Genomic DNA, 144,179 nt, shown 5'->3' on the forward strand with positions numbered 1-144,179 from the left:
GGAAGCAAAAACCCTTTCCTTTACCCCTGACGGTAGTTACCTCTTTGAGTAAATCCCACTTCAGCACACTGTGATCACTGCCACCTAGTGGTTCCTTTATCTGCAAATTGTTAATACACGAATGATCACTGCTGATAACCAGATCAAGAGTGTTACTTTCTCTGGTTGCCTCTCGAACATGCTGCTGCAGAAAACAATCATCCAATAACTCCACAAAAGTCTGACTAGTGTGTGAGTGACCAATCCACAAGTTCCAGTCAATATCTGGGAAGTTAAAATCCCCCATTATAAGACATTCTGATTTACTGGCCCACTCTATTTCTCTGTACAATTGTTCATTGTACTCATTCAAGTCATTAGGCCTATAACACACTCCTACTCTTATTTTTCCTTTCGCAGTGCTTATCTCACACCAAACTGACTCAACAGAGCACTGTTCATCTATATTAACTGGGTGCACTTCCTTTGATTTTATGTTTTTCTTAATTAACAGCATAACACCCCCTCCCTTTCTGTCCTGTCTATCCTTTCTGTACACATTGCACTCCCCAAATTCCAGTTCTGCATTCCTTATATCTTTGTGACACCACGTCTCTGCTATCCCAACAATATCCGCCTTTGATGTCTTGACCAACACTTCAAATTCATCAAATTTATTTACTATACTTCTAGCATTGGTATACATGCAAGCATACATGCTCCTATGCCTATTCCTTGTTACCCTAACACATCCCATATACCCAACTATTCCATGATGACTGCCATCCGTCCCTGAAACCCCCAACACCCCTCGCTCCAGGTCGCTTCTTATTCTAATAGAAGTTGTGCAAGAATCACCTTCACCTCTGCCTGCAGTTACTGTTAAACTATTAGTCTTTGTATCCCCCCAAACTAGCAGTTTTCCGACCCACCTAACACTGCCTCGATAGCATCAGCAAATATTCTTGCACCCTTTCTATTTAAGTGTATCCCATCCCTGTAGAAGCAATCTCTCCTGTTAACAAGTACAGTCCAGGCTGAAAAAAATTCTACCCGTTGAGCCTTGCACAATCTTTCCAGGGCCGAATTGATCGACAAGGCTCTCATCATATACTCACTCCTATCGTGTCTGGGCAGAATTGCAGACACTTTCAAATTCAATCCTATTTCACGGCTTTTTTTCAACAGTGACCTGTACTTGTTGAGTAATTCCGCCGGTCTCCTCTTAATATCATTAGTGCCAACGTGTACAACTATATCACCTTTTGTGCCCTTGAAAGATGATATCCGCTCTACAACGTCATCAACCTTTGCCCCTGGCAGACATACCCTGGTCCTGTTCCACCTATCCTTTTTACAAAATATATTCCCCGTCTCCCTGACAATAGAGTCACCAACAATAACTAGTTCCTTTGGGACCAGCGCATTCTGCTTTGGAGATTGCCGCTGTGTTGCCTGATGCCCAGGAGTGAGCTCTGGCGTTGAGTTGGGCAGCTGAGAGCCTGATGGGCCCCTCAATTTAGATCTTTTGAGGGCATCCACCCTGTCCTTCAAACTCACGTATGGCAATCTTTGTGCAGAATGGTGTCAAAGGCTTTACTGAAATCTAAATATATATCATAATAATTTTTTGCTTTCTGTTCCGTTTGTTATTGCACCATAGTAACTAATCAGATTGGTCAGACAAGATGTCCCCTTAACAAATCCATGGTGTGATTTCTGTATATTAATATAATCAGTATGAATCTGTATATTAGTATGGTCATTCAATAGTTCATTAACCATTGACTTGACTTGATATTGTACACAGACTGAGGAAGACATGTTTCTAATCTGAGAGTTATGTACAAATTCCACACTAACCAATTTAGTAATAGCCATATAGTGCAAGGAAGCCAGAGGTTTTTGCTTCCCTCCTCACGTAAGTAACTATCCAGTTGACCTCTGAATTTATTCAAATTGTCACTCTCAACTACCTGTGAAGGCAACCTGTTCCAGCAATTAATGACTCACTCGCTAAAAGAAAACTTCCTACAACCTAGTCTAAATCTCTTCCCCAGTAATTTTAATTTATGCCAAGTCGAAACTTCCGCCTTCATTCATTTTACTAACCCATATAAGAGCCTTATAAGCCTTGATCAGATCACCTCTGAGGTGCCTGATTGCCAACCTCTGTAGCCCACATATACAGTCTTTCCTCCTATGGTTGCCTTTTTGCCAATTTTGCTGTGCGGGTTGCCCATCTTTGGATACTTTCAAGAAGCTCATTGTCTTTTTTTTTTCAGATGAGGTCTCCATACTTGAACACAATATTCCAAATTTGGTCTTACAATTACTGTGACCTCCATATCTCTACAGGATTATATTCAATAAATCACCATAGTCTTGATGATTTATTGAACACCATGGGCTTTCCTGGCTGCCTGTTTACACTGCTCAGAAAACTTCATATCCACTTGTATTATAGTTCCCAGATCCGTTTCTTCCTCCACTGTTTTAATTTGACCCCACCGAGTGTATAATTTATTTTGGGGTTGCTATTCCCCAATCCTTAAGGTATCCTCAATGATGCTGGCAAAAATCCTTGGACCACCTTTGTTCAAATGAATACCATCTCTACAAAATCGATTCCTTCCATCTACAAGTGCGGGCCACACTGATAACCCCCCCCCCCTAGAGTTTTGTAGATTCTCTCAGGTCTCGAGTTAATCCACAAGATTTTCAACATATAATCCCTCCTTTTGTATCTGTGCAGAATTGCAGACACAAACATATGCTGACCTAACTGATGCCATTTTTTCAGTATGGTTCTGTATTTATCCAACAAATGGTCAGGTCATGTTCGTTTAATATCGTTAGTCCCACATGAATAATAATGCTTTCTTTAACCCCACCCCCTTTAAAATCTGACAATTTGTTGGTAACATCATGAGTTGTTGCTCCCAGGCAAACACACCTTGATTCTGGTCCATATATCTTTATTACAAAAAATATTACGTGTTTGCCTGACGATAGAGTCTCCCAATAAAACTAATCACCTTCAATTTTATTAATATTTAGGGAAACCAATTTGATTGATTTCCCTAAATATTAATTCAGTAATGATATTTTCAAAATAGTCTCACATTAATAAATCATTCACTTTTCCTAATTTTAAACAAGGACCGGAGGGAAGTATCCCTGAAAGGTGGGATAACAGACCACATTACTGGTTCATTGCTTTTTTAACTTTTAAACAAGGGCTTGGGGGAAGATTTTCAAAATACTGTTAATTTTCATATTCCTGTACTTAATATTCTGTGCCTTGAGGTCCTTGAGGTTGTCACAGACATTCTCTCAGATATGCCAGACAAGCTGTACTTGCTACCTGGGAGTCTAAAACGCTGATGGAACTGATATTCGGGTGACACTCAAGTCAAGTGGACCCAATTTCGGCGAAGTCCGGACGGTCTGTGACAACCAAATCCTCTGCTTGCACCTTCACGATGGTGGGACTGTTAGTAATCCTGGGTATAACCTCCATGCACAAGCACATGGTGGGTGACCACCCAGGTGTGAACCAACGTAAGCAGGGGTCGAGGTGTGGCGCCCACACCACATGGAGGAATGCCGCCCCTCTATGTTACCAGGCAGTAGATGACTCTCATCAACCGGTGAAATACCACCACTTTGCTTATTGGAGGCTTGAAGTGGTGGAACCCATGTTTAGTCTCTAGAGCTAAGTTCCGGTCAACCCTTCCCTATCTCTTCCATCATGCAGTATGATTGATGACTTTTGAGGTTATGATGAACGTTGTGGCGAGATCCAATATTCCTTACATTTCGAGGGTACAGCTCTAAAACGGTTTTCGCAGGCCGGCCGCTAGTTAGTACACCGGACCGAACCTATTGGTAACTCTCTAGGAGGCTTCCGGATCAGCTAGTGTATAATCTTGCTACCTCTACTCTGCCAGATAGTGACTGGAGGGAGTCCGAGTAGTGTGTATGCGGGGAGCATTGTCGAGGCCACGTTATGTCAAGGATCTGGGTATATTCTTCCCACATGTACGCCATATCCAAAAATTTCATTACTTCATACAGCATGTCCCACCCACTTTTTCTTACTATTGAATACACCATGAATTGTCAAACTAATAGAACAAGCTTATCTGCGAAAAGATCTAAACCTCCCAAGGATTTCCTAATTCATTTCACAAATATACGTGGTCTCAATTCTAATCTCAACGATGTCCATTTCCACTTGCAGTCTGCCAAACCCCATGTACTTTTTCTGACAGAATCTCAGTTATCGGCTGATTCAACTACTGTTCATCTCAGATGCCCAAATTATTCGCTGTATGATTCCTTTCGCCTCAAAGGTGGTACTTGTGCATATGTCCGTTCTGATATTCCCTGTCAGAGACTTGGCAATTTGGAATCTCCTCTCTTTGATCTTCTCTGGCTTAAAATCTCTCTACCTCATTGTGTCAAATTCATCTGTTGTCTCTACCGTTCTCCCAACTCCACTAATCACTTGGAGCTCTTTGACTTCCTCTCGTTGCAACTTGACTTTCTCCAGTCCAACTTTCCTAACAGAGGTAATTTTCCTTGGTGATTTTAATGTTCACAACTCCAGCTGGCTTCCGTTTTCTAGTCACACCGACCCAGCAGGTCGAGATGCTGAGGCTTTTGCAATTACTAATGACCTGGCACAGATTGTTCATTTACCTACAAGAATACCAGACAATCCTAATCATACAGCCAATACGCTTGATCTTTTTCTCACAAACAACCCTTCTAAGTACACGGTCGAAGTGAGAGGTCCTTTAGGCACTTCAGATCACAACTTGGTGATTGTCTCTTCTCCAATGGAACCTTTATCTCATGGCTATTCCCAACCTCGTGTTGTTTGGCATTACAAGAATGCAAAATGGGATGACCTGCGAGACTTCTTTTCTTCTTTTCCTTGGTCGGATTACTGTTTCAAAACTCCTGATGTCAACGTTTGCTCAGATCGTGTCAGTGAAATTATTCTTGCAGGAATGGAATCCTTTATCCCACACTCCACTTTAAAATCTCGTCCTTTATCTAAACCTTGGTTTTCCAATAAATGTGCTAAGGCTGTTCAAGAGAAGAATGTTGCATATCGTAATTGGCTTGTTTCTAATTCTTCAGTTTCATTTTCTGCCTACACCAAAGCTCGCAACAATTGTAAAGCAGTTATTAATCAGTCCAAACTAGAGTTTGAACAGGCTAAGAGTAGAAAACTTGCTTCTTGCCCTAATGGTAGCCGAGCATTCTGGTCTCTTGCCAAAGCTATTGGCCGCAACTTTTGCCCATCTCTGCTTCCACCTCTGACCAAACCAGATGGTTCTGTTGTCACTTCAGCCAAGGATAAAGCTGACCTGCTAGCATCCCACTTTTCTTCCAGCTCATGTATTAATGAACTTGGTAAAACACCTCCCACCATTCCCAACACGGTCCATTCAATGCCTCCTGTGGTCTTCCGTCAAAAGGATATCAGAAGGATTTTGATGAATCTTGATGCTAAGAAAGCTCCAGGTCCTGATGGTATTTCTCCACTTGTTCTCAAAATCTGTGCTCCTGAACTTACTCCTATTCTTTGCCGCCTTTTTTCATTTTCTTATTCCAAAGGTGTTTTTCCCTTCTGCTTGGAAATTTGCTCATATCCAGCCAGTTCCTAAAAAGGGTGACAAATCCCTCCCATCCAATTATCGTCCCATTGCAATTACTTCTACTCTTTCTAAAGTAATGGAGAAATCAATTAACCGCCAACTCTTAAACTACCTAGAAACCTTCCGTCTGATCAACGATCGCCAGTATGGATTCCATCGGTATCGATCCACTGGTGATATTCTGGCTTATGTTACCCATTTATGGACTACTTCAATGGAAAGGTTCGGTGAAACACAAGCAGTTGCTCTTGACATCTCAAAGGCTTTCGATCGTGTTTGGCATAAAGGTCTTCTAAACAAGCTTCCATCTTATGGTTTGCCAACTGTTTTTGGTAATTGGTTATCCAGTTTTCTCTCTGATCGCTCACTGAGGGTGATGGTAGATGGCTCTCTGTCTTCTAACTTCTCCACTAATGCCGGTGTCCCCCAAGGTTCAGTTTTTTCCCCCACTCTTTTCCTCTTGTATATCAATGACCTTCTTCCATTGACTGGAAATCCTATCCATAGTTTTGCCGATGATAGCACATTGCATTCAACTTTCCATTTTGAGAAACCTTGCCCTGCTCAATCAGCTTCAACTTCTCGAAAATCTGCTACCAATTCCTTAAATGCCGATCTTCAGGTAATTCTCCAGTGGGGCAAAGACAACTTAGTTGATTTCAACCCTTCTAAAACTCAGTCTTGTCTTATATCTCGCAAAAAGGATTCTTCTGCTCCTATGCTTATCTTTAGTGACACTCCAATTTCTAGGCAAAAGGATATATCTCTTTTGGGGATTACCTTGACTTCTAATCTCTCTTGGCACAAGCACATTACAAATATTGCTTCCTCTGCATCTAAAAAACTTGGTTTTCTCTTTCGCTCTCGGCGTTACTTTTCTTCCAAACAGCTGCTCACTGTATAAATCGCAAATCCGCCCTGCCATGGAATATTGTTCCCACATTTGGGGTGGTGCCCCCAAAACCTCTCTCAGGCTTCTTGATTCCATTCAGAAGAGGGCAGTTAGGTTAATTAATGATTCATCTCTAACAGAGTCTCTCCACTCGCTTTCTCATAGACGTACTGTTTCTGCTACATGCCTCTTCTACAGATATTTCCATGGGCACTGTTCTTCTGAATTGGCTTCTATAATTCCCGCTCTCTCTTTCAAAACAGTCCGAACACGTGCCGCCACCAGCCAACATCCATTTACTGTCCAACTTCAAACCCACAGAACCAACTTTTCATCTTCCTCATTTATTCATTCAACTGCTGTTTTCTGGAACAACCTTCCTTCATACGTATTTCCTGAAAATTACAATCTACAGAAGTTCAAGTCAACAAATATCTTCTTTCGTCTTCTCAACCTCCAACCCAAGCACGGTACTAAGTACTATAGGTTCTAATACCTCTCGTGTTTGGGGTTCACATAAAAAAAAAAAAAAAAAAAAAAATATTCTGTGCACAATTCACCAGTAGGAAAGGAGACCCCTAATCTTCCTTGTCTGCAATTCAGTGGTAAGAATTTTCACACACAATTCAGTGCTACCCAAGGTAGCAACCATGGTTTCAGCTCTTAAAATGAAAAAAATTAATTAGTACTGGTCTACTAAGTAATCAGAATGTTTACTTTGAGTGGGCTACCATACAAATAATTCAAACACTTCTATGCACAGTGAGGTATGCAGAGTAGAATTGCCATAAAGTAATCATAAAAATTAATTTAAAAGTAATTTTGAGTTTAGTTACATTAAAAAACCATTAACTGAGAATTTTTGTGGTTGTGAGTCCAATCACTTTTTTTTTTGCAGTGTTCACAAAGTGATTTTTTTAGGCGCCTCCGTAGCCAGGTGGGAAGGAGCAGCACACGCTTCTTGATTAGACCGGGGTTCGAGCCCGTCACCACCAAATACGGAGGATGCGGAAAGGTCAAGGAATGACCACCGCATATCCCGGAGCAATATGACCTTAGTTGCTAATGCTCCTAAAAACCAACCAAACAACAACAAACAACAAAGTGATTTTAGAAAATATAAGTTGTAATATAATAAATAGGCCAAAGGAAAAGCAGTTAATGCTAATGATTAGGAGCATTCCCAAGATGTTTTAGGTAGAGTGTATAAATCTGATCCAGTTCTCTCTCTCTCTGTCAGTTCAGCCGTTTTTAGAATTTTCTTGGGGTTTCTGTTCTTTCCACTTAATAGGCTTACTGCAGGCATGCATTCAAAAAAGGCATTCTTTGTAAAATATAAGAACACCTCCATAAACAGAAATCTAGGAGTACAGTTCGGTCAACAATTCTTCAGTTTATCTAAAGATAATATCAAGCCAGGCATCAACAGGAGTCATATCCAAATACAGCAACCTCCAGACAAAGAACACATAGATTCTCTAAACCCACCATACAATGAAGTCATATTTCCAGATGTAAACATAGAATAGCATATTCCAAGCAATAGCTACAATCTCAGAACCAGATTCATAAATCTTTCTTCAACTAGTTAAATTGTTATTCATTAATGTTTTATCTCCTATTTTGCCTTAGGCTGTAGTTTCCTTTTTTGTTGTTATTATGTGAATTCTCTCTTAGGTTATATTATTTTCATCCCCTAGGCCAGCTCTAGTTAAAGCCTCAAGTTTGTTCAGTCCCAGTCCATTCATTCTATTCTATTCTGCTTTCCAAAGATTAGAGTATCACAGCAAATTTAGTAATGTCAGTTTTATTATAGATTTCCATTCTTCCTCAGGTTCAGTATAATATGGTTTGTATTAATTTTCTTTCTTTCTAAAGTCACAGGTTTGCAGTTCCAGCATGTTCAGTTCTGTTTTTAGAAGGATCTTTATTAGGTTCACTGCCATCTATTCTGTTTTCCAGGAGTTAGAGTATTTAACATGGTCCAAAAGTATTTTAGTGACATCACCCTTACTTCTCACCTTGCTCTTCTTCCCATTGGTTGTTTTCCTAGTCATTGTTATCGAATTCCAAAGTACTGTATTTAAAAACACTCCAGACATCCAAAGTGTTTAAAAACACTCCAGACAATGCGTAGAGTTTCTCAGCAGGAAAGGTATGGTCTCCCCATCGTCAAGTTTTAGAATTTGTATTTAAGGAAATAATGATTAATCCCTTCAGATTAATCATTATTTATTTACTTCTATATATTAAGTTCCAGTTTATTATTAAAACTCTTTGTGATGTTTTATATAGTATTGTGTTTTAAAAGTCCAGTTAAAGAATTATATTATTTTGCCTAAACCACTGTATCCTATCTAGTAGAGTACATACGTTTTCAGATTAAGTATAATTCAGAATTTGATTTTAAACTCTAATTTAAAACTTTGTTAACTTTAGAATTGAATTCGTGTTGTGTATCATCAGTCTTTGTTAACTTCTCTTTTTTATGTATGAGGGGTGCTTGAAAAGTTCATGGCCTGAATGCAAATTTGAGGAGTCTGGTAACATATTACTTTTCAACGTAGTGCCCTTTGGAGTCAATACACTTTTGCCACTGATGCTGCAATGCATTGATTCCAGCTGCAAAGAAAGTTTCTCTTGGGCCTCCAGGAATGCATTGACTGCAGCAATGACATCACTGTTGATGGGAAAATAGGTGGATGCTAGTCATTTTCAATTAGACTTCAATTTCTATAGTTTGGAAATTTTAGGAAATACATGTGAAAGAAGGTTATTCCAGAAAACAGAAGTAGAAAGGAAATTCTATGAATTTGCTTTTGGACAGTGAATGGACATTGATTGTGGCATGTGTTCAGACTGGTTTGGTAGAGAGCAGTGGAATTACTGATGCCTATTCAGAAGAACAGACCCATGGAAGTATATAGAAAAAAACATGTAACTTCATAAGAGAAGAATCGTTAATTAACCCAACTGCCCTTTTAGGAAAAGTCTAGGAGCTTGAGAGAGATTTTGGGAGCACCACCTCAGATTCGAGAACTATAATCTGTTTAAGACTAATTTGTAGAGAGCCAGTAGCAGTGTAGGAAAAAAAAAGTAATCCCACAAGTGTAAAAGAAAACCTAGTTTTTTTGATGTGGGGGAAAGCAATATTTGTGTTGTGCTTAAGTCAGGAGAGAATTGAAGTCAGTGTAATCCCCAAGATATATGACCTTGTTTAGGAATCTGAGTATCATTGAAGATTAGCATAGGAGCAGTAGACTATTTTCAGCAAGAATTAAGACGACTGAGTTTTTCAGGGGATCGAAGTTAGTTTTCTTCACCCCATTGGAGAATTACCTAGAGATTGGCATCTAAAGAATTGGTAGTAGATGAACATTTAAAAAGTGGAATATAGTGTATGATCAGCAAAACAGTGGAAGGTCATTGATCTATGAGAGGAAAAGAGTGGGAGAAAGAACTCAACCTTGAAGAGCACCAGCAATAGGAAGTTAGCCACCTACCATCAACTGCAGTGAGCAGTGAATGAGAAAACTGGCTACCCACTTTCAAAAACAGTTTGGATGGGAATGTGCTTAGAAGCTCTTTGTGCTCAACACAATCAAAAGCCTTTGAAATATCGAGAACTACTTAAGTTTCACCAGATTTTTCTGTTGAATTTGTGCAAATATGCACAAGCCAGTATATCACCAGTGGATTGACACTGACAAAATCCATATTGGTGATCATTGACCAGATGAAAGTTTTCAAGCTAGTTTATGGATTTCTCCATTATTTGTGAAGAATACATGGTGCAATGGGATGATAAATGGATGGGAGGGTTTTTCATCTTTTCAGTTTGTTGTTGTTGTTTGTTATTTGGTTTTTAGGAGCATTAGCAACTAAGGCCATATTGCTCCGGGATATGCAGCGGTCATTCCCTGACCTTTCCGTATCCTCCGTATTTGGTGGTGACGGGCTCGAACCCCGGTCTAATCAAGAAGCGTGTGCTACGCACTGCTGCTCCTTCCCACCTGGCTACGGAGGCGCCATCTTTTCAGTAATTGGCTGGATATTAGCATTAGCATTAGTAGAGGCATATGATGCAAGAAAGCAAGCTTATTCAGCATCAGCCAAAAAAAAAAAAAAAACCAACCACTACTCCCATTTCACCCCTCTGTTCGTTCGAAATACCTGTCCAGCTGAGCCTTAAATTTGTTTAGGCTATCAACTTCAACAACAAGCGAGGGGAGTCTATTCCACAAACCAACTGCCCGCTGGCTAAAGGCAAATTTCCGCACATCTATCCGACATCCGTCCTTCCTCAATTTGAATTTATGCCCTCTCAGGTGATTATTCTGAGCAAGAGGAAGAATCCCATCGGCATTGAGCATGCTCAAGCCATTCAAAGCCTTATACACCTCTATCAGATCACCTCGCCGATGCCTAGTCTCCAGGCTCTGTAATTTGCAAAACTTAAGCCTTTCTTCGTAAGAGCAAACCTTTGTTCCATTCACTAATCTTGTTGCCCTTCTCTGTACTCGTTCGAGCAACTCTACATCCTTCTTGAAATGAGGCCTCCAGACCTGTATACAGTACTCAAGGTGTGGCCTGACCAATGCCTTATACAAGGGAATAATCACATCCTTATCCCTGCTAGAAAAATTCCTGTATATCATTGACAAGACACCATGAGCTACTCTTGCAGCTCGTCTGCACTGCTCAGAGAACTTCATATCTGCCTGCACAATTACCCCCAGGTCCTTTTCATTCTCTACCACTGTCAGCGTAGTACCACAGAGTTGATACGTTGATCTGGGGTTACTGTTTCCGATATGTAGTACTTTACATTTGTCAATGTTAAACTTCATTTGCCACCTCTCAAGCCCATCTGCTCAACCTTTCCAGATCCTGTTGCAGCAGCATAGTATCAGTAGTGTCCTTAACAACCCTGCCAACCTTGGTATCGTCTGCAAACTTGGACATTAAGCCTGATACACCATCATCAATATCATTTATAAATGCAGAAAACAATGGACCCAACACTGAACCCTGAGGAACTCCACTAATAACATTAGTCCACGTTGAGCAGTGTCCATTGATTACCACTCTCTGTCTTCTGCCACTCAACCATCCCTTTATCCATAGCAGCAATTTGCCTCCAATGCCACACTTCTCCAATTTGTGCAGCAGTCTTCCATGTGCAACAGTATCAAAAGCCTTTCTAAGATCCAAATATATAATATCAAAGTTATTCCCTGCATCCAGTTCTTTTGTGACTACATCATAGTATCCAATCAAATTGGTCAGACAAGACCTGCCCTTAACAAAACCATGCTGTGTCTGAGCTATAACTGAATTCTTGTCCAGATGATCCTGCAGTGCTTCTTTAACCAGTGTCTCCATTAATTTTCCTGGAACCGAAGTTAAACTAACAGGTCTATAATTACTAATTTCCATGCAAAAGGAAAAACACCAGTGCAATAAATGTAAAAAGGTAATGCAAAACGCTCAGGAACACAGGTTTTGAGGAGTGGAGAAATGCCATTAGGATCACCAATTCAAGAGAGAAGAGAAATAGGATACTAATAAGTCAGCTTTGTCTTTATCTGAGGATGAACAAAATAAAGGTTGTAACAGGTGTGAGTATAGATTGGCAAATAGTTGGCAGAAAATTAGCTGGGGATTTGAATGCAAGCTAATTACAATGAGTTACATTCTTATCTTGAATAGTGTTAATACTTTTATTGGAAAACCAAGATTTAGGTAAAGGATGAGAGTTTAGGATGGAATGTGTAACAAAGGGTTTCATCCCTTCAAGAATAATTTTTCTGATACAGCCTGGGCAAACATTGGGATCAGAAGATTTAAAATAGTAAATCCAACCAATGAAAAGAAAAAGAAATGGAGTTCATCTCATTTTGAATTCTTAATAATACCTAATGATATAAGGCTATGATATAAGATATGAGAACAGTTAACAGATAGAGAGAAGCTCCATTGGAGACGAGACCAAGTGATCTGTGGTACCTAGAAGACCACTAAAATTGACTGTTTACTTTGATGGGTTGTTGGTGAAGAAAAAATACATGCATCCATGCAACAGACTGTCCTAGAACTTAAGTCAAACCTATAGAGTATTTGGTGTGGGAAGGATAAGGTCATTAGTAATCACAAGAACCTCGGCATCTTGACCAATGGCATCCAGGAAACCAGAAAATTATAGCCAGGTGGAACTGTAAACATTAAAACCAGGGGGGAAAAACCACTGTTGGGAAAGTTTCAAAGAAAGGAAGGACGTCAAAAGGTTCTGAGTGATTTATGGAACTGGGAGATCAATAGAGGAAAGAGATTGATTTATCAGGATGTGATAGAGATTTTAAGCCAGATGAAATCTAAAGAGAGGAAATTCCATATTAAAGTGGACATATGCACAAGTAACACCTTTCAGAGAATCGCAGCAAGTAATGCAACTGAGATTGAGTGGTGGTTGACAATTGGTGAATGGGATTCTGCCAAAACTTAAATTGGGTTTTTCAGATTGTACTTGAAAATGAACATCATTCAGATTGAAACAGACCATATATATTTGAAATGAGTGAGGAAGTTCTTGGGAGGTTAGAACTTCTTACAGCTAAGTTTGTTTTATTAGTTTGTCTTTTATAATGCATTCAGTAGGTAAGGTAAAAGTAGAGGAAACATATGAATTGATTAAATTTCTTGAGTGTCTCTTTCACTGGACTCTGCAATGGGGTATGGGTGTATGATTGATTTTGTGAAGCCCTTTCTTTTGTTACAGCTATATTATAAGCATTTAAAAAACATTTTGGGCTCCCTCTGTATTGGGGTAGGGTGTATCGCATCTGGTGCACCCCCATTGCTTCTTGCATCTGCACACACTGCTCAGACTCCCTTCATAACCAGCTTGTAGAGACTGATTATACACTAGCTGATCTGGAAGCCTCCTATATACCCTCAAAATGTATTCATTGTATCTGCCCATGATGCCCATCATAGCCTCCAAAGATATTGTGTGAATTGGGATTGTTGCTAGAGCTTTGCTCAGGAGACTAAACATGGGTTTTGCCACTTCAAGCCTCCAATAAGCAAAATAGGGGTATTGTACTAGGAAGTGAGTCTATTGCCTGGTGACATGAAGAGGTGGCCATTTCTCTGTATGTTATGAATGCGAAACATCAAGGCCTGCTGTTGGTTTTCTCCTCACTGGGCACCTCCAGCAAAAATAGGTGCAGGTTTCCTGACCTTGCACATGGGGTTACTAGTCCCACCATTGTGAACTTGCAATCACTGTCTACTTTTTAAGGGATGATGAATATATATTTCATTCTTAATTCAGACGATTCTCTTTAAACATAAAAGGTTGAGCTTAACAAACCTATATCAAAGGGCATAGTGTGGAGTAAGATTCATGAATGAATATTTACTGTAGTGTATAATTTCGCTTGAAGGAGCACAGAACTTTTTATGTGATAACAAATTGGGTGATCACTTTGAGTGATAAGCAATACGTTTCATCAAGATGATATTGTGTTTTAATCTGAATCTGATAGTTTCAAACTTATCTTTCAGTGTCCCACCTCCACTCCTTAAACTGTGCGGGGGGGTCGCACTGGAGTTTCGCTATTTGTCTGGACTTTTTTTTTTTTTTTTTGTCATATTTGGGCTGAAATTTTTGAAAATTATGAAAAAAATTGTCATTCACACAACTCTACAATACAATTGTCAAACACTGCCTGTTCTTGCTATATATGAATTTTTTCAAGAGATTTCTATTGTAGTTTTTATCATCAAAAGAAGTCATTTTTTTTTTCGTAGGCCCTAGGCACAGACCCTGCTATTCCTATTGGATAATATGGCCTTACTTAGGCGGAGGTGCAGTGGTCGCTATATACCAGAATCCCTGATTGAAAAGGATTCCAGATCCAAAGAAATGCAGATTTCTCTATAATGGTAAGACCGACCGGGTAGCCAACTAATTCTTACATACAGATGCCCCTCCCATCCCCAGACTCTAAGATTTATGAAAACTTGTTTGAAATTCTATGCTCTGTGCAATACAGTATAGAAAATCGTACTAAACTAGTTAAAATTACGATCTATTGCCACACCATAATACCCAAGCAGCTAGCTTATGAAACATGTGCGCCTCCGTAGCCAGGTGGGAAGGAGCAGCAGTGCATAGCACACGCTTCTTGATTAGACCGGGGTTCGAGCCCGTCACCACCAAATACGGAGGATGCGGAAAGGTCCTTCAGGGAATGACCACCGCATATCCCGGAGCAATATGGCCTTAGTTGCTAATGCTCCTAAAAACCAAATAACAACAACAACAACATGAAACATGTAAACCATTCGTGTATGGCTGTCATTCAAACATGTATGGCTGTCATTTCAATGCGTAATTTCGTAGTTAAAAAGTTAGTTTTTTAAATTCTGATTAATACCGTAAACAGTTGTATATTCAAGAATTTTGAATGGACAGCATGGATCATGATGCAGTTCTCTGAAGTGTGTGTGTGAAACAGAGTGTTTTTACTTCTGAATAAATGCAATTTTGCTTCAGTCGTTTTAGTTATTGATTGGAGAATAGCGAGTAAGGGTTGGAAGTTTTTAGGAGCACTATAAACCATGAAAATGTGTGTAGGGCATTATTTGGATGCGAAATACTTGGTATGATTTTCGTTTCTCTCTCTGTCTCTATTTATTTATTGTTATTATTATTATGTTCATCATGCTAATACAAAGCTTTTGAATGCTATGGTTACCAATTTTCTTGAATTTCTCGAAAATCTCGTATTAGAATTTTTGGATACGGGAGGGAATTTGTATAGCAATGCTTAGATCACAAAGCGATGAACGTAATGGGAAAAAAATTGTTTAGTAATAGCGAGTTTTTTTCAGGTACCAACCTGAAGAAAACTCTTGCTTCCATTTGAATACTGTATATCACTATTGTAGTGATCTCTCTCTCTGACGAGCGGTGATGCCCCCGTTTTAAAATTGCAAAATTCTATACCTAAAGAATAACTTGATCCTATTTTGACTTAAAATGGAGAAAGGAATTCTGTATTAGACAGGGCTATTCGAAGATGTATGAGTTTTTTACAAATATATTCGAACCCTGTGGGGAAAAATACAATTAGATGAAACGCAATGCTTTCCATTGACATCTTTGCTCTAAAGGTGATTGAATCGGCCATTGATATAGAGTTCCCTGCTTTCACCTTTATATACACACACCGAAATATGACGAGGGGGTTTCGAATATTGATGATGTTATTTGGTTATCGTATGTAACGAATATAATACCAGTATATACTAGTACGTTACACACACACGCACACACAGTTAAATTCGTGCGTTCTAAAAGCTACTTTGTAGAACTAAAACTTGTTGAATGACCATAATTTCTTCGTAATAAAGGGTAGAAAGGTGGTAAGTGTATCCTGGGCCAAAATTTTATAATTATAAGAATGATTTAAATCTGCACATGGTACCTAAACACTAAAACTAATCAAGTAGACTGTCAATAATTATCGCGAATTGTTCATCTTATATATTTTTTTATTTTTAATTATTATTATTTTATTTATTTAGCGCCTCCATAGCCAGGTGGGCAAGAGCAGTAGTGCGTAGAACATACTTCTTGATTTACGGAGGATGTGGAAGGTCAGGGAATGACCACCGCATATTCCCAGCCCGGATAAAGGGTGAGGGTTGGCGTCAGGAAGGGCATCCGGCCGTAAAAATTGCATGCCGAAACAGTAAAAACGCTGACCCCATATATAAATGGGAAAAAGTGAGAACAAAAGAAGATTATTTTATTTATTATTATTTTTTTAATATACCATTTTCACATAGAGGGTGTGTGTGGGAAGTTGCTTCTGTGATCACTACTTGGCACCCACTTTTTGGCATATACAATGAGAGACAAAAAAAAAAAAGTAACATTTGTAGTGAAACGTATAAGATAGTTTGATTACAGTCATTTTGTCTGTCGCAAAGTAAAGGTGTTGCATCAGACAGTAATTTCAAGGTATTGCGTCAGCCGTTTCTATAAATACGGCGTTGGAAGGGTATACACACTCATTAGTATACTGTTTTGCAGAGGTGTAAGCATAGCTCCATATGTTCAGTTGACACTAAGAAAAAAAAGTGTTGCCTGTCCCAGGAAGGGCTTTCTAGACGTGCTATCGCTCATGAAATAGGCTGCCACCAGTCAACACTGTCCCGGGTGCTGAAATTAAAGCACGAAACCAGTGATATGACTTGGTGGTAAGACCTGGATCAGGCTGTAAGAGGGTGACTACGCCTTCCCAAGATCGCTATTTGAAACGACTATGCCTTCATAATCGCCATGCTAGTGCTCCTGATCTAAAACTGGACTTTGAGATGGCCTCTGGTGTTGACACAAGTCCACGAACTGTCCAAAGACGGCTTTCGGAATGTGGTCTGCATGCCTGTCGGCCCAAGAAGAAGTCTTTGTTAACCCAACAAATAAGAAGCGACTTTCTTGGGCTAAAACACATGTTTCATGGACAAAAGAGCAATGGGACATCGTCATCTTTTCTAACGAATCAAAATTCAACCTGCATGGCTCGGATAGGAAGCGATATGTCAGAAGACGAAAATCGGAGGCATACCATCATGGCTGCATAACACCGACTGTAAAGTTCCCAGACGGTCTGGGGATGCATAACAAGCAAAGGGGTGGGACGAATTAAGTTTATTAACGGAATGGTGAATGCAGAAACCTACACTGCTATCTTGTAGGAGTACCTGAAACCCGTTATTAGGGATCATCATACAGACGTCCAAAATGGCATTTTTCAACAGGACTCAGCACCTTGCCACAGTAAAATTGGTAAGTTTTATGCTATTTAGATTTAATAATGAGTGTGTCTTCTTGTCTCATAAGGCTTAAAATATACACCAATGTTTTCTCCCTTAAGGTGCAGTGATACCTTAGAAATGCTGGCATTACAGTGTTGGACTGGCCCAGCAACAGTCCACCTTTGAACCCTACTGAAAATTGCTGGTACATAATGTCGTCTAAAATTGCTCAGAAGAAGCCAACAAATAAGATTCAGCCGCAGGAGAGCATTGTAAGGGTGTGGTACCACGAAATTGGGCAACCGTATATCCAGAAGTTGGTTAACTCTATGCCAGCTCGTTGCGAGGCTGTAATTGCAGCTCGAGGAGGAACAATAAAATATTGAGGACTTATTTTGCTGATTTACAGTACATATTACGTAACTTGTCATTTCAGTTTGCACACGTAAATGCAATAAAGTGTATGTTTGGTTGTCACGATTGCTATTTGCACGATTTTTCATATTTCCGTTAATCACTGGTTTTACCCTTTGGGAAGATATTTATGGCAATTATGTATTATCAGGTGGAGTCTTTTTATTGGATTTCATTCACAGAGTTATATCCCATCTAACAAATGCATTTCTGCAACCCACAATGCAGCACAAAACACATTATTTGCAAAATTCACAAGTGATGCAGTTTTTTTGTCCGCCACACGACGTGGCCTCTTATTGTGTCATACAGAGTAATGTGGGATGATGAAATAACATAATGAAGTGTAGATGCTATAAATACATAATCATCATTACTTATTATATTAGTGAACACAATTGAATTACTTTTCTTCTTTTAAGAGTAGGAATTTTGCAAGAATAACACAAGAAAATACTGTCAATGGTTAACAGCTACATCCTGGAGTATAAACAAACTTTAGAGGCCTGATGTTTACCAGTCGTTCGCGCTCAAGTGACTTCTAAATAAGATAATAATCTTGTATTCTTTATTTTGCTCCTGTGAGATGTGGTTGTCTCGGAGTACAAACAGAAAATTGATTTATTTACAAGGTAAGACTATAAGATTGGTTGTTTTAGGATTTTATGGCGCATTAGCATCTAAGGCTATAATGCACCAATAGACTATAAGAGTAGTACCGTTTGTCTGTATGGACTAATTTTAGAATGGTGGTCAAAGTGGTTCTCCTAATGGGTCATTTATAAATTTTGTGTCCAGACAAAACAGTACAGGCTTCATGCAGAAAGGTTTTTTTTAAAGGAAAGGTTTTTCAGGATGGGATTTGACTTGTATTATTACAAAAAATTGCATGGAACAACAGAACGTTTGACAACTAGGTCCACCTCCGTGCAAAGGGGCCGTAACTAGGCACCGATAGTTGTTTTTTTTTTTTTTTTTTTTTTGCCACTGTTGCCTGGACTAGAGGCCAGTCATTCAACACGAGCAATATAACACGCCACCACGGTATGATACATGGACGCCATTATCACCGATTTGCTAAAGTCCTCTTCAATCGAAGTTGTAGTTAGTCTATAGTCTATCTTAGAAGGAGGGAGTAGATTTTCCTCATGAGTTATTTCGAGTTTTTCAGCCCAGTACAACATGCAAATCAGTCCGTGAACACTCACTTATCCAGACATAATAACATAATACACATTGGAGTGATATAAACTAAGTCGCCGATGCTCCTAAAAACTATCACCACTACCAACCAACAAAGTTTCAAGATAATAAATGTTTTCTATTTATATTCCGAGACGACCATATGAAGTCAGAGGAGCTGACAAGATAAAGAGAACACAAAAACGTCACCAGTTAATTGATATAATTTAAAGTTACGGTGAAATTCATGACAGTTCAGTAGCTGGTATTCGCTGGTACTGCAAAAAAAAATTTCCAACTCCACGAGTGTAGAGACGACGTAGAGAAACTGATACCTTAAAACATGACGAATAAGAACGCTTATAGAGGGAAATTTAGACGAACTGCAAATGTTGAAGAGCAAATACTTTGCTGTATAAGTACCTCTTACAAGAATATTGTCAGGTATCGTAAACATTTCATCTGGAAGCGCATGGAGGACAATTTTGTTGGGCTGTCTCAGATATTGTCTGAGACCGCCCCTTTAAGATAAAATATGGAATATCTTACAGAGAATGAGGTAGAATATCATGCAAACAATGTCATAAAGATTTGGGGGGGGGGAGCGATTCCGAACTAGACTATGGCAACACCATTTTGTGTTTATGAATGTTCACTTACATTGCGAACCCCTGGCAACTTTCCGTGATGGAAATAAAGATTATTTATTTATACTGTACTCAGCAAAGGTTCAGTCTAGCGGTGAATATGTTTGCGTAATGTGTTGTACGATTATGTTGGTTAGGTTAAGTGATCAGCCTGAATTTGTATCACGATCCCAAAATAAATAAATAAATAAAGAAACCTGTCATATTAGGTCATCTGAGAATTATCTCATTTACCCACGTGTATTATATCCATAAATTGCATGTGTCTCCTGGTTGGTTTGCCTTTTTTCCTCCCGAATTTCCGTGGGGGGGGGGGGGAACTTTGCTGTCCTTGCCTGAGTGAAAAAAGCTCATAAAAGTTCCTCGCGTTATTGACAGTATATGAACCCGGGTCTCCCCCACCCGATGTTGGGGAAGACTGTGAGTATACTCATTTCATTTCTTTATTTTATTTATTTTGGTTTATTCAGGTAACCTTGTCTTTATATTACATTGTTAATCCCTGGTCATTGTGCAGTGACGGGCAGTTGCAACTACACTATTTTGTAAATCATCATCTCTGTGTTGCGATAAAGATTCTTCCTCTATTTTAACCACAGCTACCGGCGAGGATAATCCTAAAGTAGAGATTGCTGTCCCAAAATATGAATAAATGCAGAAACGTTGGTCATTGATTTATTTTGAAATATACATGTGATCCTCAATTTCTCAGCCATGTTTCGTTACAGATGAATCACGTTTTACAAGAAATAGAATTCTCAACTCTCAAAATATTTCCACATGATTGTCACTACTCATTACCAATACATACATACCTTTTATTTTAATGTCTGGTGTGGTGTTTTTAGCAACACTCTTGTTGGTCATTAGTCTTTGCAAACAAGTTTTCCAGGAATGACATACCTACATTATCTGAGGAACAATTTGTGGGAAGTACTGGAAGACATATCCCCCTAAAATCGCAGAGGAAGTTGTTTATACACGACGGTGAACCTCACTTTGGGTTCAACTTTTTTCGTGATGTTTCTGACTTCTGAAATACGGAGTACATTACACTGTGGGTTCGATCGGCGTGTACAAGGTCACCCGACCTCACACATTTACGTTATATTGCGCGGGGTTATATGAAATGCATGGTTTTTTTTTTACCCATATTGCCACGCAAGACGAGATGAAACGAAATTCGAATGATATTTTTGAAAGCTGCTGAAAATGTTTTCCTTTTAGAGTTTTAATTCGGCTTCTTTTTATGTTTTCTAATTGATGATTAATATCTAGAAAAGAATAAGGTCGTCAGTTAATGATTTTTACACTAAATCTGTTGTTCTTGAATGCCATATGGTGACAGAGTGTTCAATTTTGCGAAATTCGAAATTTTCTCAATTAAAATGGTGACAAATCTAATGTTACTGACAAGCGAAGTCTACTTTATTATTATTAGTATAGATTTTGTGTGCTGAAAATTTTACACTGTAGGCAACTTATGCGTAAATTACTACAATATGACATACGGGGGATTTTTTTCAGTGAAGAAGGATCCGGGCAAAACTTAAGCACCGCTCTTCGTCATTTCTGACAGGGAAAGATAAACAATATTTTTTTCGCAGATTTGTCCATTAAAGTATAACCTTGGCGCTAGAAATAGATGGAAATTAAAGAGCATTAAATATAAATTATATTAATTACAGAAGGAAAACATCACTAAATATCATTTATGGACATAAATTCATCATTCATCATAATTATGTTAATCGATATGTTAAATAGTAATGATAAAATAATTCGTGATAATTAATTTATCATTATAAATCATCATTAGTTTTGCAACACAAGGATTCCATGAATCACACGTTAGCCACTGTGGCGCCGTTCTTTAATACTGTATTGAACGTATGCTATCACGTATGCTATCATAATGACATGTTTATCGAGTAGGATGAAATAAAGGTGGAAGGCATTTCTATTTATTCGCGTGCGTGTAGTACCTGAGAAAGAAGGGCAGTTCGAAAAAAAAAAAAAGGAAGATAAAAAAAAAAAAAAAAAAAAAGACGAACTGCAGCACGTTCTTTGATGAATAACGCAGAACCCGAGTATACGGCTATGCTACTAGAAACATTCCTCGGCTGCAGGAGACTAGAAACCATGTCAGCAGCTTCCATCATTGCATCCATACATCATGAAGATTGGGGATGTGCATATCCCACAGCAGCTGTTTATAGAGAAGGAGTGTTGGCAAGAAAATGCATCTAATTTCTAAGCTTGGATTAAAGTCCCTATAGTTTCACAATAAAGGCCACAGAAGCGGTAAAAATAAATGATGTACCGGCCATTTGGACCGCCTGCTCTTCTGGTCTCCACCCTCCCCTCGGTGTATGTGATAAAAGGGACCAAACAAAGAAAACATACACGTCTCCAACAACGACTCTTACAGAGAGTGGCGTTCACGGTCAGCAACGGAATGATCGATGTTTCCAGCTGCCGATGTAGCAAGCTGCAACACGTGGAGAACGGGCTTAGCGCACCAGGTTTGAACACTCCGCTTGTTATGAAGACGACCGTTTAGTGGTCGCTACTGTTTCTCAAGACAGTTTCCGATGTATTTTGGAATGTCGAGCCGCAGGCGGCGGGTCCTTTTAACAGCCATGTGCAAATAATCGATTTTTCTTCTCAGTTTTTATTTAGGAGACTGCGAACAGTAAGAGATGTGAGGAATTAGTTATCGGTACCCAGTTGGAGGCCAAATCGGGTCTGGATTGTGAGGATTCCAAAAATTCTGTTACGCTTCTAACGAGGGTTTCATTTTCATTCTTACACACATCGATGTTTTTCTAGAGTATCCTTTTCTGATACCACATTTTTCAGCATTAAAAGGACACTTACCAAGCTGATTTTTCTCTCTCCGATCCCATACCAGCTGTGAGTTAACCTGATTGATTTATCCTTGGTCTTAACATCAGCTACGTTTCTTTTATTCTAAAAAACCTAACGCTTCTTCTTCTTCTTTTTTTTTATTCATTTTTGCACATTTTTATTTATTACAATACGTCTTTCCTAGTCTTGATCTTTGTAGTTTTTAAAATAATTTCTGATAAATTTTAATAATCATTAATTTTCATAATTAATAAAATAAATAGCCATGCCATTAGAAGGGCATTTATCGAAGAAATTGATACTATTAGCAGGTTAGTATATTATTATTATTATTATTTTTAATAATAATATAATATCTCGCAGAGATTTTCGAAATATTTAGGTTTTTAATTATTAGGATCCTAATAATTAAAAATGTAAATTATAAACCTAATTATTAAGATTAAAAACCGTTTTAATCCTAATAATTATTTTAATAATTATTAATTTTCATAATTTTCGTTTTATGCTGTTAGATATCCGTGCCGATAGAGGGCATAGTGGAGAATTTAATAATATTAACAGAAAGCGTATTGTTTTTTTAATTAGTAGTAGTAGTAGTAGTAGTAGTAGTAGTGGCACATGATGCAAGAAAGCAAGTGTAGGAGCTTATGCAGCATCAGCCAAAAAAAAAAAAAAAAAAAAATCACGCCATTCCCTCCAAATGCCTGTCCAGTCCTCCTTAAATTTATTTAACCTATCAACTTCTACAACGACAGATGGAAGTTTGTTCCAGCAATTAACCACCCGCTGGCTAAAGGCAAATTTCCGCACATCTATTCTACATCTGTCCTTTCTTAATTTGAACTTATGTCCCCGTAGGTTGGTAATCTGAACAAGTGGAAGGATCCCATCAGAATTCAGCGTGCTCAACCCATTCAAGGCCTTATAGACCTCAATCAGATCACCGCGCAGGTGCCTAGTCTCCAGCCACTGCAATTTGCAGAACTTAAGCCTCTCTTGGTAAGAGAATCCCTTCATTCCCCTCACCAATCGTGTTGCTCTTCTCTGTACACGCTCAAGCAAATCTACATCCTTCCTAAAATGAGGCCTCCAGACCTGTACGCAGTACTCAAGGCGTGGCCTGACCATTGCCTTATACAGAGGGACAATCACCTCCTTTTCCCTGCTAGCAAAATTCCTATATATCATTGACAAAACCCCATGACCCGCCCTAGCAGCCTGTCTGCACTGCTCAGAAAACTTCATATCTGACTGCACAATTACTCCCAGGTCTTTTTCATTTTCTACCACCTTAAGTGTAGTACCACACAGTTGGTACGTTTCTCTGGGGTTATTTCTACCCATATGCAGTACTTTGCATTTGTCAAGGTTGAACTTCAGTTGCCACTTCTTAGCCCATCTGCCCAAATTATCTAGATCCTGTTGCAGTAGCACACTGCCATTACTGTCATTAAACAACCCTGCCAACCTTTGTGTCATCTGCAAACTTCGACATTAAGCCTGATATACCTTCATCAATATCATTGATAAATACACAAAACAACAGTGGACCCAACACCGAACCCTGTGGGACTCCACTAATAACATTAGTCCACGAAGAGCAGCACCCATTGATTACCACCCTCTGTCTTCTCCCACTTAACCATCCTTTTATCCATTGTAGCAACTTACCCTTAATACCATTCTGCTCCAATTTGTACAGTAGTCTTCCATGCGCAACAGTGTCAAAAGCTTTCCTGAAATCCAAGTATATGATATCAAAATTATTTTTTGCATCCAGTTCCTTTGTGACCACATCATAATAACCAATCAAATTTGTCAGACAAGACTTTCCCTTAACAAACCCATGCTGTGTTTGAGTTATCGCTGCAGTCTTGTCTAGATGATCCTGCAATGCATCTTTAACCAGCGACTCCATTATTTTACCCGGAACAGAAGTTAAACTAACTGGTCTGTAATTACTCGTGTCACCCTTCGATCCACCTTTGTGAATTGGGGACACATTTGCACATCTCCAGTCCGTGGGAACCTCCCCTGAGTCCAAGGATGCTCTCATAATTATGGCTAAGGGTTTGCTTAGTTGCTTTGCCGCCTCCTTTAAAATAACTGGATAGATCCCATCCACCCCAGGTGCCTTTCTTATGTTACCTACTTCAACAATTTCTCCTCCACTTTGCTCTCAGTATTACAAAATCATTAAGCACACTGCTACAATTTGATAACCTTCTTCCATTTTCAAATTGTAATAATTCCTCACGTGTGAATGTAGATGCAAAATACTCATTCAGTTTGTTTGCTATCTGAGCAGGATCATCAACAGTCGAACCATCGATGTCAAGTGGTCCAATCATATTCATCCCCTTCATTTTAGAGTTTATATAAGTAAAGAAAGCCTTGCTGTTTTTCTTAGCATCTTTTGCCAAAGATTTCTCGTAATCCGCCTTTGCCTGCCGAACCTCCTTTGTGACCTGATTACAGACTAGCTTATATCTGCCACAGGCTTCTGCGTCACCTGATAATTTATATGCATCCCATGCATTTTTCTTCTCTGTCACGAGTCTCATTAGTCATTAGTTCATTTGATAACCATTTAGGCCTAAACCTTGAACGATATTCTTAATCGGTATATAAAGTCTAGTAGCTTCCACGATTAATTCTTTGAATGCTTCCCACTTAGAATTTACTGTTTGTAACATCGTCAGTTGATCCCATTGTACAGAATTTAAAAACTGTCTGAGACCACTGTACTCCCCTTTACGGAAGCAAAAAACCCTTTCCTTTACCCCTGACGGTAGTTACCTCTTTGAGTAAATCCCACTTCAGATTTAGAATTAGAGTTAGAACTTTTGTTTGCGATGCATTCATGACAGAAGGAGGTGTGCTTTGAGGTTCTGAATGCTCGTGGAGTTGTTTTGTATTTTATTCATTAATTAAATATGAACTATAAGACTGCAGATTTCTGAAGTTAAGCCTTATTGCTGTAAATCGAAAATTTATATTTCACGTCTAGCTCAGTATCGAGGCAGCCCACTAACAGTAGGACTCCCTCCACCCCATGCAATGAGGTGAGTACTGCTATTTATTCAAAACCAGTTTACTTCCCCTAAAAAAAAAAAAAAAAATCCAGTTTACCTCCCATCTCGCACATAATCTGTCACTTGCAGTGGAGGACTATTTGGTTCACGTTTTTTTTTTGCCAAAATTTGCTTATATCGCTGAGTGCGTTGTAGGCTGTTTCAACAACGAAATAGTTCTTATTTCTATTCAACTTTCTCTTATTATTTTGTGAGTATTTCGCTGTCAGATTTCGTCTGATAAGTTGCATGCATATCAATATATATATATATTTTTTTTTTATTTATTTTTTTTTTTTCTTGTCAACTGGAGCGCAGTCCATGGTGACCTCCTCTCTTCCCTTGCCCTAAGGACCTGTTTCATAAGAATAGCTATAGAGGAGGTTCATGATACAGAAATATTTAAGAAATTTTGTAGCGGTGGTGTACTTGCTGTTCCTTATATTCGTATTCTTTATTTTTTGGAGTTGGTCACTCACATCTTGCTGTTCTGTGACCTGAATAGTCGGGAACCGTTCCATTTGGTGTGTAGTGTCACCGATATATTATCATATCGAACTTCGGTTGGTTACTTCGTAGCTTGCTCGCATGATGAACGTATTCATTTGCCTCCTTCATGCTGTGGCTTTTCTTCTTTCCTGGTTGCAGTTGCACAAGAAGCACTTCTACTTGGTTGGGCTACATGGGCTTGCTCTTCCCGTATGGTATTCATATGTGGCACAGCTCCACTAGTTCAACGGTCATCTTCTGGAGACATCGACTTTTCGAACTGACTTATAAGGCCTGCCTGAACGCGAGTGACTATATCCTGCGCAACACTCGAAGCGGTACAGTATATTAAATATTTCTGCATGTCATTGTCATCCTGCTATGGTGGTGGACCTGATTAGCTTTGGCTTTTGGATTCAGGGTGAGTGGTAGTTATTGGCACTGACACCAAATGGCACCACTCTATCTCACCATCATTTCGACCTTGGGATGGCAGGTCCGATGAAGCAACTTCCGCGAATTTTTTTTTTTTTTTCGATACAGGTTTTTTAAATTAATTTATTTATTATTTATGTTTTTAATTTTTTTTATTCGTCTTTACGAGGATGGGGGGAAATTTATTTATTTTATTTTTTTTTTTAAATTTATTTCTTTATTTTTGCAGGGGTTATTTTAAGTTACCAGTTCATGGGATGATGGCACCAGGCATTTTAATTTATTGTCTGGCGCAGATTGCCCTGTATTTATTCCCAAGTGGTGTCTCCCTCAAAACTTAAGTACTTTGTGAGGCGTGCACAATTTTGAAAGAGCCAGTTGGTGTGAATAATGTGGGGTGTGTGAATAGTTTGTGTTGTAGACTGGCTTCTTAATTACTGAGAGGCGCGATCGCTGAAAAGCCTAAGCATCCTCCCAGCATTCGTCCATAGCACGGGGGGCTGGATCGAGTAGGAAGAACATTTAATGCTCTGGCCTGGACAAGAGCAGAGGTGGCCCCTAAACGGATTAAATGATAGAAGACAGTTAAGAGCAAGATAAGAGGATGGAGAGGGAAAGAGCACCAGGAATGTGAGGAACAGGAAACCTGAAAAAGACTACTTGTTCTTGTTGGGTTTTAGGCGCATCAGCGACTTAGGCCATTATTGCGTCGTATATATACTGTCTCTAAATTGCCTGTGTTCTATGGTTGATTTGCTGTTTGCTGGACGAAAACCTGAGTTTCCGGGGGAAAACCATGCTACACTTGCTGGAGACCGACTAACTCAGCCACATTGTAGAAATGGTCCATAAAAATTCCTCACATCATCGACGGTATTTGAACTGAGCTCTTTTCCAACAAATGGGCGGAGGACGGCGATTCTGCTATCCACGAGGGCCTTGAAGAAGGCTGGTTGGTTGGTTATTGGGAGTTTAATGGTGCATCAGCATCTAAGGCTATTGTGCGCCTTGAAGAAGGCAGAGAACCCTGTAAAGGGGGGGCGGATAAGGAAAAGGTGTAACAGGAACGAAGAGATAGATAAAGATCTAAAGAAGGGAGTCGTGGTCAGTTACAGGGCATTCAACTTACGGCAACGATCCCACAGTGAGAGGAGAGTCCGTCGTCATCCCTGATCCTACTCCAGGCAACCAGGAATTAGAAAAACAATCCATGGCGTGGAATGCGTGAATGTTTCATACAACAGCAAGAAGGAAGAAAGGGCAGTTGAGTGTTGGGACAAGACCCCGCACAGAAAAGTAGTAGTGTTTGCAGAATTTATCTTCTTTTGGTTGCTACGACTACAAGAAGAACAATCCCACGACTGAAGGGAAGAAGAGGCGTCGTCAGTATGCCTTACCTAAGTGCTAGGCACACCTGGGTTAGCAAACGAAAGGCAAGGAATTTTTAGGGCACAGTTCCTGGAGAAGATAAGTCCATCGCTTGGAAAAGGAAATGTGTGATATCTGAGCACTGTAGTTCTAGAGATGGCAAACAGTTTCCCAGCAGTCCTGTTTATTTATTTATTATTATTATTATTTTTTTTTTTTTAACATAGAATATACACAACAGGAATGCGCCCAGTTAAAGTGTATAACAGAGCAGAAAAAAGATAACGTAACAGAACAAAGATCATATAAAACATCCCAAGAGTCAGTAATCGCGCATAGGAATGGTTGTTGGTTGTTGCAGGGTTTTAGGCGCATCAGCAACTGAGCAATTGAATATGTCTATTATTGCATGTGCTCTGTAATCTATTTGCTGTTTTACTGGACAAAAAACCCGAGTTTTCGTGAGAAAAACCAAGCTACGTTCGCCTGAGAACTACTAACTCAGCTACGGTGTGAAAAACACCCATAAAAATTCCGCGTCATTGACGGGATTCGAACTCAGTTCTTTTCCACCCGGTGTGGAAAGAACGGTGATAATACCAATTGTGCTACCCAAGAGGGCGCTTCTAGGGAGGCCTTAATTCTACTCTCAGGATTTACACTGAATGGACAGAAATCATGGCATACCTATCTGGTAACGGGTAGGTCCACCTTTTGCCCGAATAAGGGCAGTCACACGGCGAGGCATTTAGCCCACTAGTTTATACTAGTGGACTCAATGCCTCGCCGTTCCATAGATATTTTCATCCATGCTTGCTGCACCTCTGCCTTAATTCTAAGCCGTAAATGACCTAATAAGGTTGGTCTGTGATGCCTCTCTCGCAAAGAAAAAGAGAAAACAGAATCATGTGCCCTGGTGGTCTCAGGATCTCACAAATCTGAGAAATGAACTGAAAAGTGCTCGGCGTAACTACCAGCGTGCCAAGAGAAATAATAGGGCAAGGGTTGAGGTGGACCGTCTGGGCGACCTTTACAAGCTGGCCAGGCGGACCTTATTTAATCAAATTTATAGAGAAAAGAAGAATGCTTGGGAACAACTGGTGAAATCGACACTAAAGGATGAACCGTGGGGACTTGCTTACAAAATTGTAGCGGAGAAATTGCACCCTGGTGAGATCGTTTCGTCTATTCTGGCTGATGGGCAAGAGACTCTTTCTTGGACAGAGTTGATGAATGCAATATTGGATGGCATTATTTGCCAAGACATTTGTGTACCAGAGAGTACGGAACAAACAAATTTAAGGATGGAGCACTTGATGTATTTTGGATTAACTGATGAGGACCCGTTTACTAATCTTGAAATTGGCGCAGCTGTTGATCCTTTGAAGGATAACAAATGTACAGGCTTAGATTTACTTGAAGTTGCAATATTAAAAAGAATCTGGACAATCAAACCACAACTAATTGTTAATCTTCTTAATTCCTGTTTGGCTGATGGGCGTTTTCCAACTCCCTGGAAGCAAGCCAATCTTAAAATTCTGGTTAAAAATCCTAACAAACCCCTCAATGTTCCATCCACCTATCGTCCTATTGCATTACTACCAGTGCTAGGCAAGGTTTTAGAAAAGGTTATTGTAACTAGATTTATGAAATATTATAAGGCTAAAAATCTACAAGTAAACACTCAATTTGGTTTTACAAAAGGCTGTTCAACTGTTGATGCTATAAAGTTTGTAATGGATTTGGTCTCAAATGCGGATTCCAAATATGTCCTCGGCCTCTTTGTGGACTTCAAAGGGGCCTTTGACACCTTATGGTGGCAAAGTGTCCTGGAGAGGTTCCGGGAGGCCGAGGTGTCTGCTCCCCTTTATCGTCTAGTTTCTGATTATTTCCATGGTCGTAGCCTAGTGGTGTATTCTGATGTCTGTTCGCTTACTCGTGCTGTTACTCGGGGTTGCCCTCAGGGATCAGTCCTAGGACCGGTCTGCTGGAATGTGGTTCTTGATGGGTATCTCGGGGTATAGTGCGACAAAATTTTGAAGGCAGCATATGCAGACGACTTGACCATATTGGTTTTTGGAGAGTCTCGTAGGGAACTTGAAGAACGTGCGAACGAAATCTTGGGAGACCTTGTTGGTTGGTGTAGTATGCACAAACTACAGATTTCTATTGACAAAACTAAACAAATGCTTTTGAAAGGTTATTTGAACCCGAATAGACCCCCCAATGTAAAAATTAATAATCAATCCATTACAATTGTAAGAACGTATAAATATCTTGGAATAACGATGGACGATAGATTTAGTTTTGTAGCCCACGCAAAAAATATGCTGAACAAAATAAAAGTCTTAACTGATAAAATCATTAAAATAACTAAAAATGTCTGGGGAATTAAACCCGCAACTTTAAAGTTATACTACGAGTGTATTTTTATACCAATAATTTGTTATGCTGCAGGTGCATGGGGTTATCGTGTTAATAACTGTTTAGTCTTGAAGTATTTGACTCAAGCACGTTTGGCCTGGTTTTGCCCAGGTCTGAATGTATCTTTTCTTCTAACAGGGCATGGCAGCTTGAACTCCAAATTGTTCTCTCTGGGGTTGGCTGCCTCTCCATTATGTAAGTGTGGTGCTCCTGAGACCACGGAGCATTTAATATTTAACTGCTATCTCTATACAGACTTAAGAAATAATCTACAGATTCTTACAGAAGTGTACAATGAAGATGATCTACCATGTTTTGTCAATGATAAAGAAAATTTCCTAGCTTTCTGTAATTTTGCAGATAAATTGTTTGCACGTAGGAAGAGACTAATTGGAGTTGATCTGTAAAGAGTGATGCCAAGTAATCCAGAGTTTGTGTTCAAGGACAAGAACTCTTATGCTTTTTTTTTTCATTAAATATGTTTTCTGTAAATAAGTCCTTACTTTTCTTTTCTTAAGTAAATATGTCGGTTCTGCGATGGTAATGATGTTGTGTTTCGTAGATTATTTGCCATAAATATAAAATTGGATTTAGTAGATTTAACAGAGAGGTTATCTGTTGGTTGTGTTAGTGGATCTTTAGCAGTGTGGTTTCTGTCAAAATGTGACTTGTAAAGACTATCAAGATATTAATAGCGATTTTGTGTACAGAGGAAAAGCTGGCTGTGCATGTTGTAAATATATGATATTGAATTGTAAAACGCTGACAGGGTGCTACTTATGTTTGTTCATGGATAGCGCCTCGCCATTTGCCTTCTGAGTTTAACGGTGAAATCTGGTAGTGTCGGATCAGATAATCATAGCACCAGCAAAAACAAAAAATTGAGGTAAAGTGGTTGAGTCCTGTACAACGACTGGACAAGTGTGTCTGGTTGCTGTGGCCTAATACTTTTCAAATGGTGTTAATTATTGTAATGAAGTGTTATTCATAGTTTTGGTTTTCTGATTAAGTCCCCCAGGAGTGGTGATCGTACTCACTTAGCTTATAGTAAACATGTATATAGGTTTTTTTTTAATTGTTGTATTTATTTTTTTTAAATTTTTTTATTTATTTTTATTTATTTTATTTTATTTTTATTTTTTTCTCTCTATACACTATTGTAAACTTCTCTCTTCTATTTCATGGGAGGTCTATCTCCCCCTTATCTTCTATGCAACCTCCCCATCCCTTCCAATTCCCATACTTCAATTCTTATCCCCACTTTCTTTCCCTTGGGGCTCCCAGGCTTGCCTGATAGCCCCAGTAAGAGTTTCAGCTATAAAGTGAACCCTGGCGCGCCTCCTCGTGGCCAAGTTGGGAGTCAGGGGGAAGGGGACCAGGTGTCCCCTGCCCCCTGGCTGCAAAGTCGCCAGTACCGGCACTCAACACTCATCATAACAAGACACATACTTACACACCTACATACATACACTTGCCGGCCTTCACCTTTTCAGATGCTACAGCGGCATATAGGGGAAACCCTGGAGACCGCAATTGAAACAAACACACCTTGACCTTGACCTTGCCTTAATTCTGTCGCATTTCTGGGTGGAGGATCCAAAGCTCGAATGAACCTTTCCACAGCATCCCAAAGATGCTCCACAGGGATCATGTCCGATGAATGGGGAGGCCATTCCATGGTGGTAAACTCTGCGGAATGCTCTTCGAACCATGTTCTAGTCACCACGGCTCTGTGGGGAAACGCATTGTCCTGTTGGAAGAGTCCATAGCCCTGTGGGTGCACGATGACTCTGAAGGAAAGCAGATGGTCTGCAAGGATGGATACGTAACCTGGACTATTCAGAGATGCGTCTAGATGTACCAGAGGTCCCAACATGTGCCAGTTGAACACGCCCCAGACTATTACCGACCGTCCACCTGCCTGAACAATTCTTGTTGACATGACGGGTGCAAAGCTTCGTGCAGTTCCCGCCAGATACGCACCCTCACGTCCGCTCGAAATAACTGGAAGCGGGCGGATCTCATCGGACAAGGAGACCCGTCTCTAATCATTCAAGGTCCAATTTTTTTTTTTCTGGGGACTCTGGTGGGTCGATGGCTTCCATAACCTATTGCAGCTAATGACTGCCTGATGGTCTTGGTGGAGACGTTTTTGGCACCTCCCTCGCTGAAGTCGGCGGTGATTTGTGCCACTGTCGCTCTCCGGTTGGCTGAATCAATGCGAATCTGAAGGCCACGTTCATCCACCCCCACCTTTTGTCCTCCCACAGCACTGTCCACGATTAGATGTTATTCCGGAAATGGTATATTTACGATACACTCTTGATACTGTCGAACGGGGATAGTGCAATTTCTGTACCACCTCCGCGATAGAGTGACTCATGCTTCGGGCACCCACTATCATCCCTCTTTAAAGGTTAACTCCAGTCGTTTATCCATACTAACATCGAATTATCGTCTACGTGAATGCAGTGATGCAGTGTATCTATATATCTGCCAAACGGTGAGTTTGTCCAATAGCGAGAGGGGTGACACCGTAACGTTGCCCAGGAACCAGGTATCCCATGAATTCTGTCCTTTCAGTGTACTAATGCTCTCTTTTTTTAGTGTACTTTCCAAAAATAGGACGCAGACTTATGAAGTCAATACGTTTCTGTGTATGTCCCCCAATAACTTGTGTTTATAGTCCAATCTCTGTATGCTGTAGTAAGTATCTCAGGAATATTTTATGACGATTTGCCACATCAACAAGAAAGCTACTACCTGAACGTAACAGAATATCATGATAGGGATGATTGTATTTCGATCCACAAGTAAGATTGAAATAGGGTTCATTATTCACCATGTTGAAAGATTAAAAATAGGCTCCGTTAGCTCTACTCAGAATACCTTTGCAGTAGTGCAGCTGACAACGGATCGAAGATTTTTAAGTTTGAGACACTTCAATTTTTAATAAAACTCGATTTCATTAAAATATGACTTTCATTAATATTATTAATGAAAGTCATATTTTAATGAAATCGAGAAGATGAAAGAAATTAATGAAAGTCATATTAATATTATTAATGAAATATTAACGAACTGTAAAAATCAATAAAAACAAAGTAAAATACAATATAGAAAAAAAAATAAGATTAATTAAATCATTTCATTTATTTACAAGTAAATTTAATTCCCTTCCTTCAGGAATGAATTTTTCGTCGACAGTATCATTAAATTTAAAATGTACTGGTGAGAGGAGTGCCACGGATCATTTTAATTATTGATGGAATTTTGCTTTTGCGTGCGCAGATGAAGATGGGCATGTCCTCGAAGGCACCAAATGGCAGGGTTTCCAATTTTACCCACTTTTCCCCCACACCTTATTTTGCACTTTTAATTACAGACTCTGCCTCTGGCTACCGTACTATGGCTTCATTTTAAAATGAGCTGATGACCTCCACTTCGTACACTCTCGTTGTGGCATGTTGAATGACGCGTTCCGGAATAGCACATTATTGTCCCTGTAGCCACACTATAGTCCATATTTAAAAAAAAAAATAATAATAATAATAAAATTAAAAAAAGTAAGGATTTTTGAGTGTTTGATTAAGTTGAATTATAAGTCCGGGTAAAAATTATCATTTTGTAATTAAAATTTCAGTTGAAATTTCTATCTGAAATTTCTATCATGGGGAACCCAATTGGAAAACAAAATTATGCAAAGGAATAGATCGTCCAATCACCGCGAAGCAATAGGAGAAGCTAAGCTTATCCATTGCTACCTGTTGCAAAGATCCATGGGTAAGAGTCGCACTGAAGTTTAACCATTTGTCGAAACTTTTAAATTTAAAGGTTTGGGAAAATTATTAGAAGAAATGGGTAAATTTTGACATCACGCTTTCTATCCCTTTGTCGATGTCATTTATGAATATGAGAAACAACAGTGGTTCAAGAACCGATCTTTGAGGAACCCCACTTCTGACGTTCACCAATCTGAAGAATATACATTAAATCACTGATTCTGCCTATCCCCCCCCCCCATTGTTTTTTCTTCCTTTTCTTTTGTTTTTTTTCCTCCTTTTTTTTCTTTTTTGATCCTTTTCATTTTCCTTTTTTTTCTTTTTTGATCCTTTTCATTTTCCTTTTTCCTCGTTTAATGAAGGTCATTGATATTGCAGTTTAACAATGTTTTTTTTTTTTTTTTTTTTTTTATGAGAACCCCAAACACGAGAGGTATTAGAACCTATAGTACTTAGTACCGTGCTTGGGTTGGAGGTTGAGAAGACGAAAGAAGATATTTGTTGATATTGGACTTGAACTTCTGTAGATTGTAATTTTCAGGAAATACGTATGAAGGAAGGTTGTTCCAGAAAACGGCAGTTGAATGAATAAATGAGGAAGATGAAAAGTTGGTTCTGTGGGTTTGAAGTTGGACAGTAAATGGATGTTGGCTGGTGGCGGCACGTGTTCGGACTGTTTTGAAAGAGAGAGCGGGAATTATAGAAGCCAATTCAGAAGAACAGTGCCCATGGAAGTATCTGTAGAAGAGGCATGCAGCAGAAACAGTGCGTCTATGAGACAGCGAGTGGAGAGACTCTGTTAGAGATGAATCATTAATTAACCTAACTGCCCTCTTCTGAATGGAATCAAGAAGCCTGAGAGAGGTTTTGGGGGCACCACCCCAGATGTGGGAACAATATTCCATGGCAGGGCGGATTTGCGATTTATACAGAGTGAGCAGCTGTTTGGAAGAAAAGTAACGCCGAGAGCGAAAGAGAAAACCAAGTTTTTTAGATGCAGAGGAAGCAATATTTGTAATGTGCTTGTGCCAAGAGAGATTAGAAGTCAGGGTAACCCCCAAAAGAGATATATCATTTTGCCTAGAAATTGGAGTGTCACTAAAGATAAGCATAGGAGCAGAAGAATCCTTTTTGCGAGATATAAGACAAGATTGAGTTTTAGAAGGGTTGAAATCAACTAAGTTGTCTTTGCCCCACTGGAGAATTACCTGAAGATCGGCATTTAAGGAATTGGCAGCAGATTTTCGAGAAGTTGAAGCTGATTGAGCAGCGCAAGGTTTCTCAAAATGGAAAGTTGAATGCAATGTGCTATCATCGGCAAAACTATGGATAGGATTTCCAGTCAATGGAAGAAGGTCATTGATATACAAGAGGAAAAGAGTGGGGGAAAGAACTGAACCTTGGGGGACACCGGCATTAGTGGAGAAGTTAGAAGACAGAGAGCCATCTACCATCACCCTCAGTGAGCGATCAGAGAGAAAACTGGATAACCAATTACCAAAAACAGTTGGCAAACCATAAGATGGAAGCTTGTTTAGAAGACCTTTATGCCAAACACGATCGAAAGCCTTTGAGATGTCAAGAGCAACTGCTTGTGTTTCACCGAACCTTTCCATTGAAGTAGTCCATAAATGGGTAACATAAGCCAGAATATCACCAGTGGATCGACACCGATGGAATCCATACTGGCGATCGTTGATCAGACGGAAGGTTTCTAGGTAGTTTAAGAGTTGGCGGTTAATTGATTTCTCCATTACTTTAGAAAGAGTAGAAGTAATTGCAATGGGACGATAATTGGATGTGAGGGATTTGTCACCCTTTTTAGGAACTGGCTGGATATGAGCAAATTTCCAAGCAGAAGGAAAAACACCTTTGGAATAAGAAAGTGAAAAAAGGCGGCAAAGAATAGGAGTAAGTTCAGGAGCACAGGTTTTGAGAACAAGTGGAGAAATACCATCAGGACCTGGAGCTTTCTTAGCATCAAGATTCATCAAAATCCTTCTGATATCCTTTTGACGGAAGACCACAGGAGGCATTGAATAGAGCGTGTTAGGAATGGTGGGAGGTGTTTTACCAAGATCATTAATACATGAGCTCAAAGAAAAATGGGATGCTAGCAGGTCAGCTTTATCCTTGGCTGAAGTGACAACTGAACCATCTGGTTTGGACAGAGGTGGGAGCAGAGATGGGCAAAAGTTGCGGCCAATAGCTTTGGCAAGAGACCAGAATGCTCGGCTGCCATTAGGGCAAGAAGCAAGTTTTCTACTCTTAGCCTGTTCAAACTCTAGTTTGGATTGATTAATAACTGCTTTACAATTGTTGCGAGCTTTGGTGTAGGCAGAAAATGAAACTGAAGAATTAGAAACAAGCCAATTACGATATGCAATGTTCTTCTCTTGGACAGCCTTAGCACATTTATTGGAAAACCAAGGTTTAGATAAAGGACGAGATTTTAAAGTGGAGTGTGGGATAAAGGATTCCATTCCTGCAAGAATAATTTCACTGACACGATCTGAGCAAACGTTGACATCAGAAGTTTGGAAACAGTAATCAGACCAAGGAAAAGAAGAAAAGAAGTCTCGCAGGTCATCCCATTTTGCATTCTTGTAATGCCAAACAATACGAGGTTGGGAATAGCCATGAGATAAAGGTTCCATTGGAGAAGAGGCAATCACCAAGTTGTGATCTGAAGTGCCTAAAGGACCTCTCACTTCAGCCTTGTACTTAGAAGGGTTGTTTGTGAGAAAAAGATCAAGCGTATTGGCTGTATGATTAGGATTGTCCGGTATTCTTGTAGGTAAATGAACAATCTGTGCTAGGTCATTAGTAATTGCAAAAGCCTCAGCATCTCGACCTGCTGGGTCGGTGTGACTAGAAAACGGAAGCCAGCTGGAGTTGTGAACGTTAAAATCACCAAGGAAAATTACCTCACTGTTAGGAAAGTTGGACTGGAGAAAGTCAAGTTGCAAAGAGAGGAAGTCAAAGAGCTCCAAGTGATTAGTGGAGTTGGGAGAACGGTAGAGACAACAGATGAATTTTACACAATGAGGCAGAGAGATTTTAAGCCAGAGAAGATCAAAGAGAGGAGATTCCAAATTGCCAAGTCTCTGACAGGGAATATCAGAACGGACATATGCACAAGTACCACCTTTGAGGCGAAAGGAATCATACAGCAAATAATTTGGACATCTGAGATGAGCAGTAGTTGAATCAACTGATAACTGAGATTCAGTCAGAAAAAGTACATGGGGTTTGGAAGACTGCAAGTGGAAATGGACATCGTTGAGATTAGAATTGAGACCACGTATATTTGTGAAATGAATTAGGAAGTCCTTGGGAGGTTTAGATCTTTTCGCAGATAAGCTTGCTCTATTATTTTGACAATTCATGGTGTATTCAATAGTAAGAAAAAGTGGGTGGGACATGCTGTATGATGTAATGAAATTTTTGGATATGGCGTACATGTGGTAAGAATATACCCAGATCCTTGACATAACGTGGCCTCGACAATGCTCCCCGCATACACACTACTCGGACTCCCTCCAGTCACTATCTGGCAGAGTAGAGGTAGCAAGATTATACACTAGCTGATCCGGAAGCTTCCTAGAGAGTTACCTATAGGTTCAGTCCGGTGTACTAACTAGCGGCCGGCCTGCGAACACCGTTTTAGAGCTGTACCCTCGAAATGTAAGGAATATTGGATCTCGCCACGACATTCATCATAACCTCAAAAATCATCAATCATACTGCATGATGGAAGAGATAGGGAAGGGTTGGCCGGAACTTAGCTCTAGAGACTAAACATGGGTTCCACCACTTCAAGCCTCCAATAAGCAAAGTGGTGGTTTTTCACCGGTTGATGAGAGTCATCTACCACCTAGTGCTGCCTGGTAACATAGAGGGGCGGCGTTCCTCCATGTGGTGTGGGCGCCACACCTCGACCCCTGCTTACGTTGGTTCACACCTGGGTGGTCACCCACCATGTACTTGTGCATGAAGGTTATACCCAGGATTACTAACAGTTCCACCATCGTGAAGGTGCAAGCAGAGGATTTGGCTGTCATAGACCGTCCGGACTTCGCCGAAATTGGGTCCACTTGACTTGAGTGTCACCCGAATATCAGTTCCATCAGCGTTTTAGACTCACAGGTAGCAAGAACAGCTTGTCTGGCATATCTGAGAGAATGTCTGTGACAGCCTCAAGGACCAAGTTTCTCTAGTATTTATAACTGAGAAATGAGACAATATCAGTTAGTAATGCTATATTTTAGTATAAAACTTTGCTACTTGTACCAATGGCATAACTACAAATTCTGGTCCCTCCGCGAGATTTGCAAACGCTTTCTCCCCATCCTGTGTTCTTTAACAACCATAAGATACCGACCTTCCAGAACTCTCTTGACTGCAGCGATGGAGGACCTTGTGCTATGGCTGTTTCGCCACAGACTGTTGCTTAAATATAGGAGTTTTCCTTTGACTTATTCCGGCTATTTTTGGCCACAGAACTTGCAAATCTGCTCGTGAATACATTGTATAGATTGTATCGATGGTCTGATGTACCGTACTGGTACATTAGACCATCGACTTACCATAAGGACTGGTGCACTAAGCATAGCCTATTCCCTTTACCAAACTAAAAATCAACAGGTTTATATCGGGATTTATTCCTTCCAGGAACCTTAAAAGATAATAAAAATAAGTGAAAATGCATGGTACTTTTTTCGGATTAACCACAAGGCCAGAAAAAACGATAGTTAAAAGCTGGAGAGCGCTATAAACGGGAGTGTTGTAACGAGAATTTATTTTATTTTTCTATAGTATCTTTTTTCCAGAATATAAATGTAATTGTGTAAATCTGTTTCATTTTATTTGACATAAGCTTATTTGTATGCCATGTAAACTACTTTATATGAAAAATTATTTGGCATAACTAAGATATTGTGGATCAGTAGACGAAGACAATGAACCTTCATCTACTAATCCAAACTTCATCACCTTGTGCAACGAACCTAACAGAACTCAGAAGACCTGCTTCCGGTTATGAGTAACTGAGGGCGACTCTTAACTTTACTGCCTTCACAATATCACTACGCTAGTCTCTTCCAGCTATAAAACTCAAAAGCGAGACTGATAAACAAAACTAAGACCAGTTTTCTAGGGGACGCATTTCATGGATTAAGACTACTACAAGCACACTAGGAATCAACAGAGAGTTATTTTGAACTTTCACTGGACCGGAATAAGTACGAGACAAATGTTCCAGCTAAAGCCGATTATATTGTAAAGAAAGAAAGATATTTTTATTTAGGAATGTTGTAAATATTTCAATATCTTGTAAATGTTTTCAGGGTCCACCAAATGTGAATCTTTTCCCCACAGAATTATTTCTCATTAAAAGACAATTGCATGTGAATACAACATGGATGTTTCCAAAAGGACAGTCATTGAATCTCGCCGATGAGGGAGGAGTTTTTGTCGGTCTTTTTCATAACGGGGCGGAGGTAGCATGGTTTTTTCTCCCGGAAACTCGGGTTTTTCGTTCAGCAAATAGAAAATCGACCACAAAACACGCACCCATTATTACTAGACATGTATTATCACAATACACGACCATCTATTCATCTCTAACTCCCTTCGAAGCAAATGTCTTTCAGAATCACCTTGCCTCTTACTGTGATTAAATACTCAATTTCCAGCTTACCGAACTTTTGCAGAGCTGTTTATTGACTCCTACACGTTTCGGGCTTATGACTCGCTTCTAATGGATGGCTGAAAAGGTTATTGTTTTGCACGCGCTGAGTCCTAAGGGCAAATTAATTACTGTACTGTTCAAGTAATGGATGTAATTAAAAGTCATAAGACGCTTGATTAATGACCGGATTTACTGTCAGTCGCGCTTAGGCTTACTACATTGACTTCTGTAGTAGTGCGAAGTCAGACCACACCATGCCATTTCTAATGGCTGGTGAACTTTGTGAGATGCTGAGCACCCCGAAGGAGGCTTAATGTAAGACGTAATTGGATTTAAGGAAGCTAATTACTTGAGAGATTCTGATTTTTCCTCTCTTCACGTACTTCAAAAACTAGATTACATTCTTGAAATGACCTCGAGGTAGAGACACTCAGGAAATATGTGGGTTTTATTTGTGGGAAGGAACGGGGGGGGTCCTCTTACTCATTGCCTTTCACACATCCGTGTTCCTTATTAATTTATGTTTCGCCTTCTCTCATTTTCTATCCTGTTTCAGAGTCTCCATGTTACCTCGTTTCAATTTCTCTTTCCTTATCTATGTAATTAATCGAAATATCTCAAAAGTGTGATATTACCCTTCAGTTACGTGGAAGATATAAATGTAGTTTTACTGTGGATTGTAAATAGAATTATAATTGCTGCCATGTGTGTAGTTGCTGGTACAAGGTGATCAAAAAGTCTTTATGCATCTATATCCGTGAAAATTTAGAGTACCATTATCCAGATCTATTGCATTTGCTTGTTGATTAGTATATCTGTCAGGTCGACTTAGCCTTGTGGCCTTCCGATGAGATTGGGCACAATGGTCAACCTGTTTTATTTATTTTTGTTTCATTCTATTGATAACGTTGTTGTGATTGGTTTTCTTTTCGTTTTTGGTGATATTTCACGCATTTTGGACTTGGTGCCATCGAGGGGCACCTCTGAATTTGAATTAATTGGAATTTTATAAATTTATGTTATTCTTATTTATGGTATTCTTAATAATTGGCATTCTTTATAAATTATTTTAGGAGTGCATTCCTTTTGCAACACCCTTTATCTTGATAAAATCAAAATATGCCAGTCGGCCTGCCATCCAACTGGCATATTCTGATTTCCTCAATATGTAGTAAAATAATAGGTAATGCTATACTGATTTTTCTTCTTTATTCCATTTTTCTCTCGTTTTTTTTATTTACTTTACTGCTTATTTAGTTTAAAGTTTATTTATATTTATATATACTGTACAATGCTAGCCATAAAATTGGTCTAATTCAATCCGATCATGGGGAAGACTGGATATAGCACGTGAAGTCAAAATTGTAGATGATGTAAAGATTGGGAGAGTGGTTAATGACAGTGACAAGCAGCATTCCTTCAGTTCAACTTGGACAGGCTTCGAGGATGGCGAGAAAAATGGCATGGATTAAAAAAAATGCAAGGTCTTATATTAGAGGAATGGCAACCTAAAAATAACTTATACACGTTGTGAGTGCCTAATTTTCCAGATTTCAATGTCTGGGATATGTTGGAAAGGCAGTTTGTGTTTACACTTTAGTTCTCTACCAACTAAAACAGCAGCTGACAAACATCCTGATGGAAAAATGGTCAAATCTTTAACTAGAATCCCTCAAACAACTAGTGGAATCCATGCCATGACGCATAAGCGCTACTTGATACTGAATAGAGGTTTCTAATTTTTTGATGGGTGAGCGTAATTCTTTTCTTAGGTGCGGTCTCCATACTTAAACAAAGTATTCAAAGTACGGTTTTACAATTGCCTTATACAGTGGATTTATGACCTTTATGTCTCTAGGAGAATATCATTTTCTCGTTTCATAGCTTCCAAATCCCTTTCCACCTATACAGTTTTTAATCTCCCCCCTCCCCACAACGTGTAAAAGTTACTTTTTGGTTGTTATTCCTCTAATGTAATACCTTGCATTTTTTTAATGCATACCATTTTTCTCACTATCCTTGAAGCCTCTCCAAGTCGATCTGAAGGGGTGCTGCTTGTCACTGGTCATTAACCACTCTTCCAATCTTTACATCATCTACAATTTTGACTTCACGTGCTCTATCCATTGGTCCATATTATTTAAGAAAATCACAACAATATTGGTCCTAGAACCGATCATTGAGGGGACCTCCACTTCTGACGTTAGGCCACTTCTGACTCGAAAGAGTAGTCATTTATTGCAACCCTCTTGTTTCCTCCCATGCAGTGAATCCTTCCGTCCATCTCAGAATCTTACTTGTAATCCCATTATGTTCCAGCTTTTAGAATAACCTTTAGTGAAGGATTGAGTCAAATTGCTTTGCTAAAATCTAGATAAACAATGTCGAAATTATTTCCTGCATCGAGCTCTTCAGTTATTGTCACGAGCAAAATAGCTGATGAGAGTCACTGCTGTCAAAATAGTTAACCAAGTTAGTTCATAGCATGATTTTCTACATAACAAAATGATGTATATCTTTTAGAATTTCATTTCTATCTAAGTGTTCCTGCTCTCGTTGTCATTACTTCCGTGATTTTTCCTACTACTGCAGTCAAACTGGCCTCTCTGAAGTTACCAACTTCACTTTTAAAACCATCTTTATACATTGGAACTTCTGCAATCCATAAGAATCAGTGGTACCCTCATAATTAAATTTAATGGTTGAATGTACCCTTACCACGTCCCTCTAAATTACTGGTATATGCCATCATCTTCAGAAGCCTTACTTGTCTATAGGATCTAAAGTTTTATAATAAGCAATCATCTATAATTTCAATATCACTATTTTCGTACTGCACCAGTTTCACTTGCACAACCTCTCAGCATGAAGCGTTTTTCGTTTGTCAAGATCGATGCAAAGAACCCGTTCATTTCATCAGCTGGATTATCTGAGACTTTTCCACACTCATTAGGCATAGGTCCGATCTGATTCTTTATCTTCTGCTTTGTATTCACATACAGTATAAAAATGCTCTCGTTAATCTCCCCGCGCCTTAAAATCTGACAATTTGTTGGTAGCATCATCAGTTGTTGATCCTGACAGATACACACTCTGGTTCTAATCCGCTTATTAATATTACAAAAAAAAAGAAAAAGAAAATGACAAATTTTTACTAATGGCTACCCTGGTTACACAAGCGTATTAAAAAAAACAAAAAAATACAAAATAAAACCAGCACATTTCTTATTCCCAGACGGAAAAACAGGATTTCCGCACAGCAATCAAACAGGAATTCTCCATTGAACAAAACCCCACTGATTCATACAGTCATCTATAGGCTAGAAGGTTAATTTCCGATTTCACACTTAGGAAGCTGCATCTTGAATTTATGTCGAATTTTTAACCAGCCATACAACAACATAAGTGGCGCCTCCGTAGCCAGGTGGGAAGGAGCAGCAGTGCATAGCACACGCTTCTTGATTAGACCGGGGTTCGAGCCCGTCACCACCAAATACGGAGGATCCGGAAAGGTCAGTGAATGACCACCGCATATCCCGGAGCAATATGGCCTTAGTTGCTAATGCTCCTAAAAACCAAATAACTAACTAACTAACAACAACATAAAATACACAATTGCACAAGTTTACTCTGACTGTGGGATTGGGGGAGGGGGTCATCGCTCTGATCGTCCTCCAAGGTCCTCCACTGCACCCATTGAAAATCTAAAACTTTCAGTTTAACCAGCTGTGATGCATAGCGACGTTCATAAATATTTCACTAGATGACGCCACCAGTATTTTGAAATCGGAAACGATACATCATAGACAACTATCTTGCTCAAAGGACAATCCGGTTCTCTTGGCGCAAACGCTTAACAGTAGTTAAAACTGAATAAATAAATAAGTCACTGAACAGGGGGAGACAGGTCATATAAGCTTCTGTTGCAATCACTGGAGAGGTCGGACCAATGGACTTCCCAAAAAGTAATGGTGACACTTGAAAGCAGAATATGGTTAAAGAGCAGGAGGTGCCAGACTGAGCATAGTGGCGTTGCAGCTTTTTAAAAATACTTTACTCTTTATATAGCTATTTTTCCTCAAACTACAGTTTATAAATAATTCTTCTTTCAGTGTGGTCTGTGTTCCGTGAAAGATCGTTTTCTAAATTGAGTTATTATTATTATATTTAGCCATATTGTGCAAAGGAAGCCTGAGGCCCTTGCTACACCAGCCAAAAAATTTTCTGAGTTACCCTGTGAGAGAGAGAGAGAGAGAGAGAGAGAGAGAGAGAGAAAGAGAAAGAGAGAGAGAGAGAAAGGGGGGGGGAACAAGGGTCAGAAATAGAAGGGAATCACCAAGAAAGTGAAGAATGATGATATCCAGCTCATCAGAACCCTTGGTGTTCTTGGAATAATGATCAAATTCCTGTGTAAAATGATGATGATGATGAAATAATTGAGAAGTAAATAAATAACTGATGAAATAAAAAATTCACTAAAACAAAAATAAAATAAAATTTCTGCTTACCTAATTTTGTAAGTAATTTTTAATCAGATAATTTGTACTGTACTTAATAAAATAAAGTAAGGATTGCCTCTTTTGCCCTCGTGGGTAGCATAGTTGGTAGAATCGTCGTCCTCTCCACATCGGGTGGAAAAGACCTGAGTTTGAGTCCCGTCAATGACGTGAGGAATTTTAATGGGCCTTTTTAGTCGGTCTCAGGAGAGGGTAGCATGGTTTTTCCTCCAGGAAATTCGACTTTTTCATCCAGCAAACAGAAAATTGACCAAAGAATACACACAATTTACAGACAGTATACACGAAGCAATATAGCCTTAGTCGCTGATGCTCCTAAAACCCCACAACAAACAACAATGATAACAACAACCTATCATTGTCGTATAGATCAGGCCTATCAATCAAATCACTGGGCTGTTCCAAGTCTCTTTATCCACTTTGTCAACTCTCCAGAATTTATGGGGGTATCCCATATATAAATCCTAGCGCAGGGAAGAGAACTAGATTTTCGGACTTCTGACCTAAGGTCCTTTTCTCCGTTTTTGCTTTTAAACTCTACCAAGAAAGACTAAGGGGGCCGGTGTAATTACCCTTCCCCAAAGAGTGGTAATTACTTTCCCCCAATGATTATTACAAAAGCATGTTCTTGCATATTATATGTCTCTACATTATCCGTAAACAGAATGTCTTTCATATGTTGTTATCTGCCTCTCCCCAAGGTTGAATCTCCCTTTCGTATGCCTTTTCTTCTCCGAAACATGAAGGCTGGATCCGCCCCTTACATTAGTAGAATGGTTTGAGTGGGATGTAACGATCTTTACATGGACGTAAATTAAAAAGTTTGAGGAAACACCGATTTAGAGAAAGTGGACTGATATTGAGAGAATCATACATTTCGAATTGAATGACCATATCTATGTTAAGTTGCCATCTTAAGATGCTTCCTTTTATGATCTCCAAAGATATGAAATCAAGGTACCATGAACACAGTAGAACACTTCGGACACACTCATATTGAATAACTAATTTCCTTTCCCTCTCTCCATCATTTTAAGAAATAAAATTCGAATAAAATTAATAGAAATTAAAAGTAAATAACTAATTTTCACAATTTTTGCCAAGTAATTGCTAATTGGTTAACAAATATATGAATATAAAAGTAAATATTTCACTTCACTGCAGATACTTTACAAAGTAATATTCACTCAGCGTTTTGCAATACATATTTCCTCCTAGATTTTAATAACAATTGATTTTATCTATCCGCCCATAACAAGTATTTCATGTCACTGCTTTGACTAATAAGTAAGAAAATAGTAATAATTCATGATTTATGTATTTAGTAAACTGATAACAAAGAAGAGCTCTTCAAAAGGCAACGATTTTTTTTTATCTGTTCGCTTTTTAAACTGCGAACGTTTCGTTTTCTGCGCATCTGCCATATTGACCATTTATTCCTCCAATCAGCGCATGGCAACACACAATATCCAGTGCTTCAAGTAAAATATACACTGCATGATCACTGAATTATGACCACCTGTCTAATACCGTGTTGGGCCACCTCGCAAGGATAATAGCCGCTATTCGCCTAGGCATTGACTTCATGTGATGTCTGAAGGCATCTGTAGGGAGCTGCAGCCTTACTACCTGCAAGGCTTTCCACAATGTCAGAAGAGATGACGGTTGCGTGTCCATACACTACACTTCCCGTTCCAAAACATCCCACAGGTGTTGAATTGAAATGCGGTCAGGCGAATTTGGAGGCCAATTCAGATGGATTATATTTTCACTGTGTTCCTCGACCATTCGTTCACAGTGCAGACCAGATGACACGGTGCTTTTCATCTAGGAAGATTTCGTTTCTTTCCGGGATGTGCACCCTGCAACATACAGGGTGCACACGGTCCTCTAAGAACTGCCGGCAGACCACACCAGTGAAACGTTTGTCCGTACTCACCAGGAGTACTAATTCTTGTCAGCAAAACATGCCTCATATTAAGCAACCACCGCCACCGCCTGGATAGTGGGCACCATGCATGATGAGTCTATGGTCTCGTGTTGCTTACGTCACACATGAAGCCGTCCGTCGGCGTGGCGTATCAGATATTAGATTCATCCGACCAGTAGATTCGTTACCAGTCCTCCAGTGTCCAACCAGCGTGTTGTTAACACCACATCATTCGTGCTAAGCGGCATAGTCCATTACGGATGAGGTGATCATAATTTAGTGATCACTGAGTGTACACTATTTAGATAACCTATGCAATATGTATGGAATAAATAACAACTTACGGATTTCTATTTGTCCAGTTTTGATGAAACGTGGAATGGCTCGACAAATCTTTCTGTAAGAGCTAAATACACTGAGTGATCACTGAATTATGACCACCTACCTAATACTTCGTAAATCCTCCTTTTGCCATCAGTACAGCAGCTATCCGACGTGGCGTCGGTTCAACATGATGTTGGAAGCGTTCAGGAGTTACGGCCAACCAAGCTGTGTGTAATGCCGTCAGCAGTGCAGGTATGGAGGTGATTTGTGTATCCAGTCGCCTGTTATGTCTTTCCATTGTCCCACAAGTGCTCTATGGGATTGATATCGAGGAAGTTCGAAGGCCAATCGATATGCTGGAAGTCAGAACTGTGTTCTTCAAACCATTCCTGCACATTAAGTGCCCGATGGCGCATTGTCATCTTGGAAGACACCATCGCCATTCGGGAAAAAGTGTAACATAGCTGGGTGTGCACAGTCAGCAAACAGTTGATGATAGCGGAGACTACTGATACGTTGTTTCACATGCACCAGGGGTCCAAGTTCCTGCCAATGAAACATGCCTCATACCATACAACCGCCTCCACCGGCCTGCACGTTTGATACCGTGCATGATGGATCTAGAGCCATCATGTTGTTGACGCCAAATCCTACACGACCATCCACGGTGTGGAGTAAATACCTTGACTCATCCAACCAGCACACCTTCTTCCAGTCTTCTAACGTCCAACTTGCATGCTCTTTGCATCAGGCGAGTCTTTTACGCCGATGAACCTTGGTTAAGAGAGGATGCCGTAGGGGTCGTCTGCTGGTATAGCCCATACGTGCGGACGTGCGACACATGGTCATGCCAGATATTGTTCCGGGTTGGCCCATGTTGTATTGGGTAGTCAACTCTTCAACAGTGCTGCGCCTGTTCGCTTATACGAGTTGTCGGACCCGGTGCTCACCTCTAACATCAACCTACCTCTAACATCAACCTTTCGCTGACCTTTGCAGTTTAGTCGTCGGGTCGTTGTTTGACCATTTTGACGCCAGTCCTGGTACACTTTTAAGTACAGCGGTTCTCAAACACCCCACCAGTTCAGCCGTTTGGGAAATCGAGGCAGCTCGTCGAGCTCCCACAATCTGTCCTTTATCAAAGTCCGATAAATCCTTCCTTTTACCCATCACGCTCGGAATTTTACTACCTACTGAACCACTGACACCTTCTCTATGCTACGTAGGTCGACTAACTCTGCACTCTTGTACCTCACGTGGTCAACAGGTCGCATTCAGTTTTCATAGGGGTGGCCATAATTCAGTGATCACTCAGTGTATAAAATTTCATGAAATTCTGTCCATTGGGAATTTCGATTTAGCTCTTAAGGCAATAGCATTTTTGAACTCATTTCATTAATCCAAAAATTTCGTTTAAAATTTTGGTTTTAATTTTGTATAACAGTTAATATGATTATCAACAGGAATATTTGGTTAAATAAATAATTTTAGCTCAAAACCAAGCTAAAAAACTATCGTAATGAAAGGCCATGCTGATGAAGCTGGTGTTGACTTCATCGAGTTAATCCAGAAACTTTTCCAAAGTTTAAATGATTTTTTAAAGAGATTGATTGATGACGTGAGTTTTTTTTGTTTTTGGGACCCAATCGATCTGTGAAGTTTTTCCATTAATTATCGCTTTTTATATTCATTCCATCCGTCGAAATGGTCGTGGTGGATGCATGCATGCAGCGAATTGAGTATAAGAAATAAAATAACGATGTATGGCTATTTTTTTAATAGCATTCTGGTGCCACACCATTTTGGAACTGTGTATTACAGCGCCTATTGACAGGGAGTTCAATCCCCTGTAGGGGGAAGGCACCTCTAATTATTAAATAGGATGGAGGCGTAGCGTTAGCAATTTGTCCATCGTGACGATCCGGGATATAAACTGAACTCTGCCTCCTGGTCTGTTGCAAAAGCCTACGTCAGTGTGACTCTGGCTATTTGTAAACTTTTTTGTGGTAGCGGAGGTGGCTTGCGTTCACCTCTTGACCTCAACGGATGGGGTGAAGTGGGTTCTGCCAGTACCTGTCATCACACGCATCAGTGGAGCTTCTCCTCGTGCCGGAAGTCCTGCTGTTTCTGGCGGTCAGCTGGGATATTGCACGTTGCTGTCATCGTTCGAAGGTTAGAGGGCGCCACTCATTCTAGTTGTCAAGCCCCCGGAGGGAAAACGGGGGAAGCAGGCTGTTATTTATGACTGTTCAGGAAACCTGGAGAGACCTAAGAACTTTCTGTCAGAAGGGAAAAGAAATGGATCGAACGTCTCATTGTTTGTTTTCCTATATTCGTAATACAGCGTCATGGTGTGCCACAGTTTCACCATCAATTATTCTCGACAACCAAATCTCTTGTACAACTTCTTTACGCAATGTGTTTAAATCTTTGCATCGTTTATCAAAACGGGAGACTACCTACCGATGTTCCACCGCTTACCTTTTAACACTAAGGACCTAGAAAGTATGGGTTCACCGGAAGTACTCATAATGTACTGCATTGCTGTGGGTTTGCCTACTGAGTGGTAATGTCTCCAGTCATCTCTATCAATCTGGAGATACAATAAATCACTGCACGATCCATCCCACTTGTCAGCCAAGGAAAAGATAGTTTGAACGAAAATAAAAAGAAATCAGTTTTCCCTTCATTCTTCTTGACTGAAATGATGAGGAGAGAAAGACAGAGTTAAATAAATAAAAAGAAAACCATAAACTCCATCTGAATGTAAATAAAATAATATATTGCTTTTTTTTTTGGTGGTGCACCCAAACACGAAACGCTGTTGAAACCTGTAGCACTTCAGTACCAACCATGAATGAGTTGAGAGTCGTGGAACCAGAAGGAACTTGTTGACACTGTACTTGAATTTCTGTAGATTGTAACTGTAATTTTCAGGAAATACAAGGAGAATTTTTTTTCCCAAAGAACAGAAGAAGACGGAATAAATCGAACAGAAAAGTTAGTTCGATGAGTTTGGAGTTTTCAATCGAACCGTGAATGACCAGTGGTACTAGTCACCATCATTTCATGATTCGCGCGTTCGAATTGGTTTGGAAACATACCCGTAGGTGAAATTACTACTACCAATTCAGAGAACCATACAAAAAGCATGGGTTCTAATGAAGAAAAGGTTTGTATAATTGGCATGCCTTGTAGAAATGAATGTCTGCGTGGTAGGGAGTGGAGACAGTTATAGAAGGGCTCACTGATCAACTTTGTTTTCTTTTCGATCAAGTGAATAAATTTTAAAGATCTCGAAGTATCAACATAACAGTGTTCTATTGTAAAGAGGATTTTTGATATGTTGAGTTAGCAGTTGTTTAGGAGAAGAGTAATGCCAAAAGCGCAAGAAATTTTCGATGCATTGGATACGATATTCGAATACTTATGCTTATGCCAAGATAGGTTATAGGTCCCCAGTAAAAATAAGCGATGTGTCCTTGTCTAGGAAAAGAGTGTTGTTGAAGAAAAGTTGAACATGAAAGTTGCAGATGGCGCTGAATATTAGAAAGCAGGGTTGGTCAAATTGGAAAATTATTCGTAGGACCTCATGGCGTATGAATTTCGCAGGCCGTAGTGTGCTGGTTCCAACATTTAATACTTTTTTTTCTTTCTTTTCTTTTTTCTGTAAATAATAACTGTATTCTTTGGTCGATTTGGTTTTATGCTGGTTGAAAAAAACCCTAGTTCAGATTCTACTAACCACACCCAGTTGAAGAAGCCTTTAAGAGCTCTTCCAGTTTCCAGTAAATTTTTATGTGGCTTTTTCACGTGGCTGAGTTAGTTGGTCTCAGGCGAGGGTAGCACGATTTTTCCTCCCGGAAACTCGGGTTTTTCGTCCAGCAAAGAGAAAATCTACCTCAGAACACACGTCATTTACAGACAATATACATTGAGCAATATGGCCCTAGTTGCCGATGCTCCTATAATCCTACTACAACTACAGCTCCAGTTGCTGCCGGAATGGAATCCAGACTTTTTCAAACGAATGATAGTGGGAGAAACCACTATACCGTTGCTAAGAAATTGTTTGTTGTTGTTGTAGAGTTTTAGGAGCATCAGCAACTAAGGCCATATTGCTCCGTGTATACTGTCTGTAAATTGCATGTGTTCTGTGGTCGATTTTTTGTTTGCTGGATGAAAAAGCCAAGTTTCCTGAAGAAAAAAAACCATGCTACCTACGCCTGAGACAGACTAACTCGACCACGTTGCTGAGAAAAAGTTGTGAAACTTTTTCTCAGCAACGTGTTATGGGCCTTTTTCACAACGTTTTCAGTTGTGAAAAAGGCCCATAAATATTCCTCATGTCATCAACGGGACTCGAACTCAGGTCTTTTCCACCTAGTGTGTGGAGAAGATGGCGATTGTAGCAACTGTGCTACCTAAGAGGACATGTGAATTAATGTGTTGTGTTGCCAGTTCCTTTGTAAATTATTGGTGCATTGAAACTTTTCGTGGTTCTTCGATATGATTCTGTGTAATTCGTCGACAAACGGGCGAAATGCAATTAACTTTAATTATGCGCCGGAAACTGCAGTCCTCCAAAGAGTTAATATGATGAAAGACCTGGGTGTGGTCTGTCAGATTGTGGAACGTTGAGATTTGTTGAACACATTAATGAGGTCATGAATTTGGCCTGTAGAAACGTGCAATTCTTCCAGTGACATACATACAACAGTGGAGCTCTTTGACATTTTACTTGCATTAATTCTTTCCAGGCTTCATTGGTGTCCTTCTTAAAAAGAAGGACACCTTCTTAATTGGTGTCCTTCCTCAACTTTGGTGTCTTCTTAAAAAAAGTAAATAATAATAATAAATGGGTGGGTGGTAAGAACTGGTTCTGCAAGGGTGCATTGAAATTCCGTGCTCAAAAAATTGATTTCAGTATCACTGAATGTTATTTGTTCGGTGTCAAGCTCAATATCCACACCCGAGAAGTAAGGAAACCATAATTAGATCGTGATTATGACATTTAATTTTAAAACATTTCTACTCCATTTAATTAATAATCTGATAGTTACTGCCAAGTCGTAGAGAGAGAGAGAGAGAGAGAGAGAGAGAGAGAGAGAGAGAGAGAGAGAGAGAGAGAGAGAGAGAGAGAGAGAGAGAGAGAACGTTAATCGCAAAAGCTTTCGAAAAATGTGTCCTAACTCTTCATTAGTGTGGCTTCTTGTGTGTTAGTATACGTTTGTCGAATTTTGAGGCATCGGACTTGGACCCAAATAAGAAGGTTCAGTTTACCACGTGTGTGTCAGTTGGTGAAATTTTAAAGCTGGGAGCTCTGCAGAAACGTCACTTCCAGTGCTCATTAGAGTGGCAGAAAAATGGAAGAAAAAAAAGATAAAAGAAAGATTTAAGGACTGTGGATAGTTACTTATTCTATGGCCTCCACAAGAAGAAACCTGGATTGATTCCTGAAATGGGCAGATGCTTTTCTGAGATTGCGCAGTTCATCGTGTAATAATCACATGAGGCTGTTTTGTAGCAGACAGCTACAAGATTTTTTAACAAGTAGATGCTTTTATTTCAATTCCTTCCACTTGAGACCAGCTAACCACAGCCTTGATTAACGAAGTCTTTAGAAATTCCTCCACTCGCCGATGTGACTTGAATCCAGATATCTCCAAACGATTGACATATGGCAAAGCCACTATGCTGTCACAAGAGGACATAAAAATGTCCAAGAGAAATAACAGAAGAATGAATTTTGTTAGAACGGTGAAGAAAGTTCTCCAAGAAAGTGTTTTTCAACTTGTTTTCATCCCTGGAAATAAGATACCAAAGAGACCAACTCTGACAGCATCTTCACTATTGCATTGCCATGTCACGTGTGTCTGTATCCTGTTTATTTAGATATAACTCTGGCGCCCTCTTTGCAAAGCAACAAACAAAGGTTGGGAGGGAAGTGCAGAGAGTTGTTTACGGCAAGACGTGAGTGACATGTTAAACATTTCTCGATGGGTCAATGGCTTTTGGAACTGATAAGATCTCATCTGTTAGTGATTTGTGTATATGCATATCGGAGACGGTTGAGTGCTTTATAGCCAAACGTGGCTGGGTTGACCTATGAATGTACTCGCACGCGAACGTACTAATGGCTTCAAATCCGCCTTCAACACTCCCTGAAGATTAAAGAGAGAAAAGAATGATCGAAAGTCTCAGAGCGTGGTTTTATCACTCTCTCCTGGAAAGAAAAAGTTTGAAACCATCCGCTGAACTTCAGTTATAAGGAGGGTGTGTAAGATTTCTTGGGAAGAAATAACCGAGATAAATGGCGAGTTGGTCCCTTTGATCTTTACTGTAAAAATAAGGAGTATAATAATTACATTGTAGGGTGGTACTGGTACTTTAAATTACAGTAATAGACAATGAGAAATACTTATTTGTTAGCACTGTTTCTGACTCTGGGCTTGCCATGAAAGTGTACGCTTTTACGCGCTTATACTTGTATATGTTTAAAGCGCCCATTGTCTTTACAATGTCCATCCACTCCGTGCAGAAATAATCTGATCATTATTATTCTGGAAATTATTATTTTTGTCCGTCCGTCCGCATGTAATAACTTGACTCTCAGTAGATGTTCATGAAATTTTATATTTTGCTCTTTTAGATGAATTTCCCAAATTTCACTGAAATCGGACCAATAGAAATCCGGAAATTACTATTTCTTCGTTCGTCCGTCCACATGTAGTAATTCGACTCCTACTGGTTGGATTTCCGTGCAATTTTATATTTGGGTTTTATTAAAAAAAAAAAAAAAATTTTTTTTTCGAGCCATCCCAAATTTCATTAAAATTGGACCAAAGAAATCTAGAAATTATTATTTCTTTGTTTGTCCACAAGTAATAAACGAACTCCCAGTTGATGAATTTTCCTGAAATTTTGTATTTTGGCCTTAGATTTATCGAGCCACCTCAAATTTTATTAAAATCGGACTAATAGAAAGCCTGAAATTATTATTTCTTTGCCGTCCGTCCGCATGTAATAACTCGAATCTAAGTGGACGGATTTTAATTAAATTTCATATATGGTTCTTTTTGAATGATTTGAATGGTATATAAAATCGAGCCTTCCCAATGGTAAAATTTATACCATATATATATTAATATATATACTATAAATTCACATGATTCGCATGACAGCAAACATTTGTGACTACGAGTTTCAAGCAGACAGGATTCGGAGCATCAACAAACACCTTCCAGGTCATAAATTGATTACAACAGAAAGGATACAAACTCAAGTAATCGTGACAAACTTGTTCGGGATCAAACAAATTTGTCACGATTATTTTACCATGCGCGGACACCAACAGAAACTGATGACATGACCTCACATTATATGACTTGCGACATGTGATTTCACATTTTGGACTGTCACGTGATATTGCTAAACGACAGAAATTCGAACATCTTATTAGCTGTAAATCAAAGCCTATGTTCAGCGTGTAGTTATACTGATTCCACTTGACATTTCACTGCTTGGTTCGGATAGTCGAGTTTCGGATAATCGAATTCTACTGTATATCGTCTGTTTAAACTGTAAGTGCGTTTGCCTGTATACTGGATGAAAAATCTAAGTTTCCAGTGGAAAAAATCTTAAGCATTCTTTAATTTTCAATAAGCATTGGTAACTATGGTAACTATTGGTAGATATGGTAACTATTGGTAGATATGGTAACTTTAAACGAGATAACAACTTGGGATGTTTTAATCGGTAAAAATAACTGCTATTTTTAATCGATAAAAATAACTGTTATTTTTAAAACTCATCCTGCATTTCAGATGTACATAAAAAATCCTTTCGCCGAAAGGTAGAAAATTTAAAAAAAAAAAAAAAAAAGTGTAGACAGCGACAGATTGACAACATGTGCGCACAGGAACAGACAAGAGCTCTAACAAATTTCTTCTTTGGAAACCACTCTTAATATTTTTAGCTGCCTTTCAAAGCACAGAAAGACTACTCAAGTGTTTTTTTTCTTTCAACGAATGGCCTTGTGTGCCATTTTATACAAATGGAAACGTGCGTTTGATGTGTTTCTTTAAGTTTTTTCCTCCAATTTTATCACTTAACCCATTCTCAAACTATAAATATCTAGCGCTTGCTTGCCTTAGATTATGGCAACTTTGCTCCGTCCCTGATAAAAAAAAAAAAAAAAAAGTAACTTTTACAGGACATAAATGGATGTAAACCTTAAATTAAACACAGAAATTTCATATTTATATTTACTATTAAATTTTACTCATCACACACCTATCTTTGTGATACCATTAATATAAACACCAACGTTAATTTATTCGGCTAAGGATGACATCATCAGAAGAAACACATGCGCGTGTTTCTAGCAGACTTTGAAGGAACTGGAACTAGACTCCTTGAAGGAACTAGAAAAGTGATGTGTCAGACTGTCCTAGAACGATCTTTGTCGTGGTTTTTACGCTCTGACCAGAAAGGTTATCAAGTTAGGGCCCTCGAGGGTAGGACAGTTGGTAGGATCGCCGTTCTCCCACAGTGGGTTCCAGTCCTGTCGATGACGTGAGGAATTTTTATGGGCCTTTTTCACAACATGGCTCAGTTAGTTGGTCTCAGGCAGAGTACCATGGTTTTTTTCTCCCGGAAACTCTGGTTTTTCGTCCAGCAAACAGAAAATCGACCACAGAACGCACGCAATTTACTGACGGTTACACTGAGCAATATGGCCTTAGTCGTTGATGCTCCTAAAACCCTATAACAACAACAAGTTAGGAATCGTCAAAAGTCCACTGGTTTCTTCTGTCAAAAGAGATGACCACTGAATTGTGGGACTTCTTTTGCATGAAATTAATTGGTAGCCCTTAAACTGAAATTATGCTGAACCATTTGGCATTATTTTTGGAGGAGAGAAGATTGTGGATTTAATTCAGTGGCTTGAGAATTAATTATTTAAGTTTTGGAAATCTGCTTGTCTTCTACCTCAGGGTTCCTAGCTACGTCTGTGGTATCGTAGGGTTGCACAGAACACAGTTGGAAAGTCATAATACGTCGTTCATTAATTCATTACTGTAAAAACATTTCTTAACCAAGTTTCAGAAAAAATATTGTATACCCTCTTGAACGTTAATGGTTTGAATAACCTCTTGAACGCTAATGATTTAAATTTCAATAGTGAACCGGGCCTCTGTTCCTAGAGAAGGGTTAATTCTGAACTATTTTCAGAGCCTCTGCCCAAATTCTGAATGAACCATAAATGTGCACTTCGAATTCGATCCAGAATTAAGTTGATGATTTTAGGGTTAATTGTAGAGTATATGAGACAAACAAGAAACACACAAACATCCAAACTCTCAAGCATCAATACATTTGATTTCAAACCGTTCTGCATTGTATTTTACAAGCTAAAAACAAACTATGAGGATCACTGAATGAGTTATTGACGGGAATATGATCGAGTGGAACTAAGTTGATCTTTGCTATGCTGTCATTAGAGTTCAAAGTTGGGTAATTAAATTGAATTTGAAAATGGGAAGAAGAAGAATATAGAGAAAATTAATAGATATTTATTGAGTACAACTTTCCTCTTTCATATTCACGTACGACTCACCGAGTGACCCCAGTTATAAAACTTTTACAGACTTCAACACTGAACAACTTTGAACCAACTTGGCAGGACCCGTTATCTATGGCAACGTCCATCGGTTGAATCCGTGGAAGCACTCCAAAAACAGTAAAACATGAACAAAATGAACACGAATTATAGAAAAATTTTAAAATATTTCTTCAAGGCCATCCAAAGTCTTGTCTCACAATCCAATAAAATTTCCGGTTGAAAGGCCTATAGAAGTCTCTTAGCCTTTCTATCGCAGATGGATGGATATGTGGGTGAGATCGACCTTTAGTTTTACCAAGGCAGTGCGGGGTTGAATACTCCTCCGACTTCCGTAGACAGGGGAATCCTTTAGTCTCGTTCAAGAAAAAATGTCTCTCGCTGATGATTTCTCTCAGTCCAAGAAATTTCTGCACTTTGTCCACCTCGCCAACGGGATCAGAGATTAGACGTTCCCCGCTAATAAAGTGGAACTGTTTGAGTGGAAAGTACCTCAACCATCGCTCTAAATGCTTGGAATATACACCTATCCTAATAGCACTCCACGATGTATCCACTAATTCGTTTGAAGAGTTAAGAAACGCCATTTCTTCGAATGATCGAGTATCCTGGCGCTTACTGGCAGCTTGGGTGTAGTCAGAAATGGCACGGGTAACGGGATCACGAACTACCACGAGAAGCTTGACATCTCGGGACATGTTGTACACTCTAGCTGGGACGTCTGGTGTCACAAAATAGCTTGGTGTCTTTTCCATAGTCAGCTGACTCCAAAGGCTTGGAGGCATTTGTCTCCTGCAAAACAAAAAATCACACTAATTACTCCACTGTTTAAGATGTTCGCCTCATTTAAAGGTATTTGCTTATATAAATAAACATTTTTTATATAGATGAATATTAAAGTAAAATAATGTAAAACATTTTATTTGTTATTATATGTTCTCACGATAGCAAAGTGGTTATAATCACCATCTTCCCAAACCATGTGAAAAGATCCTGAGTTCGAATCCCGTCAAGACGCTAGGAATTCTTAGTGGCCTTTATCACAAAATGACCAAGTTTGTCAGGAGAGGGTAGTATGGTGTTTTGTCCCATAAAGTTGTGTTTTCCAAAACGTCATCGATGGAATTCAAATCCGGATTTTTTCAACCGGTGTGGGGTGATTAAAACCACCGTGCTGTCCGCAAAGACATTGAAATATCGAAAGGTAGTCATTCTGAAAAATCTTCCTAAAAATATGAAAATTTTAACTTGTACAAAAGTTAAGAAAGTTAACTTTCTTAACTTTTGATGGACTGCCGTTTTAAATATTTCATAAGGAATCTTCAGAAACGTTTAACATGGTGTGGACATGTAAAATGGATGCAAGAAACCAGATATCCAAAATCTGGAAAGCTGAATGTGAATTTAGCCAGTAATAGTAAATTTTTAGGAGAATCAGCAACTAAGGCCATATTGTTCCGTGTATACTGTCTGTTCCTGGAATGGATACCTCCAGGAAGAAGAGGAAGAGGAAGATCTAGGAGGACGATCCATGTCATCCCAGGTCTTCCTCTTCTCTAGAACATGGATGGATGGAGTACGGGTGTGCATGACAGCCCGAGGTTTAACTGACCAAGACACCTTAAACCGCACTTTGTGGGGGGAAAAAATTCCTACCAAAAAAATAACTCGTAGGCCATGGAAACCCATTGTAAATGGAAACACTCCTCTTGAAGAAGAAGAAGTCTTCCGAAAATCCTTTCGCTGGTTGTTATACGGTTTTAGACGCCTCAGCAACTTAGACCACATTGCACCGTATGTCTGTAAATTGCGTACGTTTCGTGGTCGATTTGAGAGAGAGAAAATCTTTATTGTACAGTAAAGATACAGATACAATAATGTGCCCGCCACAGCCAGGAGGCCAGGGGCTTGACAATGATATAGGGTAATATAAAAATATGTACAGTATAAAAATTTGTGCAGTATAAAAGATTACATAACAATTAAAAACGTAGCATTAACCATTCAATAGATATGAGTATGTACATAGTTGTGAGGCAGACAGTACACCAAGGTATGTGCACGTTCATGTGTACAAAGCACATATTTAAGCATATTCACACAAGTCAGAATATTTCACAGTGCCAAATTGATGTTCGGTATTGCATTTTCTTGTGAGACAGTTCGTCGATTTGCCTGCGACGTGCCGTTATGCGTCTCATAGGAGATAGCAGATGGAGATATCAGTATGAGTCGACATCAGGGGCCAAACAAAAGGGGAACAAGTTCGGCCAACGAGCGCCTGTAATTGCGATCAGAAGCGAATTTCTGCAGGTCAACTCCGATCATTAGCAGGGCTTGTACTGTAGGAAGTACTTGTCCAGGTAGGAATCTGTCACTGATCTTCAGCCTGTTCCGTTGTAGCTGAAGAAGAGGGGTGGCTCGTAAGGAAGGAAGTGGAACATGCCACTGGCATATATCCCAGAAGTCAGGGGAGTTGATTTTGCCAACCAGCATTTTGACTGTGGTCACAGTTCTCCTCATGCTGATTATTTGAGGCAGCCGCGGGATTTGGAGTTGGTCGGCCATGCTGGTGGTCCTCTGCTGAGGGGGGAGTCGATGTTTGTGGGTTGCCCACTTCAATATCCAGTATTCACTGGCGAAGATGGGCTTCATGAGAGAAGGTACTGCGGATGCCCATATTTCAGAGGCATACAGAAAGGTAGGATACACAATGGTTTCCAGATATCTGATTGTGGTTCTTGCGTCTGTGTTATGAAGAAGATGTTGACGAGCAATCCAGCGCATTCGGTTGATCTTGCGTAGAACACATTCGATGTGACAGTTGAACCTAAGGTATGGGTCGAAGGTTACACCGAGATCTTTGTGTTTAGTAACACTTGGAATAACTGCACCCTGCAGTGAGGGTTGTATGGATGTGGGACACTTCTTCAGAGAAAAAACCATAATAACGGATTTTTGGGGGTTCAGTTTGAGACCGAAATGGTTGAGATGGCTAGAGAAAGCTGTGATCTTATTTGCTGTTTGCTGGACAAAAAAACCAAAGTTTCTGGGAGAAAAAACCATGCCAACCTCGCTTGACATCGACTAACACGGCCACGTTGTGAAAAATGCCCATAAAAATTCCTGTCATTGATGGGACTCGAACTCAAGTCTTTTCCACGCGATGTGCTACCCACGAGGGCTAACTGTGCTACCCACGAGGGCACTCCTTTCGCATATTTGATCTAATCAATTACCAATTAATCAATATCCAATAGAGTCAATACCAATTAATTAAGTTAAAGAAATAATTAAATTATAAATATCCAAGAAAATTTATTTTAATTTCTAATTTAAATAGAAATTATTAAATTTAAATGGCGCTACCAGGGCAACTTAGTGAACGTTTTCCAAAATCCTCATTTTTTGAGAAAAAATAAGTAAATAAAATAATTTTCAAAGTTAATTTGTAATTGGTAGCGATTTAAATGTGTATCCGTCATCAAGGTTCTCCTTTTTCTTAACCTCTGACCCAGAAGTGGCATTCGACCGTTTAATGACAGCGATGTTCATCAGAGTAGGTCTAACAGTGGTCACCATCTATGCAGACTTCAGGGAGGTCGAAGGATACTGTTTCCAGTATGGGTAGGGCAAATTACAGGCAGATCACTCAGCAACATCTGGGAGTCGTTCTGTAATATCTGAGGACGCTTGGGAAAGAAGGCGTCTTCAAGCCAACAGAGGGTACGCTGCTGACGTCATAAGCACTTCGCTCGTGGTCAGACGATATTTCATTCCGTTTCAGAATTTGGCACATCACAGCTTGGGTCGCTGCGCCACCTGTCAAAGACAATGTACTTGATGGTGTTAACATTGATTTTCCATCTATGTCTAGCAACACGTTTGAAGGGTGACTTTTGGAATATCCATAAATCATCCGCCCGGGGGAACACGAGAAGGGCCAAAAGAAAGGGCAGATATGCACGTGCAATAAACAACAATGAAAAACTGTGCGACTGAAGTTCGCAGAATATATTGTATATTTCAGTGCGTGTCGTGTAATATAGATCTTATATTGTTGAGCGCCGTAACTATGGTTACAGCAAAGTGTATATTTCATTTATGTCCTAAGCATTGTTACGTGCAGCGTGTCATTGTGACGTAGCTATCATTGGAATCTGATAAATCGTGATTTCTGATGATTTTTCAATTTAAGTTACTTCGATACTTGTAATAAGATCTTTCATGTTGTATTATATTTCTCCCACTTTTAACTCTTGCGCTTTTTCCTTTTTTTTTTCTCTACCAGACGAAAAGCTTGTCGTCTGAATGCATTCAGCGAAGGCATGCTCCTGTTCCCTATCTCAGTGTCTGACGAATAACGAGAGCGTATCGTCAGTCAGCGGAGCACGTTTTTATAGGTAATGTTCCGCAACGAACAGACGGAGTATTATCCGTTTAAAGATCTAACCGCGTATAAATAACTTTACAGTGTCACCCTCATCGTTTGCTGGGAAAGGAATTTGTGATCGGACAACCTCTTGCTGGCTTCAAACAACTTTACGAATTGTTCTATTGGGGAGAAGTAAGATGAATTCCAAGAAGTTCCCACACTTCTTTCAACACACAACAGGATGTTGCACATCAGAGAATGTATTTATACGACGGGGTTGAAAATGTTTACCTCGGAGAACACAGATGTTTACACCTTGCAACAGAGAATGCTCACACCGGAGTAATTTTGTTTACATAAAGGATAATAAGATGCTTATCTTTAGTAGACATATTCATAGATTGATCTTCAGTGTAAAACTTGGGATTTCATTGCTCCTCTGTGATGCCCTCTCGCGGAAAATTCCATAAGCGATTGGGAAACAAAATGGCGCACACTACTGAGCCGTTTTTTTTTTTTTTTTTTTTTTTTTTTGATTTGGTAGTTGTTGGCGCATCGGCTTCTGTGGCCATATTGCACCTCCCAAGGTTTTTGCAGTACTTTGATCCAAGCCCGAGGCGGGAATCGAACCCGCGACCTTTGGGTTGCCGGGCAGGTACTTTACCCACTCGGCTAGCCCGGTCGGCGAGCCGTTTGTGTTTTGTGTGAAGCTTCGATTGTGACTAAGTATACTGTGCTTTCGATTGTTGACCAATCAGGTGATGGCATCCTCTTGAAGACTGTCTACCATTGATTGTGGTGAAAAATAAAATGTTTGTACTTTGAAGGGTGGGAGAATTTGTAACCATATGTGTACTTCTTGGCAGAGATTGTCCTGTCGATCAACTGCTAATGCGCGCTTGGTTTCATCTACTGAAATTGTAGTGTCTATCTTTTGTGAAGATGCAGTTAAATCCGACCATCCTATAAGTCTTGCAAGATCACTTTATTCCAACGATTCAAGGCATGGGAGTTAATATATAATAAACATTCTTCCAACAAGACAAGACAATACCATACACTGAAAATGCGTCCTGATTTTCTTAGTTATCGCGAATTAATATTCTGGATGAACTGGAGATGGATTGTCCTGCTCGCTCAACGTACTTTTCAGAATCGAATTTATGTGATCATATCTTATGGGGATTTCTAAAGGACATCGTTGTCGGGAATAAACCAATTCACTTGAAAGGTTTAAAGCTGAAATCAGAGCTGCTGTGGAGAGAATCATTGAAGAAATATCCATTGCAGTTATGAAAAATTTCCACAGACGTCTTCAAATGCTACTGGATGCAAAGTGATCACATGTTTAAAATTATTTTATTTTGGTGTCAAACGAGTGTCTTGATATATGATGTATGGTGAAATGCTTCAATAAATAATTCAAACTATGGCCTCTTTTTATGGTGATCTTGTAATTCTGTATGCTCTTCAGTAACCATTTGCAACTCAATCTATCAATCTGCATACATGACTATACTCGAGCTACTACTACTCTCGAGATTCTTCTAGAAGAATCATTAGAAGAATCTTCTAGAAGAATGATTCTTCTAGAAGCAACTCACTGCACCAGCTGATGATCGGTATAATTATGACTTCACAAAATAGGCGCTTTTTGTGGAGAGAACTTAAGGGGATGGATTGAAAAATCGGAATCGGTCCTAAAATATTCATTGGAACGAACAAAACATATGATGAAAGTTTAGTGTATGTACATTATGTTTGTGTAGTAGGATTTTAAGAGCATCAGCAACTTCGGCCATATTGTTCGGGATATACTGTCTGTAAATTGCGTGTATTCTTGGTCAATATTTTGTTTGCTGGATGAAAAACTAGAGTTTTTGACAGAAAAAAACCATGCTACCATCTCTTAAGACCGATTAACTCGTCCACGTTGTGAAAAAAGCCCCCATAAAAATTCCTCATGCCATCGACGGACTCCAACTCAAGTCTTTTCCACCCGGTCTGAGGAGGGTGGCGATTCTACAAACTATGCTACCCACGAGGGCAGTGTATATACGACTTTTCTTTCTTGTGTGATGACCGAAACATATTCCAACATTTAAAGAAAGGGCGAGGGGACTGTAGAATCGGAATTGAACCTTCCCTTATTATCTTATCTTGATAGATTGAGTTGGCAAATCCATAAATGTAAAAGCTAAAATGGACCTTTTCGCAAAGACCATTCAAAATATAACGTTGAATTAAACATTTATGGTAATTAGAAAGCATTTATTTAATATAGTTTTAATAAATAAATAAATATTTTATTTATTCATTATTTACTGGACTTGCCGAAGAGATCGATGTATTCCTTAAGAGGAAAGTAACCCAATTCGAATGGCTAATTATAACTCATTGTTAATACACGTGGTTCAAAATGAAGGCTAACTTCCAATGAACTCTGTGAAGAAGACGTTCATTACACGATAGTAAGTTGTAATGGCACGTGAACGAGGAGCCTCACTCGGTAGGTCATGACCCTGGAATGTTATCGTGAAATGAGTGTCGGGAGTAGCTGACGAATCAAGATCCACCAATCTCTGATAGTGAGGGACCATTACTTGAAGGGAAGATAAGGATGTGCCAAGAATGGAACTTTATTTTACTGATGACGCCTGAGCCTCATATGTTATAAATATACAAGCGTTCGTTGCTATCTGAATCAAGAGAAAAAAGATATTCACTGTTCCAACTAAGAAAAAGCATTAATGAGTTTAAAAGTAATTTAGTTTTCATATTCTGAGGCAATCAGGCTCTTATATTAATTTTTATAGATGGCAGTGCTTTGCTTGCACCAACCATTAAGTAGAAACAGAATCTAATGAAATTAATGATTTTAACAGAGATTGTACAGGGTGGAAAAGCAAAACTATTCGCTAGCTACTCTGTAATTGCCTTAGAAAAATACGGAACCATCATCACTGTTCTGACGGGTGTAGGGATCTCGGTGTCACATCTCATCTGGTTATCACTTGGCATCTCCGAGATATTTAAAGAATGTACTTGATGCTCTCAAGTCCCTCCTCCAGCTATTAAGAGACGTTTTCGTAGACATCCATCTTTCCCAGAAGAAATTTAAGTCTAAAAATGGCAACTATGGTAATCTAAAAATTAAATCAACACAGGTGAATATCAAGAATATTTTTACTCTGTTGTAATGATATACTGGAACGTTTGTGAATGTTTAAGCTCTGGCCAGCGAAGGCGACTGTAAAGAACTGGCTTATTCGAAGTGACTCTCCTAAAGAGAGTTCTGGGACAGACAGAATTCATCAAAAATGAAATAAAACAACTCCACTGACAGCATCGTGATGAGTCAGGTTGTTTTTCATCTCTAAAGAGACAAAGAAAAATCCAGATAAATCCTGTGTCCCCATATCTATGCCCAACAAACTTGAAAAACCTTGACTTAGATTGGAGGATCTTAATGACTCGAATCTTCGTTCGAGTCCCTTCGAATCATTGAAGTGACTCGAACCAGGGTATTACCAAACTTGTGATGATTAATAAATCCACAATATTACAGAGGCCCACACGTTAGTGAACTGGTAGCCTGGAGGTGTATGAAAAATATATTTAGACACTATGTGCAGTTAATTGGAGAGGGAGTGTGATTACTTCCTGTATCAACTATGCTTATTTTCTGTGTTCGGTGCTCAGTTGTCTACTAGAAATAAAATCATGAAGCCGTAGCCGAGTGGTTAGTCGCCAGGGTACATAAGTACACATGCCTTGAGTGACCGGGGTTCAAGCCTGTGACTGGCTGCTAAAAATGGTGCTGTTTCTTGTGAACCCCTCCTCATGGAACTAGATGTCTGAGGAAGTCTAGCTGTAGATTCGACCACTCTTCCATCGGGATGTTTGTCAGACGCTGTATTTCACCTTACCATTGGTGCAAAACTGTGTAACTCGAGACTCGTCAGACAACATAGTCTTTTTCCCACTGTTTCATTGTCCAGGGTTTGCATTGGCGGCACCCACTTCAGTCGAATCTTTCGATTTTTACTGAAAGAAGTATCTTTCGTATAGGCACGCGATTACAAAATCCCAGATTTTCCCACTCCCGCCCCACAGTTTGGTTGGAAATGGATCTTTCTTTGCTTAAATTGAATATTTCAGTCATTGGAGCTTCTATACAATTCTCTTTAAATTCATGTGGTCTCAATCTTAGATTAGAATATCGACTTTATGTCGCATTTCTGCTTTTTATAGCTGCATTCCTTTGTCATCATCCATTCATTGTATACTTTTAAGATGGTTGCAGTCGATGGTTGCACCAGCGATTTCCTTTGTTTTCTCAGTTGTGGCTCCTGCTAAACGGATTCCAATGATAACACTTTTTCTGAAAATCAGGACGATCACCTGTGTTCCCATAAACAGATCGACTAAGAAGCCCTTATATTTGCATACCGTACGTTTAATTATCTGTTGACGCCAATTGAAAAAGGTTTCTAATATTTTTGGCCGGTGAATGTAGTGAAAAATAATCATTTATTTATTTATCAGGTTCACTGCATGTACAGAATCAAGACTGGATTAGAGGTTTATTTTACCAATTACCAAACCATCACGTGATTACGTCAGCCACTGTTGATCTTGGATGTTACGTTTTGCTATAATGCGCTCTCGTGAGTAGCACTCTTGGTATAATCACCGTCCTCCCCACCGTGTGGAAAAGACATAAGTTCGAATCCCGTCAATGACGCGAGGAATTTTTATAGGCCCTTTTCACAACATGGCTGAGTTAGTCTGTCTCAGGCGAGAATAGCAATTTTTTTTTATACCGGAAACTAGGATTTTTCACCCAGCAAACTGCAAATGGACCACAGAATACAGGCAATTTATAGACATTACATACTGCTGAATATGGCCTAAGTTGCCCCTGCGCCTAAAAACTCTACAACCAACCCCACCCATTCTTCAATAACATTTGCATATTGATTGCTAATATGGCATCCTATGATCAGGGCCGTCATTGGTGTTCGCAGATCCTAGGTACTCTTTATTCCGAGGCCGCTCATCAAACATTAAAATGCCCTTGCGTTAAATATAATTTTGCTTTTAAAGTTATTTCCATAAAAATTTATTCCAGCACTAATTTCTTCGCAATACGACCTTAGATGATTATTAATGATCTGCTTGTTGGTTGTTAGGAGCATCAGCAACCGAGGCCATGTTGCTCTGCATATATTGTCTGTAAATTGTGTGTGTGTGTGTGTGTGTGTTCTGAGGTCGATTTTCTGTCAACTGGACGAAAAACTCAAGTTTACTGGAGTTTTTAATGCTACCCTCTCCTGAGACCGACTAACTCGGCCACGCTGTGGAAAAGACCCATAAAGTCATCGACGGGATTCGAACTTCTGTTTTTTCCACTCAGTGTGGGGAGGACTGCGATCCTACTAACTGTGCTATCCACGAGAGTAAGCCGAAGAAAGAATTATCTCAGAAATCTGTGTTTAAAAATTAATTTTTAGAATTTTATTGGTGGAATAAAATCGTCGAATTCTATTTGAATTGTATTTTTTCTGGTCCCTGTTTTTTCGTATGACTAAAAACTTTGTTGGTCCTAGGTACAGTGCACAAAGTGCCTAATGGAAAAGACTGTCTGATTTAGACAGTTGGTGATTTTGAAGGGTATAAAAATACCCAAGATAGAACTGACAAATCATATACGATCTATACGATAAATATGATCATATATGACAAATCATATAAGATAATACGATCTACCGAATATCACCCTGGGACTTTATCCATCAATTGTGAATAAATCTCTACAAGGGGCCAGCAGTTTTTTCTTCTACATGAGGTTACTTTCGACCTGCTACAACTTTTTTAGAAGTTTCTTTTACAAGGCAAACAATGGATGAGATTTCTAGCATTGGTGTTGTCCCCAGAATTATATTTTTATTTCCAGAATCGACCAAAATATGTCTTGCGATTGATTCATTTGCCAGCCCCTTTATTCATAAGATATGGGTGGTTAATATTATGAGCGAATCTAGGAATTTTTATGGGATTTTTTTTTTATCTGAAAGAAATAGTTTCCTTACATTTATAAGGATGTTAACACTTTACAAGATTTGATAATTGAGTTGAAAAACTGGTTATGTGGCAGTTTATTGAGTATTTCCTTCAGAGTAAGTATCTTCTGCGTCTCTCACTTCTCCTATCAGTCCAGTTGCGTTCTCACAGGAGGGAGGGAATAGGATGGGCTAGTACCACCCTCAAATCAGACCTGTGATCCCTCGTTTTCCCTCCTAAGGGCGAAGATGGGGCAGCACATTCTTTTAATCTATTTTCTCCCACATTCCTCAATGTTGTCAATGTCCCACCGAAATCTAAAAACCCTTGCGTCGAACTGCAAACTGTTTATAACTTTTTAAAACAATTCTTAAACAGTTTTTGTCAAGTTATTAATCATTTTCTCGCGTTTAATTTAATATCTTTAAAGAAATCAGAAATTCCGGCAACAAGAAAAATAACAGGACAGGCGTTATCTTTGGCAAAGAATTGATATAAAATAATCTTCAATTTTATTGACCATTTTCGTACTATTATTTATTTTAATTTTGGATCAGTTTTTACCAAGTTTGAAACATTTGTTTTTCCAAAGTAACAGCCAGGTTACATTAGAAATTGAAACATAAGTTTCAACGATTTTAATATTTTAAAAGGCATGTAGCCTCTGAACCTGGAAAGTTGCTGGAGAGGCCTTCATCCTGCAGTGGATTGAAAATGGCTGATGATGATGATGAGCCCATGAAATAAATTAATGAACTGGAGATCTTGCCCTATATATTTGCGGAAATGACTACAAGTGACCATAGAGCAATACTGTTTGGCGTTGGTGTTGCCGAGAATGTTATAAAAGCGAAAGAAACTTCTAGATTTTCAATAAAGACTGCCATTTCGTCACGGTTTGACTTGGCTTTCAGCATTCTAGTGCAGTCTGTTGATTGGGAAAGTCTTTCAGTAGACGAGCATGTACTGTAAGACGTGGAAATGTGGATACTTTAAATTGGGAACAGTCCACGGGTATGGTTCTGCACAATTTTTTTCCTATGATAGAAAATAATGACTTAACTCAAGTACAGCAAGATATGGTCAGATGCAATGCGGAGTATCGATTCAACTATGAGGAACGTTTATTTACAAATGAAGAAGTGCATGATGCGATTGCACGAGCTGTGGATGACCAATCGCCGGGGCTGGATTGCATCGAGGTGAGAGTTTTAAAGCGAGCATTTCACTTAAGGTCTGAGGTGTTTGTGCAGATGCACAATAAATGCCTGGAGCAGGGTGTCTTTCCCGAGGTGTGGAGAGTGGTGCTATTGAGGTTAATAATAAAAAGCCCTAATAAAATACCGCATGAGCATGGACCATACAGATCCATTGCCTTGCTTTCCTTAATGGCTAATGCGTACGAAAGGCTATGTGTTAGCCTTTTGATGATTATGTACGATAGGAATTGTATGTTCTTAAGTAACCAGTATGGTTACAGACAAGGTAAGTCAACTGAGGACGCCTTTTATCAGATGGTGAGGTATGTACAAGAGTACAGAGGAAAGTATATTCTGGGCATATTTGTGGACTATCATGGCGCCTTCGACATGCTTTGGTGGGAGGGCATCCTGCCTAGGATAAGTCAGACAGGATGCTCAAATCAATTATATTCAGTATTTAGACAATATTTTTCTGATTGAAAGATAACTGTGTAAACAGAGTTTACTGAAATAACAAGAAATGTTCAAAGAGGATGCCCTCAGGGCTCGGTTGTCGTTCCCCATGCTTGGTGCGGTGTGTTGGACGAATTCATAAATCAAAATTATGTTGCTATCGATAGTATTGCTTATGCTGATGACTTGTTGCTGTTTATATATGGAGATTCAAGATCTCAATTAGAAGAAAGAGCGTCCCAGGTCTTGGGAGATCTGTTAGAGTGGTCTGAGCAGTATATGCTCCAGATCTCAAAGACTATGACCACACGGATGCTCCTAAAGGGGGATCTTAGTATGAATAGAAGTCCTCTGGTGAAGGCCAAGGATGTGTCAATACGGTGTGGAGCTGTTGTGCGGTATTTGGAGATGTGCATAGGGGAGCGAATGAACTTCTTAGAGTATGGCAAGTATTTGAAAGACAAGATAAGGGTTTTGTATTCCAGGATCAGGAGTGTTAAGAACTGACTGGGGAATTAAAGGACGAGCATTGTGCTTGTTATATGATTGTTTATTCGTCTCAGTCATGACTTACGCCTCTGGGGCTTGAATTCATAGGATGACCCATTCACATATAAAAAGGAATATTTTTAAAGCGCAGAGGTTCACTCTCCTGTCCATCACCAGGGCCTGCCAGCCGGTCTCTACCGATGCACTCCAGGTCGTTTCTGGGAAATAACCAGTTGATCTACAGATAGTATTGTCGGCCTTGACGTATTGTACACGAAAAAAAATATAAGAATAACAATTCTGGATATCACTTCATGCCCTGAGGAGGGAAGGCAGTACTCTAGGAATGATATTAAGGAAGATAAAAAAAAGGATTACTGCTCAAATAACGTTGCTTTGGCAACAGAGATGGAACGAATCAGGTAAAGGGCGAATAACCCATATATTTCTACCGAGAGTGGAAATACTAAGTGCCAGAAATAAACCTTGGCTTCAATTTGGATTGAGTGCTGCCTTCCTGATAAACAGGGCATGGACTTGCTAAAAAGTTATATGAGCTAGGTTCAGCTCCTAATGGATTGTATACATGAGGTGAAGAGGAGACTTCTGTTCATATGATGTTAAGTTGTGTGAATTATGTTGACCTACGGATGCAATTAGAGGTCTCTATCGGGAATTTGGATCAACATAATCTGGAAGCCATATTCGTGAATAAGAGCAAATTCTCTTATTTTAATAATTTTGTTGTTGCAATGTTAAAGAGGAGAGCACGTTTGCGGCTAGATAGTAGACATCCGCCTCCCAGTGGCAGGGATGGTAACTCAGTCCATTGTATTGGCGGGATAATACGTAGTTAATCCAAGGACCTATTTCCCTTGACTGGGGCCAAGTGATGAAGTGCTCTCCTAGTTCTTTGTTATTGAGTTTGTTAATTTAGCAAATTTTTATAACTTTAATGTTTTATCACAGTGTATGATAAAAGGTATTGAGTCATGATCCACTTATACACTTCGGTATGGGGGGGTGGATCAGGCTTATGGTATTTTGAATGGAATATATATTTGCGGCAGATTTGCATTTGCCATGAGTGCAAATGTTCTTTATACTTAAGATAAAACAAAACGTTACTCTGTTCTCTGTTTTGTTGTTGTAATTTTAGTTGGGTTTTTGGAGAATCAGCAACTAAGGCCGTATTGCTCCGTGTATATTGTCTGTAAATTGCGTGAGTTCTCAGGGCGATTTTTCTGTTTTCTGGACGAAAAAAACCCCGAGTTTCCTGGAGGAAAAACCATTCTACCCTTGCCTTACCCCAACTAACTCAGCCACGTTGTGAAAATTGCCCATAAAAATTCTTCACGTCATCGACGGAACTCGAACTTATGTCTTTTCTACCCTTTGTGGGAGAACAGCAATCCTATCAACTGTGCTACCCACCAGGGGCCCCTGTCTCGTATTTTAAGGGACATGCACACGCATCATTGTTCCATACACTGAGTGGCCACTTTATTCCATACTTCTACTTAATAGCGAGTAGGCCCCTCTTTAAAGTTCGAGTTTCCAGGATGGAAAACCTTGCTTTCCATGCCCAAGAATGACTAACTCAGCCAGGAGGTGAAATTAGCCCATAAAAAATTTTGTTCCTCGCAACGTTGACGGATTTCGAACCCGGGCCTTTTCTATTTAGTGTAACCACTTTGCTACCTGCGCGAACTATAAGGAAAGTGTAGAAAAATTGGCAATTGAAGCGGAACTGATGGGTAACAGCTAGAAGAAGAATTCAAATGACCCATAGCTTTGTACAGGCCGAGGGTATTGTGAGCTGAAAGACAAGGCTAGGGATAAAGATTGATGGAAATGTGATTGAGTTCTGACTGTCCTGGACTTGTCAACGAACAGTCAGAACTCAAGTGAGTCTGACTGCAGCGGTGGGTATGATCATGGAGCCAACAGAGTCTCTGAAGATACAACACAGAACCATCTCGATAGGAATGGTATTTTTAATGGATCACAGCATGTATTCGTAAAAGGGAAGCCTTGCCTGACCAATCTGGTTAATTATCATGACGAAGTCATAAAATAGTTTACCAGTGCAAAACAAAGTGTATCGTGATTCGTATGACCACATGAGTTTCTTTCATTGTTCCACTGTCCAATAACTAAGTTCTTGGCACCACTACATTGATTTTTATTGTTGTTGTTGTTGTTTTACTCTGAAATGAGTGGCTTCCGAATAGGCAGGCGAGTGCCAATACCCAATTTTTTCAATTCCCTGAGCACGGTATGGGTTGAAATAGGACAGTTGTGGGCTTGGCTGAATCCAGATGTTATTTTCTGTACACTGGATGCCCTAATTTTCAGTACAGTCTTCTTTAGAGTACGAACCACTTGCTTTCTACTTATTAAAAATCTTTGAGATGAATGCTTTTGAGAAACCAGTTATGTCTTTCGTGGCTCCTGCTAAACGGCACCAACTATAAAACCTTTTTCAAAGTCCGACAGATGACGGGTTTTCCCCATTCTGGCTTCAGAATACTGCAGCTCAACAGCCTGTGCACTCTTTGTACTCAAAAAGGCAACGCCATCACCCCAACTCACAGTTTCCTTTGCATTTCTTCTGCGTCTGTCTGTCTTAATACAGAAGTTCGTATTTATTTGGCCAGTGCGTGTACAATGTAATAAATAAAATGGTTTTCTAACTATCTGTTGACCGAAAAGTTAGAAAACCCTTTTTGTAATTCAACACGAAACATGAAATATCTTCAAAGCTGAAATATTTTAAATGGAAAACTGAAATCTGTGGACTTATACAGAGACATTTCCATACAATGATAGATTACCAATCCACACAACTGATGTACAGCAAGTCTGGTTAGAAAAAGAGAACGATAAACACAGACGCAATCGAGTATAACAAGACTTATCTATCTAATAGGTAGACATAAGGTCAATTAATTAGAACGGGTGGGAGGTAGGCAGGACAGAAAGAGAGAGAGGACATTTTTCTCTCAAGTGATTCTAACCATCGGCACGTCAGATGTTGCTGTCATGACGGCATGCGCCTCTTTAGCCCGAACCCCGTGCCATCGTTCCGCCATCTGTACCCCATACATCACGCACGCCTTCCTGCGTCGTTTCTGTCAGAACCGCGTTTACTGCAGCGGCGAGTCAAATCTTAAGAAATTCCGACACTTACGGCGACACAAACCACAAACAGGGTCGTCCTCCAGGAACGTGAGCACGTGATGAAGACGTTAGGATGGCAGACAGCCGCCGTCCAACTCATAGCCGAGGGCCTGACGGGTGGGAGGGGTAATTAGGGTCGACACTACACGGTTTTACTCTTGCCAGGACACACAGCAGTCTCGCGCGGAAACAGGCTGTAAAGTTGTACATGGGTTGGTGACAAGGAACAGCCGACCTGAGCCGTCCGCGCAGAGTAATTTATACGGCCTTAGGACCCGTCAGGGCATACATGTGCCGTGTGTATGTCCCTTAAAACTGTCACTCCCTCCGAGTGCTGTTTGTCTTCTTTTACTCTGCTGCTTGCGATAAACAACCCAATAGGGACTGCCTGCTGAGGACATTGTTGAGATCTGATGTTTTCGTACCTGGTTGTCAGAAGTCAGGATTTTTTCCTTTTTTTAATTGTTTTTTTCATATTTTGTGGAGAAGTTAATGCAGTTGGTTTGAAAAGGTTTGCTTTAGATACATTTTTGTATGGAAAGGACATACAGCATATCGATGGATTTCAAAGATTGGATTTATTGAGAAAGAAGGGATTTGGACATTCTCCAAGATCTAGCCTTTATCGCAGATAGAGTCATCAAATCCCGATCAAACTTCTATTATTATGCCCCCCCCATCCTCTTCACCAAAGATAATAATAAAAACAAAAAATAATTACTGTTTTATAATTTTAAATCCAAAATAACTCAGTTTTTCATCCAGAAATCAAGATAAGAAACTCCACTCAAATTCCAAGAATTCGAGTGATTCAAGTAGAGTTGCATATTGATCTATTTTCATTTACAAATTCATGATTACAATGATTTTCAATACATGATTTTCATCTAGTCTTTTTATCTTGCTACCAGGAGTGTGCAATGGTATTTGGAGTGTGGTACATGGTTGGTTGCCTCTTGATGGAACCAAATAGTTCCGAAACCCGTTACTGCAGTGCTTTTGAGTTTTTAATGGATAACTGATTCAACTACTGGTGATATTATCCGATTAAAAGTGATACTGCTTACTTTAGGTTGACTACATGGAAAAAAATGTAGTCATTTCTGAAGAGCCTAAGTCTAAGCGCTATCACTGGAGAGGTAACAGACGGTCTACGATAAAACAGCGCAAAGTTGCGTTATTTTATAAAACTATTTCAATTATTATATATGTTATAATACGAGGTTTGAAAACTAAGTTCCAGGACTGAGTCTGTTTAATGAAAATTAGACTTTAAAATGAAAGAAAGCTTATAATATTTTTAAAAAGAATATGACATCATAATTTCCTTTATTGCCTGGACATTCTGATCATCAAGAGGAGTAATCCATGAGACCAGGGTACTGGCAGAAATTCCAGATCGTGATTCTATTACTAAAGGTAACAATCGTAGAGTAAATACACTGCTCGACAAAATTAACAGAACATGTAGGAAAAGTGGTACAACTCGTGCAGCTAGAGATGAAGCAGGACAAAATCTGGTATGGTGGTGTAACACAGAATAACAATAAAGTGAGGAGACCGAGAACAGAAATGGGAAAGTTATAAAAATATGGTCACATGACATCAGTAGCCGTATGATCCCCTCCAACGGCTAAACAGGCCTGACGGTGGTAAACCATGCTCGATACAAGGGTGTCTATAAGATTCTATGGCAATAAATCCCATTCTTCCACCAGCGCAGACCTTAGCTCGCCAAGTGACCTAGGAGTTGCCTGTTGGCGTGCAATGCGACGACCAAAGGTGTCCCACACATGTTCGATCGGATTTAAGTCTGAGATGGTGCTGGCCACGCAGTCGGTAGATATCTTCAGTTTCAAGATATTCCTCCACCATTTGAGCTCTATGTGCATGAAAGAAAAGCTGGTAGATATCCCTTAACGGGGAAAAAAAAATAGAAGAAATTAGATTTAGAAAAAGCTTTCCAAGCTAAAATAAAATAGGAATCCTTGTAGGATTCGCTGATTGGCTGCACGGTTAATCCGAAATCCGAATAATCGAGAGCGTTCTGTTTTGAAATATGCAAGACTCGAATCAGTAACAAGGAGTTCGATTACCTGACACAATTGCGATCCCCATCCTTATCATCTACAACCCCTTTCTTTACCCACACCTTCTTCTTCATTCTCTCCAATACATTTAAAAAAAATGCTACCTGTTTGGCATCTTGCCAGCTTGCTAATTACCGAAAACGAATTGACATCACGCGCATTGTAATGGCCCACGATCTACGCAAAAGAAAAAAAAAAAAAAAAAGGGAAAAAATCAAGAGACAAGACGTTCGTTCTCGTGTCGCTAATTAGAAAGAAGACCGGATGAGTGATGTTAAAATTATTAGCAGCGTCCTTTTCATTATCTGCAATTACACAGCCGTAATTACCGGAGTTGACTACGGAAGTTGCGGGCGAAATACGTTGCTGGAAACGATGTGTTTCGTATTGGAGGGACGGATGGTTCGTCTCCTAGAACCTCCCTCGAGGAAATAATTAGTATTTGTTAGCAGGGCGTATTCAGTAGCAGCACGTGCAGTTTCAATTACTTTCTTAGATAATCTTCGATGATCTGTGGAGACTGAAACCCACCCTTTGGGGTTTTCTGTCTTTACAAAGGGGGGGGGGGTTAGAAGACGATACTCGTCTTTACCTAGCTCATCAGACTACTTTTCAGATATTGTTAAACGAATTCCACACAGTGGGTCCCGAATCGTGATATACCCTCAAATGCAGATAGTTCCAGTTTGGAGAGCAATAATTGAAATTTTAATTACATCTAGGATTTAAATCAGATTTAGGAATTATTTTGAACACAGTTCCATCTCATTTGTTCACAATTCATGTTCAGCGAGACTCATTTCGATTAGAACTCTGTACTGAAGACACTGTTCAGGTTAATGGCGATTTTCTACACTGCTCGAAAAAATTAACAGAACACGTAACTCGTTGAGTAGTTCTATTGATTGCAGACATTATTCCACCTGGAGACAACGAGGAATGCTTTACCATCCCTCCAACATCAGAGGTACTGAGAACAGATCCTCGAACCCAATGGAGAACTTTTTAGGGATAAGTTGGCCAGATTTTCTTTTCATGCACGACAACGCCACTGCACATAGAACTCAAGTGGTGGAGGAATATCTTGAAACTAAAGATATCTAACGATGGCTGTGGCCAGCACGACACCCACCTCCTCGGTCACTTGGCGAGCTAAGGTCTGAGCTGGTGTAGAATGGGATTTGTTACCACAGAACCTTATAGACACGCTGATATCAAACGTGGTTCACCCCTGTCAGGACTGTTTCGCCGTTGGAGGAATCATACCCCGTACTGATATCATGTGACCATATTTTCGAACATCTTGTATTGACTTTTACAATGTGACCTTTTTGGTAATTATATATACAACCCCTATAAATGTCCCTTATACCTGTCCAAAGTTTCTGGCTGTCTCCTCATTTCATCATTAATCTTTGGTACACCACCATATATCAAATTTTGTCCCTGTTCTAATAATTTTGTCGAGCAGTGTATTTTCGATAGGAGTTTCACCCAGACAAATGGCACTAAATAAAACAACAAATGGTATTTTATTTTCGTTTTATGATTTCAACCTTATAGTTGTTGTAATAGGGTTTTAGGAGCATCAGAGACTAAGTCCATATTGCTTCGTGTATATTGTCTTTAATTGCGTGTGTTCTGTGGTTGATCTGCAGGTTGCTAGAAGAAAAACCAAGAGAAAAAACCTTGCTACTCTCGCTTGAGACCTACTAACTCAGCTACGTTTTGAAAAGGCCCAAAAAATTCTTCACGTCATTGACGGGACTCGAATTCATGCCTTTTCCACCCGATGTGGCAGGACGGTGGTTCTACCAACTCTGCTATCCACGAAGGCTCTACCTTTCAACTACAAATGAAAGTCAATTTGCAATAAATTTAGGAAGTTTCTAATAATTCTTAGTAGAAGCCTGCTGTTGTTGTTGTTGTAGGGTTTTAGGAGCATCAGCGACTTGAAAGCCATATTGCCATCAGGCCATAAGTTTCTTGCTGTCTCCTCATTTCATCGTTATTCTCTGGTATACCACCATACCAAATTTTCAAACCTCTGTAAGTTGCGTGTGTTCCATGGTCCATTTTCTGTTTGAAGAAAAAAAAAAAAAACCATGCTACCTTCACCTGAGACCGACTAACTCAGCCACATTGTGAAAAAGGCCCATAAAAATTCCTCACGTCATCGCTGGAACTCGAACTCAGGTCTTTTCCACTCAGTGGGGAGTGGACTTCTATTAATTCTTAGTAGAACCTTGCGATGCAGTCGCAGCAGAACTTTTTGAGGATGACACACTCGTACAAAATAAGCGACAGTTGCTCCATCTCCTGGTGAAATATATTGCAAAGGACATCGCATGAATAAAATAAAGCGAAATGGGAGGAGGAGGAGAGTTGGGGGTTTGTGTTTCTGTAATCAGAAGTCCTTGGTTGACCTGATTTCTGACATCGGAGCCAGACTAAGGCATTGACCTATTTTCCATTATCTCGATGTGTGCCCACTGCTTACATTCTCGTCACATCTTAGTTGGAAGGGGAAGATGCTGCGCCCCCTACCCATTTAATGATTCAGAGGTTCCTTGTAGGAGACGAGATGTAAGTCTCATAATAAGATTATTCGTGCATTCGTGTTTAAGGTCACAGATGGTAATACTAACTGCAAAGTTTATTACACGTTTCCATGGTAATTAGCAAGCACTGTTATCCGCTATGTGTCGCTTCTGAGAAAATGCAACTGAAGTTAAAATGGATGCTTATTCATGCCCACTAGTTTTTAAGAATACTTTTGACATAACAACAAATAAAAGCGATACAAATATGCAAATTAGGGAAGTTAATTGTGCATAATGGCAGTGTAATGATAGGGTTAAGCATTGGCCAATAAAGCTGTGCATTATATGAAGCTCCTAAGCAACTAAGGCTCTGAGGCGTCAGTATATCGGGTCTGTAATTGCGTATTCTTCTGTCTGTTAAGACCGACTAACTCAGTTGTGAAAAAAGGCCCATAAAAGTGCCTCGCGTCACTGACGAGATTCGGATTCAGGCCTTTTTTCACCGTGTATAGGAGAACGGTGATTATACCAGTGTGCTGTCTTCGAGGGCCCTTATGTGGCAGGCAAGGCAGGGTCACAATAGGGCCCCTGCAGCCAAGTAGCCAGAGAAACAACAGAATCCAACACAATACTATACGCATACAACATGCCGCTCACACTTCTGCCACTCACAGTTTTGTATACTTCACAAGTGTAAGGTGGCGCAGTTGTGGGAGGCCACAGGTGGCCCCTTACCCTCAATACTATGCCACTATGCTACTATGATGTCAAGACCATAATCATTGAACTAAGGGTAAGTATATTGTGTCGGTAAATTTCTTGTATTCTGTGGCCAGTTTGACTCTTTTGTTGGTTCATAAACTCGAAAGTTTTTCATCCTGCAAATGAATAAATTTCATCCAATAAAATGTTACTTTTTATCGACATTAATTTAATAATTATTCTTATAATGGATAATATATTGTTTCGTTTTGATGGATTTATTTTTGGTGTAGAGATTACCTGAAGGACTCTTCCTTCAGTGAAATCTTCCTGAAGGAAGAGTTCACTGAAGGAAGGAAGGGCACAGGAGGAAAAGACTTGAGTTCTAGTCCCGTCGATGACGAGAGAAATTTTTATGGGGCTTTTCACAACGTGGCCAAGTTAGTCGGTCTCAGGCAAGGGTAGCATGTACTCCAGAAAAACTCGGGTTTTTCGTAAAGCAAACAGAAAATCCACCTCAGAACACAATTTACTGACAGTATACACAGAGGTCTTAGTCACTGATACTCCTAAAATACAACAACAACAATAACAACACCAACTTTCATCAGGTAATCTTCCTGTGGGAATGTATGCTAGAACATGACGTTTGCTGGAGGTGATCTGATAGTATGGGGGGGGTCCTCTTTCAGCTGGTTTGGAATTGGGCTATTGGTGGTAGTGCCCGAAACCACGAAGGTCATATTTTATTCAAACAATTATACGCTAACAGTGGTAGTACCGCGCAAGTGAGCCCTGTCAGTATTGACATGATAATGCTCCATGTCACACAGCGAAGATCATACAGGACTGCTTTGTGGGCAGGTAATTTTCAAGTTGTTAGTTTTTTTGGTTGGTCATTTGTTATCAGTTTACTAAATATATAAGTCATCATCAATTCTTCCTTATACTAATCACAGCAGAAACGTGATATACGTAGTATTTCAATGTTTATTAAGACCTAGAAGGAAATAAGTAAAGTACATTATCGTTTATTTTAATCCTAGATTGGGGCATTACCCAATTACAATGTACCAAAACAAGAAAAAAAAAAAAAAAGAAATAGATTAAAATATAACAAAAACATATTAATGTCTTTACAATCTATATAAACCATACAATAAAAAGCAGTGAAAACTTGCAGTGGGGTTTTTCCACGAGGTGTGGAAATAAAGTTCCCGAACTGGTGCTGTTGCAGTCTTGTTCAATGAGTTTGAAAATGAATGTATCATAAGGAGATGATTCGTTCTTCAGATTTAGGGAAAAGAAAAGTCTGTGCAAAATTTATGCCACACAGCCTCACGGATGAGCAGAAGCAACGAAGAGTCATTATGCGAAGATTTTATCCAGACTTTTCAAGGCAATCATAATTTCCTCGACTATTTTCACTGGAGGTGAATTTTGGGTGTTTTAGTATGACAGAAAGACGAAGCGTCAAAGCATGCACTGAACTTAAAAATCACCACCGCGACCCAAAACATTTAAAAGAAGTCCAGGATCAAAAGTTGATCCTGGACTTCTTTTAAATGAGAGAGTCAATGCTGCTTTCTATATACAGGTGCTTCAAAGACTATTGAAGTGCATTTCCTAGGTGAGGCCGCAATTTCGAGTAAATGGCCGTTGGTTTTTGTTGCTCGACAATGCCTCCACATATTGTGAAGACATTTATAGTGAATCATGGCATTATACAAATCAGCCATCAACCCTACTCTCCTCTAGCACCAACGAACTTCTTCCTCTTTCCCAAGGTGCCTTCAAAGGAAAGATTTCAGAATATGGAGGACAAAAAGAAAAATGTAAACACCGAACTGAACATAATCTCTTTGGATGCCTGCACTGACTGTTTGCAGAAACTTTTAGAACGCTGTGATAAATGCATTTAGTCAGGTGGTGATTATTTGAAAACAATAAAACCAATAAAACCAGCTCCTTGTGTTGATGTTAATTGCACCAGTCTGGGAACCTTATTATCACACCTCACATATTGTCTGTAAATTGTGTGTTGGAAAACTTTCTGTTGAAGAATATAATGGAAGGAAAAATCAAGGGAAAAATTAACAGATGTGTAACAGTGAACTTCATCATGGAAATTTTTTTTGAATAAATCGAAGACCTGAAAGAATAGGCCGTTTGTCCAACGGTCAAATTGTATCTTAATAAGTATTCATTATTAAGGTGATGTAAAATGTTCCGTCTAGTGATAATGAACCCAGGGGTATAAATAAACCCAGGGTCTTTTTCACAACGTGGCTGAGTTAGTCGGTCTCAGGCGAGGATAACATGGTTTTTTCTCCTGGGAACTCGGGTTTTTTGTCCATCAAACAGAAAATCTACCTCAGAACACATACAATTTACAGACAAAATACACGAAGCAATATGGCCTCAGACGCTGATACCCCTAAAACTCAACAACAACAATCATTTAACTATATGTCATTAATATTCATGTAATGAACACGAAGGAAATTGTTTCCTGGCAGTCTTAATACCACTGCCCTTGCGTATGAAGTTATTAGGCTTTTTTTATATTGCTAGCCATGCAGCATACTGCATTATGGATCCAGTGGTCACAATTCAGTGATCACTGAGTGTATAATGAGTATGTATTACAGACAACCTTGTTTGACGGCTAACATATCCCCCTATGCTCCTATTTAAAACTCGGAAAAGCAAAAGAACCAAGAAGTTACTAGTAGTAGTAGTAGTAGCAGTAGTGGCATGTGATGCAAGAAAGCAAGTGTATGAGCTTATGCAGCAGTAGCCAAAAAAAAAAAAAAAATAATAAATAATAAATAAATAAATCAAAAAAAAAATCACACCATTCCCTCCAAATGCCTGTCCAGTTCCTCCTTAAATTTATTCAACCTATCAACTTCCACAACGACAGATGGAAGTTTGTTCCAGCAATTAACCAACCGCTGGCTAAAGGCAAATTTCCGCACATCTATTCTACATCTGTCCTTTCTTAATTTAAATTTATGCCCCCTTAGGTTCGTAATCTGAACAAATGGAAGAATCCCATCAGAATTCAGCGTGCTCAACCCATTCAAGGCCTTATACACCTCAATCAGATCACCGCGCAGGTGCCTAGTTTCCAGCCACTGCAATTTGCAGAACTTAAGCCTCTCTTGGTAAGAGGATCCCTTCATCCCACTTACCAATCTTGTTGCCCTTCTCTGTACACGCTCAAGCAAATCTACATCCTTCCTAAAATGAGGCCTTCACACCTGTACGCAGTACTCAAGGCGTGGCCTGACCATTGCCTTATACAGAGGGATAATCACCTGCTTTTTCCTGCTAGCAAAATTCCTACATATCATTGACAAAACCCCATGACCTGCCCTTGCAGCCTGTCTGCATTGCTCAGAAAACTTTATATCTGACTGCACAATTACTCCCAGGTCTTTTTCATTTTCTACCACCTTAAGTGTAGTACCACACAGTTGGTACGTTTCTCTGGGGTTACTTCTACCCATATGCAGTACTTTGCATTTGTCAAGGGTTAGACTTCAGTTGCCACTTCTTAGCCCATCTGCCCAAATTATCCTGATCCTATTGCAGTAGCACACTGCCATTACTGTCATTAACAACCCTGCCAACCTTTGTATCATCTGCAAACTTCGACATTAAGCCTGATATACCTTCATCAATATCATTGATAAATATACAAAACAACAGTGGACCCAACACCGAACCCTGTGGGACTCCACTAATAACATTAGTCTACGAAGAGCAGCACCCATTGATTACTACCCTCTGTCTTCTCCCATTTAACCATCCTTTTATCCATTGTAGCAACTTACCCTTAATACCATTCTGCTCCAATTTGTACCAATAGTCTTTGCTCCAATAGTCTTCCATGCGCAACAGTGTCAAAAGCTTTCCTGAAATCCAAATATATGATATCAAAATTATTTTTTGCATCCAGTTCCTTTGTAACCACATTATAATATCCTATCAGATTTGTCAGACAAGACTTTCCCTTAACAAACCCATGCTGTGTCTGAATTATTGCTGCAGTCTTGTCTAGATGATCTTGCAATGCATCTTTAACCTCTGACTCCATTATTTTACCCGGAACAGAAGTTAAACTAACTGGTCTGTAATTACTCGTGTCACTCTTCGATTCTCTTTGTGAACTGGGGATGGATACATTTGCACTTCTCCAGTCCGTGGGAACCTCCCCTGAGTCCAAGGATGCTCTCATAATTATGGCTAGGGATTTGCTTTTTTGCTTTGCCGCCTCCTTTAATATAACTGGATAGATCCCATCCGCCCCAGGTGCTTTTGTTATGTTTAACTTCAGCAATTTCTCCTCCACTTTGCTCTCAGTTATTACAAAATCATTAAGGACCCTGCTACAATTTGATAACCTTCTGCCATTTTCAAACCTTAATAATTCCTCACGTGTGAATGTAGATGCAAAATACTCATTCAGTTTGTTTGCTATCTGAGCAGGATCATCAACAGTCGAACCATCGATGTCAAGTGGACCAATCAGATTCATCCCCTACCTTTTAGAGTTTATATAAGTAAAGAAATCCTTGCTATTTTTCTTAGCATCTTTTGCCAAGGATTTCTCGTAATCTGCCTTCGCCTGCCGAACCTCCTTTGTGACCTGATTACAGATTAACTTATATCTGCCATAGGCTTCTGAGTCGCTTGATAATTTATATGCATCCCATGTATTTTTTTGATCTGTTACGAGTCTCATTAGTTCATTTGACAACCATTTAGGCCTAATCCTTGAACAATATTTCTTAATAGGTATGAAACTTAGTAGCTTCCACGATTAATTCCTTGAATGCTTCCCATTTAGAATTTACTGTTGGTAACATCGTCAGTTTATCCCACTGTACAGAATTTAAAAACTTTCTGAGACCACTGTACTCACCCTTACGGAAGCAAAAACCCTTTCCTTTACCCCTGATGGTAATTAAATCTTAAATAAATGCCACCTAGTGGTTCCTTTATCTAGGCCTGACGTAGCCCAGTGGTCAGGAGTGAGAATGCAGAGCATGCGTTCCTTGAGTGGACCGGGGTTCAAGCCCGTGACTACTAAATACGATAAATATTTGTATTTACGATTTATTGTAAACTCTACTGACTTGGTTGTCGTGCCGGAGTACAAACAGACTATTTTACAAATTCTTAATACACGGATGATCACTGCTGATAACCAGATCAAGAGTATTACCCTCTGTGGTTGCCCCTCGAACATGCTGCTGCAGAAAACAATCATCCAATAAATGCACAAAAGTCTGACTAGTGTGTGAGTGACAAACCCACAAGTTCCAGTCAACATCTGGAAAGTTAAAATCCCCCATTATAAGACATTCCGATTTACTAGCCCACTCTATTTCTCTGTACAATTGTTCATTGTACTCATTCGAGTCATTAGGCCTATAACACACTCCTACTCTTATTTTTGCTTTTGCAGTGCTTATGTCACACCAAACTGACTCAACAGTGCACTGTTCATCTGTATCAACTGGGTGCACTTCTTTTGATTTTATGTTTTTCTTTGCTATCTTTGCTTTCCTTTCAGCTCTGTTACTAACAATATTTTACGGATGTAGTATCCAAAGAAAACGATGTAGCGTGCAATCTCACAGCTTAACATCAGCTATGAGACTTAAGTTTCTTTCTGGAGAAGGATTCCAAAGATGCAATTGTACACAAAAACGTTTCAGCAAGAAATGTTCCTGCAGAGCGTCTAACCTCATTTTGTAATTCAAAGAGCCACTGAAGCTTACTGTAACAGCAAACAAGGTATCAGGTATAAGCATTAAATTATTTCTATAATACACAAAAGATTGTGAAGACAACATTTAAAAAAAAAAAAAAAATTATTTTGAATTATTAGTTTTCAAAAATCATCTTCCTCATCCTTTTATCAAACCAGTTCCATAGCAGTAAAATGTTAATATTTTGGACTTTTAAAAATCAACGCGAATTAGTAAATCCTAGAATTTACCGGATTTCGTCATTATACTTATTATACTAGCGTATCAACTTTTAACTGTTTGAACTCTTTATTATTAATTTGAACCTGTTTGAACTCTTTATTATCAATTTGAACTCATTGAACTCTTTAATATTAATTTGAACTCTTTGAACTCTATATTATTAATTTGAACTCTTTGAACTCTATATTATTAATTTGAACTATTTGAACTCTGTATTATTAATTTGAACTCTTTATTATACTAGCGTATCAACTTTAAACTCTTTATTATTAATTTGAACTGTTACTGAACTCTTTATTATATCAACTTTGAACTGTTTGAACTCTTTATTTAATAACTGCTTATTATTAATTTGAACTCTTTGAACTCTTCATTATACTAATGTGTGAACTTTGAACCTGATTTCTTTCTCGGAGAGGTTCTTTTAACTAATATATAAATTCGTTTTAATTAATACATAAAAGTAATTGTTTTTGTTTCACTGCACATATCTCAACCTGATTTAGTATTACATTTACTGTGCGTTGGTTTTTACGCTTCCTTGCATTTTTTCTTTTTCTTTTTTTTTTTTTTTTTTTTTTTTTTTTTTTTTTTGAGCAGAACGCTGTTCTGCTAACAAAAATACAAAATATAAAATAATATTAAAAAGAGTAAACCTGGCGTGAATGAGGTTCAAGGTTCTTTATAACCTCTCATTCTGTTTGGTGATATAGAACTTTCAAACTCATCGAGGGAAACCTCAGATAATTCTACACCACACCCTTCCATTTCAATTGGATCTTTAAGGGGGAAAATGCTTAACTTTGGATTGCACATTTTACAAATACAATTTCGTCGAAAAATGAAGATCACTTGTTTCACCCTCCAAGGGTTGCTCAATAGTCTGTACTCAAGCCAAAGTTAAGTGACGACGAATCTAATTTAAGACGTGTTAAAAGGAGATAATTAACCAATTTGTCTACTACTACACTGCTCGACAAAATTAACAGCACACGTAGAAAACGTGGTGCAAATCGGGCAGCTTCTGAAGCGGGACAAAATTTGGTATGGTGGTGTACCATGGAATAACGATGAAATGAGGAGACAGCGAGAAACTTCGGACAGCTATAAGGGACATTTATAGGAGTTGTATAAGAATTACCAAAAAACACCTTACAGAAGTCAATACAAGATGCTCGAAAATATGGTCTCATGACATCAGTACGTCTTATGATCCCTTCGAAAGCACACCTTAGCTCACCAAGTGACTAAGGACATGACATCAGCACGTCTCTGATCCCCTCCAAAGCACACCTTAGCTCACCAAGTGACCAAGGAGTTGGTTGTCGGCGTGCAATACGATGGTCAAGGGCATCCAGCACATATTCGATCGGATTTCAGTCTGGTGAATCGTGCTGGCCACGGCAGTCTTTGAATATTTTCAGTTTCAAGATATTGAAAAGAAAACCGCAATCAAGATGAAAAGAAAACCGCACCCCAAAAAAGTCGCACATGGGGGTTTGTTCTCAGTACCTCTTCCCAGTTACGGTATCCCTATCAAAAACATGATGGGTGGGGCCATTGATCATTATTCCACCCAACACGAGAACACCGCCTCCAATGTAAGTGTCCCTTTCTCTGGCGTTAGAGGGATGGTACCGCATTCCTCTTTGTTTTCAGATGAAATAACATCTAGAATCTGTTTGTGGACTAAAACGGGATTCATCAGAGAACGGTACTGTATCCCATTTGTTAGGGCTCCAGGTCTCATGTTCATGGCACTAGTTTCGACGAGCTCTGCGTTGATTTGGGTTTAATGGGATACAACCACTGGATTCCTTGCGTAAAGTCCACTTGAACTGAGCCTTCTTAACACAGTGCAGTTGGAAATGTTTTTACCAGTGGCCGCAGAAACCTCAAGAGACGATTGATGATAGGACATAAATGGGTTGAGCACGCTGAATTCTGATGGGATCCTTCTACTTGTTCAGATTACGAACCTAAGGGGGCATAAATTCAAATTAAGAAAAGACAGATGTAGATTAGATGTGCGGAAATTTGCCTTTAGCCAGCGGGTGGTTAATTGCTGGAACAAACTTCCATCTGTCGTTGTGGAAGTTGATAGGTTGAATAAATTTAAGGAGGAACTGGACAATCATTTGGAGGGAATGGTGTGATTTTTTTTTTTTTGGCTGATGCTGCATAAGCTCATACACTTGCTTTCTTGCATCAAATGCCACTGCTACTACTACTACTACATCGTAGGGTTCCCTCTTGCTGTTAGAGCGATATAGTTCTCGTTCAGGTAGCCCTTGGCATATTATGAGCGCCTTAGGAGGCAATATGGCCTTAATTGCTAATGCTCCTATCACAACAACTGATTCTTTCCAGAAAGTTCTATATAGAGATTTCTAAAAACTCTATATATAAAGTACATTGATCCAATTAAATCTTCAAGATCTTAAGGAAGTCATTTAAAGAATCTCCAGAATTTTGTTTAATAGTTGTAAATGAGATTCATTTGAGACCGTAACGTTAGTGTGTTCTCTGATCGGTTTGCCTTATTTCTGGATGAAAAACCCGACTTCTAGGAGATAAACATCTTACTACCGATATCTGAGACCGACTAACTCGGCCACGAGGGTAAAAAGCCCATAAGAGTTCCTTCTGTCATTGACTGGATTCAGTCCCGGACCTTTTCTACCCTGGTGACATGGAAAAGTGCAGTAAACATTGCAGCGTACTATAAATACGTAGTAAATGTGCAGTATATTTCGAATAAAATTATTTCTTCTTCCAGAATATTTATGGTATATTTTGGAAGGACAAATAGTGTTTACATCAGAGATACATCAGGCGCACGCTTGTCTCGTGCAGATATTTGGTATTTGTGTACGTATGGGAGAGACAGAGAAATCAGTCTTGAACTATCCATTTTTTCAAGGGCTTTTTGGTACCTGGTCACTTCGAAATTTCCCCATTCGGTTCCTTTCCCTCGTAAAAATAATTGCTCACCCACGATTTAGAAAATAAACCAATAAGAAATTTCTAAAACTACAATCGAAATACCGTATTCTTCGTGAGGAATAACTATCTAGAGAGAGAGGGGTAGAGATGTTCTTGTTGCTGTGAGCGGAACACGGTCAGTTACGCAGGTTTTTAGCAATGGGATGAACAGGTTTTTAATTGAAATTCTTCTCATGGAATGGAGGCTATTCGTTACGGTGGGGCTAACCTTGGAAACAGGCGACAATCTAGCTGCCAATGATCTTTACATAATAGCTGGAGATACGCTTTCGTGCCAGAGACGTCTGGCATGTGTGAAGTGACAACACAACAATAGCCACCTGTCCAATAAGTGCACGGTAGAGGTCACTCAGAAGAAGAAATCCCTTTTGGACAATGACAACCGGTTCTACTGAATAAAATTCATTCTTTTCTCTTCACTGGCACGGCATCCATAATTCGGAATAGGCGCCTAATTTCCACAGGTAGCAGCTCTGCCCGAAATGAACTCACTGGGTTGGAAGTGACCCATCCTCAAAGCTGGAAATTAAGCAAGGGAAAATGAATCATTCCAATTTAGGATGGCTTAGTGAACAACTGTAATTAGATTTATTCGACTTCTAGGCTTTTATCAAAAGAAATGCTTCGCTTTATTTGCATTTTAAAGATGGCTTAAGGGTTGCACACCTTCCCCCGCCCCCCAACAAATTTCACTCCTATAAAAAAGACCGAACACTAAGAATGAATCTTTGATGGATTTTTTCCCTTCATTTATGATCCGCGCTTTTACGGTGTTACCCATATAAGGTGGGGCCACCGTGCTCGCGCCTAACCCAAGTCGCCAGTATTTTAAGATGCTGACTGCTTCTGCTAAACTCGGCACACCTTCCTTTACACTGTTACGCAGACAACACTCACTGAACTTTTCCTACCAAATTAATTGACTGCCAAGGTTTAGGGAGCGCTTGGACCACCATTAACTACAGACTGTTGAAGTCAAGACGGTTGGGTTACCAGCAGGTAGCCACGAGAGGTAGGGCAATAACTCAAGAGCAGTTTCTCCTACGCCGACACAGTTCCTAAAGCTATTAATTTGATGTTTTCTTGATATAATGGTTGGCATGCCATCGCTAGGCTTTTGAAGACATTTCAGGTTAACACGGGTTTGTTTCTTCAGTCACTATTCTTTTTTTTTTAATGCAATTATAATAAAAGCTATTATGGGCCAGCTTATTGACTTATGCAAATGTCTGTTCAGGGAGCTGTCCTGCGGCCTGAAACACTCCAGAATAACTCGGGGGAAGTCCTCCCTCTCCCCTTCAATTAATTACACCAGACACTAAAGGGAACTTTTGGGATTAAATCTTTAGTGGAATACGAAAGGAGTACGCCAAATTAACTCTTATCCTGGGTGTTATCATCGCTGTCTATGCCCCTGCTGTTTCCCCTCAAGAAGCAAGATTTCCTTACAAAGGGTAAGGAGGCTCGAGCTTCACACACATTGAGTAAAGAGGTAAGGCTGCTGATGAATTTCAGCAGACTTGACATCTTTGGCTCATAAACGTACTGGCCAAAATATTAGAAACCTTTATTCAATATCTAGTAAGGTCACCTTTTTCGCGAATGATAGGCCTGTATGTCGTGGTATGGATTTACCACTGGGTGACTGAGGGAATCTATCTCCATATTTGACCATTCTTTCACTAGCAAATTTGTCAGCTAGAGAAACGTGAAGTCTAACTGCCCTTTCTAACACATTCCAGACGTTCTTAATTGGATTCAATACTGGAGAATTAGGCAGGTAGGGTAGATGTTGGAAATCTTTGGAACGTTCTTAAAACCATCTTAAATCCGGGTAAATATGAAGCTTTGCTGGTATTCATGGAGGTAATTTTAACGATATGAGCGAACTCAGTCTGTACTAAAAGAACATACCCCCACCACATACCACTTCCGGCCACTTGAGCGATGGACCCGAGGTAGTCTGGATGCATGGCTTCATTAGGTTCCCACCACACTTTCACCCTACCATTTCTGCCAGAAAAGTGTTAATCGATACTCCTCAGACCGCATAATCTTTTTCACGTGGGTAGCACAGATGGTAGGATCGCTGTCCTCCTCAGATCGGGTGGAAAAGACCTGAGTTCGAGTCCCGTCAATGACGTGAGGAATTTTTATGGGCTTTTTCACAACGTGGCTGAGTTAGTCGATCTCAGGCGAGGGTAGGATGGTTTTTTTCTCCCGGAAACTCGGATTTTTCGTCCAGCAAACAGAAAATCGACATCAGACCACATGGAATTTACAGACAATATACACGGAATAGCAAGGTCGGTCGCTGATGCTCCTAAAACCCTACTAAAACAACAACAACAATAACACTTACCTATGACCTCATCGACTAAGAAGCGCAGGAAAAAGTACAGTATTCACCTGACACCAAGGAACTCGTGATCATACTATGAGACAACTTATATTTGCATAACGTATGTTTAATTATATGTTGAAGCCACTTTCAAAAGGTTTCTAATTTTATGGCCACTGAGTGTAGAACTTCACACTATTATTGCACTTGGCGTCTGCACACTTGCGTTGTCATTTTCAAGCAGCTGCCAAATACGCGAGGAGAACCTGATCAGCGCCATCTAGTGGTGATAGTACTGATTAGTGCATACGAATAGTGAACACTTATCATAAGCAGTTCATTCGGGTACAGTCTATTAAAAATTATTCTCAATGATCTCTTGTTTTTAGTAGATATTCTCATCTACACGTTGTTCATGAAAATAGTTTTCTTTGCCCCTCATTTTTTTCTGGGGAAAGGAGAAAGAGGCGTAAATAATAATTCGGTTAGTCAAACTTCCACTGTGCAACTTTAAAAAGTTTACTTTTCGAAAAATATTTTCACTTAATCCTTCGAGCATCCATCCGTACCATTTAACCCTGTCACCAACGTCATTCGAAAAATTCCTTTCACACATCGCAACCATGAAAAGCAGACGAAAGTGGATTAGAAAGAATTTGAACTGATACAATCAAAGGGGCACACTCACTCGCACACGTACATACACAGAGAGCGAGAGAGAGCAAAATCCGAGTCCTCCCACCAAATCCTAAATATTTCCCCAGAGAGATGCGAAACCAGAACTATGTTCGTATTTTTGGATACAGTCGCCAACTCCTTTTCGTTCCTGCTACTGTCCAGAGCGTGCTTCAACCGTGTCGGACAGACGTCAAGCTTGTTCAAGTGCATAGCTCTTAGCAACTGACGTGGAACGCTGTACTTCCTTGTAGAAGAAGAAACAGGCTACTTGACGAAGTTGGAGACAGCTGTAGAATAAAAAAAAAGGGGGGCTGTGCCTTGGGGAAGTAGGTAAAAACTACAAGCATAAGCACCTCTCATCTGTAGTAATCCAGTCATTGGTTAACTCAGAAATCTCATCCGTAGAGATAAAATTTTAGTTGGACAAGTTTTGTGTTTTAAAAAAAATATATCCACTCTCTTTTCTCTCGAGGGATGAACTGACATTGACAGAAAGTGCAAGATATCGCTTTCGTGCGAAAAGAAAACCCTCTTCGGGACTATATTGGATTTTAAGGGAGACGCTAGATCTAAGATTTTTAACGGGGGCGAGGGAATAGCATTCATCCTACCCGACTCATACGACATGATTTTAAAATTAGGTATTCACCAGCATTTTCAATGAGGTTATAGGTCATTCACCAATACCTTGAAGATTATTAAAAAAATAGAATCGTTTTTACCAACCATTATACCAGGTAGACCCAGATGGTGAGGAGATTAATTGTATTATGCTCTGTCTATAGGACGATTGGGCAATGTTACTTAAGGAGGCACTCGTTGGTAACACAGGTGATATAATCACCGTCCTCCTCACACCGGGTGGAAAAGACCTGAGTTCGAATCCCGTAAATGACGTCAGGAATTTGTACGGGTGTTTTTCACAACGTGGCCGAGTTAGTCGGTCTAACGCAAGGACAGTGTAGTTTTAAACATGAAATTTGTCTTGATGTTTTAAACATTCAAAAAGACACCGTTGGATTCTTTAATGGAAAACTCCGGAATATTGAAACATTAGAAAACCACATACATCAAAACAATGTTGATTTGTTTTTTTGATGAACTCTAATTGGACACATTTTTAATCTGAAGTTTAAAATACAGTTTCAAACATCAAATTTATCTTGATGTTTTAAGCAGAATTCAAAAAGACACCATTCTTTTATGTTGTGTTGAAATATTGATGTTTCTGATCCAGAAAGACTCCAACGATACTTACTGTTTCAATGGTATTGAAACAATAACTATCTCCAAATAATAAGGGTGATTTAACTATTTGACCATTCTGAACGGAAAATGTGTCCAATTAGCATTCATCAAAAAAAAAACAAATCAGAAAACCATGTCCAAAACAATGTTGATTTGTTTTTTTTTTTTTTTTTGATGAATTCTAATTGGACACATTTTTCGTTTAGAATTCATTCCCCAATGGTCAAATAGTTAAATCACCCTTATTATTTGGAGTTACTCAAATGGTTCGAGAGAAAAAAAATTATTTGGCCAACTGCACGAATTCTCTACCACGATTTCTCAACGTTATGGGCGTTAAACTGTTTTGAAGGAGATTAAGTTGATCTTACACAGAATACTTAACGAGTATTCTGAGTAAGATCAACTTTTTGCTTCCTTTTTGTGGGATTTTTTTAAAGCAGTCTAAATGGAAGCGAAACTTTTTCTAGGTGACAGATTCGCCAAAAGCGACACCCCTAAATTGTTTTTGTCAGCCAAATTGGCTCTCTTGAAACGATAGTCCCGTTAGCAAGCATGCAGCGTCTCGAAGTTAGCTACACCTTTATCTGTGTTTCGTATCGCGATGTCTTATCTACGTCAGTCATTGAGTTAAAGATCTCTGTGATATTGGAAGCACACACGGCATGATAGTCGGGAGCCACTACAGAGGGATGGCTGTACTATCAGTCAGATCCCCCCCTCCCCTCAGATAAGATCACCAAACTACGCCCAGCAGGAAGTTGCAGACGAAATTCTAGAAGTAGAAGGTCTTGCTACAATAAATCTTTCAGACAATTTGTCGACACTGCGATCTAACGGCATCTGGCAATGCTAACAGGTATGTGTGACTCCATTATGCGTTGAGAGATGGGTAGGGGCTTGTTGTAAGTAGACTGGAGAATCCTTTGAATGTCAATGTTTGATGGTTAATGTGTTTGTCAGACAGGAGGCATGTCCAGAAGAGAAGCTTGCCGAAATTTAAAAGATTTGCTTAGAATAAAAAAAGGGCTTTTTATGGCACCTTAGAAGTCAGAGAGAGAGAAAGAGATTATGTTAATTAGATTAAAATGTAGTGTTTATTAAAAGTTGGATAAAAATTAGCTGTCTCTCAAGATATGTATATCCAAGTCTTGATTGTCCAAAGTATTTTTAATGTTTTGGCTGTTGGAGAGTTCTCATAGGGCCCTCTTTGGTGGCTTTATGAGATGGTATAATTACTGTCCTTCCCACATCAGGAGGAAAGGTTCGAGTTCGAATCCATCAATGATGGAAGGAATTTTTATGGATTTCTTTTCTCTGCGTACACTCCTTCCTGAAAGTTTGGAACCACGTTTCAAAGTTTTTATTAAAATAAGACTAGCTTGTTTACCAATTTAAAGTATATTAAAATATTTTATTATATGTATAAGAATTTTAAAAAACTTACAAAATATTTAAGAAATTTTTAGAATATTCGAGATTTTCCAGAAAGGTGTAGAAGGCTCCTCAATACGATAGAACTTTGTAGAAGATTCATGAACTTTGTAGATAGTTCTAGTGTGGGAGTATTGTTTCAATATTATAGAAGATTGTAGATGATGCTAGAGAGTTTTGCAATAACATAAATTGAGGATGATGATGAAATTTGCTACATTACTGATTTGATTTGTAAATTGAGGAGTAAGAGCTGTTAACATAAAATTGGACATCCATCATTCAGAAAGAGAGTTTTGTGTATTTTGATAAACATGGCAAGAAATAAGGAACTAAGGGTTGAAAATAGAAGTGTTATTATAACTCTGTATAAAGAAAGTTATTCCATGAGAAGTATTGGCACAAAACTGGGTGTTTCATTTAAAGGAGTGCAAACTACCATTTGAGGATTGAAGGAGGCTGGCAATTTAAAGGACAAACCCTGATCAGGATGGCCGCGCGCTACAATAGAAGCACAAGATAAGACATAACACTGATTTCTAAACACAATCGACAACTTACTGCACCTGAAATCCGAGCTGAGTTCAATAGGAACAGAGAAACTCCCGTGTCTACATCCACTCTAAAACTTCGTGTTAATCAAACGGGACTTTATGGTCGTGTAGCGGTCCGCAAACCCTTATTAAAACCAGAAAATCGAAAGAAACTAAGGGCCATCAACATTGGACAATCAAAGAGTGGAAAAACGTAATTTTTTGATCCAAACGTAGAGTGTATGTGAGACAATCAATTGAGGAAAAAAATGGTGCCACATTGTTTAATGCCCCCAGATCACGATGGAACTACAGCGGTGGTTCCATCGTGGCCTGGGGTTGCTTCTATTTTTCTGTAGTGGGTGACATTGTCAGAACTGAAGAAATTTTAAGAAAAGAAGGCTATAAAAATATTCTTGAACGTAATGCAATGTCCTCTGGACTTCGACTTTGTGGAAGAAATTTTATTATATTACAACAAAACAATAACCCGGCATACAACTTTAAGCTGTGCAGGGACTTTCTGGCAACTATACAACAGGGGGGGGGGTTTTGCAAATTATGGTGTGGCTACCCCAATCGACTGACTTAAATCCAAAATAGCTTTTGTTGGGTCATCTAGACCAGTGGTATCCAACTGTGATGGATGATCACTATGACTGGGTTACGGTACTGATGGGAATGATACAGCCCAACTACTTATCTTCATACGTGGAATTAATGATAATTTTGTACCGGTTGAAGATTTAGCTGATCTACAGAGTATGCACAGGTGAAAATCTTTTGGAAATTTTTGCCAATCTATTGAAAAGTTAGGATTAAATATTAAAAACTTGGTAGGAGTCACAACTAACGGTGCAAAAAACACGATTGGTAAAAACGTTGGGCTGATGGGTAGAATAACCAAGAAAATATAGATATCTGAGCTGAACTTCCAACTGGAATTCGCTGCATTGTGCATCAAGAATTCGGAAAAGTATTGGATCTCAAACTCGTTATGAATGTGGCTATTTCAAGAGTTAATTTTTTAATATCACATGGCCTTAATCACCATGTGTTTCAACGGTTTCTTTAAGAAATTGAAGTTAAATACAAAGATGTAATTTTACATAGAGGAATGAAATGGCTTAGTTGTGGCAAAGTGTTATATCGTTTCTTTAAACTGCGTCAGAAATTGATTTTTATAACAGAAAGAGGGAAACCAATAAAACAACTGTCTATTATGGAGCGGCTGTTTGATCCACTGCAGTACAGACATTTCCAGTCATTTAAATGCTCTTAATTTAAAACTACAAAGGAAAGGAAAACTAGTCTCTGATCATCAAATCATTTCAGAATAAGTTGTTATTTAAATCCCAAATTGAGCAAGACAATTTAGTTCCCTTTGAATGTTGTACCGAGCTAAAAGAGAAACATATTTCCAGAGAATCGTTGCCTCTCATTATTACAATTGCTTTTTGATGAGTTTGAAAGTCGATTTGCTGATATAAGAGCCCATGAAGAAGACATAAGCTAGTTTGAAAATCCATTTACTTCTAAGGCTGGAAACAACAATTTCAACTTGCAACTTGAAATTATTGATCTTCACACAAAGGTAGCATGGTTTTCTCTACCGAAAACTCAGGTTTTTCGTCCAACAAACAGCAAATCGACTACAGAACCCACGCAATTTACAGCCATAAGATTAAAACACTCAAAACATTTGATCTGCTGATATGTCTTCCATTTTTCAGAAAAAACTGGAAATTATTTTGATTTGTCAACATTTGGAACGTTTAGTTTTGAAAAGTAGTTGACCAGCATTAAGATGGGAGATCGACAACTATAACTTCAGTAATTAGTTCAAATCTTCAGCATAGAAAACTGCCCCAATAATCAGTGCGGAGTTGAGGCTCTCCCCACCCCAAAGGCTACCTTGTGATGTTTTATAGCTGGTTCGCGAATGTACTACAGTTGCTACTTTGTGAATTCTACTGCAGTGCAACTGGTACAAACTTCATGGCAGTTATGGTAATTCCTGACATAACTAATATCTAACATTAATAAAAGTGCCCGTGGAATGCGGGTGTGGTGTCTGGGAGGTAGGACGGGGAACACGCCCACCTTTCCGTTAGTCATAAAATTGGGGATTCTGTTGGAATAAGTACGCACAGGCAAGTTATACTTCTTATCTACTAGCCTGTCATATTTCAGGTTTATGTGGTATGGAGTGGGTGACAACAGCTGTAACACAAAATTAATCGTCTGGGATAGTCAGTCGGGTTCGAAACAGGAACGAAAGAGTCCTGCATTGTAATGAATACATTTTATTTTGTGTTTAAAAGTATATTATAACGTTTAACATGAAATGTATGCAATGAGAGAAATGAGATTTTGGAAAATCTAGAAATGTAATCCAGAGGATTGCATTTCTTGGTAGAGAAGATAGACGTTGAGGGTTGCTAGTGTTGCTTAGTGTTACTTAGAATATGCGCCAAGAAATCGAGGGTTAAGAAGCGTCTAAGGATTGTTGTTGTTGTTGTAAATTGTATAAATCTGGTTGCTGGATGAAAATCTGAGTTTCTGGAAGGTAAAAAAAACCTCTGGACTCAAACGAAATGCTAACTAACTTGGCCAAATTGCGAAGAAAAACCATAGAAATCCGAGCAAAAGAAAATTATCTAAGAGAACAGGGAATACCGAAGTAGAAGTACCAACTTTTTTTAACGTATTTGAATATTTTAAAGTGAAGAGCGATTGAAAATTTGAAAAATACAATTAGTTAAAAATTGGGCACCTTTAATAGGATTCGTATCTGAGTATTAAATATTCGTATTGTAACAGGTGAGAAGAAGAAAATTAATTTAAATATAAAATCAAGAATTTTCATAAACACCTTCGTTGAAAATTAAAATTGGGAAATCATATAAGAAAACGGTAGAAATATTTATTGAAATTTTTAGAAAATACATCTACACTTTCCCAAACAGTAAATTTGGTCTTTTCTTATTATTTTTGAAGTACTAACTCTGATGTTTCACCCACACTCCCCAAATCCCGATTTCTAAAGCTTTTATCCGCATTTCATGCTGTCTCACGTATACTTTGGATACTTCCTCGGCAACCCTCCACCACACCCCGAACTTCAGGGAATTTTTAGAAATCCCACTGGCCTCTTCACCACTAAATGAAAGTTCTCAGTAATATTCGCTAAACTACTGTGAATTTTATCAGTAGGTTTGTATGCGCATGAGGGAACGTCCATTATACTTTCTTATTCAATTCAGATATACGTACATTGTACGTACCTTTATACGTACAATGTACGTACCTTTATGACAAGCCACCGCCATACCTCGCCCTCCATTTCATGAAAACTTCGGTAGTTCTTCAGAGCCATAAACTGTAACATGATGTAAGAAGTATGAAAATTAGACGCTACACTGAGTGGATTTTGAAGTAAATATAATTTATTTAAGGGTAGTGCCGTTCTAACTTCTACACAGAAAACAGTAGAAATATTTGCTGCAAGTAACCAACAACTAATCAAAAAACATTCCTTAAAATGTGCTTTTGAACGTCTTTGTCTTTTGTGGTCAGTGTGATCATCCCGAACCAAACAGCAAATACCATCACCTATCATAGCTACACCCCATTTCCTTTCGTACTTCTTGTGGTCTATTGTGTGAGTACCTTGGCAGAATCTTCCTCTTCACTTGCATCACTCAGATTTGGACTGAAAAACTCCAGGCGAGAGTGCAAGTAATGGATCTTGATGGACATTCTGCATCCTATCTGTCTCTAATTTTTTCCTCTTAACGTTACTAAGGCAACCATTATAAGGCGAAACGGTTGCCAGACATTTCCCTCAATCAGTCATTTCGTTTTCCTTTTTGGAAAACGAAATGACTGATGAGGACATTTCGAATCCATTTATTTGCCCACAGGTAAATCCATTTTTTGACCATCACATCAAAATCCATTTATTTAACCATAGGTTAAGCAGATGTCGCAAGACATCTGCTTAATCTGTGGTCAAATAAATATACTATATTTCTATTGTCGCAATAGAAATAATTTTGAAAACACAGAATCATATGCTTGAAGTTGTCACCTTGAGAATCCAATACTTTAACAAATTGCTTGACCACTCCCGGCATAATATGGAGTAGTGGAAGCAAGACTATTTCTTGGAACCAATAGATTGTTTATTGTATTGTGTGATCCAGGCAACAACTCAATTCTGGAAGATCATTCTTTTCTCCTGTGGTGCTGATCTACTTCTCTGCCATTCCAGAAGCACAGAAAGCAAGGGAATTTAGTAAAACCATTCCAAACCTAAAGAACCTCAACATATTGTATCCTCACGGACATATCATTTCGCAGGTCATACTTGATCTTAGTAATAGTAGTGGCAAATGATGCAAGAAAACAAACTTATAAAACGTCTGTCAAAAAAAAAAAAAAAAATCTTCCCAAATCATTTGTCCATCCCATCCAATAATTTGTGCAGTTCTTTCTTAAATTTATTCAAACTATTCACTTCCACAACAGTTGGAACAATCAACCGCGTACCCCCTCGCTGAAGGCAAACTTCTGCACGCCCTCTCATGTGCGTAGTCTGAGCAAGAGGACGGATTCCAGCAGCACTGAGTTTGCTCAATCCATTCAGTGCCTTAAACATTTAATCAGATCACCTCGCAGGTGCCTAGTCTCCAAGCGCTACAATTTGCAGAACTGGAGCCTTTCTTGGTAAGAGCACCCTTTGCTCCAATCTTTAACCAATCTCGTTGCCCTTCTCTGCATCCGTTCCAGAAGTTCTACATCCTTCCCAAAAAGAGGCCTCCATGCAGTCTAACCATTGCCTTATATACTGGAATAATCATCAGCTGCCTTTAATTTTTTAAGATCTTGTTGCAGTAGCTTACCTTGATTACTGTCATTAACCGCCCTGCCAACCTTTGTACCATCTGAAAACTTAGACATTGAGCCTGATATACCTTCATCAATAGAATTAATAAATATAGAAAATAACAATGGGCCGAACACTGAACCCTGCAGTACTCCACTAAAAACAATAGTCTACGAAGAGAAGTGCATTGATAACTACTCTCTGTCTTCTCCCACTTAACCATCTGTTTATTCAGAGCAGTAACTTGCCCTTAAGTCCACACTGCTCGAATTTGTACAGCAGTCTTTTATCTGCAACAGTATCAAAAGCTTTCCTGGAATCCAAGTACATGACATCAAAATTATTTTTTGCATCCAGTTCCTTTGTTACTGTATCATAGTATCCAATCAGATTGGTCAGACAAGATTGCCCCTTAACAAATCCATGCTGTCACTGCGGTATAATTGTATTCCTGTCTGGATGGTCCTGCTTACTTCTTTAACCAGTGACTCCATTATTTTCTGTAGAACAGAAGTCAAGCTAACAAGTCTGTAATTACTCATATCACCCTTTGTGAACTGGGAAGACATTCGAATATCTCCCGTCCATAAGAACCTCCCCTGAATTCAAAGATGCTCTGATAATTATAGGGGTTTGCTTACCTCCTTCGCTGCCTCCTTAATGTACTTGGATAGATCTTATCCAATCCATGCGCTACTTTTATGTTTAGCTTCAATAATTTATCTTCCAGTTTCTTCTCAGTTATCACAAAATCAATTGGATCCCTGTTAGAGTTTGATAAACCTCTGCAATCACCTTCCCTAAAAGTTCCTCGTATGTGAATGTAGATGCAAAATACCTATTCAGTTTGTTACCAATCTGAGCAGGATCATCAACAGTTAAGCCACAGACATCAAACAAACCGATACAATTCAACACCTTCCTTCTAATGATTTCATAATTAAAGACTTTTGCTGCTTTTCTTTTCCAGAGACTAATCGTAACCTGTCTTAGCCTGCTTAACCTCCTTTGAGATTTGATTACAGAATAGTTTATATCTGCCATTTTTCTTCTCTGCCCCAAGAGTCATCAGTTCATCTGACATCCACTTAGGCCTTGAACAGGATTTCTTCGTTGGTATGAAAAGCCTAGTATCTTCTATAATTACTTCTTTGAATGCTTCCCAATTAGAATTTGCTGATGGTAACACCATCAGTTGGTCCCATTGTATAGAATTTAGAAACTGTCTGAGACCACTTTAGTCACCTGTACGAAAGCAAAAACCCCTCCCTTTATCCTTGATGGTAGTTACATCTTTAAATCCCAAATCAGCACTGTGGTTAATAAAGTGGGGTGGGTTACCAATATTTCTATCACAAGAATGTATTAAGTAGTTGCAAGTTGTAAATTGTGAATATTCATTAAACATATTTAGCACTCACGTGAGCTGGAACCACTGTCAACTCAAACGCGCGTGCTACCTGAAATCCTCTGCTAAATACCCGGCAATGCAGGTATTAATATTAAAAATAAAGATTGGTTTTCATTAATTCAAAACATATAAATACTCGCAATCCACCAATGGCGTGATGCCACAATGAGGGGACTGCCTTCTAAGTCCATCAATCCATTACCAATAACATCTACGTGTTGAAATCTCGCATGTGTTGATGTTGTTGGTGAAGTTAGGGCTTTAATATATACGGAAGATCCAAACTTCAGTTGTGTTGGATCCGATAAGAAATAATTTGCATATAATTTAGGAATATAATAGCTCTAGCGTTTTTGTGATTATCAGAAATTGGATTTATATTAAAATGATTTCTACGACTATGGCTATCACCTGAAGATAAAGAGATGATACCACTTTGGGTTTTCTGCAGATATTCATACTTCTTTCCTGCCCATAATCATCATCATCTTTGTAATGACCGGCCAAAGCAGACAAACCCATAAGCCTCTCTTTGAATCAAAATTACCATCCCGCCCTTCCAACGAATTTTACAATTTCTTCAGGACGTTCAACCACATACACAGAGGACATCAAGGCTACAATGCTGCTCCATGAATAAAACATGGTACATTGTCCGTAGATCAGCCCCGATAATCTGCCAGTGCTGTATAATTCTCCTCTTATAGTCTCTATAATTAGCCAGTGAAGGTTTCTGTTCCTATTTTTTCTTCGATGACCTAAACCGTTTATTTCCAGCTACTTGAGAAGCGTATGTAAATCATCCATGATGGCTTCAATGACTCCAATATGCCACAGCACACCCCTACTTTATAGATGTCTTTAACCTGTGTGCACTCCTTCCAGTGGATACTTTAAAATGTGGATGAAACACCAAGGCTTACTTAATCTGCTTAAAACTACGAACTGTGCCTCCTAGCAATGTATCAGAACGTTCACAGATTGGTTTTCCTAACATGGTTATTAATAAGCTCAGATGGAAGGAATTCAGTGCTTCAGAAAGCTACAAAACGCCAGCTGATGGTCATTTATCGAACTTGCAATACGCTTTCTCATCCTTAGATGCATATTAAAAAGTACGTGAGGGATAATTAAATAATTACATTCTTCCTAAATTAGAAATTATTTATAATTTACACGACATTGGAGACAGATTGAGATTGACTGCCGGGAGAATCCTAGTAAATCTGTTAGCGTTCTCTTCACCCTCAAATAAATATATATCCCTGTCAAGAGGGGGAGAAATCCCAGGGAGTCGCTTAAAAACTCAGGCACGCGCTGTCCTATATTTGTCACTCAGGTTGTGGCTGTCAAAGAATGACCTTATCGAACAGACGTCGGCGAAGTGATAGGGCGGACGTGGCACGAGTAAAAGTACCACCCCTCAAGATGCCAACAACACATAACGTCCCTTATCTCGTCAATGTGTTATCGTGGCATTTAATTCGCTCGAGAACTTCGTCCTTACCGTCAAGTCGTTAAGACTTCACCTACCTCATCATCACCCTCGGTCGCTCCATCCCTCCCCGAGGCCAGGGCCCCGTACGGAGAAGGGAAGTTCAAAGTTCAGTCGGACTTGAAGTGGAAAAGTTTGAATGAGTGAGTGAAGAAAAAAGACTGAAAAAGAGAAAGAAAGAAGCAGATGATGATAGGTATGATCAGCCTTTGAGTAGGTTGGTACACTCATCGATTCTTTTGATCAGCTAATGATCAGATTTCTCCAAGAAAACTATGTTGTTTGTCTCGAAGTCCTGGACCTACACATCGGTGTATCTTAATGATTTCCTTTGTGCAATGCCGGGGTGCTTGTACGTAGCTCGTGGCTCAGCTAATAGGAAAATGGTGGTGTAATTGGTTGGTTTGTTACATGCGTCTCAGGTAAGGTTACGAGTATAATGGCCGTGCACTGCTAGGTGGGAGGTCTGACGAAGCACGAGGTAGCTCGTGTCTGTCCACACAAAGACGCCGACATACCTGCAGGCGGAACTGCTATCTTCTAACGAACGCCGTGCAACTATTATTGATTCTATTGATTTCTACATGAATGATGTCTTTCTTTTTTTCGTTTGTGGTTGTAACTCAAGATATAACTTCAGAATTTTAATAGATAAGACAGATATAAATACAGGAAACGCCTTGGAAAAATTTATTGCTCTTCCAGTATATGCAAAATAAAAAAGGGACATCGCAAACAAAATTTACTGTTAACTGAGGAAAAGTATTTTTCTCACCCCTCCCTTTTTTTGTATGTATAATAAATAAAAATTTCAAAAAAATGCTCCTCTCACCAGATGCGACTCCCAGAATATAAACAGAATATTTATTTAAATTTAGACCTTAGAACAATGATTTAGTTTTGGTTTAGTGTTTTAATTTTCCAGAAGAGGGAGAATAGAAAAGTCTACCCCAAACCATCAACTAGGATAGTTTTTTTTAAGGGATAGCCCCTGAGGAAGCTGAAATCTTTTTTGTGCTATCGTGGTGGTCTATAGAAGTCGGTTATCTGTTCCTATCCAGTCGCCCTCATGGGTAGCGCACTGGCTATAATCACCATCCTTGCAGATCTATTGAAAAGGAATGGGTTCGAATGTTCAGTGTCACGAGGAATTCTCATTGGCTCTTATTTTTACAACGTGGCCAAGTTAATCGGTTTCGGGCAGGAGTTGCATGATTTTACCTCCTCAAAGGTTTTACATTGTGTAAACAGGCAAACCGACCGAAGATAAATTGGAGGTTTAACAAGATTCTTTAGGTACAGGTTTTTACTGTTATACGATGATTTAAGCTCAATAATTTTCAGAACATTGCTTTAGCTCCCATAAACTCTTCTGGGAGAAAAAGTATGGGACCGTTTCTGACACCGGCTAACCAGGCACCGCTGCCACCATTTGGAAAGGTATACATGTATCCAGATATAAATGGAAGACACTTATAATGGTCTTTTCACTCCGGACAGTTAGCCGGTCTTCGGTGGAAGCGTAGAACTTAATCTAAAATTTTTTTCTTTCATCTCGCGCTCGGATCGAACAACGGACTTAGGCAATTTACAGCGTTCCTATTTTTTGCGTGTCAACAGTTGATTCCGATACGAGTTAGTGGCACTAATAGACCTGGACACTTCCAATTAAAGCAGAAAGCCCGATCAGCCTTAGCAGCTGGAAGTGGATAAGTAATGGTGAAGAAGAACTTTAAAGCAAGAGTTAGCCTTTTGCTATGGAGTACCGGTCAGTTTAAATGGAGAACTTTTTGCGCAGTCGATAATAAACTTAGTGCTCGCGAGCACCATTTCGAGAATCATAGACAATGAGGGTGGAAAATTGAAAATAATTGGACTACTTTAGTTGGACTTTTGTAATATCTTAATTTGAGTCGAAATCACCCTAAAAAATCGCCCTCGTGGGTAGCACAGTTGGTAGAATTGCTGTCCTCCCCACACCTGGTGGAAAAGACCTGAGTTCCAGTCCCGTCGACGATGGGAGGAATTTTTATGGGCCTTTTTTAGAATGGCTGGATTAGTTAGTCTGAGGCAAGGGTAGCATGGTTTTTTTCTCCCGGAAACTCGGGTTTTACATCCAGCAAACAGAAATCAAACTGAGAACACACGCAATTTACAGACAATGTACACAGAGCAATATGGCCTTAGTCGCTGATGCCCCTAAAACCCTACAACAACAACAACAACAACATGAACTACAACCTCGTGCGACGTCTCAGTGTTTATTCCATATAAAATATTTGTTTTTTCCAGTGGTTAAAAAGTCAGACAACCAAAGCACGTCGCGTTTCTTAGCTTTATGACTCTTTAGCGTCGATACTGCTCTTACTTTATGTGCAATCTATATCTTCTGGTTTGAGCCCCATAGTGTTCACTTCTACTATCATTGGACAGAGCCCAAGTCATTTCAAATGCATAGAAATCCATGGGATCAGATTTCAAACATTGTTTTGCCGTTGCAATCCATCTTGGTATCCATTAGACTTAATCGTGATACTATTTAAGGCTCTACTGCTAACGAAAAAGTGGCCTAGTAAGCTTTGTACCCTTCCCTCTCCCTACTTAAAAAACATTTGACGTTCTCCAGTCTGAAAGTGGTATAAACTTTTATAAATGCTTTGGTAACATAGAGTAGGCATTTATTCACATCAGAGAAGAACTTCATCTGCGTTATTTAATACTTTTGATTGAGAAATTTCCTCAACAGGCTGCTAGAATCGGCCCGTCCCTTTCGCTCTGGCTACTACTGAGCAGGACAGCCTTGAGATGAGCCTTAAAGACAGAGTATTATCTCTCTGACTGGCTGATGTTTTATTAAATCTGAAAAGCTTTCTACTATAACACGAGGACCTTTGATTTATCTATTTATTTTTGGTAATTAGACCTCCCAGAAGACATTCCGTCTTAGCCAAGGAGATATTTAGAAGCAATTAGCTGTCTTACTTGCTAGCTGGAAATTTCCCTCATCGATAACATAATGAGTGTACACGCCCAGCCTCTTACAACACCACACCTTACACTGATAAAGTATAATTACTCTTAGAAAACGGAGGTTCCAATTATCCAGAGATTCATCTCCACCCTAGACAAGAGACATTCTACATCGCTTTTTTTATCGCGACATCCCCTTTCCCCCCAGAGACTTGCCTAACTAAAATGTTCAAATAGAAATCGTCTATCTTAAAGTGGCTCACTTGTTTCGTAAAGTGCTACTGTGTTCTCACTTCCTTATTTGGACTTCGCGTGAGCATGCGCTTGTTCATAATGAATCCTACGCTTATAAAGCATGCAGGCCGCAATATGCAATCACTGACCAGATAGAAGCGATCCATCGACTTGACATCAGCTATACCTAAGATTCAACTGCAAGAAGTGCTGTTGTTAATTTAGGTTGGTCGGCTGTTCTCTTATATAAACCGCAAATGTTCATTGGAACGTAGTTCCAGCCTACCTTTATTTAATCAATATCTTCATTTTGTCTGATTAATTAATTATTATGTGTCTCTTGTATATCACTGGGTGCCAAACATGTCTGAAACTGAATGGGTCCAGGGTAGTCATGGCTTCCATCGAAAAATATTTCAAAAATTCATCGCTACTCTTGCTTGAGCTTTCCAGGACTATAATCCACCCGTCATTTTGATCGATTGATTGAACAATTTATGTCGTGGAAACATAATAACCGGGAAAGAGGCAGAGCCCGGGTAACCATAACAACGGAAATAATTATAACATTGAAAATCAAGAGTTCAAAACTGACAAGTATTTGTTTATCCAAGGTAGGTGTGATATACTTGAGTTGTAAGCCATTCCAAAGAGGACCCGGCATATTATTATATTGTCTGGAGGCTGCTGAATTATAATCCTTAATCATTCACATCCCATATCCAGATATTGCTAGCCATACCTACACCAACTAACCAGCTGGTTTGACAACTGTTCCTACCTATAAGCGTACGTCGAATAAAATTCCCATCAGAAATAACTGCTTATTAGGTGTGGTCGTCCAGGACAGCAATTAAGTTGATCTGTGTTCTTAATGAGTAATAAAGTGTGGAAGATGAGCAATACATACAAATTAGTCTTAACCGGTATTTATTATTACCACAATTTTACTTTTGAAAAATCAGTACAGGAGATCTTTTGTCTTAAAAAATAATAATATCATAATATAGCGCGAAACTGTCCAAACGATATTTTTTTTATCATTCGAATAGTTCATTACCGTATCCTAGCAACCGGACACAGAATAATTGTTGCAATTGACAACTTTCGGCGAACTATTTTAGCAACTTTGTATATTGATTCTTCTCTGTAATACTTTTTTATTATTCGAATAGTTAGTTTCCGTATCCTAGCAACCGGACTCAAAACTTTCCAAACGATACTTTTTTATATATCATTCTAATAGTTCATTTCCGTATCGTAGCAACTGGCTACAAAACTCTCCAAAGAACACTATTTTTTTAATCATTCGAATAGTTCATTTCCGTATCCTAGCAACCAGACTCAAAACTCTCCAAACAATACTTTTTTATCGTTGGAATAGTTCATTACCGTATCCTAGCAACCGGACACAGAATAATTGTTGCAATTGACAACTTTCGGCGAACTATTTTAGCAACTTTGTAAATTGATTCTTTTTATTACTTTTTTATTATTCGAATAGTTAGTTTCCGTATCCTAGCAACCGGACTCAAAACTTTCCAAACGATACTTTTTTATATCATTCTAATAGTTCATTTCCGTATCCTAGCAACCGGATACAAAACACTCCAAACCACACTTATTTTATCATCCGAATAGTTCATTTCCGTATCCTAGCAACCAGACTCAAAACTCTCCAAACAATACTTTTTTATCGTTGGAATAGTTCATTACCGTATCCTAGCAACCGGACACAGAATAATTGTTGCAATTGACAACTTTCGGCGAACTATTTTAGCAACTTTGTAAATTGATTCTTTTTATTACTTTTTTATTATTCGAATAGTTAGTTTCCGTATCCTAGCAACCGGACTCAAAACTTTCCAAACGATACTTTTTTATATCATTCTAATAGTTCATTTCCGTATCCTAGCAACCGGATACAAAACTCTCCAAACCACACTTATTTTATCATCCGAATAGTTCATTTCGTATCCTAGCAACCGGACACAGAATAATTCTTGCAATTGACAACTTTCGGCGAACTATTTTAGCAACTTTGTCTTGACTCTCTGAAATACTTTTTTTTATCATTCCAATAGTTAAGTTTCCGTATCTTAGCAACCGGACTCAAAACTTTCCAAATGATACATTTTTTTTAATATCATTCCAATAGTTCATTTCCGTATCGTAGCAACTGGCTACAAAACTCTCCAAAGAACACTTTTTTTTTTTATCATTAGAATAGTTCATTTCGTATCCTAGCAACCGGACACAGAATAATTGTTGCAATTGACAACTTTCGGCGAAGTATTTTAGCAACTTTGTATTGATTCTCTGTAATTCTTTTTTAATCATTCGAGTAGTTCGTTTCCGTATCCTAGCAACCAGATTCAAAACTCTCCAAACAATACTTTTTTTTTTAGCATTAGAATAGTTCATTTCGTATCCTAGCAACCGGACACAGAATAATTGTTGCAATTGTTGTCAATTGCAACAATTATTCTGTGTAACAAAAATTGTGAACAAAATTGTTATTATTCTGTGTAACAAAAATTATTCTGAACAAAATTGTTGTTATTGACAACAATAATTGTTGTCAATAACAACAATTATTGTTGTCAATTGCAACAACAATTTTGTTCAGGGGGAACCATTAAAATAGTTTTCAGCGAACTATTTTAGCAGCTTTGTATTGATTCTCTGTAATTTTCACTTTCTCATCATATCTAGGGTCTGCGTACCCTATGGGTGAGAAGTTTGTATATAAATAAATAAATTGCTGTGACAACTTATGGTTGCTATGGCTTGTCTGTACATAGCAACCACGTACCGAAATGTACATAGCAGTCGATTAATTATCACAATAAACGAAAAACAAAACAAAATGGCGTCCTCAATCAACAGAAAACATATTGCACTCTCGTTTCAGCTATTTTGAGAAGTTTCGAAGCGTTTTGGTGTATTTTTAACCCATTTCTCCCTTTTTAATAGAAAGGTATGCGCCCTATTATTTGTCTGGTGTACTTTTAACTCGTCAACATTGTCGCCTTGAGTAAAAATGCGCAGAATTCCAACTCCAATTTTACGGTATCATTACAGGTCATTCCAGAGCGTTCATAAAAGCGAACATTAAACCACTTTTGTTCAGGGGGAACCATTAAACCTATCATCTGCATAATTAACACCCCTAAAGCGAAATAACTTCTAGCCAGTAAATTCCCTTCGAGCTTAATTGGTCGCTTGGTACTTTCTCTTCAGAGTTCCGAGTACTTGTTTTTAACCTTAATGGGGTTTAAGTGTTCCAAGACGGGTTCGAAAGCGTTGTTATTCGCAAGAAGGTTAAATTGCGCGAGCTTTCTTTACCAGGCGTCCACTAAACGCGCTGTGACTAAAGGGTCGTCCTTGTACGCACGTGCACGAGAAAAACGCCAAAAGTACAAAATACCGGATGAGTGTTTACAGATGCCAAGGGAGTGACGGGCTATCCGTCATATCGTTCTCGCGCTGTCTTTCGCTTCATGGACACAGTCGGACGACCGGCAAAAGTCGTTTGGTCAATAATCACACCAGATGGTAGATTTTATTTATTTCTTTTTTTTTTTCAAATTCGCACGCGATTTCACTTGGTCACGTGATCGGACGACGAAAGATGAAGATGGAGTCGACTTGGTAGCGTTTCTTGAGGTTGGGGGAAGAATTTCTTTCTCTCTCTCTCTTTTTTTTAATTCGTCGAACAGACTTTCTTTTGTAAAGAACTTTATCTTCACCTTCTGGTCAAGTCATCGAATATTGTCGCTGCTGTCAGCTGTTTGTTCGAGGAAAGGATTACGAAACTTCCTTCGTTTTTGCCCGCGATATCACGAACGCTACTTAATTCCGTCATCTATCTGTTCTACTGTCACGGACGACACAATTCGATCATTAATTCCCATCGCGACGTCCAGATATTGTCATCAGAATGAGGGAAAATCGGGTTATGTTGTCTTCTGTTTTCGCCTGTCCAATGACAAATTTTTGGCATTGCTGGCAAAAGACTAAGAGATTATGGCGTTGCATTTATTTTTCGTTTGGTTTTTTTTTTTTTTTTTCTCATCCATCCACACACAGAGGTGCTTACGGCATTGCACAACCATTCTCGCATTTCTTGAGTCTTGTCGCCACTTTATTAATAGATTTGCATTTATGTCGTCTGCTTTGCCTTGATGTCTTAGAGAACTTCCTGAAAGTTATACGGGAATCATAGGGTTGTTCCATTACTTTTGGTACCATAGTGTATTTCAAGCTGGAGAATCCATCGATTTTTCAAACCCAAATTCCAACTATGTTATAACACCAAAAGTGAAAATTCGTCTGCTGCCTTTTTTTTTTTTTTTTTTGGCATTGTTGTTGTTTTCATTACTCGGCTGCATGTGCACGTGCCAAAGCATGCAATTCCGAATTAAAAGGAGTTCAAAAATAAAAACAAAATGAAGTGTGGAAGTGTCAAGTCAATTTCATGCCCGATTTAAGTGGTAACAGATGTCGTCTGCTTTCTACGTCTCGTGTCTGCTAATAATGTAGTCGTTTGCACCGAAAAAGCTAATAGTCGTTTGGTGTTTGCTTTTCTGTTTGGTTTCTGGAAATGTTTGCGAAGTTTCAAGTTTCTCAAGTAGGTGTCAAATTATACTTTTGGTACTTTTGATATTGGTAACTTCTGCTTTAAATTGTGATGGCGCAAACAAAAAGAATTGTCGTCTGCAGCTGTGGTGTCTCGCATAAAAAATAAGAAAAAAACTTTTGATTATTTACCTGTTACTTCCCGCCTAAACCATTCTCGGGGGGACATTCAACCGAAATAAATTACACCCCTCAGAGGTACGTCACTAACCGCGAGCCCTTCCTGATCTAGGGGTGTGGTAATTGTCCGTGCCTCTAATGATGTCTCCTCCCATTGAAGGCGTGACATCGGCATCCCCGGTGGATAGATTAATATCAAACCTCATCGCTTCGCATTTACGACTGCAAAATTGAGTTAATTTCATTGCAATCTGCGGAGACGTCTCCGCTTTGAGGGAACGGGTGGGTAATGGAACCTGCGTCCCCGAACGCATAAATAAACGCGCATTTAAAACACTTTAGAATAGACTTCTAATCCGGGTCTACTTTCTATATACGCAGCATCTCCCCCTTCCCCGTTATATATTGTTAAACCCTTTAAACAAATATCCCAGTTGGGTCACAGTGGGCTACCCAGAATTTATTTATTTATTTTTTTAACCGGGACACGTACCGTGCACATTGGAAGCTTCCACAAGTTTCACATCATAGGTGTCAAAATCATACTTTTATATATTTTTATATAATGTTAAACAAAATGTCCTGGGGTAGGGGCTTCAGTCGTCTAACCCTTTACTTTCCCCTCCATGTTTTTCTCATTTTGTCTTTCTCTCTCTCGTGGGTGCACCAATGAGACCACAGGTTATCTGCTACATCGATCTCGCTTCACTCTGACGACTTTTGCGAGATATTTATCGATTTTACTTATTCATACACTAATGTCCATTCTCTCTCTCTCTCTCTCTCTCTCTCTTTCTTTCTACTTTCTCTCATCTGCTCTTTCTTTCGCAATTTCTCTCTCTCTTTCTTTCTATCTCTCTTTCGCTCTCGCTCTCTTTCTCCCTCTTCTTTCTCTATATCTTTCTGACTCTGTCTCCATCTGTCACTGTCTTTCCCCTCTTTCTTTCTATCTCTGTCTCTTTAAGTTTGTCTGTCTATCCCTTTCGTTTTCTCTCTCTGTCTACTTCCTATTTCTCGCTTTCTTTCGCTCCTTCTTTCTCTCGCACTTTTCTCTCTCTCCATCTTTGTTTTTCTCTCTTTGTCCATCTGTTTTCCCCGCTCTCTCTTTCTTTCTGTTTGTCTGTCTCTCTTCTTTTTCGCTTTTCCGTTTATCTTTCTTTCTTTTCTTCCTCTTTCTCTTTCTGCTTCTGTCTAACTCTCTTTCTTTCTGTTTGTCTGTCTCTCTTCTTTTTCGCTTTTCCGTTTATCTTTCTTTTCTTTCTCTTTCTCTTTCTGCTTCTGTCTAACTCTCTTTCTGTCTATTTGTCTGTCTGCCTCTCCATCTTTCTTTCTATCTCTCTCTCTTTATCTTTGCCTGTCTCTCTTTCTCTCGCTCTATCTCTCTGTCCATCTACCTAAATAACCATCTCTCTCTCTCTCTCTCTCTCTCTCTCTCTCTCTCTCTTTCTCTCTCTCTCTCTTCCACTTTTTCTTTATCTCCAACTTGCTCTACCTCCAACTTTATTTATTTATCTAGCTATATCCAACTTGCTCTATCATTTTTCTCCAAATTTCTGTCTCTAACTTTGTCTATCTATCTGTCTCTCTTTTTCTCTCTCCAACTTTCTCTATTTATCTATCTGGCATCCAATGAATTGGGTATGCGTTGGATGCTGCAAGGCCAGCCTGCACCACGCCCACACTGGGGGAGAACTACTGGTATCTTTATTTCTCTCTCTCTTTATCTCCAAAGTAACTTAAATGCTCTCTCTTTCTCTCTTTCCAAAGTTATGTAATGTTAATGTTCTCTCTCTCTCTCTCTATATGTAAATAGAGAGATTATTAAGATATTTACTGTTCATGTTTAATAATAAAAAAAAACTCCCACTTTCTCTTATCTATCTATCTACACTTTCTCTCTATTTATCTATCCCCCACTTTCTTTCAGTCTTTCACCCCTTATTTTTCTCTCTCTCCTTTTCGTTTTTTCCTATTTCATTTTGTTCTGCTTTATCTCTTCTCTTTGACCCTTTCCTTTCATTCTCTCTCTCTCTCTCTCTCTCTCTCTCTCTCTCTCTCTCTCTCTCTCTCTCTCTCTCTCTCTCTCTTTCTCTCCCATCCGCTATAACCTCTAAAAATATATATATATTTATTTTTTTTTAATCAACGTTAGCCTCTCCCAATGTATACGCAATGCTTCTCTGGATTCATGCTAGGGACGGACAGATAGAACAAGCCCCCCTGTCGCCTTTTTCGATAAGGCATGATTCAAGCAAATTTAAATCAATGGCATCACGCATGTGAGAGGTATAAAACATTAACGTATATAAGGTGGCAACGACCTCCTTGTAGTGGCGGGGGGGGAATGCGACATGTATTTTGAAACTTAACTAAAGGAAATTGAAAAAATACACTTTTGCCAAGTTTCTACAAGTTGCTTATTTAAATATAATCACTGAGACGATCCACTCAATACATCATCAAACGACTTCATCCCTCAGACAGAAATGCTTGCGGGCATTTCCGGTGGAATCACGAGTTCCTCATCTGCATGGCCTGTGGCACATATCCTAAGATTGGCATAGTATACAAACCAAGCTCAACTGATGATTCTTTTCTTTGCACTCGATGTAAGGAGTGTACCAATCTCAAATTAAAACTTGGTTCATTACTGGAAGAATTTGAGTGACCGAAGAAACGGGTGCTTGCCTAGAAACAAATATAACTGGGTACTCGTCGGAGACTCAAGTATCCGACGAGAAGATGGAATGGGCAAGCAAGCGTGAATACCTTATTATGGGCGACTTTAAGTTCCCCCAGATTTATTGGAACAAGTGGGAGGGAACTCACCATGGGGAAAGCTTTTTAAAATAAACTAGATGATTGTTATTTGTACCAGCATGTTAGAGAATATTTTAGACCTCATCATTACTTAGGAATCAGATGACATCACAGGGCTTACAGTACAGGAATCATTATCAGGACGTGATCATGCAATAGTCAGTTGGAAGATAAGGAAAGATGTTGCAGAAGTTAAAGGTAAAGGCACGGATTTTAATTTCAGGAAAGGATACTATAACAATTTTCATGGAATTTATTGAATGGATGGACTTCAGAGGGAGGGAGAATAGATTAGAATCATGGAATACCTTTAAAGCAGTAATCACATAAGCCATGAACGCATATAGACCATTAAGAAAATATGGTACTAGGAGATTAATCAAGAGAGTATCATTAGACTCGAGAGAGATCTCTTTGGACCGGAGAAGTGCCAATGTATCGCCAATGCATAAAAACAGTTTTAAGAATGAAGTTGGTAACTACAGACCGGTTAGTCTAACTTCAGTGGTAGGGAAAATCTGGGAGGCAATGATTAAGAATGCAAACCAGGAGCATTTAGATAGAAATGGCATTCTGAACGACGCACAACATGGCTTTGTTATTGGAAAATCATGTTTAACTAAACTGGTTAATTATTTTGACACAGTTATTCATGAGTTGGTTGTAGGGAATAATTTCAACGTAAATTATTTGGATTAAATTAGCGAGACATTTGACTTAGTCCCTCATAAGAAGTTATTACTGTATAAACTAGAACATTTTGGGATTACTGGAAAGATTTTAAGATGGATTTCAGTGTGGCTGCAAAGTAGAGGGTTGTGATTAATGTATATTCTTCAGATTGGTGTAACGTCAGAAGTGGGGTCTCCCAAAAATCGATGCTTGGACAACGGTATGGTGTCATATCAATGATTTATCGAATGTTATCCTGCAGAGATAGGGAGGCCACAATCCCACTGAATAAGTTAATTGAAAGAAGAACTTGGAATACTGTGTCCAAGTATGACCTCACCTGAAAAAAGACATTGAGCTTCTTGAAAGGGTCCAAAGATGGACACTTCGCATGGTGAGGTCGGCAAAAGGGCAACTGTAAGAGGACTTTATGTGGGCTTGTCAACCAGGAACCTTAGAGGAACCTGATTGAGGTTTATAAGGCACTGAAAGGGGGGTTAGTGAAATGAATGGAGGTGGAATTCTCACTGTTATAAAGAGTTCCAGAACTATGGGTCATAAATTGAAATCAGAGATCTTGAGGTTTAGACTAGATTGTAGGAAGTTTTCTTTTAGCCAGCGTGTTGTTGATTACTGGAAAAAGTTGCCTTGGCAGATAGTCGAGGCTAACAGTTTGAAGAAATTCAAAGATCAACTGGACAGTTACCTACGTGAATATCTCTCAGTCATTATCTGAATAAAATATTTGTGTTACGTTTCGGGCTTTGACTAAAAAATTCTTATTCAGGATTAAGTGGCAGAGAAGACCACCAAGCTGGAAAAAATGATCTACTTCCTACAGCTCAGTCATCTTCGCTAGCACTTTACTAAGCCTGAAAACTCATCAAGAGTTGCCTTGGTCTCGTATTAGAATAAACAATACTGCTTTGTAAGTATGTTGTTATTCATTTTTAATGTACGCATAATCGCACCAGATGTGCTATATCAACTCGGGAAACTTTTCAGATAAAATAAAATGTATATATTCATCGTGATGAAAAACATGAGTGAGTGACAGCTTCAATTTATAAAGCAAACGAACTCAACTTCTTATATTTTCTTTTTGGTTTAAGGGCGTACTTCCAGCAGCAACGAGGATGTATAAATATCGGTACGTATACGCATATGGAAATTATTTCACACCTCATTCTAAGTGCAAAAGTGCCTGTTCCAAACGATATTTTTTATCAGAGATCGTCTGTTTTCTTTACTCTGCCACAAGATAAATGCTGAGTGCAGCGGGGATAAACTTGCATGGGAACTGTCGCTTGGTGATAATCGGTCGATGAAGGTCATTCTTACCATTTGATATAACGAAACGCTGAACAAATCTTCAAGGACAGTTGAAAGAACCTTTCAGCCTCTTGGCGAACAGTATGCCCACCAAATAACTGAAAGATTTTGGATTTCTTACGATGAAAGACAGTTTAAAACAAACTTCAAAGATGGTTGAAAGAATTATCGTAGAAGTCATTCCAGGTTTTGCAATAGACGTGATATAATATTTAAAGTTATTTATACGCATGCGTTAATATTAAATAATCCAACGTTGTCTGAACAAAATTGTTTTAATAATTTTGGATTTTAATTTTAATACTATAAAAGAAATATGAAATGGCTAGATGGCAGTGTGTGTCGGTAACCATGAGAACAACAGGTAATGTGATTGGTCTGGATATATGTAAACAATGGCAGGCAAAAGTGTGACGTCACATTGAAAATGAATATTGAACTTTAATTAAACATTTCAAGAAATACGAAACTATTGCTCGATATTTATTTTGATGGAAACTTAACAACATAAAATCTTAAATTTAGACATTTATTTAAAATTTTCGTTTTAAAACGTCGATATAAATAGAAATCGAAAAATAAAACGTCTAAAATAAAATGGAAGATAAAGCTTTTAAGCTAAAATTTAATCATTCAGATCTAAGTTGTAGTTGATTAATGGGAGGAACAAATTCATGGGGATAGGGGAGGGGTCTCCTATATTTCTGTTCGGTGTTAGTGAGTTATTTAAGTTTGATGTTTATAATTATAAATATGAATCTTGGTGTCCTTGAATGTGTTTTCTCAAAGTCAAAGTAGTAGTTAAGGAGATTGGTGTGACATCGGCTGCTCATAAATTCTATCTTGTCTAAACATGTTATTTTATAACTACTTTGCATCTTCTGCCTTTTTAGTGTTTCTAAGATTGGGGCTCGCTCCTCAGTTTTAAGAGGTGACATAAGCTTTTATTAAGAAAGAGAGAATCTTACCTGTACCATCTCAACCCTTTAGTGTAGTAGCGATCGAAGAAATGCGGTTCCGGACCGGGGGCCCTCACGTCCGGGTGTAACCGTAATATCTCCAGCAGGGCTCTGGTTCCGCCTTTCTTTACGCCGATGATCAGCGCTTGAGGGAGTCTTCGCACCCACAAGTGGGACGAACCGTTCAGCATCGTCCCGACAGTCATATTCCGATGCGGGCCGGCGTGTGTGACGACGGGGACCTCCGTGCCTACTTCGGGGTCGTCGTAGTGATAGTCGACGAGACGTTGACCGCTTTTAACTCCGTGCGACGACAGTTTCCTGTTCACTTGACCCAGAAGAAGCCACTTTCGCAGTTCCTCATTCAGCGGGCGACCTCCGTAATCCTTCTGTGACCTCGGGGTGTCGGCAGGCCTTCCTTTGACCCGGGACGGCTGCCACCCCGCTGGAAAGCCGTCGCACCTCTCCCGCACATCCACGAGAACGTAGCAAGCCAACAGACAGAGGCACGAGGTAGCGAGCAGCGTCCGACGAACTGCCCACCTCCACGAGCTCCGACTGCCGTGGATCATCTCGGAAAGCTACGGCCGCGAAGCACCGTCGAGACACGCAGTCGACGGGTCAACGCAGTCCGCATGTCGGAAGTGGGTGTCTCAACTCCGCTAAGCCTAATAACGCGTCGGGGGTCACTAATTTCGTATCTCAGTTTTTTTTTTTTTTTTTTTACGCCCCCGTCAAGGGGTTTTCGGACCACACGGAAGAACGGAAATCCGTCCAACAAACAAGACACGATCGACAAGAAAATCTCGCAGCTCAGCTGATGTCTCGAGATCGATGTCTAGACTGCGTTCGATTTCTTGACAGATGTTCGCCCGTAAATTGGCAGTTCGCTGCTACGGGCTTATCCGTGACACGGCTCTTCCCCCCCACGCACAGCTGAGAGGGAGAGAATGAATGACGCGTCTCCAGCACCCCTAAACACACATCGATATGATTGGGGTTGTCGTAAGTTTTGAAGAATCGCGTTTGGCAGACGACGCTGAAGAAAACCTGAACAGGCCTCGCCGAAACCGTGTGGATACTTCGTTCTCGTTTGATAGTAGATATACCGTTGTCTTGACAACCGTCTCTTGGTGGACGCTTGCACTAGTTAATAGATATTAACGGAGGTCACGGCCCCTTCACACTTTTCATATTATCGTCATGAACCCTCGTGAGGCGAGTTACACCCGCCTTGCTTCCAGTGTAAGTTGGTCGGAAGGCAACGAGTTGCTTTATTAGTGTTATGCGCATGCGTACAGCCCGTACCAAAATGCCGCTCTGTTTACCGCTATTATTTGACCCACGTGCCTTGAATCGTAATGAACATCTCGTGATGCTTTACGATGTCAGCGAGGGAAATAAATGGACTACGTAATTTTCGCCGGCTTAATTTAATTTGCGTATCTGCAATTTATCGTTTTTATGCAATAATTTATATCTGTGACCGATTTGTGATTTGCACACGACCCCATCTATTCTCTCTCTCTAACGTAAAAGAAGGTCTTTTGTTGCTCCGAATCAGTTACAAACGATCTTTGCGAAGCAAGAAAGATCAAAGGCAGTGCGCAGGCGTGACAGATGATCAAAAGAAGGAAACGGATTTCTTTAATAAAAGCGGTCAAAATATATTCTCCTTCCCTCCCCCTCCCCCACACTTTAGCGCCGGTCGGGGACAGACAAGCGATATCTCAACGAGCACCAATACGCCGACTACAGAGACATCTATACTTTCTTTTTCTTTGACAGGTGGCGTCTTGCTGACAGTGACAATAGTGTCGGCGATATCTGCACTGTCAGCAGGGCGGACACTCGGAATGGCACGTGCACACGATGACGGTTTGAAGAGGGTGCACAATGACAGCGAGAAGCGACTGGTAAACAATCGCCCGACACACACACACGAGACATTTGACACGGATACCCGCAGTTAATAGGGATCGTTTAGGAATGTTCCGCCCCCTGGTGGAATGAAAGGTCAACAGAAGCATCGGACGGTATTCTGTAGGCAAATTAGAATCCCGCATTGTGGAATTCTTTTACTGTCCCCATCAAAGAATTCCTTAAAGGCATACGATGCTTTTTCTTGACCTTTTGTTTCCGGTAGTCGATCGGGCATTTTTTATGGGTAATTCGATTACCCCGAAGAGTTTTCACGCTGATTATTAGTACAATTACACCAATATCAATTAGTACCAATAATAATACCAATATCATGTCTAATTCATGTCTGTTTCTATTCAGTCTATTTCTGTTCATGTTATGTTTATTTAATGCCTATTTCTATTCATGTTTATTTCACGTCTATTTCTATTCATGTCATGTCTATTTCTATTCATATTTGTTTTTATTCATGTCAATTTCATAACTACTTCTATTCATATCTATATACAGTATATTCATGTATATATATCATGTGTGTTTCTATCTGTCTCTAGTTCAGTCTATTTTTATTCATGTCTAATTCATTCTATTTCTGTTCATATGTAATTCATGTCTGCTTCTGTTCATGTCTATTTCATGTCTGTTTCTATTCAATCTGTTTCTGTTCATATCTTATCTCTATTTGATGTTTATTTCTAATCATGTTTATTTCATGTCTGTTTCTATTCATGTCTAATTCAGTCTATTTCTGTTCGTGTCTATGAAACAGATATGAAATAGGCATGAACAGAAATATATTTCTTCAGTATATTTCTGTTCATGCCTATTTCATATCTGTTTTTGTTCATGTCTCTTTGATGTCTATTTCTGTTCATGTCATGTCTCTTTGATGTCTATTTCTGTTCATGTCATGTCTCTTTGATGTCTATTTCTGTTCATGTCATGTCTCTTTCTATTCATGTCTAATTCAGTCTATTTCTATACATGTGTAATTCAGTCTATTTCTATTCATGTCTAATTCAGTCTATTTATGTTCATGTCTAATTCAGTATATTTCTGTTCATGCCTATTTCATATCTGTTTCTGTTGATGTCTCTTCGATGTCTATTTCTGTTCATGTCATGTCTCTTTCTATTCATGTCTAATTCAGTCTATTTATATTCATCTGCAATTCAGTTTATTTCTATTCATGTCCATTTCATGTCTGTTTCTATTCATGTGTGCAATTCAGTCTATTTCTATTCATGTCTAATTCAGTCTATTTCTATTCATGTGTAATTCAGTCTATTTCTATTCATGTCTGATTCAGTCTATTTCTATTCATGTCTAATTCAGTCTATTTCTTTTCGTGTCTAATTCAGTATATTTCTGTTCATGCCTATTTCATATCTGTTTCTGTTCATGTCTAATTCAGTCTATTTCTATTCATGTCCATTTCATGTCTGTTTCTGTTTATGTGCAATTCAGTCTATTTCTATTCATGTCCATTTCATGTCTGTTTCTATTCATGTGCAATTCAGTCTATTTCTATTCATGTCCATTTCATGTCTGTTTCTGTTTATGTGCAATTCAGTCTATTTCTATTCATGTCTAATTCAGTCTATTTCTATTCATGTCTAATTCAGTCTATTTCTATTCATGTCCATTTCATGTGTGTTTCTATTCATGTGCCATTCAGTCTATTTCTATTCATGTCTAATTCAGTCTATTTCTATTCATGTCCATTTCATGTCTGTTTCTATTCATGTCTAATTCAATCTATTTCTGTTGATTCCTATTTCATGTCTGTTTCTGTCCATGTTATGTTTGTTTGATGTCTTTTTGGTTCATGTCATGTCTCTTTCTATTCATCTCCATTTCATGTCTTTTTCTATTCACGTCTAATTCAGTCTATTTCTAGTCATGTCTAATTCAGTCTATTTCTGTTCATGTCTGTTTCTGTTCATGTCATGTCATGTCTCTTTGATGTCTGTTTCTATTCATCTCTAATTCAGTCTATTTCATGTCTGCTTCTATCCTTGTCTGATTGAAGTCTATTTCTATTCACGTTTAGTTCAGTCTAATTTTATTCATGTCTATTTCCCTGTAGTGTGGAAACTCTTTTCTGTTTTCTTCTCTCATAAACCTTTTTTTCCCCCTCCAATTTTTAGCTTTTTTACCCCGGAATTAAAACAGGCTGTCATACTGGTGTCCAACGATGGCAAATTAATCTTTTGGCGATGTCATTTGTTGAAGGTAATGCAATACCAGGGCAACTCCTTACGAAGGCAAAGTTTGTTGTAAGCGATAAAACCATCGAAGCCCTCAAAAACCAAAAAGGACCTGTTACTCCTCCTCACTTCATCAATTTGAGTGTACGCTTGTCTCTCCCCCCCCCTCTTTTTTCTGCTTCATTTTAGAATTTATTTTGAATTCTGAGAACATACAGGATGTACATTCCTTACAAGCGAAGAAATTATTTCGCTCTTTTTAAATAATGTTTTCAATTTGCATGTTTTGCGGGATGAAAAGCGCGAAATAATTCATGCGGGGGAAGGAACTCTACTGTCCTGCCTCGGAATTGATACCTACAGCCTCGAAGGAATTACTGAAAAAGTTCCACACGTCTCCGGAAAGACCGGCCCCCGAACCCCTCCTAAAGTGGTCACAAGAAAAAAGTCAAGAAGAACTAAAGGAGAAAAGAAAAATACGGAGAGAAAAGGATAACCGAACGAAAGCGAGAGAGAGAGCGAAAGTCAGAAAGAGGTGTAGAGAGGAAAGAAAGAAGAAAAGAGAAAGGGAGACAGAGAGAGCGATAGAGAGAGACAGAGACAGAAAGCGTGAAAAAAGAGAGGCGGAAAGAAAGAGAGTGAGACAGAGAAAAGGAGAAAGCAAGAGAGAAAAAGAGAAAGAAAAAACAAAAAGAAAGCGATACCGAAAGAAAGAACAGAGACAGAAAAGACAGAGAGACAAAGAAAGAAACAGAGATAGGCAGTAAGAAATGGGGGGAAGGAAAGAGGGAGATAGAAATAGTGAGACAGAGAATAAAAGAAAGAGACAGAAAGAGAGAGAGCAACGGAGAGAAAATGAGACAGGGACACAAAGAAAGAAAGAGAGAAAAACAGAAAAACGTGAGAAAGGGAGCTAGACAGAAGAAAGGCAGAGATAGAGAGAAAGAAAAAGAGCGAGACAAAAAAAGAAACAAAGAGAAACGGAGATACATAGACAGACAAAAAAAGAGAAATTGGGTGACAACGAGAGAGAGAAAGAAAAAGTCTGAAAGAGGTGGGGTGGAGAGAGGAAAGCCAAACGAGAAAGGAAGAGAGGGAGGAAAGAATGAGCGGTAAAGGAGAGGGAAAGCAAGAAAAAGACAAAGAATGACAGAGAGAGAGAGAGGAGTAACTGTTATCGTAGTGTGGAAAAGGGGTCCTGTTGAAAGCGACATTTCCAGACAAGGAAGGGAAGGTCTCCTTAAATTCTTTTACACCCATTTGAAGAAGCAGAATATCCTTGAGCAAGCTTTACTCCCCAGAGAGAGAGAGAGAGAGCAGAAACATCTATCTAATATGACACGTTGTGAAAAGTATGTCCCAAATTTACATTTGACAGTGTGCCAGCAATCAAACGCAACAGATTTTAATGACCTTCTGCGAACTGAAATTAGCATTCCAAATGCGATAATAAGAACATTATCGCATTTGCAGTCACGTGGATTCGAATTCGGCTTGTGTAATTTTATATTTGAAGCCTGACGATGAAATGTACCTTTATTTCCTTAATTAACTTCGCTCGGTCACCTTTGTTGAACTTAATCCGTAATCGGAAGTTTCAATTGCACATGCGCACTTCTAAGGTGGTCGATAAAGTACGCTGGGCAAATATCCTGGAGAGATACAAAATAAAGCGACTGTGTTGTGTTGTTTTTTTTTTTTTTTTTTTTTTTCGTGTCGAGTTGGACGTGGTGGGGGGGGGGGAATAGCCGAAGCAGACGATTTCTGGGAACTGTAGTTACCGTCAGCAACAAGAAAGAAACCCTTCTTTCATGGGAAATGAGATTGGAGGCATCTTCCTCTTATCTGGTAATTCAAGGTGTGTTATTCTTGGCCCAGAATTCCCGGAACATCATTAGTGCGATCTTAATGAGTACTCTGGGTCACACCTCAAGAATTTCTTCTCCCCCCCTTTCCCCGTAGACTGCAGACTATGATTATCATGAACTTGGTACCAGATATGGTCAGGTACCAATCTGATCAAACTTGTATTACTTTTAAGGGATTATCTTCAGACTAAGAAAATATGAACGCATGTCCCCCCATTACAATTAGAAACAATATTTCTTCTGTATCTGTTTATTGAGTGTCTACCATTGATATGTCAAACGAACTGGATTCCATATTTCATATCCCCTAATTCTAGTATGCCAAACGAACTCTGTTTATTGTAAATTTCAGATTTCCCATTCTTTGTTATGTCAAACGAACTCTGTTTATTGTACATTTCAGATTTTCCAATCTTTGTTATGCCAAACGAACTCATTTGATCGTACATTTCAGATCTTTCATTATTTGATAAGCCAAACGAACTCGATTGTACATTTCAGATCTTTTGTTCTTTGATAAGCCAAACGAACTATGGTTATTGTACATTTCACATATTCCATTATTTTTTCTTTCTTTTTTTATGAAACCCCCAAACACGAGAGGTATTAGAATATATAGTATTTAGTACTGTTCATGGGTTGAAGGTTGAGAAGTTGAAAGAAGATACTTGTTGATATTAGACTTCAGTTTCTATAGATTGTCTGCCAAACCTCACGTACGTTTTCTGACAGAAACCAAGTTATCGGTTGATTCAACCATTGCTCATCTCAATTGTCTGAATTATTCGCTCTATGATTCTTTTCGCTTCAATGGTGGTACTTGAGCATATGTCCGCCCTGATATTCCCTGTCAGAGATCTAGTAATTTGGAATCTTCTCTTTTGGATCTCTTCTGGCTTAAAATCTCTCTACTACATTCTGTCAAATTCATTTGTTGCCTCTTTCGTTCTCCCAACTCCACTAATCACTTGGAACTCTTTGACTTCCTCTCTTCGAAACTTGACTTTATCCAGTCCAACTTTCTTGACAGTGAGGTCATTTTCCTTGATGATTTTAATGTTCACAACTCCAGTTGACTTCGGTTTACTAGTCACATGGACCTAGCTGGTTCCAGATGCTGAGGCTTTTACTAATGCAATTACTAATAACCTTGCATTAGATTGTTAATTTAACTACCAGAATACCAGACAATCCTAACCACTCAGCCTTGATCTTTTGATCTCTTGATCATTTTCTAACAAACAACTCTTCTAATTATACGGTCGAGATGAGTTGTCCTTTAGGCACGTCTGATCACAACTTGATCCTCTCTGATCCTGGAGTCTTTGTCTTGATCCTGGAGCCTTTCTCCTTTGGCCATTCTCAATCTCGTATTGTTAGGCATTACCAGAATTTAAAACGGGATGATCTGCGAGATATCTTTTCTTCTTTTCTCTGGTCTTCCGCCAAAAAGATGTCAGAATGATTTTGACGAATCTTGATGTTAAGAAAGCTTCAGGTCCTGATGGTATTTCTCCACTGTTCTAAAAACCTGTGCTCCTGAACTTACTCTGTTTGGTGTCGCCTTTTTTTTCTCTCTCTTATTCCAAAGGTGTTGTCCCTTCTGCTTGGAAATTTGTCCTTGAGTGTAGCATAGTTTTTAGTATCGCCGTCCTCCCACACTGGGCCTGCAACAATTTCTTTTTGTTGGGAACATCAAATCTTCTGATCAGTAATTTCGATGGAGTGACGGTATTTTTTCCTAGAACGAGGAGCTTCCAAGGTATCATGTTAAGATTGGGGTACAGTGAACAGCATCCCTTGTATGCGGCTTAGCCATCTTAAAATCCAATATTCAATGTCAAATATCTTATCTTTGTGACATGTCGTTGCAGACCAGATCTCTGAAATAGAGAGGGATGGGTGTTAAACATCTTGGTATATGTATATTGGGATATTAGGGACACATCATGGCAACCTGTTAATTCCTGTGGGATTTTCCAAAATGCCATATGTTTTGTTTCTAGTTTGCCCTCTGTAGGTGAGGTTCTCATCCCAGGATAGTTTATGGATTGCTGTTGTGAAGGGAATTGATATTGCTGATTAAGAGAAACATGAGGAAATGATTAAGATTGAATTAGTTTAATGATTGTAGCTGTAGAGAGAATTGATATTGTTAATTGAGAGAAAATTTATGTAAATGAGAGTAAGTATTAACAGATTCAATAGGAAATATGAATAGATTAAATCAGGGCCGTGCAAATAGAAGGTGCACCAGAGCCCCCGATTTAGAGGGCCCAATTGAGGAGCCATCAAAGTCTCCACATAAATAAACGAGGCCCCTTAATCCCCCTTTTGCGTCCAGACCCCCAAGTACCTTTGCACGACCATGGATTAAATTTTGTTTGGTGTTGAATTTTAGGAGCATCGGCAACTAACACCATGTTGCTCTGCGTATATTGCGTGTGTTCTGAGGTCGATTTTCTGTTTGCTGGATGAAAAACCCAAGTTTCCAGGAGAAAAAACTATGCTACCCTCTCCTGAGACCGACTAACTCAGCTATGTTGTGAAGAAGGTCTATAAAAATTCCTCACATCATCGACGGGACTCGAACTCAAGTCTTTTCCATCCGATTTGAAGAGGATGGTGTTCCTACCAACTGCGCTACCCATGAGGCCCACTTGAGGAAAGCTGTTGCACTAAAATAATAACAGCAGTTGCCACTGATGGCAATACTGAGGTACAGGAGAAATAATAATAATAATAATAAATATAAATATAAAAGAAACCCAGCCCCCACAAGGCCAAACGAACTCCTAGTTATTATACTTTCAGATCTTCTGTTCCTTAATACTCCAAATGAACTCTGTCTATTGTACATTTCTGATCTCTCATCTTTTGGCAAGCCAAACGAACTCTATAATTTCATATCTTTCGTTCTTTGATACGCCAAACGAACTCTGTTTATTAAAATTTAATTTAAATATTAAACTACCTTTTGGTAAGCCAAACGAACTCTGTTTATTGTACATTTCTGATCTCTCATCTTTTGGTGCGCCAAACGAACTCTGTTTATTGTACATTTCTGATCTCTCATCTTTTGGTGCGCAAAACGACTCTATAATTTCAAATCTTTCGTTCTTTGATACGCCAAACGAACTCTGTTTATTAAAATTTAATTTAAATATTAAACTACCTTTTTCTGGCTATTATAATTATAATTATAAGTTTAATAAATTGTTTAATACAATGAATAATTGAGATTTCCACTGCTGACTCCAATGATTTTTCCCCCTCTTATTTTTTGTTGATTTTTCTCGCCAAAAGATTTTATTAGATTAGAAAAATGCTTAAATACCATTTCAAACGCACGTGCAGCAGAAAATTAATTTTATCCGCGTCTGTTATTATTTTTATTAATGAGGGCGATGCTATCTACTTCGTGCTGGGATTTGAACCCAAGGCAATCTAGCCGAAGAGCACGCTTTGCATAATATTTGTTTGTTTAGATCGATATCGCAGTGGATATTATTATTATTAGCGTCGATTGGGTTCTTCTAACTATCCCCTTAACAAGGGTGTGTTTGGATTTCTTTAGCTTTTCTCCGAACAGCTCGTTTTATTATACCTAACGTAGTATTATGAGTATCACCTTGTAATTAGTCGATTGGACTGCCATCTGTGAATTAAAAGCAAATAGAACAAACAGTCGTTTGGTACTAATTATTTTAAATCTAATTAATCAACTATAATAATTTCGGTTGATGATTTTATGAATATTTGCAGGGATTTAAGGTTGGTGGATTGCTAAGGCAGAGTTGAGGATATCACAAATGGAAGATGGAAGGAATCAGACGATTTCTTCCAAACTGCTAAGGAAGCAGACGACCATAAGTAAGACATTGAAAGGGAGCGCTGGAGGCCCTGAAATGGCTTGTGGAAAGTTAAGAGGGTGAATGGCCTATGTCATATGTCTCGGGGTGGGGAGATTTGGAGCAATGTGGCAACAAACCGTGGAAAGAAGAAGAAACTTCCGAAGTCTACTAAGTAACTTGAGAAGGCGTCGGGACTCTCTTGGATCGCTTTGAAAAACGCTGAGGATTTTCCACGTTATTTAGTGATGAGTATGAAAACAAGACCAGTTCAAGATTAGAACTTCGGTCCTCGTGTCACATTACCGGAGTCACCCAAGAAATTTAAGCGCGCACCCCTGAACGTTTTAATACTTACTGAGGCGTGGGCAGGTGGCTGAAGGTCACTGTAACGCTCGCTGCTGACGAGTTCACTTACGGCATTTCTCGAACTTTTCAGAGGGGAGGGAAAAGAATGGAAGAAACCGAATCCGACCCAGTGGGTGGAACAATATTTTTCTTTCCAGCGCTACTCTGTTGTTGCATCGGATCTAAAGAGGATCAGCATGGGTTGAAGCCTTTTTATTTTATTTTTTTTAAATTGCAGATTCTATAAATAGATGGTAGCCATATAAGAGAATATGTGACAAGGCCAATGATCTCATAAGTGAATACGTAAGAGACAGTAAATCCAATAAGTCCCTTAATTGGAAGGAGGTGACAAAGAGAAGTTGAGCCATTGAGTCCGAATTCTGTAGTAGATGATCATGGGCCTGTGGTTAAGATACGATTCAGGACCATCTCGACAAGAATGGCATCTTGAATTTATCCCTGAATGGGTTCGTTAAGGGGAGTCCGTCTAACCAATCTGGGATAAATTCAAGATACTATTCTTGTAGAGATGGTCCTCAATCGTACAGTCCCTCATGGTAGGCTGCTATATAAATTCAAAGAAGTTGGAGTTATTGATGACATCCTGCGCTGAATTGCAGCCTGCTTAAAAGATAAGAGACTGAGGGTTGTCACAAATGATCGGTCTTCAGGGTGGAGCAGCGTAATAAATGTGGTTGGTCAGGGATCAGTGTTGAGTCCACTCCTGTTTCTGATGTTCGTAAATGGCATGACGAAGGTGTATCCAAGCAAAGCTGCCAAAGTTTGTTGAAGGTTTCAAGGGTGGTCAATCGGAGCTAGGCCATATTGAGAGGGTTTAAAGAAGAATGGCCACATTGGTGACGAGTGCAAAGCGAGTGTAACTAAGTTCAAAACGGAATTGGATATGTAGTTCGAATATTCTGTTTGATTTTATTGTTTTACTAAATATTAAAATCATTAAATGTTGTGATAGTTGAAGAAACAACTTGCTAAGTTCGAGTGCGCTTGTAAATCCAATTACGCACCGGATCAGGGAACTCTGTTTCGGTTGTCATGACAACCACTAGCCAAAACATGTAACAGCTGTCACAAACAGGGTAAGAATACTCCTAAATACGGTATTTCCGAGCGAAAATTCGACCAGATACTTCCTGCTTATACCACAACCCACTTAGCACATTACAAGCACGTGCGCCTAGTCCCCACCGGGTCACCTACTCTGTCTGAGTTTCCTGTGCCGTCTGCCATATGGCCGGAAGCGGAATACATTAACTGAAGGTTATTGGCTAGTTGCCGATATCTTTATTCCCTTCTATTAACATATTCAACGTTCTCGAACCGATTTGTAGAATTTTATTAGAGTTGCGCAGGCGCAGTGGTGAATTAAATTGCGAACACCTGTTTAACACTTTTGATCTCTGCTCGTGTGCTTCAGTAATTAATCTTTAATTAGTTTCTGGACCAGAAGAGTTTCCTTATCCAATAATCTGTCCGTTGAGTTTTCCATCGCTGGCAGACGACACGTGCGCATTGTTACCCAAGAAGAAATAAATTATGTACATTTCATGTTCGGCAACAATGCTCATATGTCGTCTGCCAGCGAAAGCTCGAACATAAATCATCCCCACCCCCCCCCCCTGAAATGTCACATATTTGAGTCCAAACGATGAATCCAATAATCACATGATTGACATCGCTTGTTTATTAACATCGTCTGGCGTTATTTATTTATTTTTAGACCTACCTTAAATGCAGACGTTGTATTTTGAAATATAAATCGCTCTAAAAAGGGAAGAAATTAAAACAACATAAACAGGCAATAAAGGCCACCTTGTCGAATTTGATTTACAGCAGCAGCGAACCCGGCTTCCTGCTGACCTCCACCCAGGACTAGAAAACAAAACAAAACTGAACTAAGGCCCTTTCTATTGGAACAATTAACACGTTCACCTTGACCAATGGACGTGATCGAAAGATTGATGTAGTCGTGATCGTGGTGACCAAGAATTTGAGATGGCCGATTGAAAAACAAACATACCTCGCGTATCTTTGATTTGCATGTTGTCAAGACAAGGTCATATATCGAAAGATAGAAAGAGAGAGAATTGGGATCACTTCATTGTAATTCGGAAAGCGTTGTCTTTGGAGAAGTACATTTATCATGGAAACGAGTGGTTGATAATCCTCACCCCTAATGAGAGGGGAAAAAATGATTTGATCCCTCGCTATAGAATGCATCCTCAGCGAGTGTCTCTACTCTTTCAGTGTCCCCACACCATCTATGACTATCCCACACCGTCGGCTTTGACACGTCTTAATGATAGGGTTTGGCCGTCAGGTGGGGCAGCTGGCGTTTGTAATCTGTAACTATCAGGCGTCTCGCACCTCCCTTCGGTTGCCGCCCGAAGCGACTGCCAGATAATCGGCAGTGGGTAGTCGCCCGGCAACAACTTCTCTCCCCGGAACGCTACCACAAAGAGCCGTAGTCCGTAATTACCGCTAATCGTTTCGATTGTGAAAATACTCCACGCACGTAACTGCCCCCCCCCCCCCCACACCAGTGCCTGGGATCTTCGTGTGAACCCCCAGACTTCTGTTTTGTGTGTTTGTGAAAAATCGTATTTCTAGTACACTTAAGACACGAATTACTCTTGATTAAGAGATTACCGAGTTAAAATAATGGCAACGTGTTCGAACTTGTCTTAAAAGTACGAAAATGTACTTAGCAGACGAAATTTTCATACTTTTAATTTATTTAGCAGACGAAATTTTCATACTTTTAATTTATTTAGCAGACGCAAACAATGGAAACCTGTTCGAAATTGTCTTTAAAAGTATGAAATGTATTTAGCAGACGAAATTTACTTTTAATGTATTTCGCAGACGAAAATAATGGCAACGTGTTCGAAATTGTCTTAAAAGTATGAAATGTACTTATCAGACGAAATTTTCATTGTAATGTTTCGTTAAATAAATAATCGGTTTCTTTTCGAGCTGCGTTCAAATAAAGTTGCATTTTTCGTTCGTCTGGAAGCAGTTCTAAGCCAAACGAAAAGTCGATTTCCACATTGCTCGAGAGACGTAGAAGACATCGTCGCACGTGCAGTGCATCTGGCGGTAATGAGTAACGAATCAGGTCTTGTTCATTGCGAATGACATTCATTAGATAATGTTGACGTTTTCCTGTTTGAAAGCATGAAAGATCTTTTGTCGCACGAGGAACCCGCGTTTGTTGCCGCAGATTATGACTCATCGACATTCAGTATCCGTCCTCCGCCTACATGTTTTTCGTACAAATAAACAAAGCAGAAGTGAAAGTTGCGTCGGTTTTAATTTTGACATAAATCTGTGTTTATTTTTTTGGTAAGGAAGGATTGTTGTATATCAACCTATTGATGGAATTTCAAGTGGAGTCCCTCAGGGATCAAAGTTGGGACCACTTCTGTTTCTTATTATTCTTAATGCATTGATGAGAAATACAGGGGAAGTTTTCAAAGTTTGCCGATTATTTAAACGTACGAAGGGTGGTTAACGACCAGAACCAGTGGTCAAGACGGATAGTTTGGTAAGGCTCAAAGAGAAATTGGGCAGGCGATTTTTGGACACTGGCCAGTATGAGCGATAGATTTATTCTCAGAAGGATTCTTCCTAGATTTTTATACTATTTGTAAAACAAATAGTACAAAATCAACAACACTCAGAATCAAAAAGTCAAATTCCATAAAGACCTTTTACAGTTCATCTCATCTGGGATGAGAACCTTTCCTTTCTCCAAAAAAACAAAATCAAAATACACTGCTCGAGAAAAATAACAGAACGCGTAGAAAATGTGGTATAACTTGGGCAGCTTGCGATGAAGCAGAACAAAATTTGTTATGGTGGTATACCATAGAATAACGATGCAAGGAGAAGATCATGCTCGGTATGAGTTTCTATAAGGTTTTGTGGCAACAAATCCCATTCTTCCACCAGCGCAGACCATAGCTGACCAAATGACCGAGGACTTGGCTGTCGGCGTGCAATGTAACGTCCAAGGGCCCATACATGTTAGATCGGATTTAAGTCTGCTGATCGTGTTGGCCACAACAGTCGTTGGATATCTTCAGTTTCAAGATAGTCCTCCACCACTTGAGCTCTATGTGCAGTTGGGTTGTCATTCATGAAAAGAAAACCTGGACCAACCCTAACCCCAAAAAATCGCCCATAGGGTGTGGGGGGTGGAAAACACGATGATTATATATTTAGTTATTGTTTTATTCTTATTTTTATTTCGTTTTGTTCCCTATTATGTGTTTGTCCACTTTATTCTTATTTCTCCCACTTACGCATCTGACTTTACTTCCTAGGAGAATTCCAGATTCGAGGGAACTTCTCAATTGTGTATAATTCCCTTCGGAAAGGCTGAGTGTTCAGGAATAACAACTCACAAATTAACAAACAACAAAGTTTATTTACATATATATATACAACATAATATACAATTGAATGAAAAACATGTAATATGCATACAAGGTTAAGTCAAGGATACCTTGCATATATTATTCTTATATTAACAATCAATATGCTATTTTCATCATTATAATCATTATAATCTGTGTTTCATCATTGTAATCTGTGTTCTCGCCATTCTGTTACAATACACTGAAGACTAATCTTAACTTTCCTAAAGTCTCTATTTGTTATTAGTCTTTCAGTTAGATCAACAATTCTCCATTAATACAAACACTATATTCAATTATCTATCCTTAAAATATTCAAATATTCTCATATAAAATTTACTATATTCAATTATCTATCTTTAGAACATTCCAAGATTCTCACTATAAACTTTATTATCCTTCTGTAATCATTTGAACAACAATTTAGTATATTACTTATCTTTCGTTTCTCTCATTTGAACAACAATTTAATCTATTACTTATCTTTCGTTTCTCTTGCATTTTACAATAATCTTTTTGAATTAATTAATCTCTCTTCGTATATATATATATAATTTACTTAAGAGATAATTTATCTATCAAGTTACTTCTAGTGCTATCACTGTTTTTCATTAATTAATCACTATACAGTTTCACTAACAGTCCTTGTTAACCTACAGTACTTAATAATATCTCACCTACTTCTATCTTTTTCTTTCCTTTCCGGGTAGGTTCCAAGCTTTCCTGGCTCTCAGGGTACTTTCTGGGGATCTCTTTCATCAGCTACACCTGAATTTGCTACAGATGATTTTTAGGAACTCTTTGCTGCACTGGGACTGGCATTCTTTCTCCACCTTATTAAAACCTATCACAAGGAAAACTCATAGGGCATCTCACACGAACTCCTTCTCCACTCCACTTTATTAAAACTTATCACAAGGAAAAACTCATAGGGTGCTACCCTCGCCTTTCCGCTCCACCTATTAAGAACTTTTTCGAGAAGAAAACTTCCAGGGCGCTACCCTTCTCTTTCCCACCACGACCAAACACTCAACTGTTAACTGACACATATTTCCTACCACAACAGAACCCTCAACTGTCCATGTTACTAACTCATTTTACTTATCTCGACGAAATCTCGACTGCTGTGTCCGCTGACTATTTCATTTCCCTATCACCAACAAAACTCAACTTAGAATCCCACTAACCCATTTTCCTAAACACCCACATAACTCAACTCGGTGTTGTGACTCCCTTCACCTTATTAAAACACCTTCTCAAAAAAAGAAACCTCCCAGACTCACCTCTTCCACTCCGGTTCTCTCTTTTTGTTCATCTCAATTTCTGTACCGCCTACATATGTCAAATCCCAGCCTAGTTTTCTGTTTAACCAATCTTACTCATTTTAGCAACTTCCACTCTCTTCTTATTCGCTAATTTTTATCTTTCTCACGCTGATTCCTTGCTCGATCTAACTTCTTATTTTAAGAAATTTGTAAAATTTCTCAGGCTGTCAGTACTTTTGAAGTCAGCCGCTAATAGTTATACTGTAGCAGACTAATTTCCCACAATCTAAAAACTTGTCATCACCGACAGCCAGAGCCAGACTTCCATCTAATTCCCAGCATTTGTTCCGTTTTTACCACCAGGTGTCTTCAGGTGTCACTGATTAAAGAAATGTCCCGACAGTAGCATGGTCCTTCGCGCCATTGTTTTCCAGAGTTAACAGCTTCTACTAATAACAGTTGCAACCAGTTTCCATTGTTTTGGATGCTCCTGTGCGCTGGGAACCGAAGTACACCCCTTCCTTGCCATTAACCTTTGTCAAGCTTAACGCTGACCTTCATAAACGTTGTCTAATTTAATCCTTGCCAGTGATCTTAGTAATATTCTTAACTTGTAATGTTCCACTCCCCATATTGCCTTATTATAAGTTTTACTTTAAATAAATCTCTCTCTTCCACAAAATATTATATTTGTAAGATTTTACATCTTACAAGGGTTCGAGAATCTGTTCTCGGTACCCATATAAAAAACATAGAGGGGTGTGACTGTTGATCATCATTCCGCCCACACGAGAACACCATAAGTGACCCTTTCTCTGATGTTGGAAGGATGGTACCGCATTCCTGGTTGTCTAAAGATGAAATAACGTCTACAATCTGTAGCCTAAAATGGGACTCATCAGAGATCAGAACTGAAACCCCATTTGTCAGTGCTCCAAAAGTCACATGCTCATGGCCTAGTTTCGACGAGCTCTCTGTTGGTTTGGGGTTAATGGGAGACAAACCACTGACTTCCTTGAATAGAGTCCATTTGAATTGAAACTTCTTAACACAGTTCGGTTGGAAATGTTTCCCTTTTCACCGTTCAGATGGAAACTTCAGTCATAGTTGGTGATGGGTGGTTGCAATCAGGGTACCTTGACCGCGCGCATACTTGGGGTGCCCACACGAAATAGAGTTCGTTGGATCGTGGGTCTTGGAAACACCTCTGGTCGTTCCCTGGTTAAGGAGAAGGCCCGATGAGGGGCGGGCCTTCACCTTTCGTTCAGCAATTGCTCTGTCCACTACTATTCGTCCACTCTTGGAACACCTTAAATAAAGCACTCAGTGAACAGACTACAAGATTTCCAGTTTCTGTACTTCGTCAACCCTTGCCAAAGTCAATCAAGTACTTCGTATGGACCACATACCACGAACCTAATTCTTCCTATGAGAGAATCCTTCAGAGTTGTTAAATTAAAATTCAAATGTATAGATTAAGATATTCCTCATCTATGTCCTAATATTTTTTTGTAGAGTAGTGTATGTTCGTGTACATATGAAGTGATCCAAGTATAATTTCAATTTAAGAGACAACATTCCAAATATTAATTTAAAAGTTTATATTAAAATTTCCTGTTGTACAACTCAATTATCAAGCAGATGTCCATTTGTTTAAAATTACACTTTAAAATTCAACTTATGTAAATGCTGACCTGCTTTTCCTGCCATCCATCGATAAAACAAAACAGGTTTCTAAATAGCGTGTAATTACTCCTAGATTATTCTGAATAGACATTAAAATTCCTCCTCAAAGACCTCTCAAATTACAAAATGATTGACGGCCCTTGAGGATATAATTTAAAATTTCATCAACATATATATTGACTTCCACTAAGACTTTTGTCCTTCGACGTTGGAGACAAACTGCAATAGTGAGGAATCTTGAGGAATCAGGGTTGAATGAACTAACGTATTCTAAGATCATTCTCTGCATTAATTAGACAGTTCTTTGAATGGACTTGATGAATCGATCTCAAGAGCAGAGAACCTTTAGTTATTTAAGGTTTTTCATCCAGCTATGGAAATTGGTTTAATATTAATAGTACATTCCCTAATTCCTTCCTTTTTTTTTTTTTCCCCTATAGCTTTCACATCCCTTCTTGCATGCTTCTATTTAAAACCCATCCATCGCCCCTAACAGCAATAGGGGTCAGCAGAAAGGTCGCAAACACCACCCCAGTGATAATGAGTGCGATCACTTAATGACATCAACTTTCAATTTGTCAAAGGGAGCAAAAACATGTAACAAACCGTAAATCCTGGGGAAATTACTGCCTACTCATGAAAGCATCCTGCGTTTTTGTCCAGCCCTGTATTATTACAGATAATTTGAGGGTCCCACGTACCCGCTCTCTCAAAGAAGTAATCGCACGAAATTACAATACGAAATGGCTTTCAGAGTGAGCCAGCTCCCTCTAGTGTTGTTTATCCGACATAACTAGTTAATTAAATATCGTGTTAGCATTTTTTTCCCTTTTATTTTTATAATCTCCCGAGGGAAACATAATTGAGGGGGCGGCTCTGAAGACAGCTGACGAAAGCTAATTTTAAATATGATCTCATTCCATTAATGAGGCTCATGTTTCTACTGTTCTGTGGCTGGCTACACAGCCACGGATGTAAACAGAAATTTGATCCGGGAGAGCAGATTCCCAAAATCATATTTTGGAAGGATTTATTTCCCTCTTTTCCTTCAAGCCATTAGGCAAGTAGCGTGTCCCACACGCACACTTTATGACCAAAAGCGATGGGACACACAATTGTTTGCAAAAAAGGATTTTTAATTCCTTTGACCAGTATAGCAGACTTATCCCTCGAGGGCATTCTTCCTCCAAACTTCCGGTAGGAAGTTTGGAGGAAGAATTCTGTGGGAATTCGCTTTCAGTTCTGGCTTGTTTCCCATTTATGGACAAATTCAATGGAAAAGTTTGGTGAAACACAACAGTTGCTCTTGACATCTCAAATGCTTTCGATCGTGTTTGGCATAAAGGTCTTCTAAACAAGCTTCCATCTGTTTGCCAACTGTTTTTTTGAGTTGGTTACCAGAGAGAAGATTTTCTTTCTGATCACTCACTGAGGGTGATGGTAGATGGCTCTCTGTCTTCTAACTTCTCCACTAATGCCGGTGGCCCCCAAGGTTCAGTTCTTTTCCCCCGCTCTTTTCCTCTTGTATCTTAATGGCCTTCTTCCATTGACCGGAAATCCTATCCATAGTTTTGCTGATGTCAGCAGATTGCATTCCACTCTCCAGTTTGAGAAACCTCGCCCTGCCCAATCAGCTTCAACTTCTCGAATATCCGCTGCCAATTCCTTAAATGCCGATCTCCAGGTAATTCTCCAGTGGGACAAAGACAACTTAGTTGATTTCAACCCTTCTAAAACTCAGTCTTGTCTTATATCTCGCAAAAAAGGATTCTTCTACACCTATGCTTATCTTTGGTGACACTCCGATTTCTAAGCAAGATGATATATCTCTTTTAGGGATTATCCTTACTTCTAATCTCTCTTGGCACAAGCACATTACAAATATTGCTTCCTCTGCATCTAAAACACTTGGTTTTCTCTTTCACTCTCGGGGTTACTTTTCTTCAAAACAGCTGTTTACTCTGTACAAATTGCAAATCCACCCTGTCATGGAATATTGTTCCCACAACTGGGGTGGTGCCCCCAAAACCTCTCTCAGGCTTCTTGATTCCATTTAGAAGAAGGCAGTTAAGTTAATTAATGATTCATCTCTAACAGAGTCACTCCACTCGCTGTCTCATAGACGTACTGTTTCTGCTGCATGCCTCTTCTACAGATACTTCCATGGGCATTGTTCTTCTGAATTGGCTTCTATAATTCCCGCTCTCTCTTTCAAAACAGTCCGAACACGTGCCGCCACCAGCCAACATCCATTTACTGTCCAACTTCAAACCCACAGAACCAACTTTTCATCTTCTTCGTTTATTCATTGAACTGCCGTTTTCTGGAACAACCTTCCTTCATACATATTTCCTGAAAATTACAATCTACAGAAGTTCAATTCTAATGTCAACAAATATCTTCTTTCGTCTTCTCAACCTCCAACCCATGCACGGTGCTAAGTACTATCGGTTATAATATCTCTCGTGTTCGGGATTTTCAAAAAAAAAAAAAAAAAAAAAAAACACAAAAAAACTGCCAGGTTCTGATACTCCAGGTATGTCCCAGGTGTTCAGTGGGAGCGATGCCAGAGCGCTGAGTGGTGAATCAAATTTTCTGATGTCAGTGGATCTTTGAAAGTTCAAATGAGTCGCATTTGAAATCAGTCCAATCACTTGGATGGGCCCGTATACCAGAAAACATCGGAGCTGTCAAGACCGGTCTCAAACGAACTCCAACGTGCTCTGCACTCCCACATGCATTATCGCTGAAAGTATCCAAAGTTTTGTCAAGAAATCATGATGAATGCTTTATCCACAATTTGTGGATATCTGATGAAATTTGCTTTCATCTAAACGGTTATGTGAATAAACAAAACTTTTCCTTATTGGTCAGCAGAAAACCCTCGACAATTCGACCAGAAGCCATTGCACAGTAACTGAACAAAAGTTTGATGTGTAATTGCTGGAATTCCTTTGGAGATTCTATTCCTTGTCATGGGAAACGTGCGTGAAAGATTAGAACAATGCCTTTGAAGAATCTAATTTAGCAATTTGTTTTTAATCATTGAGTTTCTCTGCCTCACCCTGTATTTCTAAGAAGAATCGCATGCTCTAGGGACTTCTGGAACAGTACACAATATTCATGGTAGGAGATATCCGCATAGTTTTGGTCATAAAGTATATTTGCAGAACCAATAGGGGGATTCACACATTGAAGAATATTATTAGAATATATATATTTTTTGTTTTCTATTCCTTGGAGCAGCATGAGGCCGGAACTGGCTACCAAAGCCCGGAGAGATAGAGAGAGAGAGCACAATGACGTGTCTTGCGATGGAAGAGATAAATTTGACATTCGAATGGAGTGGTTGCCGTTCCAAGCACGTGCCATTAGCACGACACCGGACACAGATATCATTACCCGCACATAATTACTCGAGACCGGAGGCCTGGCGGAGATCATTTAACCTTGTTAAATTGTTTAACAGCCCCGACTTCAAGGCGTTGGTGACGGTTTGGAAGAAAGGGGGGAGATCATAAGTAGTGACCTTGTTCATTGTTTAGACAAAGTGTGTAATGGGTTCAGAAATGTCTCTTCGCTTTAAGGGGAGTCGTCCGAAAGCCAACATATCGAGAAGATGGACGTTATTTTGTAAGGCGTGCAGTGTCAGCCCTTCTTTAATGATTTTCTCAAACATCTAAGTGACTTAAGTGAAAACGCCACCTTTCTGGGACTTCCGGTGTTGAATACTTCACAGTTTCCTGGCGTTGTAGTAAATGGTAAATAGCTTTTCATCCTTCCGTCTGCTTAGCAAGGCCCTTTTGATATCTTCATTGTGAGGCAGAAGTAACGTGTCTGCTATTATAATGCTTCTTCACCTTTTGGAATTTAATATAGTTTCCGCAAGGGTGGGATACGGCAATGCCCGCCGTTGCTAAGGTCATTCACAGCCAGTAGTCGTAAGGGTAGAAGTGGCAATGTCATGAGACATTAGCAGTGGCTAAACTGCCACAGTGCGAATTCGCCACTACGATTGTGGAGCGAAGGATATTAAAAATTGCTCGGCCTTCGGAAATCTCGTGGGATCTTGAGCTCAGGGGGTCCCAAAAGGAAAAAATAAAATAAAGAAATTACACTGGACGAGACTCAAGCTTGTGGTGATACGTCACTCCAACCGACCCATTTCTCAAACATTAAGACTGAATCCGTTTTTGCAGTCTGGATATCAACTGATTTATGAGGTCCAGATGGATATCAGTGGAATTTAACCACTGATATCCATCTGGACCTCATGTTTCAATTTGTTCAATTGAAATGGAATAGCCATCAAACAAATTGAGTCTATAGAACGCATTTCAATTGAATAAATTTTAAGCGGACTGCCCATATCTTTTACGCCTTTATGTTTTTATTAAAAATTTTAATAATAAATTGAAAGCTCTCTAAAGCTCTTTTATTTGAAAGCTCTTTAATGACAGCTCTCTGAAAGTAGCTTGTTAAAATTAGCTCATTAAAAATAGTTCTTTGAAAGTAGCTCTTTAATATAGCCTTTTGAAAACAGCTCATTAAAAATAGCCATTAAAAGTGGCTCTTTAAAGATAGCTCTTTGAAAATAGATGATTAAAAATAGCTCTTTAAAGAAAGCTTATTAAAATTGCTCTTTAAAGATAGCCCTTTGATAGTAGCTCTCTAAAGACAGCTCTTTGAAAGTAGCTCTAAAGATCTTTAATTAAAAATAGCTCTTTAAAAGGAGCTCTTGAAAGATAACTCTTTGAAAAAGTGCATTAAAAATAACTATTTAAAGACAGCTCTTTGAAGGTAGTTCATTAAAGATGTCTCTTTGAAAATAGTTTATTAAAACTAGGTCATTAAAAATAGTTCTTGAAAAGTCGCTTCCAGTCAGGTTTTTGAAAAAGGCTGATTAAAAAATAGCTCTTCAGAAGTACTTCATAGAAAATAATTCTTGGAAAATAGCTGATTAAAACTTGCTCTTTAAAAGTGGCTCTTTAAAGATATCTCTTTGATAGTAGCTCTCTGAAGACAGCTCTTTGAAAGTAGCTTTATAGATAAAAATAGCTGTTTAAAAGTAGCTCTTCAAAGATTGCTCTTTAAATACAGCTATTTGAAAGTAGCTCTCTGAATAAAGGCACCTCGTTGAAAACAACTAATTAAAAATAGCTCATTAAAGATGGCTCTTTGAAAATGGCTTATTAAAACTATCTCATTAAAAAATAGTTATTTTAAAGTAGCTTCATATAGATTTTTGAAAATAGCTGATTAAAAACTGCTCTTTAAAGGTAGCGCTTTAAAGATAGCCCTTGATAGTAGCTCTTTGAAAATAGCTCTTTAAAGACAGCTTTTCGAAAGTAGTTCTCTCAATAAAGACATTTCTTTGAAAGTAGCTCTTTCAATAAGGATAACACTAAAAACAACTCATTCAAAATAGCTCTTTGAAGGTAGTTCTTTAAAGACAGCTCTTTAAAAGTAGCTCTAAAGACTGCTCTTTGAAAGTAGCTCTTTAAAAACAGCTCTTGAAAGCAATTCTCACAATAAAGACATTTCTTTGAAAGTATCTCTCTCAATAAAGGTAACACTGAAGGTAGCTCTTTAAAGACAGCTCTTTAAAAGTAGCTCTAATTGACAGCTCTTTGAAAGTAGCTCTAAAGACAGCTCTTTGAAAGTAACTCTAACGACAGCTCTTTGAAAGTAACTCTAACGACAGCTCTTTGAAAGTAATTCTAACGACAGCTCTTTGAAAGTAACTCTGAAGACATTTAATTAAAAATAGCTCTTTAAAAGTAGCTCTTCAGAGATAGCGCTTTGATTGTAGCTCTTTGAAAATAGCTCATTAAAAATAACTCTTTAAAGACAGCTCTCGAATATCTCTTTACAGACAGCTCTTTGAAAATAGCTCATTAAAAATAGGTCTTTAAAAGTAGCTCTTCGAAGATAGCGCCAGATAGTAGCTCTTTGAAAATAACTCATTAAAAATATATTTTAAAGACAGCTCTTTGAAAACAGCTCTCTCAATAAAGATAATTCTGAAAATAACTCATTCAAAATAGCTCTTTGAAAGTAACTCTAAAGACAGCTAATTAAAAATACCTCTTTAAAAGTAGATCTTCAAAGATAGCTCTTTGAAAGTAGCTCTCTCAATAAACACAGCTCTTCGAAAATAACCCATGAAAAATATCTTTTTGAAGGTAGTTCTTTAAAGACAGCTCTTTAAAAAATAGCTCTAAATACAGCTCTTTGATAGTCGCTTTTTGAAAATAGCTCTTTGATAGTCGCTCTTTGAAAATAGCTCATTAAAAATATCTCTTTAAAGAGCTCTTTGAAAGTAGCTCTCTCAATAAAGATAACTCAGTAACTCATTCAAAATAACTCTTTGAATGTAGCTCTTTAAAAGTAGCCCAAAGACAGCTCTTTGAAAGTAGCTCTAAAGACAGCTCTTTGAAAGTAGCTCTAAAGACAGCTCTTTGAAAGTAGCTCTAAAGACAGCTCTTTGAAAGTAGCTCTAAAGACAGCTCTTTGAAAGTAGCTCTAAAGACAGCTCTTTGAAAGTAGCTCTAAAGACAGCTCTTTGAAAGTAGCTCATTAAAAATCGGTCTTTAAAAGTAGCCCTTCAAAGTTAGTGCTTTGATAGTAGCTCTTTGAAAATAGCTCATTAAAAATATCTCTTTAAAGAGCTCTTTGAAAGTAGCTGTCTCAATAAAGATAACTCTGAAAGTAGCTCTCTCAATAAAGATAACTCTGAAAGTAGCTCTCTCAATAAATATAACTCTGAAAGTAACTCATTCAAAATAGCTCTTTGAAGGTAGCTCTTTAAAAGCAGCTCTAAAGACAGATCTTTGAAAGTAGCTCTAAAGACAGTTAATTAAAATTGGCTCTAAAGACAGTTAATTAAAAATAACTCTTTAAAAGTAGCTCTTCAAAGATAGCTCTTTGAAAGTAGCTCTCTAAATAAACACAGCTCTTTGAAAATAACTCATTAAAAATAGCTCTTTGAAGGTATCGCTTGAAAATAGCTCATTAAAAATTGCACTTTGAAAATAGCGCTTTAAATATAGCTGTTTGAAAATACTTCTTTAAAGGCGTCTTATCACTCTTGAAAAAATATGTTAACACCTTATTTATTCCCCAAAAGGAGACTGTAAATAAAAGCACGCGAACACTCAAGAAAAATTACGAATGCTGAGGGTTCAAATTGAACCAATCTTACTGCAAAAGCTCTCTTTAATCTTTCTTTAAAATTGAGCCAATATCTTATTTGTGGTCTTTGGTACCGTTAATCCTAAAATAATAATAAATAAAAAAGTCAGATAAAACTAAGGCCCCATTAAAAATAAGATGCTAGGAAGGAAAAAACAAACAAACAATAGCCATATCATAATACATATGAAAAATCTAGTAGCAGTAAAAAGATTTGTAAAACTTGCACTTTAACCAAAGTCAAGTGCTGCCATCTATCACCACTTTATGAAACTACCATCACGAAAAACCATTGCAACTATCCTGCAATGGTTTTTCGTGAGTTTAGACAGGTGTTTGTTGAGATTAATAGTTTTATTTTAAAATAAATAAATAATAAAATCATTTCCCGAAGTTTGAATTGCTTCTGGTGCCAAAGAGTAACGTGTGTGATGTCTTTTCCCTCAAGTAAAGTCTTTTAAATTACTCTTTTGATAAGCGACGTGCTGTAACTTTTTATCGCCGAGCGCCATCTGCAATTTTAATTAAAGCGCCAAGTGCGCATCTTAATTAATGTCTCTGCTGATTAGATAGAGGTATATCTCGAAGAATTATTGCAGTTCGATGCACAATAGTTTAGGTTCACGTTTCAGTCGAGAAACCTTTGCAGAAAATTCGTGAAATGACCTTTGAGATGAATGAAAGTTAACATCAAGTATGTATGTGCTGCGACAACGTCGACCTAGATTCCGAGACAACTCAATGAATTACGAGGTCTGTGCAGGATAATTTGAAGTTATATACAATTTCAGGTCCTCCGCGTAGGATGAGAAATCTCTGTGAGTTGAGAGGAAACGTTCGAGGGCTGCAGTGAACAGTAAACCGAATATGACTCCACCCTGCGGTACTCCCCGTCTTACAACGCACACTTTCCTGAAAGATTTATGATTGATTTGGTTGATTTATGGTCTCTTTTTGGGTATGGGTTTAACCCTGTAGTGATTACACACGATCGGGATTTTTCCGGATTTTAAAATCTGATTAAAGATAGACAGAAGGGGCCCCACGATGAAGGCACTACACACTTTTAACCATGAAAAGTGGGAAGCCATCTGGACCAACAGTAGGCTTGTTGGAAAGTTTGTTGATAGTATTTATAAGATGCTCTTTAGTTATAGGTATAGTCCAAAGGGTCTGTCTGGACTGTATGATGAAATGTTTGAGGTTTGGAGTTACTTGGGTCTGTTGGGTCGAAAGACAAGGATACCCATTCCCGAAATACCTTTTCCTTCATATGAAATTCCTTGCTGCGTTTCCTTGGGTGGGAATATCAGCTAACTCCTTTGTCAAGTTTGATATGGCGATATCTGTTGATTGATGTCGTAGATTCTCCACTTCACTCCAGTGAGATGTACAAGAATGATTTCTGGTTTTAAGTACCTGATGGAGTCATTTGGAACGTTGAACTCAAACATGAGGGAAGAATCAGAAGAAAAGCTTTGGTATTCTGAGGTCAGACTGAGACGTGGGAAATTGTGGAAAAAGAGAGCCAACATCGGTGCGATCTGCTGGACCAATCCAAATGACCCAATACCCATTGCAAGATCTTCAATGGACTCAGTATGCCTCGGCAAAGGAATATTAAAATCAGCTATAATGAAAGTATGGGTACTGGGGCTAGGTTTGGCTGCCATCCATGTTAGGAGTTCACTCCTTGAATCTTCTGTATGATTAGGGAATAGAGACATAAGACAGATTTGGAGTTGTATGGGATACTTTATGAACGTGGCACACAGAGCTTAACTGGTATTTCGATTGTTTGTAACTTGAAGAGTATGGTAAAGGAACACCCTCACCGCTTCTGTTATGTCTTGAGTTATGGAGGCTGCGGTATGAATGAGGCTGAACTATTACATACGGTTGTCTTCTGTGTGATAACCAGATTTCAGTTAAGCAGATCGATTGATATTCAAGTAGTAGCATGATGGTTTGTAAAGGGTGTAGCTTATTACTGAAGCTGCGTACAATTTAGTAAAAGCATTTAGGGGGAATTGCTTGGAGTTTGGACAAGTTTGCAAGGAGCATCATTGGTTGCTATTCTAGTGTTGGGGACGATTTCATTTGGTAAGATGAGGATGTGGTTCGCTCTCTGTGTGTTTTTATTAGTGTTCCTGTTGGCCAAGTGCGAGTACCGAATACTTTTGGTTTTTCGAAGGCTGTCTTGTTTTCAAAGATTTCGCAGCTACCCTGATTTCAATTTCTTCTTTAAAGAATTTACATACACTGTGCTGCCACTTTATTAGGTACACCCCTGCTGTGCACACAAATTGTTTGTCCCACAACGTTGCAAGTCACATGACCACAGTTGTGGATATAAATGTAGCAGAACCACCTTTCTAGTATCAGTTAAGCGTACAAACCGTAGCAAGAATGGGGAAAAGGAGTGATCTAACGGACTTCGAAAGTGGCATGGTAGTAGGTGCAAGACGTGCTGGACAGAGCATCTCTGAAACGGCAGTTCACTTGAACGTTTCACGCACCACAGTTTCAAGGGTATATCGAGAATGGTGCAACGAACAGAAAACATCCTCTCAACGGCAGTCCTGTGGAAGAAAATCGCTTGTTGATGCGAGAGGTCAGAAGAGGATGGCTAGAATTGTGCAAGAAAACAGACGGGCCACAATTTCGCACATCAGAATACAATCTTGGTGGGCAGAACAAAATATCGCAACGGACCACTAGTCGTACTTTGTTGCGAATGGGCTACAACAGCCGAGGGCCACATCGCGTACCTTTGTTATAATTGAAGAAGAAGAGAGCACGCCTCCTGTAGGCACAGCAACACCAGCACTGGACTATCGAGGATTGGAAAACAATTGCTTGTCTGATGAGTCGAAGCTCCTGGTGCATCACGTTGATGAAAGGCTCAGAATATGGCAAAAACAACATGAATCCATGGACCCCTCATGTCTGACGACTACTATGTAAGATAGTGTGGGCAGTGTTATGGTGTGGGGAATGTTTTCTGAGCACACGTTGGGTCCATTGATACCTATAGATTCATGTCTGAATGCCACATTGTACCTAAACATCGTTGCTGACCAAGTGCATCCATTCATGTTGACAGTTTATCCTCAGTAAGATGGTTACTTCCAGCAGGATAATGCGCTGGTGCACAAAGTCCGAATCACTATGGAATAGTTCCAGGAACATGACAATGACTTTTCTTGCTGTAGTGTCCCGCTCAGTCCGCGGATCTCAATCCTATTGAACATCTTTGGGATGAGCCAGAAAGGGCTGTTCGCTGCAGGCGAACAGCCCTTTCTAGCTCATCCATCGAATCTCAAGGAACTGCGTGGCACACTCATGTTTGCATGGTACTCCATTCCTGCACAACGTTTTCAGCATCTTGTTCAATCCATGCCTAGACGAATTCAGGCTGTTTTGAAGGCTCAACACGCAACTAGGTAGGTGTACCTAATAAAGTGGCAGCACAGTGTATATTATCACTTGTTGTTGATGGATCAAGTCGCGATTACAGTTTCGTGAGGATTCAGCACCAGTCCACTTTCATTTGCAGATCAAATCACCAATCGTCGATCAAGGATCCTCAGCGAAATTGAAATGTCACATATAGACCGACTGGTGTCCGGATATTATATGTAGATTTTAAACCACTTTATTCTCATTGAGTTGCTTAACAACACGGCCCTTTACTACACAAATCATTAGCCTGGAACAAAGAATAAACAGAAAGTAATTCTATTTTTATTGACAACATGTATACAAGATGTGTTGGTGGTGTTCTTATATAATACAATATGTTTGAATGGTTTGAAATAAAACCAATGTATGCTTACAAAATGCAAGTGATGTAGGATTTCTTAATGTTCAAAGTATCTTCAAAGTATCCATCACCCCCACACTTTGAGGGCACGTGATGAAAGTAGGGCATGCCGGTATTTCAAAGCTCCCATATCAATAATTATATCTGTAAAATCCTCACACTTCTGCTTATGGTAATGATGCACCATGGCCACCTCTGGAGGAATTTGATGGACAGTAACCATACTGCTCTTTCCTTGAATGAGATGATTGCTAGTTAAGATAATGGAAACATCTTTCCCTAGTGAACTGCTACTGACCAAATGATCGGACATTCTTAATTTTCTGTTTAACTGAGTCTGAGTGAGAAGAGGAATCGAAATGTCCGATTTTCTGGATACAGGATCTAGGCAGAAAGCACTGTGTGAGATGACAAAACTTAACCTTTCACCTTCTTTAGCCTCTTCTTGAAGACTTTCAATCATCTCCTGGAGATTATTATGTTTATGGAGGACTACATATTCGTACAAGTCAGCTGTGATGGCATATTTGGTGGTAGAAGAGTATCTATAAATGCAGTCTTGAACAGCGGCCATTGATAGTGCGTGGGGAATTTCTTTTGGTAAATTCCAGGGTAGCACCTCGATGGAATAACCAGATCGAATCAGTTCTTTGAATAAAGTTTTCACCTGCGAAGAAGAGTTGACGTTGTAAAAGGTAAAACGTTTTACCCCAATCGCTTCGTAGAACGCTACGAACTCAGCAATTGCTAATGTGTCATTGAAGGATCCAGAGAGAGGTTTAGCACACACCCCAATATCAACGAGAGATGAATGGGGGCTCTTGTGTAATCTCTCTACCCGAATCCATTTGGGTTTTAAGGAAGGATTTTTAAAAGAAAGGGAAACCCGGGAAGGAGCAACAGGGGAATCAAAATGACAGAAAAAATAGGCTGCCTCGTGTGAAGATTCATCCTGCCATGGATGTATGTTGAACACTGCATTTACAGAAACAACCCTCCTTGTTTCTTCAAAGACCATTGTACACCCAAGTTCATGCGGACTTTCCACTAGTGGACGAACCATCGAGACAATAACAACTGCACTGTGATTGCTGTTATGGCCAATTCCTTCTAACCAAAAAGCCGAATACACTTGAACACTTTCCGATATGCTAACCCATTGGTGACTTGTAATTTTATTGTTCTCTGGTTCATCTGCGGGGATCCATTTATAGAGAATCCATATAACCATCCCTCCCATCACAACTATAGCGAATGCCATATACCTCGTGCTTGCTTTCATGGTTCTTTATTTCGTTTATTCTGAAAAAGAAAAGAAATATAATTCTCATTGAGTTACAAGGAGTCAAATGGACATCAGTCTGATCCATTAATGTTCAGAAACATATCGATGGTAAATACAGTGGTGTAATAATGAAATGATGCATCAATAAAATAATAATGATACAATTAAAATTAAAATTTATTTAAATATACTATCCCTTCAAAAGTATTTGGGCACAAGGTTAAACTAA

At 39.1% G+C, this 144,179-nt stretch overlaps 2 protein-coding genes across 3 annotated transcripts in view; both read right to left on the reverse strand.

The window, feature by feature from the left end:
* Positions 1-56,007: 56,007 nt before the first annotated feature.
* Positions 56,008-115,296, reverse strand: LOC150076811 (heparan sulfate glucosamine 3-O-sulfotransferase 6-like). The gene is made up of 2 exons (XM_090386773.1): positions 114,062-115,296; positions 56,008-56,948 (listed from the first exon to the last, which is right to left on the reverse strand). Exons 1-2 carry the CDS (start codon positions 114,622-114,624, stop codon positions 56,330-56,332), a joined length of 1,182 nt encoding a protein of 393 aa, XP_090242899.1. The 5' UTR covers positions 114,625-115,296; the 3' UTR covers positions 56,008-56,329.
* A 27,435-nt stretch (positions 115,297-142,731) lies between these two features.
* LOC150076812 (uncharacterized) overlaps positions 142,732-144,179 on the reverse strand; it is a 3,883-nt gene continuing 2,435 nt past the window's right edge. For both annotated transcript variants that reach the window (XM_090386396.1, XM_090386397.1), the window contains exon 2: positions 142,732-143,967. In XM_090386396.1, coding sequence (XP_090242522.1) covers positions 142,733-143,947 — 1,215 coding nt within the window. In that variant the 5' untranslated portion in view covers positions 143,948-143,967 and the 3' untranslated portion in view covers position 142,732. The remainder of the gene's footprint in view (positions 143,968-144,179) is intronic.

Source organism: Mastigoproctus giganteus, chromosome 12 (genome assembly GCF_048544385.1).
Source record: "Mastigoproctus giganteus isolate SK-2022 chromosome 12, ASM4854438v1, whole genome shotgun sequence".
In the NCBI taxonomy this organism is placed as follows: Eukaryota; Metazoa; Arthropoda; class Arachnida; order Uropygi; family Thelyphonidae; genus Mastigoproctus; species Mastigoproctus giganteus.

Excerpts from the sequence above, each read along its gene's own strand:
- LOC150076811 (XM_090386773.1), bottom strand. The coding sequence starts at position 114,624 with ATGATCCACGGCAGTCGGAGCTCGTGGAGGTGGGCAGTTCGTCGGACG. Across the intron at positions 56,949-114,061 it reads AAAGGGTTGAGATGGTACAG|GAGACAAATGCCTCCAAGCC; the intron begins GTAAGATTCTCT and ends TTTGTTTTGCAG.